Raw genomic sequence first — 102,955 nt, forward strand, 5'->3', positions numbered from 1 at the left:
ATATGCAGTAAGTGTGGTGAGTCAATACATGCACAAACCACAACTCAGTCACTGACAAGCACTAGAAAAAATATTGTGATATTTGAAAGGAGCTCCAGGAAGAGGGTTTCTCTATAAGAATCATGGTCACTTCAACATAGAAGGATTCTCAGTTGCAGACTGAGCCGGATCCCCGGACGACAGAAAATCTACTTTGGGATATTATACAATGGTTGGAGAGAATTTGGTTACATGTAGAAACAAGAAGCAAAACGTCGTTGCAAGGTCTAGTGCAAAAGCAGAATACAGGGCCATGACACATAGTTAGTGAACTTCTATGGATCAGATCCCTTCTCACTGAACTGGGATTCTATAAATAATCCCCGATAGATCTATATTGAGATAATCAGGCAGTAATACATATCACCTCAAATCCGATCTTCCATGAGAGAACAAAGCACATTGAAGTAGACTGCCATTTCATACGACAAAAAATCCAAATCGGCATATTATCTCTCAAACATATATCTTCACTAGGCCAAGTTGCAGACATTCTCACCAAACCAGTCACTCATAAGATCTTGTCCACCATCTTGAGGGGGTGTGTTACAAAGTGGGACTCACCATAGTTACCCGAGCTGATGGGACCCACCATGATAACCACGAGTTGGCATCTTTATCACATGAGTTGGAAGATCAAGTGGGACCCACCATGATAACCACGAGTTGACATCTTATCACATGCTTCATAGAAGAGTTTTAGTTGTAGTTATGTTAGTCTTCTAGATATGATGAGTTATTTAATTATATTATAGCTTATCTTTAAGTGTTAGAGTTTGGGTATAATTGGGACAAGGTAGTTTAATTGTATTTAGACTCTACCACTTTATTATAAATAGAGGTTCATGTACTCAAATTATAATCAAGTCAAGTAGTTATCCACTTCTCGACTCGTGAAGTATTCTTCTCTAGCTTAAACTCTTTTTCCTTTTTTTTCTCTTCTCTCCTTTCTACCCAAGACCTCTCTCTCTCTCTTTCATTTTTTCCCTCTCTGTCACCTTCCTAGAGATTTTAGTCATGGGGTCCTAAATTCAACATAAATGATGGCAAGGTGAAAACTCTTATTGATTTGGGAGCTACCACCACTTCATCTTAGAGGAAGTAAGACGATTACGCTTAAGGTGGGAAGTGACAGACTGTCGCATAAAGGTTGTCAATTCAGAAGCCAAAGTCAAGCTTGAGGTAGTCAAGTATGTTCATGTCGTCGTTGGAAAGGGTTGGATTTTTCAATTTTGTTGTGACTCTAATGGACAATTTTAATGTAATCTTTGGGGTGGATTTACTTTATAAAAACAAGACCTTTGTAATGCCCTATATGGGGATAATAAGGATTATAGACGAGGAAGAACCTTGCATAATTTCAAGTGTGGGAGACTATATAAAGGGGAAACCAACAATGCTTTCAGTCCTCCAAAGGGTCTTAAGGGTGAAGAGTCTAATTTTCTTGTTTCTTTTGTAGGTAACGAGCAACGGATTGAAGGTCGATTCATGCCAATTGAAGAGGAGGAAGTCCTCAAAAAGGATTTCATGCTAGAAGATTTGCCAAAGTGGTTGCCTCCATGGACGAAGGTTGCAAACATGATCGGTGGTGTTCAAAATGCTAAATCATCAACTTTGGCACAAAAATGCTTTGATCTAACGGTGCATCAGAAGCAACTTGAGGATGAGCCAACGAATCAGTTTTTCGACTTGGGCATATTCGTGTTCATGTTGAACGAGTATGTGGTGGAAGAGGCATTTGTGACGTGACTGCACTCTTGTGTCATTTGACACATTTTCAAGCAGGTTTGGGAGGTGCCCAATTAACTTGCGTTTTGCCAAACGATCGAGAGAACACATTTGTTCAATAGGTGTTTCTTCTCAGCCATCAAGGAAGGTAATGTGCGAGGACTTCTAAATTATTGTGGCGAGAGAATGATATAGGGGAGTTTCTCATTGGTTTGAGTTTGAATAAGGGATAAGTGGGCTTATAAATAGGGTTTTGTAAATCACTAGTAAACATCTTCAAATTCGTGGTTAGAGTTCCCCATTTATGTGAAGGTTAATTTCTCTTCATTTTTAGCTTAATTTCTTCTTAAAAGGAAGTTGACGAGCTTACTTTCCACCCAAAGTAAATTAGGCCACACATTGAGGGACTAGGAGCTTTTCATGCTCGATCTAGCAGCGTGACAAAAATGACTAGGACTAGGAGCTTTTCTTGCTCGATCTAGCAGCATAACAAAAAGGCACTACGGGGGTTTAAGTATACTTATGCTTGCTTGTAGACTTTTATAGCATATGAATGTAACATTCTTTTAATTTGGATTATAGTTAATTAAATACCCTTATATGGTAAAGGTACCAAGGCACCCTTGAATATTTGGGTTTCCTGGTAAATATTGGAGAGGTTAAGTATTTAACCTACAAAGAATTTTTAGTACATGTGCAGATTTTCTCTAATGGACAAAGAGTTTGCTCCATGCCCTAGTGCTTTGCCTCTTAACTTGGGAATGCATATTTAAACTACTTGAAATTCTTTTTCAGTTAATCATTAATACATATTTGTCTGATCTACCTATGTATTATATTTAAATGTTATTAAATTAAATAAAATTTTGTTGATGTGATATTATGTTAACTATCTAGAAGATAATCATATATAATACCTATAAATTTCATTTTTTTTATCATTTCTCTAATTCTTGTGTAGTATACTTCTTTATAAATTCAAAAGTTTAATATATCTTCTTTGTCATGATTGCATTTCATACAAATTAAAGTAAGGTAATCTATCTTATTATTATCGTATAAAAAAGGGTAAAATTCTCTCTCGGCATCCAAAAGGACAATGCATTTGCCCACGTTTTTATGTCCCCTGAAACACCAAATGTGTTCCAGTGTAAGTTTCACTATTTGGCCTTTCAGGGTTCTGAATGGGATCAAATCATGGAGTGAGATGAACAATTCCCAAATCCCACTTTCATTTTCCTATATCACTGAGATAGGTTGGTGGCATTTATACTTAAAAGAGAAAAATGTATGGCGGTGTATTAGTGTGACCATGGAGTTAGTAGACTTCGATCTAATATTGGATTTGAAAGGATTATACTTCATTTCGAAGAAATACAATCTGATGAAATTAGTTTGACCAATATGCAAGACGTTTGAGTGGCCACGACTATGGGTGACATCGAGCCGAGCTGAGCCCGCACCTACCTATGTTCAAGTTGAGCCCAGCCTCGAGCCTAAAATTGTTATCAAGCTCGAGCTCAATAATTTTAACCGAACTTGAGCAAAGCTTGAGCTTCAACATATATTTAAAACTTTTCAAAAAATATATGTCTCGAGTTCGAGCTCCAACATACATTTAAAACTTTTCAAAAAATACATGTCAAATAAATTGTCTATAAAATTATGCATATATTTTACATAAAATTGGGCATGACCTCTACATAAAATTGGGCATAACCTATGTATATAATACCTGTATAAAATTGGGCATGAGTTCTACTTAAAATTGGGCATAAACTTTGTACACAATACCTGCATAAAATTGTCTATACACTATATATACACTCCATAAAATTGTCTATACACTCCATAAACACTCTATAAAATTGTCTATATACTCCATACACTCCATAAAATCGTCTAAACACTTCATATATGAATAAACTCCATAAAATAATCAAACACAACAAAATTAAATGAAACATCAATATAAATTTACAATCACCCAAATAAAAAATATAAATCCATTATAAATTTATAAACTATTGTTGTTTCTCTTCATGCTAGAAAATAGTATACGTCCCCGCATGAGCAAAATCTCCACCTATGATAAAAACAAAAAAATAAAACTTATTATTGTCATATAAAAAAATACTCTTCCACTACTAGTTACTTAATGTAGTTAAAAATATTAAAATTACCATGATGAGAAAAATATGAAAAATCCTGTAACTGGTAGCATTATCTCTACAATCATCTTCTTAGGTTGTAATCATAAAACATAATTTTAATAAATAAAACTAAAAAATATACTCAAAAATATCATGATAAATAATTATTCAAAGAAATTGACCTTTTGATTTTTCTTGACACCGTGAAGAGACCGAACCCAATCACTGCCACAAATCAAAGTTTGAATTGTATTTGGTGCCAAGGAAGAAAGATATACGTCTTTTACTCTACCATGAACACTTAAGGTAGACTCTAAAAGCTACTATGGATATAGGAATTATAAGGATAACAACTGCCATCTTAGATAATACCCAAAATTGCATATGATTTACTTTCTGCTTTTCTAAAACATCAAAATCATATTGTAAAATTTTCTCACAAATGTACACACGTTCTTCAAGATAATTTTCCAATTCCGACCTTAGTGCATTAACTATTTCCACTTGTTTCACATAAGTCATTAACTTTGACCAACCTAAACTTGATGAAGAATATGTGCTATGACTTGGAGAAACACCCATAGAGCTAGTACTTGAAGCAATCTCTTCATTTATATTATCCATATTATATAAGGATACATATTCATCGTAGATCTCATATAAGGTGTGTCGAACTAAGTTTATATTCATCGTAACTTCCTCCTCGGAATATATCTCCAGAAAACACATTTCGATCAACCTTAATTTGACCCTTGGATCCAAAACTGAAGAAACGACCATCAATAAATTGCATTCACCCCAGTACTTCTCAAATTTCTCTTTCATTCTTTTAACCATTGTCCTAATGAAAATATTTTCATTTGTAGAATGAAAATTCAAAACTTCTTTTAGCCTATATACGTCACTAAGGTACAAATTAGAAGTAGGGTAGTCACTCTCAGAAATTATATTAGTAACTACATTAAAAATTTCTAGAATCTCTCATACCATTTCAACCTTTTACCATTCATCAAGACTTGGCAAACAATCATAAGTTGGTTCTCTACCTTTAAATCTAGAAAATGCATATTTGAATTTTAATGCAGAAGAACAACATGTCATAAGTGGAGTTCCAACGAGTTGGACAATCAATAACCAACCTATTTTCACCTAGTTTTAGTTGTTGTACAATTTCAGAAAAAATGTGAAGTCTAGCCTCAAACAGATTAATGAATTTGACACTTTCACGCACATTCTCAATGATATCCTTATTCTGAACAAGACTATCTTGGACACATAATCTAAGATACTTATCGGCAATAAGGAGAACAATGCCTATGAAGATTAATAATTTTAGGGGAAACACTTTAATGACATTGATAGGAAAAGACAAAGCAAAATTATCAAAACTGCTGAAGTAGGAACTTGCATGTACCTCCTTAGGGAGGTTTCTACATTAACTATAACTTCATAACACAATATCCTAAAATAAAATTACCCAAATACCCCTAACCTTTAACATTCTTATATCTCTAAAAAAATCATATCAGGTAGTCATTATTCTGTTATTTTTGGATGATTTGTTTTTCAATGATTTTTTTACCTTTAAGTTAGTAAGTCTGGGTATTTTAGTTCATTGTAGTTACTACCTTTTAATAGTAAATTACGGAAAGAGATCTCATTATGCTCGATCCACCTTTCTAATCTCTCTCTCTCTCTTTCACACGCACACACTTTTCCTTTCCCTCTTCTTTCTTCTCAATCTCACTTTTCTCTTAGTTTTCTCTTCTCAGAAAGAGTAATAGGATTTCAAGGGGTTATTGTAGAAACTAGAAAGATCGTGGGTTTGATATTGACTTTAAAAAATTTCAAAGAAGGTAGAGTTCGAAGTATAGGAATAAAAGGAAAATTCGAACAGAAGAGAAAGTTTCTTACCGAAGTCTTGATGGATCTTAGCTTCAAAGAATACATTTCGATAAAGAGCTCTCCGAAGCTTTTAATTTGCTGGGAAATTGTCAAATGAAACATGCACAGTGCCGAATCTTAGGAGCGAGAGAGAGCTGGTGAGTTAAAGCATTAATACAAAACACTTAAAACGGAGAGCACAACAGAATGGTAGCTAAAAACATAAAAATCAATAGGTTGAGAGGTGAGAGTCATTACCTTTGAGAAATAAGTAGGAAGAAGCTCCTAAAACAGAATCAACAAGAGGCATTGGTCCGATCGAAGATAAATAATGGAATATAGAAGATAAAAATGAAACAAAAAATCAAGGGTTAGGTCGACGGCGAAAAAAAACCAGAAGATTAAGATAAAACATCTTACCTCTTTCCATCGGACCATCACTTTCGTCGGTGAGGAAGAACTTCGGATAAAGAAATTGAAGAGGAAGAAGATAAGAGATGAAGAAATCACATACGACTGAGACAGAGAGTGAGGAATCGAAGGAGTGGGAGAATGAGGGATATGAAGACCAAAACCCCCCTTTTTCGATGAATCGCCACCTGACGAACAACGTTTTTGATCTCTAATCCCCGATTCCCGTGAGAAAATCGTGCTGCCAGTGCCACAGACAAAATGGAAGAGGACGAAACCTTGCTCCCGTGACACTCTTATCCCGAGTCCTGACTCCATCGAATTCCCCAAATCCTGGGCCACTCGTTAAGTTAACGAGCTGGCTCGCAAACGCTTGAACTGAACCTTGGTTCGGTCGAACTTGGTTCGTTAATTCAAGATCCAGGTATATCAAATTGAACCGAGCCAAAATCAAGCCAAACTCGAGCCACTCGTGCACGGGCTCGGTTTGATGCCACCCCTAGGCACGGCATGCAGTCGCCCACTAGGTGAGCCAATCGAAATAAATGATTCATTTGTGTGCAGTCGTTTTGCCCGTCTAAGACTCTTAAATGGTTTCCCTAGACAGCAGGGGCGATTGAAGAACCATACGTATAAAAATCTCAGAAAGGAACCAACTCACCCTCTTTAGGTTTCATCCTCGAGGAGCCAGCCAGAGTTTCTTCAGCTCTGTTCTTGCTCACTGTCTTATCTTCTCACCTTCGTCAGGAAAGCCTACCCGTTGGTATCGTTTATTTTATTTTCGAATTCTTCTTTCAGGCTCGCTGAAAGAAGATGACGCAGAAAGCCATGTCTGCTACCTCTACAAACTTATGGGTTTTACTGGGTTTAGGCATTGCGGGCATCATCCTCGTGACCCGCAAGCTGAAGAAAGCCGTCAGAGAAGATTTCGGTGCTTTTGTCGAGAGACTTCAGCTGCTGCCTCCTCCTCAGCCTGCTCCCCCTAAAGCCCCTCATCCTTTGACCGGTCTCTCCTTTGCCGTTGCCGACGTGTGAGTCCCTTTGGAAGCCTCTCTTCTGTGTACAAAAAATGGTGAAGATGAATTAATATGACCATTAGTCTTCCTAGTTTCAGCCTGCTATCCGAAATCCGGATAAGTATCTGAATTTTTCGTATTTTTGTCAATGGGGCTTGTCTGCCCGGTCGCTAGTTTGATGTTTGTGTTTTTTCACCCTGTAGTATGACTTTTCACCTGGTTAGTTTAGTTCCAGAATGAGGTTCAGGGACCTTAGTGTCTCTTTGCGTTGTATTGGGTGAGTATCGGGTACTTAATCAAAGTTGTGAAGAATTTTAATCCTCTGGAACGTAAGTTTTGCAGCTTTTGTGCTTCACTGCTTTTGCAAAGCAATAATAGACGAGTACGCTAGTGGTAGACTTTCCCAAGTTTTCTTTCATTTTTCTTATTCTCTAGTTGAGAAGCAGAAAGAGACTTGATTATTTTAAGATGATAAATTCATTTTTCTACTCTCATTTGAGGAACATGAGTTTCCAAGTTTAAGGAGGTTCTTGTAATGGGTTTAATCTTCTCCCAGTTTGAATTCGGATATTATTTGAGCAAAAAGGTTTATCTCTTTTCTTTGAACTCAGATACACAGGTACTTTTTTTTTTTTTTTTTTTATATCTGGTTAAAATTTACATTAGTTAAGTCTGCAAACCAAATGTCAGTGGAACGGAAAATGATGACAAACTGGATGCCTTATACTCAATTTCACTCTTAATTCTGAGTACTTATACTGTCATCTTCATGATGGAACTCTACTAGGAGTAACATCAATGGACATTTTTCCAGAAGTCATCAAGATAAATGGCTTGTATGGGTAAATTCTTATGCAATGTCCATGAAAAGCTTGACAATGGAAATTTTTCTGTGTGTCATCTATATAAGATTTGTGGTTTACAAACTACTATTCCCGGAAAACTTGGCATAAAATATTATCAAAAGGATTCTGCATGCATTTAGAAGCAGCTTCTCTACTGGCTTTTTTTTCAGAATGTAACATTTTAATATACCATTCCAGTTGTTATGGAGCTTGGGTCTGTGAACTTTTTTCTGGCAGATCTGTCCTCTAATTTGAGTTGGAGTGCCAGCATGGTGTTCAAAGCAATAAATATATGGTTACTGATTAAAAATGTTTTAACTATTTTTTGTTATGTGGTTTGACAATTACTCTCTTTTTGAATATTTGGAGTTGTTCTGGTCAAATAAATGTTTGAGTTTTATTTGGGTGGATGAAACCTTGCATTAATGTTACTGGATTAAGAATATAGATTTGCGGTAGTTCCTTCACCAAATGGTTGTAATAACTTGTTTTTCTGATCACCAGATTTGATATCAAAGGATGGGTAACTGGATTTGGCAATCCAGACTGGTCAAGAACACATGAACCTGCCTATCAAACATCTCTGGCTGTTTCTACTGTAGTAGAAGGGGGGGCCACTTGTGTCGGAAAAACCATTATAAGTGAAATGGGATATAGGTCAGCAGAAGCATTGATTTTGACATTTTCTATACTTCTTTGTTGCTTGAGTGTTGTACTGATTTTATTTATGCATCCACATCAATTAAAGGCACTTATCCTTGGATAGTTCTGGTGATATACCATTCCAAAAAATATAAAATTCTGTGTTTTTTTTTTTCCTCTTTGTAATTTGCTTTTTGTCCAGTATCTTTGGAGGGCACAAACATTATGAGGCACCTACTAATCCAGTGGCTCCGGCAAGAATAGGTGGTGGATCTTCAAGTGGATCTGCTGTTGCAGTTGCTGTGGGATTAGTTGACTTTTCCTTAGGTAATATTCTGCATACAATTTTTATTAATTTAATTAAACTTATTTTTTAGTATAAAAAAGGTCACGGAAGGAAGTTTGCTTCGACCTTTATGCTGAAGAGAGGGGAGCCCAAGCCCCCTCTTCCCCTTTTTCCGATGCTGACAGGGGTGCAGGGAGCAAGGATCCCTCCCCTGTCAATAAAGAAAACAGCGGATGCAGATGTCCTAAATGCAAAGTCTTACAGTTTGTGTCTCAAATCTCATGTAACTATTTAAAAATCAAGTCATTTGACTTTGGTTAACATATGCAGTGCTGCAACAAGACATACATACAAAACCATGTTTGCTTTTAAAAATTTCATTATCATGTTGAGGGAGGGTAAATTTCTTTCTAGGTTTATTCTGCTTTCCTTCTTTCTTTATCTTCTTCAATTTGAATTACCAAAAACTAGGGAAAAAAGTGAGTGAGAAATTGATGTATATGAGAAGTTAATTGTTGTCAACATGTTAAAAGAATATAAGAATGTTGATTGAGAAGGTTTGGACACGTTCATTAATGATTCAGTTGGAAACCTGTAACAAGTATTTTGTTCATGCCAATGAAGGTTTGGTAAAAATAGGATGTCGAAGCTTTAGATTTCCGTATTCTATAATGTTCTTGTAAAAAAGAAAACAAAGAAGAGGAAAGTTGGTCTTCTAGAGGTTATAAAAGAGAGAGAAGTGAGAGTGGGCAAGGTGAGTGAAAGATAGAAGTCACAAGAGAGCTGAACACAAGAGAGAGAAAGAAGGGTTATTTTTGTTTGTGAAAAGGCTGCAATTTTATTAAAGCCCCAAAGGCAAACAGCAACAATTACTGTTTGCTAGATTCTCTATCCTTTTATCAAGTCTGGTTGCATAATGACAGTATTATTCTTCACTTAACAACTTAAAAATTGTGGGCATTATAGTCTGTACTAAACAAAAGTTTTTTTTTGAAAAAAGGTGTGAATGTATTACTAGAAGAAAGGTACAAATACTTACCTTACTGAACAAAAGTTACAAGAAATAATAAACAGAGACTTCATAACAAACTATAACATCAAATCCTTATTCTCTAAGTCTCTCCCTCAAGTTGGCACATATTGATTGTAGATGCACAACTTTCTACACCTGTTGTCAACTTGGCCGGAGCCAATACCGTAGAAAAAATATTTGTAATCTGGTTTTTGGAAGAAGCATACTCAGGAGAGATAAAACCATCTTTCCCCTTGTCCTTATAGGGAGTGGCAATCTGTCTCAATGGTTTTCGTCTACTCATGAAATACTAGGTTGTTTGCTATATGTAGATGACTGCTCGATTATCACAGTGTGGTGCCATAGGTTTTTCAACCTTCAAGTGCATTTCTTCTATTAATGATTTCAACTACACCATTTCACATATGACATGAGTAATAGTTCTATATTCAGCTTCTTGCACAACGCTTTGTTTCTTGTTGCTTTAGATAACTGGATCTCCTCCTACCAAGATATATTACCTAGAAGTATGTATTTGATCATCTTGAGATTTTACTCAATCAGCATTAACAAAACATTGTGTAAGAATGTTGATGTGACTTATATAATAGCCTCGGTCCTGGAGACCTTTCATATACCCCAAATATCATCTCCAATGCCCGCCAATGAAAAACTTGAGGAGTATGCGTATATCTAATAATAACACTGGCTGAGAAGGAAATATTGGTCGCAATGAGGTAGATCAATGTTCCACCAGTCTTTTAACCTGGGTACATTCCTCTAACAGTTCATCTCTATTCAGTGTTGTAGCTAACTTGACTAGGATCTATAGGTGTAGCAACTAGAGGATGTCATAATGTTCCTCTCTCTTAACAATAGGGTTATAAACAGATCTGGATATTATCTGCATCCAACCTATATCTAAGTCCAAAGTTTTAGTTTCTATCCCAAAATAGGATCAGGCAGAACCGTAATCAATAGATCCAGATCCTGTATCTCATTCAAATTTCAAGCATCTAAGAAACTAAGATGTGTGCCAGCTGTTTCCCTCCTTTAGCGCTTTCTACCAAGTTTAATTTATTTTCTGTCAGCTGTTTCCTTCCTTAAGCACTTTCCACCAAGTTTAATTTATTTTCTGCTAGCTGTTTCCAAATCTCACCTTTGCAACTTCCCTCTGTTTTAGGGCTTTCATCAAACAAAACCTTTCCTCTCTCTTCATCTCCTTAGTCTTTGTTTAGGAGCAACCTGTCCAGCAGCAAGCTTTTTTTCTCCTGTAGCAAGTATTCTTTTCCCCTACTTCCTTTCAATTCTTGTCTTCTGCTTTCATTTTTTCTACTTTGATCTAAATTTTGATTTTGGATTTATGCTCAATTTGTTCTCTTCTACTTGTAGCATTTTCTGTTCAATAATAGCATATGCTGCAATGTAGCATGACCTCAAATTTGAGTATAGAAATCGTTTCTTGGTCATACAAGGATCTTGTCGCATTTTGTTGTTCTGGGAAGATTTTTTTTTTTGATTATATGGAGATGTTGAATCCTGGGATTTAGGGTTCTATGCATTTTATGTTGCGTGTACTTTTGAGTGTCTTAGCACAGATTTTTTTTTCTTTGTTCATTTGATTGGTTGTTTCATCTATTCAATTTATGGTTTTCATGATTTTTTGGTGCCCTGTAGTAGGTTTATACTTTATCATCCAACCTAGAAACAAAGGCTTGTGTGAAGGCAAATATTTGGTGTGTTTATTTTGGTATACTGTTTTATTTTTTTATTTTTTGGATTCCAATTCAGATTTCAGATAGTAACCAAATCTGAATTTTATCCGACGAAGACAAATTTGGAATTCCGACTTCAGATAGTTCCTCGGTATTTGGATTTCAAATATCCAGATATCTCCATTTCAAAAAAAAATAAAAATCCAGATATCTGCCAATGAATCAGATTCAGAATTTCAATATTTGGACTGAATCTAGCCGGTTGATAGCCCTATATAACACATCCAGAACATACTTTCGTTGGGACAAAATTATCTTAAATTGAGACTGCTTCACTGCAATGCTTTGAAAAAGGTTATGCAATCTAGGCTGTCATATTTCTTGTCTCATCCTTATCGCATCTTGTACAAATCGTATTATCCACATAGGAAACCATGAGAAGTTGACCATTATTTGTCTTTTCACAAATACTGAATGATCTACTACACACTTTTAAATCCAATTCCACCCCCGAATGGACTGAATTTATTAAACTATGCTTGGGAGGATTGTTTTCGTCTATAGATTGATTTCTTCAACTTAAGCACCTCTTCAATCACAAATTGGGGTATTTGTTCATATAAACTTCTTCCTACAAGTTTCCATTTAGGAAAATGTTCCTAGCTTTCAATTGAGGCAAGGTAGTGTAAATCCCCGATGTCAACCAAATAAGGCATTAGACGATAAGAGGTAATCCTAAACATTGTGGATATCTCTTCTCATCATTATGTCCAGTTTTCTACTAGAATGTGAAGGCGGGATTGGACCTTTAAGGAGAGGAGGAAAGTTGCATCTTTGGAAGGGCTTATCAAACTTTATATTGCAATATGTATCTATAAAGTGCACTAAACTCCTTTTACGATTTGATGTCTTCCTAGAATATCAAAGTTTGAATGAGCAAATGTTTGTTACAACAAGAAGCTTCATTGCTGAATTCTACCAAAGAAAAAAGTTTTGTTGCCAAAGGAGTTCTTCCCTTCTTTCCATATGTATGTTCTTCTCCTCTACGAGTGCGTTTGAGGTTACTCTGGCAAGTCAGAGAAGGTTTCCCTTCATCTATAAAATAGCTGCCTTGGCAAGTGCTGGAATATGAAAGGTGACTAATGCGTTCAAGATTCTTTCTTGCATCCTTTGAAGACTGATGTGTTTGAGTTCCATAAGAGATCTTTGGTTCTTTGGAACTTTGTACTTTAGTCAGGACGTGAAAGGTAGATTTTTTATTTGCCAATGGATCTCTGTAGGGAAAACCATAGAAAACCAACAAAGAAGATCTTTGGATGGACACTAGGATTCACTTGAAGTAGAAGGTGGTGTTTTAGAGGTACATGTCTATTCAACAATAAATATTCATTTCTTCGCTATATTTTCAAGTATTTCTTCACAGTAAGGTGTAAGCGAACATGAAAAGGCAAGAATTTGTGCTTTCTGCACTTGCAAGAAGAAAGAAGTAGATTGAAGACGAGACCTAACATTGGAGAACATTGACCTCTGGACACCCCGATACTTTTGATCTCGATGCGAAGGTAAGATCTTTAGTGGTGTAGCAACATTTGAGAACAAAATCTTTGAGTGAGATGTTGAAAGAAGAGCCAACATTGGGTCCCCTTGAGATCTCATCAAGTTGATTCCATGCAAGGCAGCAAGAAGAGTTTGAAGACCCGAGTTCCCTCAACACACTTCCCAAGTTGACTCAATTGCAGTAGCAGCAATGAAGAAATCAATTCTATACGATCTTCATTGAACCAACTCAACTCTTGCCTACACAAGATTACTACACTCTTTGAGTTAGATGTTGGTCATTGTGCTCAATCAGGTTCACCAAAGTTTGGACAAGGAAACTTTTCTATCGTTAAATGGGCCAACAAAAGATCGGTATGACTTATGGGATGTTCGTTCTTGATTTGAACGTGATGGCTTTGCTATACCGGATCTTAGATGTGACAAAAGTTTTGAAGGAATCAATAAAAACTTGTAATTTTTCAATGGAAAATTTGTAGAATGCTAAGGGTGTCAATTTTATCCATTGACCTGACTTTTCATTTATTATTTATTACTTGGAAAGTAAACACAAATCGAGTTGGAGATGAGTGAGTGGGAGAGAAGGAACATGTGAAGGCGAGGAATGCGAGATGCAAGAAAGGAAATGATGCAAGCATTTGTCAGAGCAGCAAGGGCAATGCGATGGTTGCCGCGATTTGCAAGTTTGTGGCTTCTGGGCGACTTTGTTCGGCGGGTATCATTTGAGGTATAGTTGAGGAGGCGAGGACCCCCCATCCTCACATCTAGTGTGGCGTTCTGAGGACCGAGGAAGATGAAAACTACGACAGCGGTTGGAAGATTGTTCAAAGGAAAGCAAATCTATTTAAGAGGCGAAATGGATTTCATTGCTCTTATAGAAGTGCTACTCTTACTATAATTGAATTTGAAAGGGGATTTGGAACTGCAATTAGTGTTATTGTAAGAATGGAGATAAGCGTTCCTTCATCTCCATCCCTAGTGTGGCGTGCTCCTCTTTCATCATGTAGTTTGAGCGGGTCTCCTCTGGTAAGTACTCTCAAAATTGCTCGAAGGAATTCTGGTTTGGAAATTTAGTCTTCTACTTCTCTGTGTTTGAGTACAATTGCAAGCGGGAACATAAGATCATTTAGTGCCAAGAGGACGTTATTCTGTCTCGCCTGTACATTCCCCAAGACACCACATCTCAGTTTGGATGGAGCCTCTTCCTTGATTGCCTGCGAAGTTTCTCATTGCCAGGCCCACCTTTCCTAACTGTACACAATCTCTGGTGCTCGGACGGGAGCTGCCAACCTTCTGGAAATTAATGTCGGTGTTGTGACTCAATGTGCCACAACCGAGTCATACCCCACCCACAACTCAACTCACCACCCATTGCTGGCAAGGAGACCTTTGGTTCATCAACATCCCTTCTCGCTTTCTGACACAATTTAAATTCAAAATTCAGTTTTTTGAGCCTTTCACCTACTCCCACAGGCCAACCCGACCAAGCTGATAACATTCAGGCCCGTCTGACAGCGCTGTCCAGGCCAGCTTGCACAACCCGTGACTCCCTTTGCACCCCACAACTGTGTGAAACTTTTGACTTCTTTTAATCCCATTCCAAGGACGCAAATAGCCCTGTCAACAAACACTTATTTTGTCTGCCAACCCAATACCAATTGCAACTCTTTGATCTCTCTCAATCACCCCCACCAACTTTGTAACTGCCACCCACCACAATGACAAACTGTCCCCAAATTTGTCATGATGCTGGCAACCAACTGGACCCTGGACCACTCACAATTGAGTCATCCCTTAACACCTCGCATCCCCCTCTTCAAGATAACTTACGATCCCCTTCTCTGTTAGTGCCCCCTTCTTCACATATTAATAACCCAAACAATATAGAGGCCACCTCTCATGCCTGCATTCCTGAAATGAACACCTCCCACCCTCATTTCCGCTTCCCATCTACAATCTCGTGTACCCCTCCGACATTGAGTCAGCTACCTCACAAACCGTCAAGACCAAATCTCTGATCCCCATCCAGAAGTTCCAGAAATATTGTCCCCTCTGTTAGTAACCTATCAAAGACGTTGAAGGGGGCAGCCAAGGAGGCTGTTGCAAGGCGAACCCAACAATCCACTCCAATACCTCACTGATCCAGCAACCGGAAGGTTAATCTTCCACCTGCCGAGAGAGCGCTCTTTCAGTCCACTCAAAAGCAAAATCACTCTTTCAGACTATTGCTGAACTTCAGTTTGAAAGACACAAGTGCGATGATGACACTTGGCAGCAAATGATGGAATTGCCTAAAATAATTGGAGTTGTCTACAATGGAAGTTTACCTGGTGATGAGGGTACTTTGGAGTGCCAAAACATGCTTATTGTGTGCAGGAGAGAACATGCGAGAGAGCGTCCCGTCCCCCCCCCCGGCACCATCACTTAGGCAGGACTATCGCAACCACCTTCGACGCTGGCCGAAGATGTGACGAAGCAGCGTCGTGTAGAACTGAGAGAGATTCCAGCTAGTACGACCAATGGGCTACTATCACCGGCCTTCCTGCTGAGCTCTGGCAGAACATGGCATTCTCAAGAGTCATCTCAGAGTTTGGCTCCATCATTGCTTTGGATCACTGAGCGTTGACACCGTGTTGATGAGGCCTGGATTCTCATCAACCCTTTTCGTCCTTGTGAAGCACATTACTTCATATGCATTATGGTGGACAATGCATGGTTTTGGATCCGCATAAGCATTGCAGTTGTGGATGATTCAGAAATGTGATCTCTTAAACCACAGTCGAGCCTCGAGAAAACCCTCAGCCAATCAATGCTTTGGGAGTAGCACCTACGGACTCTGCCCCCCCCAGTAGATTCGATCATCCCCAGGCAGCTTTGAAGCTAGCATTGGAGCTATTCTCGTTGACCCCCCTGACTCTCCTTCCCACTTATTTGCCACACCACTCAACCCCACCCCCCCGGTGTTATGGACTCTCCCCCTTACCTCTGAGAAATCCCCACCCCGAAAATGACCTCTCTGACATAGAGTCAGGAACTAGTGAGCGTGCTCCCTGTGGTGCACACAAAATCTTTCTCCTCCTCCCCTTGCCACTTACCACCGCCAAAATAGAGGTCAACTTAGACATCTTCTCTAGGGAGGACCCAATGCTGCTACTTGATACCCCTGCGATCCAAAGACGGGGGGCTTCATCTTTCCAGAGTCAAGTGAAAGATCTCAAAATTTTGTGACTGCTCTCCAGTCAGAACAACATAAATATAGAAACCTGGGCCCAGATAATGGAACTTGCCAAGGTGATGGGCACTGTCTTCACGGAGAACCACCCGTCTGAGAAGTCTAAGAAGAAGAAAAATGATCAATGATTATTCTCTCCTGGAATGTTCGTGGAATTGGGTCCTTGCGTCGCCGCGCTTCCATTCGAGACCTCCTTGCCTCTACCAAGGCAAATGTAGTTGTACTTCAAGAAACCAAGGCGGCTTCTCTACCCCTTGGCTATATCCGCGAGTTGTGGCTGCTTAAGAAGCCCGAATGGGTTTTAGTGGATGCGGTGGGATCAGCTGGTGGCATCCACTAGTGGGCACCAGTAACATTGAGGTGTTCGATCGTTGATGTGGCACCTACTCCCTTGGAATCAAGCTGAGAGAAAGGTTCAAGGAACATTTGGTGCCTAGTGGGTGTTTATGGCCCTACCAGACACTATGAGCGACATATCTTTTAGGATGACCTCTTGAGGACTTGTCTGATGTGGCATTTTCCTCTGATGCTTGCGGGCGACTTCAACGTCACCTGCTTTTGCCATGAGAAGTCCCCACCCTCTTGGAGAATCACAACCTCCATGAGGCTATTTGCAGACTTTATTGGCTGTTGGGACCTAGACGAGATTACCCTATCTGGGAAGACCTTCAGTTAGTCAAACGATAGACAACCCCCTGTCCTCTCCAAGCTTGACTGCTTCTTAGCCAACAATGCCTCTGGCTCCAACTATACGTCAATGTCATAGGCAAAGTTCTCAATCGAGTCATTTATGATCACTGGCCGATTATGGTGGATGCCCACTTCGGCAATTGCACCCCCCACCCTTCAGATTCAACAATTCTTGGATGGCTGACCACTCTATGCGGTCCTTCTATCTTATGCTGGGCAGGTGGGCATTGCTGATTCAAATGAAGTGAATGCTCTTTTATTCAGCCTCCAAATTTTCAAGGACCGTCTCCATGGCAAACTGCTTATTGAAGGAGACTCAAAGATTGTCATCAGTTGGTGTTCTAAAGATAGCTCCCTTTCTTGGCGCCACTGGCCTATCATCGATTGTATTGCCGACATTGTGTCATCTATTCATTGTAATTGGAATCTCATTCCTTGATCTAATTCTTTGGCTGATAAATTGGTACAATTCGGTACCTCCCAACAATCTCTCATTGTTTGGGAAGACTTTCCCCCTTTGTAATCTGCTCGTTTGAGCTTTTGTCTTAAAAATTCAGCATCATCTAAAAAAAAAAAACAAAAAAATCCTAGACTTGGCTTTTTCCTTGTTACCCAAGTGCTGTGTTATGAGGAAATTAGGTAAATTTTCATGCTTCTTCTCCAGTATCAATGGTTTGCTTAGATTCTCTTTTAGCAGGATCCCTTGAGCTTACTTTTGATGGCAGCGCATTTAGGAACCCTGGTATGGTAGGTATTTGTTATCATGATGATGCTATTAAGTTTGCTTTCTTGGAATCTATTGGCCTGGGAGATGCTATGAAGGCTGACATTCGTGAATTTCTGAAGGGAGTTCTGATTTATATTTAGCATTCTAATAGCTCTTTGATTGTTGAAGGTAGTTCTTTCACTGTTATCTCGTGGTGCAATGACTGCTCTTTACCATTCTGGCGTCTTTGATATTATTTGGGGAGATTATTCATCTTTGTAAAGATTTGGTTATTAGTTGGGTGGATGTTATAAGATCAGAAAATTCTATTGCTGATATATTAGATAAAGTTGTAGTTTCCAGTTCTGGTTTTGTATTAAGGGACTCTCTTCCCCTCATGGTTTGGGCCCTTTTTTTTTAATGAACTACCACTACAAAAAAATAAAAATAAAATCGTAGACATAATGTAAAAAAACATAAATATCTTTAGTTCCTAACATGCCTAATATTCCATATTGTTGCGCTAGGGTAGAATTTTACATTTGTGAGAACTTTTCAGTGTATCTTTTCTATTTTTTGTTTTTAAAATGATGATAGTTTTGTTCAAAGAAGAAAGGGGAGACAAAAAATACGTCAACACATAAGCATAAACATGAAAGAAGAAAAGAATAAAAAACAGGATTGCAAAGATCCGTCTGATACTATGCAGTACTGTCCAGAAATCAAAATTAAAATAAATTAAAATGTATAGCAAAATCTACTTTTCAAAAAATAAGTAACGTTATAACATGTTCTAATCTGAAGCCTCAAGCAGTAAGGGGTTCTCCCACAGCAAGATGCTGCAAGAGAGCTTTTTATAAATTTCTTTTTTTCTCCCCATTTTGAAGGTATCAAATGAGTACTTCAAGTACTTGCAGCCTTTAGTTCTCTTTCATTTTTTTATCTTCATTTTTTTTATTTTCTCTCTCTCTCTCTCTCTCTCTCTCTCTATGTGTTTCTGTATTGATATATTTGTTTCTATTGTTTTCCGCTAACTGATATACCCCTCAGGTATTGATTCTATTGGTGGTGTGAGAGTCCCTGCTGCATGTTGTGGTGTCCTTGGCTTTAGGCCTTCCCATGGTGCTATCAGTAATGCTGGGGTTATTCCTGTGTCACCAAGTCTTGATACAATCGGTAAGCTCACAAACAATCGTTTACAACTTCTTGTTGTACGAGAAGAACAAATGTTGTCATAATACTCTTTTTAATACATGAAGTTGCTTGAAATTTTAACTATTATTATTTTCTTTTACATTATATTTATGAAGAAAAAGATGTTACTACCCTGATATTCATATTGGTGGAAAGTAATGATGTTGCTAGGATAAAGGTACACTTAGTAGCACGAGGGGACAGTTTATCCAGTTCATACTTAAGAGCATGAACAAAGCAAGCACAACTGAACACTATTGGAACAATAGTAAAAAGAGGTTTATCAGGACATAATTTTCATAGGAATATCTCTCCCAAGAACACTTGAAGGTATTTCATTGTCAAGTAACAAGTTGTAAGAATAACTTATCTCCAATATAACAGTTACTTTCATTTGCAATAATAGAGAGCGAGCAACATCAAGTGGATGCCAATTTAGTCTTTCGGCTAGTTCATTCTATTGTGGAGCCCAAACACAAGATGTTTGGTGCATAATACCATGAGAAACCCAACATGTTTGAAATTGAGCACTCTACAAATTTTTTGGCATTATCAGAATGTAACTAGTGTTAAAGTTGCAAGTGTCAAGGGTATTTTGGATATTTTACATACTTGGTTTTCCCTCAGCGTTAGGAGAGTATTTGTCTATTTTTTATGTATATTAGGTTCAATTTTCAGGTTTATATGCTGTGTACATTAGCAGATATAAGTAATTGTATATAGAGGGGCATTTATGTTATTTTTTTTTGAAAGAAGGGTGTGAAAATATATTGCAAAGAGGAGACAATACAATACCTAGCTAAGGTGGCCTTCCTCCACAACAAGCTGTTGGAGGGAAACGCCCCTTTTAGCTTGAATATCTGCTAAATAATTAGCAGATCTAGGAATGTAATTCCACTTACAGTGTATTTGGGAAATTAAAATACATATATCCTCATATAACTCCCAATGCCGCCAAGGAGGTTTTGAAGGCTTCGTACACACCAATTGATAACTACTTTTGAATCGCCTTCAACGCAAAGAATGCCCTCCGTCTTTTGCTTGAAGAGTTTTAACCCATTATACAGCCCGTGTAACTCGACACTCGTTGAATCTGATATACCAATCGGACCCGCATATGATAAAAGAAGGTTCCCACTTTCATCATGAATCACTCTTCCAAATCCAGCAGGCCTGGGGCATCCAAACGCACTTCCGTCAAAGTTTAATTTGAAGTGCCCCATTGGTGGTTGAGCCCAGGTTCTCATAATAGGAGGTCGTGACGGAATAGACATTTCCGCAATAAGTCGCCAGTTTTCGCGCAAATTTGATCCTTGTAAGTTACAAAATTCCTTCTGTAAGAGTACCCAAGAGGACACTTGCCCAATGATTCTATTACATAAAATTTTCCAGGGAAGAGATTTTTGATTAAATTTTCTGTTGTTCCTCTCTTTCCATAAATTCCAAACCATGTGCCCAACACAGCTAGAAATTAATATTTTTTCAAGTTTGGGAAGACGTGCACTTGTAGTAGTGAATATTGTGGAGTTTAAGGATTGAGAAGGGCAATATTGCAACCCAATTTTGTTCATTAGTTCGGTCCAGACCAGGTGGGCATATTCACAATGCAAAAGGGTATGATAGGCAGTTTTAGGGGAGGGGTCCGAGACACTATTTCCGCACTGAATTAATGCGTTGGAGGTTAAGATTTTTTTCCGGCAAGCGGTCCATATGAAAAACTTTGCATGAGGTGGAATGTGTGGAGACCATGCAAACACAGCTGGATGGACTGATTGATTTGCTTGGGGAGAGATCATGAAGTGGTAGGCAAAAGCAGTAGAGAACCTACCTTGCCTGCATGGCGTCCAAATTAGAGTGTCTGATGAGTTTTTGATTCTTACTGTAGGGAGATTTGTGACAAGGTCTGCAACTTCCAAAGCTTCATCATCTGTTAAGGCTCGTCTGAGATCTAAGTTCCACTCACCAGAGGTCAGCTGTTGCACAGAAACGGTTGCATCCTAAACTCTTGACAGGCGATAAATATGTCCATGACTATCTTTGAAACTACTTGAGTCAACCCACCAATCTATTCAGAATTTAGTTTGACGACCAGAACCAATGTGGCATTTGATCGCGGATTTAAAGACAGGCAGGAGTTGGGCAATCTTCTTCCATACAGGGGATAATTTGTAGTATCTCCCACCATCAAGCCACCAACCAATAACTTTCCCAGATTTGGCTTCGACAATTTTCCGCCATAACAGAGTAGGTTGCACATTTAATTTTCAGATCCACTTCAATAGTAAGGCAGAGTTGGTAGTTGCAATATCCCGGATCCCGAGACCACCCATCATAATGGGTTTTCAAACATCATCCCATTTTACAAGACTATTTTCTTTCCCCATTTGGCCCATCCCATAAAAATCTCCTTTTAAGGAGTTCTATTCTATTTCGAACAGAGGCCGGACAGTGATACAATGACAAAAAATAGGAGGGTATGCCATGTAAACAAGATTTAATAAGAACCAACTTACCAGCTTTGGACAAAAATCTTCCTTTCCATGATGCAAGACGGCCTTCGAGGCGTTCAATGACAGGGTACCAGGCGCTTTTTGTTGGTAGGGTAGGGGTCAGTGGCAGACCCAAATAAGTATATGGGAGTGACACAATTTTACACCCCAAATAACTTGCCATTGAGTTTAATATAGAGGGATCAATATTAAATCCAATGATAGAAGTTTTAGCCTAGCTTACCTTTTGACCAGTTGTCAATTCGAAGCTGTTTAGCAGGGCTTTCATGTGAGAAATTTGTCTCATAGAACCTTCTCCAAAAATAAAGTGTCATCAGCATACTGTAAGATCGGGATATCTTGGTTTGCGTCTTTAGAGATAGGGCTAAGCCAACTCGAGCGTTTAGCAAATCGGATCATAGAAGCAAGGTGCTCGCCAATGAGAGTAAAAAGAAAAGGGGACAAAGGATCACCTTGTCTAATCCCCCTTGATGCTTTGAAGAAACCGCACAACTTTCCATTAACGAGGACAGAATATGATGTGGTGGAGATACAACTTCTCATCCAAAATTTCCACCTAGTCCCAAACCCATTCAGTCGAAAAGGTTATCAACAAGTTTCCAATCTACCCGGTCAAAAGCTTTTTCAAAATCTATTTTTAGGACGAATCTGAGCTGGAAAGATTTTTTGAAAGAATCTAAAAGCTCATGAGCAGTCATGGAAGAGTCCAAAATTTTTGTATCTCGGATGAAAGCACTCTGACTGGGATGAATAACCTTTGGAAGGAGGGATTTGAGCCGATTTGCTAGAAGACGACTAATGATTTTATAAGAACTAGCGGTGAGGCTAATGGGTCGAATATCTTGGGGTGATTCTGTATTGGACTTTTTTGGGATAAGACCAATGTAAGATGCTCCGACTCCTCTATGGGTTATGCAGACTTCATGGAAATTGTGGATAAAAGCGTACACATCACTTTTGATCGAGTCCCAGAAACAATGGTAAAACTCACCATTAAAGCCGTTAGGTCCAAGAGCTTTATCTTTTGGAAGGCCGAGGGCAGCCAAATCAATTTCTTCAGTAGTGAATGGCTTTCCTTGATCTACAACGTTTTCAGAAGAGATTCGCTAGAAATCGAGCTGCGAAAGCTTTGGTCTGTTGTAACACTCTTCCGTGTATAGGTCTGGGAAATTCTTCACTAAAAGGTTAGATATGGAGGAACTATCCGTTATCACTTGGTCTATATGACAGAAAGTAGTGATACGGTTAGACCTCCTGGTCGAGGCAATGGAATGAAAAACCTTTGTGTTCCCATCTCCCTTGGCCATCCAGCGGAATCTAGCGCGTTGTTTCCAATGGACCGATTCTAAACTAAGCAGATTAAAATACTCCAAATTTAATTGATTTCTAATTAACAAATCAGGAGGAGAGATAGACCTTTGTTCTTCGATTAGATCCAGCTCAAATATGCGTCGACGAACCGAATCTTTCTGAGAAGCAGCAACAACACAGTGATTTCTTGTCCATAATTGGATCTTTGCTTTAAGCGCTTTGAGTTTTAGAGGAAGAGCCCAGCCCGGGTTGGGATGAGTCTCCTACTCAAGCCACCAGCCATGAAGTAAAGAAGTGAAGGACTCAACAAGGATCCATGCATTTTCGAAACAGAAGGGGATCGTCCCCAAGTAGATGGGCAAGTGTTGATTTGTATAGGCCAGTGATCGGATCCGATTTTGTTTAGGACTTGGCCAGAAATGTTAGGAAAGAGTTGGCCCCATTCATTGTTTGCAAAGAAACGGTCCAACTTTGATAAAATAAGGGGGTCTGACCATTGGTCCAAGTGAATTTTTTTCCAGAGAGGGGAATTTTTGAGAGGCCAAGGCTGCTAATGAAATTGAACAAAGCTCTCATGATGAACAAGGTTCGGATTGCGGGAGGGCTTTTATCTGAGCAAAGTAGAATAGCGTTGAAGTCTCCTGCCAACAGCCAGGGCAGGTCCCATAATTGAATGAGTTGGAAAGCTTCATCCCAGAAGGAAGCCCGATCGCGGTCTCGTGTAGGGCCATAGATGTCAGCCAGCGCCCATGAGGTTCCAAGGGTGTATCGTGGAAACGCAAGCCGATAGAGTAGTGGCCCGGCATAGTGAGGGTGTGATTGTGGAAACGCAAGCCGATATTCTTCGCCGTCCCACGAGCTTCAAGGTAGTAGGAGTAGAAAATTGTCACTAGCTCCGTCATTTCGGAGAAGACTTTCCGAGGGAAGTCTTGTTCTTGTTCTAACAAAAATTGGAGTAGTTCATCCCTCTGCTTGGCTTGAGGGAACATGGTCGAGGTTGAGGTTGGTGGAGGTTCAGACAATGGAGAAGGGATTTTCGTAGGAAAGACAGTGGGAGGGCAATTTTTGTTGGGGGAGGTGGCTTTAGCTTTCCCTTTCTTCCTGTTTCTGGAGTAAGTGTAGGTGAAGGGGGTTATGGAAGTCCTTTTTTCAGCTTCACGTTGGGGTGCGGGTTGAGTATCTGAAGGGGGGTGGGGCATAGGATGGAGGGGGAGCAGATATTTAAAGTGGTTGGGAAGTCATTGGGGGGACCGAAGTCCCAAGTGGGATTTGAGTTGGATGTGAGTCGAAAAGACGAATGATGGAAGGGAGGGACTGGACGAGGCTCGAGGAAGAGTTGCAATTTGACAGGCTTTTTCCAGGGGCGATGGGCTGCAGGGAGTGTTTATGAGAGGTACAAAGTTTGAGGTGAATGGAATGATTTGATGTGAACATGGTGGAGGTGGCAATGTTGAAGGGCTTTGGGAAATGAAACTAGGGGAGGGAGTAGGGGAGGCGGGATTGGTAAGAGTAGTGTATGAAGTCAGTTGATTTAGACGTGAATGGTGGGGGTTCCAAGGATTTTGTTTTTTTTGAATTTGAATTTCGAGACCGAGGAAGGACAGCCGTACCTGACATGTCCAATATTGGGACCCACATCTGAGTTGACTCCGTGATATGTCCCCGAGTTGGATCCGATTGCTGTTGAGTCGACTCAGGCTGAGTCTGGCATAGGGGAGGATCTTCCGAGTCAAAAAACTTGGTCGGAAGGACTTCCAGGCCTCCGAATTCCATGGTGACCCATGCTGTGGTTTTTCCAAAAGAGATCTTAAAAAAATGTGTTTCACTTACTGGTGAATTTGGCCGAAGGAAGATTTTCTCCAGGTGGAGGTTCACCGGTTGGTTTTCAGCCCAGATGAGCTCTCCAAAGATGCTTGTGAGGCATTCCAAGGTATGTCTGCAACGAATTTCAACCGGTATTCCTTTAATGATTACCCATTGCCCTGAGAGGAGAGCTGTGAGTTCTGGCCTCCAATCAACCATGTTTAGGATCGGGGATCCTTCCTCTGTCTTCAACGAGTGTATTTTTCGGTGATCATCTTCTGGGTTGAAATTAATAAGCCATCGCCCGTCTTGAACTCTGGCGATGGCTTTGAGACTGGTGCTTCTCTCTTGGATCCATTTCTGGATTTGTTGACTTGAATGAATTATCAACGTAACCTCTATGACTGCTGCCAGGGACATTTTGCGAGTTCCCTCAATTTCGGCGTGGGCTGGCAAGTGATAGAATAATGGGTTTCATGGTGTAAAATCTTGGGGGGTGGGGGATTGAGGTGTGGTTGTGGTTGATCAAGTGGAGGAGCAGGCGGGGTTGTAAGGTTAGAATTTTTCTGGTGTGAGATGCCCGGTTTTGGGGGGATTTTTTGATGCATGGTTAATTGTCGGAGGGTTTGGTGGAAGAGTTTCATTTTGAGGCTAGAATTAGAATTTTGCGGTAGGAAGATCATACCCATAATCATCGAGCCGCGTCTTTGAGTGATGACACATTCTAGGAAGCCACCGTGGTATTGGGTGTGGAGCTGGAATTCCAGTTTGTCGGTGAAGAGTGATCGGCCGGAGCTTCGTCCCGTTTTGCCAGTTTGGATCTTTTCGAAAATGGCCAAGAAAGAGTCTATTGCGGAAATCGGGAGGGAGATGTAGGAGGTAGCTAGATGTTTTAATTGAGGTGTGGTTGATCAGGTGGAGGAGCAGACGGGTTTGTAAGGTTAGGATTATTCGGGTGCGAGATGCCCGGTTTTGGGGGGATTTTTTTGATGCGTGGTTAATTGCAGGAGGGTTTGGTGGAAGAGTTTCCCTCCGAGGCCGGAATTAGAATTTTGCGATAGGAAGATCATACCCATAATCATCGAGCCGTGTCTTTGAGTGATGACGCATTCTAGGAAGCCACCGTGGTATTGGGTGTGGAGCTAGAATTCCAGTTTGCCGGTGAAGAGTGATTGGCCGGAGCTTCGTCCCGTTTTGCCAGTTTGGATCTTTTTGAAAATTGCCAGGAAAGAGGCCACTGCGGAAATCGGGAGGGAGATGTAGGATTTTTTTTGCTAGCTTGTGAAAGTATACTGATTGCTTCACCGCTTTTCTCTTTCCTTATCCGAAAAGTCAGTTTGGCTTTTCCATTTCGGAATTCAAATCTTGAAGGGTCCTCCACCAAAATCCTTCGCCGTGAAGTTCGCGAAATGACAGTTTGCCATTTCGCTTCCGTGCCTTCTTCAGAGTTACTTTCTTCTTCCATCTTGTCTTCATCCAATTGACGCTCTTGCCGCTGCTGCTTCTCCACACTTGCTGGGCCGTCACCCCATACTGTGCGGTGTCCCACTCGAAGAGGTGGGTCAGACAGATTGGTAGTCTGAGGGTAGTTACTCCGTGTCCTGTTTGGTAGGTGGGGGGGAGTTACTCCTTGTCGTTCCTCCATCACATTAGCTGTAGTATCAACTCAGCAGTATTTCAAAAAAAAAAAAAAAAAAAAAAAAGAAAGAAAGAATGTTTCTTTAGTCCATTTATGTTATTGTCCTAAATTTTCACTTAAGTTTCCTATTTAATAAAGAGAGGTCAAATTTTGACCTTTGAGATGAGGGATGAACACTGGAACACGTCTAAATTCTCTTCTTCCTCTTCTCTCTTTCCTCTTTCTTTTCAATTTTCTCTTCCACTCAATTTTTCATGGTATTAGAGCACAAGATCCATTTGAAGCGAAGTTCTAGTCAAGTTCTTACCCCCTTCTCAGCCTGCATTCACTCTTGGAAGGGGATTTTTCCAATTATTTGCTGATTGAAGTTAAAGGTTAGATTTGTTTTTCGTATTTTGTACCATATTTCTGTGTTAGATTGGAGTTAAAGTTCTTGCCTCCTATTTGTGTGCCTACGCAGACTTTCAAACTAATACTAGGAACTGCATTATCTCCTATTTGCATGGGTTGGTGTGATTTGAAGTGATTTCATGCTATTACAACCTCTATCGTGCATAGTTGTGGCATTGATGAGTTGATGCCTTAAACTTATCAGTTTTGTGTGGGGGTCACATCATTTGCGTAGAGAATTGGTGAGTTTGTGTGATTTTTGTTGGAATCATGTAGTTAAATTGCAATTTCTCAGATTGTTTGGAGTATTTTAAGTAGTAGTTATGTTTAGTTTGGTAGAAGTTATTTCTTTTGTAGAAGATAGAGTGCATTAGGAAGGGAAGAATGCGATTTTTATTACTACCAAACAGTTGAGTGGTTCAAATTATTTGAGTTGGACTTCTAAACAAATTTGGACTGTTATTGAGTCATTATATGCTCAATATAGCAATCTATCTAGGATATATCAGCTTTATGCTTAGTTGTTTGCTTCCAAAAGAGAAGATAGATCTATGATAGATTATTTTGGTGAGTTGCATGGGATTTTACAAGAGATTGTCATTTATCACTCATTCACTACCAATGAAATAGATTATTGGAAGTAGTGTGGTTAGTTCTATGTGGCTAAGTTCCTTGACAGTTTGGGCTCTGAGTATGATGTGGTTCAGGCCAAGATTCTTGTAGCAACTGATGTGCCATCTCTTAACAAAGTGTTTAATTGCTTTATTTAGGCTGAAATAGTAGTAATTCTACCTAGCAGCAAGGACAATAAAGATACAGAGGCAGCAACATTAAGAGGCTAGAGGTGGATGTGGCAGGGGAGGACGTAGTCGAGGTAGAGATAGTTTTGGTTATGGCCAAAGTTGTGGAAAGAGTAGCAGCGATAGGAGGTATGCTCATTGTGAGTGTACCAACCATTACTTAGACAAAGGGTGGGTAAATTTTGGTAAACTTGTTTGGGCTAACTCGAGTGCTACAGAAAATGGGCAGTCCTTGTTTGCTAGTATAGTTGGAATTCTTCTTGGTGCCCCTAATGAGCTTCAACAACTAGGTCAACTAACTGCTTCCTCCCCAATTGTGAACCAAACTATTCCCATTGCTACAGTCACTATGGCCAGTTTAGGTATGCAATCTCTTTGTGGGTCATTGATTCTAGTGCTTGTTAGGTATGCCAATTGTGTTTTCTTCTCTTCAATAATCATCACCTTTTAAAATTGTTACACTAACAAATGACTCTCTTTCTTTTGTTAGTAGTGTTGGGACAATTAAGACTACATCTTTATTTCTAGATTCTGTTTTATTTGTGTGAAGTTGGGTCCAAGGCCCATATCTCACAATGACTAGCCAACTTAGGAAACCTCTTTCCTAACTAATAAACTCAAGATCTTTGTACTAATTAATCCATGTGGGATTATTCCTTAATACTCCCTTTCACGTGTACGCCCTCTTTTTTGTTGCTCTACAAGTGGATAATTTGGGTGGAGGTGAGTACCTGCTCTGATACCATGTGAAGTTGGGTCCAAGACCCATCCCACAATGACTAGCTAACCTAGGAAACCTCTTTCCTAACTAATAAACTCAAGATCTTTGTACTCACTAATCCACATGGGACTATTCCTTAACAATTTGTTGTCTATCAGTTAACTTACAAAAGCTTTGCATAGTTTTGTAACTCTCTTTCCTAGTCATTGTCTTTGAGAACCTTTAGATGCAGACGAGTGGTCCTGGGCGTGAGAGTGGAGGCATCTAATTGGAACGTTCTGTCAATCAATCACCATCAACACTTTAGACTACAAAATCCTCCTTCCAGTTGCAGTTGAGGCTCGGATATCCATCTCCAGAGGAGTTCCATTAATTGTTTCCAGAGTTACCTTCTATTTTGTCTTTTCGATATGATTTGTGTTAGATTGGGAAGCACCATATCGTCTTTTCCTTCTCGTCCACAATGTAGTTGTAGTTTGGTTGAGAATGTTCACTCAAATATATGGCGTTCATATCGGGTTTTGAGTCTTTTTGATTATTTGTATTTTGGTCTCCTTTATTGATGATTATAGTAGGATAACATGTGTGTATCTCCTTCGAGAGAAATTTGAAGTTTTTGATGTATTACTCCAATTTTATAATGAAATAAAAACTTAGTTTGGTGCTTCACTTGGTGTCCCTGATATTGGTAATGGGCTTGAGTATATGAACAATAAGTTTGTATCTTTTTGCATTGCCAGTGGTGATCTTCATCAGTCTTAATGTGTGTAGATCGCTCAACAAAATGGTGTAGTTGAGCAGGAAGAACAACCCATCTATTTAAGGTTGCTTGTTCAATGATGTTTCAAATTAATGTTTCTAAACAAATGCTGTTCTCACGGCTTGTTTCTTGATTAATAGGATACAATCCTTTGTACTTAGTGGACAAATACCACTATATGCTCTGAAGAGGGACAATGAGTTATTTTCTCTTTGCTCACTTGTATTTGGTCTATTTGTCATGTTCATGGTTACTTCATTTATAAATTGTTCCCTAGAGTTATTAAATGTGTGTTTCTTGGTTATTCATGCTCTCAAAAGGGGTGCACATGCTATTGTACATCCACTAGGAAAACGTGTATCTCTGTAGATGTTATCGTTTTTGAAAACATTCCCTTCTTTTCGCAGTTAATCGAGTCTGCTACTCTACGCATGGATGTTGATGTTGTTGCTCCACTTCCTATGGACAATGTTCCAAGGGTTATGCCAGTTCCTACAATTGTTTCAAAATCATCGAAGCCATTGCAAGTATACAAGTGACAAATGCCTTTCAAGAGTACTTCTACCCATGCCAGTGCCTTCCTTGTTCGTTGTTTATGAGGTTAGTGATTTGAATCTTCCAGTTTCTTTTCGCAAAGGTATTGTACCTAAAAAATTACCAAACATCCTACAAATTTGTGTCTTTGATAACTTGTCAGATTCCTTTAAAACTTTTGCACTATCCTTGTCCATCTATTCTATTCCTTCTTTGGTCTAGGAAGCATTGGTGTCACCTTGTTGGAAACAGGCCATGGATGTTGAGATGGGAGCTTTGATTGATAGGGGAACATGGACTTTGTGCGAACTACCACCTGAAGCAACCATAGTAGGATGTTGGTGGGTGTATACTGTGAATTATAAGGTTGATGGTTCTATTGAGAGGTATAAAGCCAAACTTGTGGCCAAAGGTTACATGCAAACTTATGGTCTAGATGTCTTTGAGACCTCTCTTGTTGCCAGAATATCTTTTGTTCAAATGTGCCAGGTTATCTTTTATTTGAGACCTCTCTTGATATAAGAAAATGATTTTTCTATGAAGACTTGTCTCAAGAAGTGTATTTGGAGCAACCTCTTGGGTATGTTGCTTAGGAAGTGACTAGAAAAGTATGACGATTACATAATGCTATCTATGGTCTCAAGCTATCCCAGAGTGTGGTTCAAGAAATTTAATCGTGTGATGATGTCCTTGGGGCTTTAGAGAAGTCACTTGATCACTCATTGTTTATATTAAAGGGGTCCTCTGGCATTGTGTATTTTGATGATATAAGGCTATTTGGTAGTTGCAAAAAGGTATGACAAGGTAAAAAAAATCTTGCAAATTATTTTCAAACCAAGGACTAAGGGAAATACTTAAATGCTTCCATGGGATCAAACTATACTATTTCTTCATAAAGTATACTTCTTTTGAGAGAAAGAATCTGATAGATTTCAGACTTTATAATGTGGCCGAACTGAATACTTTTTCTTCTTTGGCTAGTGTGACTATTGAGTCTTCCAATATTGATATCTTCATCTAGAAAACTCAGATTGAGAATTGGTATAATAGGTTGGAAAATAAACTTACAAATCATTCTTTTGATATATAATTCTCCAAAGTCTCGTTCTTTATGGCATAAAATAGCTCTAAAATTGAAACTTATTGTTGCCGCTTGAACATCTCTTGTAGTTTGACTTTTGCTGCTTCAAATATCGATTTATCTTTGTAGAAAACTTCGATTGCCAAAATTCATTTTCAGTTGAAAATAGATTCAAAGTTCTTCCTGTCAACAGGTACTGGGACATGTAAAAGAAAAAAAAAGGTAGAATACGAACTTAAAACTACTAAAAATTATAAATAAAACAAAAAGATCACATAATCTTTGTGGGTTGACCATGTAAAAACACAAAACCCGCTCTAATACCATGTTGAATTTTTGGAAAAGAGAAATGCTCCACTAACTTGTTATAATTTGAATACAATGAGCTTCTATTTATGATAAGGGAAACTAGTATAATCCAATTATAATTAAACTATCTGTTGGAAGATAGGCTCAAACCCACAAGACAAAGGAAGGCCCACATATCCAAGAGTGTTGGAAGATGGGCCCAAGCCCACACGACCAAGGAAGACCCACATATTAAAGTGTTGGAAGATGGGTCCAAACTCACACCACAAATGAAGGCCCACATATTCAAGAGTGTTGAAAGATGGGCCCAAACCCATAAGATATGGACTCACCATGATCACACGAGCTGGTGGGACCCACCATAATTACATGAGGTAGTATGAGGAGTCTTACACAATAAGAAGTCTTACGGAGCCAGAATTATTATGGAAGTAGGTCTCACATAAGGGTTTCAGTTTAAAGATGTTTTAGTCATGTTAGTCTTCTATTTATATTGGGCTATTTAATTATGGTAGGACTTATCTTTAAGTGTTAGAGTTTGGGTGTAATTTGGACAAAGATAGTTTAATTGTAATTGGACTCTACTACCTTCCTCTATTATAAATAGAGGTTCATGTACCCTGATTACATAAGTCAATGAAGTATTTCTCTTTTCCATAAATTTAACATGGTATCAGAGCAGGTTTTGTGAGTTAACTCGGTCAGCCCACAGAGGTAATGTGATCCTTTTCTGATTTATTATCTCTAGTGGTTTAGGTTCGTATTTATCTTTTTTTTTTTTTCTCTTTTCAGTCCCTATACCCGTTGTTTACTTTGTGTTTCCACCTCTATACTGAGCTTTTCATATTGCATATTACATATTGACGGAAAGATATTCGAGTCTATTTTCCATGGAAAAAGTTTTTTTTGCAATCGGAGTTATCTACAAAGAAAAATCAATATTTGTAGTAGCAAAGATCAGATTGCAAGAGTTTTGAGCAATAGCAAAAATTTCAACTTTCGAGCTATTTTGTGCTATCAAGAACGAGACTTTATATGGAGAATTTTATATCAAAAGAAAGATTTGTAAGTCTATTTTCTTACTTATTCAATCAATTCTCAATCCGAGGTTTTTATAAGGAGATATTAATCTTGGAAGAGTCAATGGTTATGCTGGTAAAAGGAGAACGACTACTTAGTTCGGCCAGATTACAGAGTCCGAAATCTATCAGATTATATATCTCAATTGAAGTATATTTTATGAAGAGAAGTTATACTTAGATGAAAGGTATTTAACTCTATTTTCAAAAGGAGAAAGTTTCATATCAATCTGATCTATATTTAAGGATATATTCGCTTTGGAAGAATCAAAGGTCATGTTGGTATCCTGTTGCATTGAAAACTCCGAATTTAAGTCGAATTATTTCATGTGTCCTTAACTCTTAAGGACTTTCCTACTGCTATACTACTGCAAATTATGTACATGTTATTTGGGCATTGGCCCATTTCCGTTGCAGCTATTGTCTCTTTGACTGAGATATTATTATGGAAGGACTCCTCGGTTGCTATCTGTTGTCAGCATTGGTTATTCTGATGAAGATTTGAATGAAGAACATCGTGGCCCTATCATCGATGTTATTTTGTTTAAGCTGGGATCACTGCCATTACCTCCCAGCTTGAGGGGGAGAAGTAGTAGAAAAAATACAAGAAAGAGGTATTTTATACCATATGTTGTGGTATTTTTAATGTGACAAAAATACTCAAGAAAAGAGGGAGCACAAAAGATGAAGCTTTTGCATCTAAGAAAAAGTTTTTGCAGCAAAGAAAACTGAAGACCAAGAATCCTGACTCGCAATAATAATTGCGGTAATTATTGGTAATACCTGATTTGGCTCGACTCGATTCAATTTCTTCGGCTGGATTATTATTTTGAAGTATTCGCAACACATTCATTGGTCAACATATTATTTGTTGCAGATACTTGCATCGGATTATTTCATGGGTCCTTTTACAATGATTTTTATTATTTTGGTTCGTGTTATATGGGTCCAGGCCTAGTTCAATTGCAACTATTGTCTCTTTGGATGAGACATTATTATTGAAGGACTTCTCAATTGCTGGTTTTTATCAGCATTGGCTATTTTGATTGATGACGAAAGCCAAGGTGGCCCTAGAATATTATCTTCTAGGTAATTACCCTTTACCCCCCTTAATTGGTATTTATTACTCCTACCACTTGAGAGTCGATGTCTAGGGTTTAGACACGATGATGAAAGAGTTTTATTACACTTCTGAGCATCACGTATAGACTCACTACCTACAGAAGGTCGGAGTGTGCCCTACATCCAACATGGGTTATGACTGGAGTATGGAGCGATGTCATACGGCTTGGAGTGATTTTACTCTCACTTATCTTATGCCAGTTGGGCCTCATGGAAGAGACCACCAGTGCGAGGGGGAGTGTTGGAAGATATGGAGAACTGCCATTTTATACGAGAAGATCTTATACATCATTTGCAGCAAGTTGGAAGTTCATGATGTTCTCTCACCCCTAACTTGGGGGGGGGGGGAGTGTTGGAAGATAGGCCCAAGACCACACAACTAAGGAAGGCCCACACATCTAAGAGTGGTGGAAGATGTGCCCAAGGCCTCACGACCAAGGAAGACCCACATATTCAAGAGTGTTGGAAGATGGGCCCAAACCTATAAGATATGGACCCACCATGAACAAACGAGCTGGTGGAACCACCATGATCACGTGAGGTAGCATGAGGAGTCTTACAAAGCCAGAATTATTATGGAAGCAGGTCTCACAAAAGGGTTTCAGTTTAAAGGTGTTTTAGTCATGTTGGTCTTCTATTTATATTGGGTCATTTAATTATGCTAGGACTTATCTTTAAGTGTTAAGAGTTTGGAAGCCCCTTCAAGTGAGCGATTTAGGCGATTTGATTTTGTGACTACCTTCTGTGGTCGCTAGGAATGTCGGGTTACCCACAAAGGAGTAACCTCCGCTTTGGCCAGATTGTTCATCCCGAAGGCCACAAACTCGAGTATTGGTTGGAATGAGCTAGCCGCTGCACTCCAGAGCCTCTCCCCAACGCTAGATCCAGCAGAAGCGCTAATTCTCCTTGGTGATGCCAAAGTAAGATTCCCACCTCTCCTGCCCGCCCCCCCCTGACATCCCCTCCTGCTCTTAATAGCACCCCCTCCTCCCCGAAATTTCCTGATTTTCTCCTAAACCATACCTTGTTGACCCCCTGGCTTTCCCTCCCATTTATCCGACACATCACTCTAGTACCCCACAAAAAATACCCTTGGCTCCCCCCCCATTTGAAACCTCCACTTGCCCCCTATAAATCGTCCACATAGCCCCCACACTCCACAAGATTCCCCCCGGATAATGGAATCCCCACCCCGAAAAGTACCTCTCTGACACAGAGTCTGGAACTAGTGAGCGCACTCCTCGTGCTCACAGGTAAAACAATTCTCTCCATCCCGTTGTCACCTACTAGCACCGAGCTAGAGGTCAGTAGAGACAACTTCTACAGGGAGGACCCAGTGCCACCATTCGATACCCTTGCAACTCAGATACGGGAGATTTAATCATTCCAGAGTCGGGTGAACGAGCTCAAAAGATGGTGGCAACTCTCCAATTAGAACAACACAAATACAACCCAAAAACCTGGGCCCAGCTAGTGGAACTTGCCAAGGTGATGGGTACCGTCTTCACAGAGCCTCTCCGAGGAGATAACCACCCATCTGAGAAGTCAAAGAAGATGAACAATGATCAATGATTATTCTCTCTTGGAATGTTTGTGGAATTCGGTCCTTGCGTCGTCGCGCCTCCATTCGGGACCTCCTTGCCTCTACCTATGCAAATGTTGTTGTTCTCCAAGAAACCAAGGCGACTTCTCTTCCCCTTGGATACATTTGCAATTTTTGGCACCTAAAGGAGTCAAGTTGGGCTTCAATGGATGCAGTGGGATCGGCTGGCGGTATCCTACTGATGTGGGACTCCAGTACTATTGAGGTGCTTGATTGTTGCTGTGATTCTTACTCTCTTGGCATCAAGCTGCGAGACAAAGGTTCAGGGAACATTTGGTGCCTAGTTGGTGTTTACGACCCTACCAGACACCATGAACGCCACCTATTTTGGGAGGATCTATTGAGGACTTGTCAGATATGGGCTATTCCTCTGATGCTTGTGGGCGACTTCAATGTTACTCTCTTTTGCCATGAGAAATCTCCGTCATCTCGGAGAATCACAACCTCCATGAGGCTATTTGCTGACTTTATTGGCAACTGGGACCTGGATGAGATTACCCTATCTAGGAAGACCTTCACTTGGTCAAATGGCAGGCAGCCTACTGTCCTCTCAAAGCTGGTCCGATTCTTAGCCTGCAATGATTGACTTCAGCTCTACAGCAATGTCTCTAGCAAAGTGCTCAATCGAGTCATCTCTGATCATGGGCCGATTATGGTTGATACCCATTTAGCTGTTGCCCCCTCTTCAGATTTAAAAATAATTGGATGGCAGACCCCTCTTTTGATCTATCTCTCCAATCTTTCAGGGATAATATGATCGTTGCTGGCCTGAGCGGGTCGACCTTCCCAATCAAGCTCAACATGTTGAAGCCGTTGCTGCGGTCCTGGGCCTCCGAAAAGAAGGCGTCTTTCTCGGCTGTGAGAGCCAATGCCACTCTCTACTCTGAGGAGGAATCTAGAGGTCTCTCTTCTCCGAAAATCTCTCAAAGGTATGCCCCTTCAAGGGCAATTGTAGTCCTTCGCCCACAACTAGTTAGTGCACTGGAGGCAACGTGCAAGATTACAATGGCTCTCTGATGGGGATGCTAATACTAAATTCTTCCAAATGGCTCTTTCCACATAGAAGGGCCAACCTCACCACCATGCTCAACGTCAATAGTGAGACCACCTCAGACCGAACCCTTATTTTTGACTCACTGGTGAATTTTTTTGCAGATTAATACTCTGATCACCAACCAGTCCACCCCTTCTTCCAAAGGGTTAACCTCCAGGTTATTCCATCAGCTGGAGCTAGCCTCATCGAGCTTCCCTTCTCTAGTCGGGAAATTGAAGTTGCAGCCCTTGGTCTTCCTCTCGATCGCGCTCCTAACCCGGATGGTTTCAACGGGGAATTTTATCGCCGTTGTTGGCCCTTCATCAGGGACGACATTTCCGGCATGACCCGTTCCTTTTATCAACATGGCATAAGATATTGGAGTATTGGAGCCTCTTTCATCACCCTCATCCCTAAAAAAGATGGGGCAGAGCTCCCATCCAACTTCCGGCTGATCAGTCTCACCACCAGTGCATATAAGGTGATTGCATGCCTCCTTGCTAGTCAACTCAGGGCAGTCCTCCCTATTGCCATTCACCATGGCCAAAGTACTTTTTATTAAGGGAAGAAACATTTTTGATTCGGCCTTGGCATGTTATGAACTTAGTCATCATTTCAAGGTCGTCAAGCTCCCCAAAACTGCATTTCTTTTGCAAGCTAATCTGTCCTTCTCAACGGAACAGTTTGTGGGTATTTTAAAGGGAACTAGGGGAATCAGACAGGGAGACCCTCTCTCCCCCTTGCTCTTTAACGTGGTGGCAAAATATCTATCCTCCTTGATCTATTCGGCCAAGAACATGGGATGGCTCCTCCCCACGACAGATTGCATAGCTTTGATATTCCGATTCTCCAGTTTGTGGATGATACTATTTGCTTCGAGGTTGGTCCTATGGATCAGATCAGAAAATTGCGTTTTGTTCTGGGATTATTATAATTGGCTTCCGGTCAGAACATAAACTGGGAAAAAACCACTCTTCTTGGCTACCACATTGATCCAGCTGAGCTTCGGGTTATGGCGGACTACTTGGGATGCTTTGTGGGAAATATGCCAGCTACATGTCTTGGGCTCCCACTTTTTGATTCTCAGCCTTCGGCGTTACTATGGTCCGCCCTCATTGAGAAATTTGAAAAGAGACTAGCCAGTTGGAGGGGTAAGCTCTTATTTAGTGCGGGACTTCTCACTCTCCTCAAGTCTGGTCTGGTTGGGTTACCAAATTATCTGTTATCATTCATGCACTGTCCAGCCTTCGTTTGCTCCAAAATTGATGCCATCCGTCGATGATTTCTCTGGAGAGGTTCAGAAGACACCTTCAGATACCATTTGGTTAGTTGGAAAGATATTTGCATGCCTCATAATAGGGGAGGATTGGGCATCTAGCCTACAAGAGAAATGAACAAAGCTCTTATGCTCAAATGGATTTGAAACTTCAACAACAATCATAACAGTTTATGGAGGAATATGGTGAAATTCTACCTTCAGTTTTCAGGTGCCTAGTGGAGAGAGCGCGGAGCCGCTCGCCTCCTATCCTTGATATGGAAATCAGTTTAGTATTTAGAGATGCTATCTCGTTTCACACGGGCAATGGAAGGACCCTTATCTTCTGGTCAAATGAATGGTGTGGCCCCCGATCCTTCTCGGAGGACTTCCAGGGGCTGCATAGGGTGGCTAGCAACCTCTCTTGCTCTGTGGCTGATTCATGGAATGATCAGTCGCGAAGTCTCCCGTTCCGTCTGGGATTAAATGATGAGGAATTGTTGGATTTTTGCTCTCTCCTTACCAGACTCAGTAGTACTATTATCCGGGAGCATTCAGTTGTTAAGCTGATTTGGAAGCCCAATAATAATAGCCGATTCACTGTTACTTCTGCTCACTCTCATATTAGAAAGCAAGACTACAATATTCATGAGTACAAGGCAAATCTGGCTTGAAAACTCTTAATGCCAAGCAAAATCAAATTTTTTGTGTGGTTGGTTATCAGAGAACACATTTTTACTTGGGGCAACCTTCATAAAAGAGGTTTCACCGCCCCTGATCTTTCTTGTGCCCTTTGTGGGGAGTGCGATGAGACAGTCTAGCATGTCCTCTTACATTGTGGATTTTCGTGGCAAGTCTGGATGAAGATTTTTCAGAAGATTGGGCTTCAAGTGGGGCTACATCAGGACCTCTTTGGCACCTTTGAGATGGTTCAAGAGATTCACCTTCCTCGGCTGGGCAAGTTAATACTTTCACCTTGTCTTGCGCATGTTCCATGGTACATTTGGCTCGAGCGGAACAACCGGAGATTCAACTCCAAAGCTAGCACCCCGGACAACACTGCTTCTCATGCCATTGGCTTCATCTTGAGTTGGCTTCATGCAAGGAAGGATTTTGCCACTCTCGGGTGTATCCCTTCGGGAAAATTAGAATTTGATCGCCCATATGTCCAGCCCCTGCAGAACTCTGAGTATAGCCATCTGGGATCCTCCCCCTTGTGATTGCATTAAGCTGAATTTTGATAGTGGTGCTATTGGTAGTCCTGGGCCGGCTGGAGCAGGCAGTGTGTTCAGAGGTCACTATGGGGTCACAATGGAGACCCTATTCTTTCTTATGCATGTCCGGTGGGCATTGTCGATCCTAATACTGCTGAAGTTAGTGCCCTACTGTTCGGCCTCCAAATCTTCAGGGATCATCTCCATGGCAAGTTAATCATTGAAGGCGACTCGAAGACTGTTATTAGTTGGTGTTCCAAAGACATTCCCCCCCTTGCGCCACTGGCCCATCACTGATAGTATTACTGACATTGTATCTTCTACTCATTGTAATTGGAATCTCATTCCTAGATCAACCAACTTTTTGGCTGATAAATTGGCAAAATTCGAAACTTCCCAGCAATCTCTCATTGTTTGGGAAGGCTTCCCTCCTTTGTAAATTGCTCTTTTGAGCTTCTGTCTTAATAAAAATCAGCATTAGTTAAAAAAAAAGTGTTAGAGTTTGGGTGTAATTGGGACAAAGATAGTTTAATTATAATTGGACTCTACTACCTTCCTTTATTATAATTAGAGGTTCATGTACTCTGATTACAAATGTCAATGAAGTATTTTTTTTTCCATAAATTCAACACTATCCTTGTTCCAATTACACCCAAAGTTAAACACTAAAAAAATAGTCCTAGAACAATTCAGTAACATAGCATAAGTAGAAGACTAACATTACTAAAATACCTTTCTATGAGTCCTCCTGTAAGATTCCACCATATTAATTTTGGCTCTACGAAACTTTTGGCTATGAGAGTCATGTAAGATTTTTCCATATTAGTTCTTCAACATCTTCCTTGTGAGAGGGCGTTGGCTTCAATGGAGGAAGGGAGGAAGTTTCACTTGCTTGTAATTAAGTCTTATTGCTCTGATACCATATGAAATAATGTAATAAAGGGGATTGAGAGAGAGAAAAAGAGAAGGGAAACAGAGAAGAGAAGAGACGACCGCAAGAGAGCAAGAGAAGAACTTGTGATTAGGGTTCAAGTCGACCCCTAATCATCGCCTGACCAATCGGCTCGAACACTAGACCGCTAGCACACAAGCCATAAGGCACTGGCATCTCATTTTGTCTCGCCCTTTATGGAATGGCTCTCTTAGTTAAGCCGCACCCCAACTCAAGTCCCCACGTCCACTTTTCTCTGCCAGCAACACTTGAAGTTGGCTTTGCCAACTCAACTGGTGTTGGCTTGTTTGAAGCTTCCATAGCGGTAGAGCGTCACCTTGCATGGTCAAAGTCATTAGTTTGAGCCTGATTATCCCCAATGTGGTTTTGACTTGCTCCCCCACCGTGATTGAATGAGTATGGATAAGAGGCTCGTGGAATTGGCGTGAGAGGGTAGGTTGTAGTAAAGGGCACCTGGTTGTCTTACTATCTTTTATAATACACGACTTACTACCCTCCGATGGTGCTCTGCTTCGGCTAAGTGCTCATTTTCTCTCTGCTTTAACAAGCTCGTTACACTTTCTCTGATTCCCTCTGGACCGAGAACACCCAATCTACGTAAATAAAGGTAGGATCTTTTTAATTTCAATTTAGAGTTCCCGGCCAGGGTGATAGGTGCATTGCAATCACGCATTCGAGCGAGAGTCTTTCTTCGCTATGTAAATAGAGGGCAAGTAATCAATTGGCTGTGCTAATGCGAGGTCTTAAATGTTGGACCACACCAAACCCGGAGTTGCTTGTTCCCTCAACAAAAGAATAGATCAGGAGAAGAACGCTCTTAAGAAAAGAAAAATTCTCTCTTTTTTCTTTTTCATACGCGGATTCGCTCATCAAATAAAGTCAAGTCTTTTAGTAAGTGTATCTAAGCAGCTGTTTAGCGTATAAGCAATTCTTTAGTGGCCATTCCGAAAGGAAATTATTGAAGAAGGCAGTGGAGGTTGGTAGGCTTCCTTTGGTTTGTCACTCCCGTGCTGCTTTCGTAGCCCTGCTTTCCCGGTTCCATATGAGAGCAGTCAAACCAAAGGTTTATTCGATCAATCTTCCTTCGAATTGTGGTTTCTCCAAAAGACCTAGTTATGAGGGCTTTCCTCCAACGGACTCTCCTGCTTCGTGTGGGGGGATTGGGTGTTGCGTTATATTCTTTATATATATTGATTTTTTCCTTCGTTGATGAGGTTCTGGATATCGTGCTTGAGGGAGTGGACCTTTCAGTAGAGTGGCCTCATCCTTGGTGATATGAACAAAACACATTTTCTTGATAGTTCTTGGGGAGAGGATTAGGGGGAGGCCTCGGATGGAGGGGCGTCAACAAGCTTTTCTGAGTTAAAAATTCAATACTTCACTGTAGTCACTCTCCCCGATGGCTAACAATCTTGACTCACTTGATCATAGAGGCTGTTAGGTGAAATTTTATAGAAGCCATCAGGTATGCTTCTCCATGGCCTTGCTTTCTTACCCTTTGAAGCCTTCCTGCAGGAACCGATCCACTATGCACTAGCTTAGCACTGTTAGGAATGGATCTAGATGCCAAGCTCGGTATAATAGTAGAATCCACGCTTTTACACCTACATGAAATAAAAGGTGCAAAGACAATTATACCCTCACTCCGTTAAACTTTTATTACTCCTATGTTACACCTAATTACATGAAATGTGAACTACATAAACTCTCAAACATGCTGAATAAGATAAGGCTAAATCTAAGAGGTGTAGACAGTGAGAAATTACCAAACTACCCTTCACACTACTGTCTAACAATTTTTAATAAGATAGTTTACTTTCAAGATTGTAAGTTATTGTTTAGCTTGTCACCAAATTGCAAGTTTTACTAGATTGAATCTTTGGCTAAATGGACGATGACATTTGGGGTAGCTAAATGTGAGGTTTTGGTTTTACATCCTGTGGGCAGGGTATTTTGTGTATTTACCAACTTTTAGAAAATGTCTTTTAAAAAAAAATGACATTTCATAAATCTCTCTGCAGGATGGTTTGCCAAGGATCCAAGCATCTTGCGCCGTGTAGGTCATGTGATCTTGCAACTCGGCTATGTAGATTCACGGCCCAGGCATGTTATTGTTGCAGATGATTGCTTCCAGCTGTTAAAAATTCCGAAGGCTCGGGTTGTCCAGGTGGTCACTAAATCTGCGGAGAAGCTTTTTGGGAGTATGTTTCCTTTTGGATTTGTGTCTTGAAATGATCTCCTGTAGTTTCCTGATACAGGAGAATTTGTTGGTTAATTGGTTATTTATGCTTGTACTGCTACAGAACAAGTTCTAAGCCATACAAATATCGGGGACTACTTGGCTTCTAAAGTTCCAAGCTTGAAACACTTCCATAACAAGAACAAAAACGGGGAGCTGAAATTATCTTCTTTGAGGTCTTTAGCAACTGCCATGCAGCTGCTTCAGAGGTAAGCTTCACCTTGTGAAGTTGGAAAAAAATTGTGTGCTACATTATACAAGCTTTTGTCCTCTATCTATTTTATTTTTCAAACTCTTGGGATATCGTTTAATTTGGTTGGACAGAACTACTTCAGACCTTTTTCTGCTTTTGATTCTACTAGTTTTTCATTATGAGACAAGAGGATGAGCAGCTCTAAGAAGAAATAGCATGAGAGAAAGAGTACAAAAAAAAAGGAAGAGAAGGGTTTACCTTCTGTTTTCGGTCTTATTCACCTGTCTCAGTGTAGATGGTAAATTTCTCAAGAAGAATAATAGTAAAAACATGTGGGAGTTCTAGCCTGTCGACATGATAGAGTAGAAAAGGCATTAATACATATAAAGAATAGGAACAAGATATGCCATGGGAAATTGATTTGTGCCAATTCTAGTAACGTTTTCTTTTAGATGCCTTTATGTCGACTTGACCAGCAGCTCACACTGGATGGTTGTCTAATGGCCAACTGATTCCAAAAGAAGTTGAGGGTGACTTCTATCAAATGTTGTTGGAATCTTTGGCTTGAGAGAAATGCAAGTTATTCCAGGGAAAATGATTATCTTGCTGGAGTGACAGAAATGATCATCCATCACTTCTTCTGAACATGTCTAATAATGAAGTTTGAAGATTACTCAAAGTATAAGTCATTAGGGAGAATTTGTTTTCCAATTTGTATATTACTGCTCTCGTAGTATGAGAAGCTTGTATTTGTCTCAATGTTGATGGGAGTTTAAGAGGAAGCTGTACTATTGCCAGCTTTGCAGTTGTGCTTTGTGGTGAGGGGCATGCTTTGCTTTCCTACTCCAGTCCCATTGGTAATGTAGATTCATCTGAAGCCAATATAGCTGCCCTTTTTATGCTAAGAACTCTTTTGGGGCACCTCTAATCTCTAAAGTGTGGACGATGACAGCATGTCATGATTTCTGGAGCTAAAGAATCCTCCTTGTCCTTGTAGACACAATTCTCTGTTTGAAACTGGGACATCAGAGTTTTTTTTTTTTTTTTAAGAAGTGTGTATATAGATTAAAAGTGAAAGTACAAACAAACCTAGGTCAGGGCGCTGCCTCCACAACAAGGTGTTGGAGTGAAATGCCCTTTTTTGCCTAGGTGTTTGCCAAGTGATTGGCAGAGCGAGGAATGTGTGTCCAATTACAATTTAAATGAGAAAATAAATTAAAAATCTCCGAAAACTTATCCTAGTGACGCCACGGGAGTTTGATAGACTTTGTACACTAGTTAATGACCACCTTTGAGTCGCCTTCAATGCAAAGAGGACCCGGGAGATTATTTGAGAAAATTTGGATTCTGTTTAACAATCCCGAAAGTTCCGTTGTTGTAGAGCCAGAGTTGCCAAGGGGGCCCGCATAAGAGAAGAGGAGGTTGCCCTTTGCATTGTGAATAACTCCACCAAAACCCATAGGACCCGTGCATCCGAGAGCAATCCCATCAAAGTTAAGCTTGAAATGGCCCAGTGGAGGCGGGTTCCATATAGCCATGATTGGAGGCGAGAGGGCTGAGAGAGACCTGCAATTTTCTTCCAATTTTCCCTAAAGTTGGTATCACTAAAACTTCTGAATTCTTTTCCGTTCAGGAGCTAAATAGTTACTTGGCCGGAAATTTGCTCTGCCAGAACTTTGATAGGGGAGGATTTGAATTTTAATTTCCTTCTGTTACGCTTTTTCCATAGTACCCAAATGATATGACCAATACAACATGATATAATTGTTAAAATACAAGTTCAGGGGTATTTTGGTCATTTATTATATTTTCAATATTACATTTTTCTCTTATAGTATAGCTATTAGATAGAGAATGTCTTATTTTATCTCTAGTTGAATTTTCATTCAATTTAGACATGTATTTTAGGAGATGTAATTTTGAGTATCGAGGGGGCATTTTTGTCCTTTTGTAAAGTTTCACTTAAACCCTGATTATAAAGTAGCAAGAAAGGCCTTTCTGGCTCAAATTCCAAGGCAGCAAAGCTGCCCCTCTTCTAGAAATCCTTTCTCTTCTATTTTCTCCCCAATTCACCTATTTTTCAATGATCATTTTACCTAACTTTGGGAGTTCGGAGTCAATAAGTGAGAGGATAGTATCTGGTAGATTTGCAGCAGCACAATATTGGAGCCCAATTTTATTTAAAAGGGAGGTCCAGACCGAATGGGCAAACTGACATGAGAGAAGAATGTGGTTGGCAGTTTCAGGGACATCGTTACAGAAGGGGCAGAGTGGTTCCTGGATGGTGCCCCTTCAGATTAAAGAGTCAGAGGCTAGGATTTTATTCCTATAGGCGGTCCAGATGAAAAATTTTGCACTTGGCGGGGCAAGGAGGTCCTAGGCAGAGGCCGCAAGATGCATTGGTTGGATTGTGGGTGTGTTGCAAAGGAGCTTGTAGGCAGATGCAGTGGAGAAGGACCCTTGTGGGCAAGGAGTACAGATTAAAGTATCCTCTGAGTTGTTTGGTTTTTTGACTGGAAGGCTATCCAGGAGCTCAGAGGCAAGGATGGCTTCAAGATTAGAGAGACTCCTTCTGAGGTTTAAATTCCAATCCCCACTGTTTGACCAAATGTTTGAGATGAAGGCCTCAGAGTTACTTGGAAGGTCAGAAATAGCTTCGAAGCTATTTTTGAGACAAGATTGACCAGTCTACCAATCGTTCCAGCATTTTGTTGAGGTACCTTTCCCAATGTAGCATTTTACTGCTTTCTTGAATTCAGGAAGAAGTTTGACAATCTTTTTCCAAACGGGAGAGAGCATGTAGGAAGTCCACCCTCAGTCCACCATCCAAAAAGTTGGTTCACTTTTGCTGCAACAAGAGCTCTCCAAATTAAGGCAGGAAGGAAATTGAATTTCCAAATCCATTTAAGTAGGAGAGTAGAGTTTGTGGTGGTGGTATCCTGAATACCCAATCCCCCTAAGGACTTTGGTTTGCACACCTCTTCCCATTTAACAACATGATATTTCTTTTCCCCATTTGGCCCTCCCCAAAGGAATCTTCTCTTTAGAAGCTCAATTCTGTTCCTGACAGAGGCGGGGCAACGGAACATGGATAACAAGTAGTTGAGAATTCTGTGTAAACAGGATTTAATCAGAATTAATTTGCCAGCTTTAGAGAGGAATTTCCCTCTCTAGGAAGCCAAACGCCCTTCCAGGCGCTCAATGACAGGGTGCCAAGATGCCTTAGAAGGGAGCTGGGGGGTCAGGGGGAGTCCCAAATATGTTCCAGCAGATACATCGATGTTGCACCCCAGATAGCTAGCCATTGAACTAAGCAAACCCAGCTCGATGTTATATCCCAAAATGGAGGATTTTCCCCAACTGATTTTTTGCCCTGATGAGATCTCAAATAAACTAAGCAGGGCACATAAATTGTGAATTTGGCTAAGGGAACCGTTACAGAAAATGATTGTGTCATCTGCATATTGGAGGCTAACATCTTGAGCCGGATCAGAGGAGATGGGCTTAAACGAACCTACTGTTTTAGCCAGGCGGATCATGGCGGCCAAGTGCTCCCCAATGAGGGTGAACAGAAAAGGGGAGAGAGGATCTCTCTGCCTGATGCCCTAGAGCCTTTAAAATACCCACAAGGCTTGCCATTCATAAGAACAGAGTAAGAAGCATTTGAGATGCATCTCTAGACTGATATCCATCTCTTGAGAACTGAGACATCAGAGTTAGTTCCATCTATTTGAAACTCTATGGCATCTCTAGACCGATAGCCATCTCTTGAGCTTCTTATTCTTCAAAGATGTGCATTGGAAGCTCGATGATTGTATTTGAAGTTGCAGGATATCCTACTTCAGCGGATTGAGCTTTTGGCTGAACGGCCACATGTGACAGATTCTAGGATGATGTCTTGGGTTTAAGTCTCACCCGGGTAATGGGATTGTAGTGTGTGTTATCAACATTCAAAAAGATATGGTATCCTACTGTCTATATATATATAATATATACTGGAAAATTGACATTGGCTTTTTGAGTTGGAAATAAATGTTTGAAGTTCTTCCTCGTTATTTTGGTCTAACACTGGTAAAATGATTACTATGTGCTTTCTTTTTTTAGGCACGAGTTTAAAAGTCTTCATGCTGAATGGATCAGCTCGACCAAGCCTATTTTGGATTCTGTTGTTTCAGCTTTCTTGAAAACAGATGAGTCATTGGAAGCAAATATCAGCAGCTGCCAGTTGATTAGAAATGAAACCCGTGTAGCACTTAATTCTCTTCTCAAGGTATCATATTCCTATTACTCGTTAACTTTAAAGGTTAAGTAGATCATTCCTTATTCGCTATCACTTTTTGTGCAATTTGCATGAGATGATTTTCAGTAATTTGCTGAAGTAATTTTCAGTCCACAAAATCTTGTGTTTAATAGCTTCTTCAGACAGTTCAGTTGCAAATTTTCTGCCAGATTTTATTTTTTACTGATTATATCATTAAGATGGCATTACCTGAAATTTATATACATAATAAGCAGTTCTCTCTCATATGTTAGTATCATGCTTGTGTTTTTTTATTTTGTGCAGGATGATGGGATTCTTGTGATTCCCACACTTGCAGATCTACCTCCTAAAGTTGGTGCAAAAGAAGCATTTTCTGAGGAATACCAGACTCGTGCTCTTAGTATGTTAGCTATTGCTAGTATGTCAGGCTGTTGCCAGGTAAATATTTCCATCTGCCTCTTTTTTTCTCTTGAAATTGATGAGTGCTTTATTTCAAAGAAATGACTAATCATGATACAAGCACAATGAGATTTCATCTACGAAGGCAAGGGTTCTCCAAAGCAAGATGCTCCCGGGAGACACCTCCTCTAGCTAGGAGATCTGGTAAACTATTTGATGATTGCGGAACAGGCTTTTACTTTATTCTCCAAGAAGATGAGTGTCTGAAATTTCATAAAAAAATATACCTTTGCCTACATGGAGGGGAGGGGGGTTGCACTGATTTAGACATCCAACTAATCACTTTTGCTGAATTCCCTTCAATAATTAGAGGGCTAGAAAACTCGTGTATACAATCTAACTCATCTAACTCTTTGAAGAAGCATTGGTGATTCTGCTTCTGTTGACTCAGAAATATGAAGGGGACCTGAAAAGAGGAGGGACCTGGGTTTCCCATTTACAAAACCATCAAAGCTAAGCTTTAACCAGTCAACAGAAGGTGGTTGCCTTTCAGCTAGAGTGGGTGGGTGATGTTGAAAATTCATTATTGGTTTCCATTGTTTTCTAACGATTGAGGGAGGGAGGGGGCACTTGTTCCTTAGTGAGGATGCCCAAGGATATTGGAATGGCTTTTTCAATAACATAGCCCAAAGAGCTGGAGGAGCACTGAAGTTCCTTTATTCTTTTTTAACCCTAAGCTCCAGGGAACCGCAGTTAGAGATGCCTTCCCTAGGATTCTCTCATATTTAGGAAGTGGCCAGGATTGATGCTAACTTGTGAACTTTGCGAATGTATCTGGAAAACTATAGGAAACATTAGGAATTGATGTTTTTCTACTCAGCACTTATTGTTTTTCTTGGTCAGTATATGTGACTGTGCTACCTAAGGTAGCAAAACATTGTTCATCTATCAAATGATAAATAATTTGAACAGTAACCACATACTTAATTTGATAAATCATCTGTTTCCTTCATTTAATCTGTTATATTGCTATTTTTTTACAGGTTACTGTGCCACTAGGATCTCATGACAAGTGTCCAATCTCAGTTTCGTTCATCGCTAGACATGGAGGAGATCGTTTTTTACTGGACACAGTGCAGGCTATGTTTGGTACTGTTCAAGAACAAGTTGTAGTAGTTTCCAAATCCAACTTGTCAAGTAATGCTCTCAGCCAGGAGGAATCTGCTGAGTTTGCTAAAGAAAAGGTTCATTCTTTTTGGCTCTTTGTCCATCTTTAGTAGTAAGAAAAAAAATTATGAGACTGGATCAGCTTGTCTCGTCTTATCTGTAAAGGGCATGATCTTCTGCCTGGAATCATCAATTGAAGTAGGGAAGCATATTGGTAGGTGAATATGAAAACAACATATTTGCTTATTGTCAAAGGTGTTCCAATGAAGATTCAGGGAAAAATGATTGTTTGTTCCCAAGTGTCTCCTTCTCCTAAACAAAGTCTACTGCCTACAAGAGCATTTCTCAGGAAGCACACTGTATCTAAGACAATCATACATACATAAAAATACTCAAATCCAGCTAACCTTGGTTGCACCTAGCTTCTTCAGCAAAAAAAAGTCACTTTATTTAAAAGAATGATAATTACTTAATTATATTAATCACTATTGTCATTAATTTTATTCATCATTAAAAAATAGTAAATTATTTAAAAAGGGGCACCAATCTTGAATTATGAGAAAAGAACATATGTAAAATGAGAAGAAATGAATTTGAGTCCTTTTTTTAGGGAAAGTGTGAATATTCAATAAATCAGAGAAAAATATACAACCTATTGGGTGGGCCGACCTCCACAACAAGGTGTTGGAGGGAAGATCCCTGTTTAGCGTGCAAGTCTGCCAAATGATTGGCCGATCTAGGGGTGTGAGTCCATATACAATTTAGATTGCAAACTATATTAAAAATTTCGAAATAAATGTCCCAATGTCTCCAGGGAGGGCAAATTCCTTTTGCACACCAATCGATGACAATCTTCGAGTCCCCTTCAATGATGAGGGGCCCAACGAGATGGTCTTGGAAGACTATGAGCCCTTAATGAAGTCTGTTGAGTTTTGCAATAGTTGAATCAGAGATCCCCAAAGGTCCTACAAGCGTGTAGAGAAGATGGTTTTTATAATCATAAATAACTCCTCCGAATCTAGCTAAACTTTGGCAGCCAATGGCACTACCATCAAAGTTCAACTTGTAGTGGCCCGGAGGCTGGGGGGGGGGGGGGGGGGGGGGAACAATCATCTCGATGATCAGCCTCCAGTTACTTCTAAATCAGAATTACTGAGATGAGTAAATTCTTTCCATGTCAATAGCCATGTAGAGACCTGGCCAACAATATTGTCGACAATTACCTCGATGGGGGAGGATTTGAATTGAAATTTACAATTGTTTCTTTCTTTCCAGAGGGCCCAACAGATGTGGCCCACACAACAAGAGATTAGCAATTTTCCAAGTTTTGGGAGACAAGTGTTTGTGATGGAGAGGATCATTGAAGGTAAATTTTGGGGCACATAGTAATTAATTCCAATTTTGTTTAGAAGGTTGGACTAGACTTTGTGCATAATGGCAATGGAGGACATGGGTGGCAGTTTCTGGATTAGTTTGACAAAATGGGCAGGAAGGGTCCTGTACGTGGGTGCCCTATCTGAAAAGGGAATCGGATGTGAGTATCTTACATCTGCAAGCACACCAGATAAAGAATTTCACGCGAGACGGGGCAAGCAACGACCCATTGCCGCAGGGTGATGAGGTTGAGAGGGGTTGGGGCTGCGAAGAAGGTTGTAGGTAGAGACCATAGTAAATGTTCCTTTTGGGCACGGGGTCTAGATGAGGGTATCCGATATGTGCTCATGGATTATGACTTTGGATAGGCAAGAGAGAAGATTTTGAAGCTAGAAGAGCTTCTGAGTCTGTGAGGGCTCTTTGGAGGTTAAGATTCCAACTGCTATGTTCAGACCATAAGTCCGAAATAGAAGCATTTTTTTCTCTGGCCAATAAGGAGATAGAACCAAAACTTATGTCAAGGGTTTTGTCCCCCAAGCATAAATCCATCCAGAATTTTGTGGTACGACCATTTCCTAGGTAGCATTTGACTGCCTGGTTGAAAGCAGGGGGCAATAACCAGATTTTCCTCCAAACAGGCGACATGCTGTACCGACGGCCCCTTGCCATCCACCAACCGTTCGATTTGTTTGCTTTGGCAGCAACAAATGCCCTCCAAATCAAAACTGGAGATGAGTTGAATCTCCAAATCCATTTAAGAAGGTAAGTAGAGTTGGTAGTTGCAATATCATGGATTTCGAGACCGCCAAGGTGTAAGGGTTGACATACATCATCCTATTTATCTAAGTGATATTTTCTTTCTCCATTGGGACCACCCCACAAAATTCTTTTTTTGAGGCTTTCTAGCTGCTTTTAATTACTGCAGGGTAGTGGAATAGAGAGAGAAATAACTAGAGTTCCATGAAGGCACAATTTGATGAGAGTGAGCTTACCCGCCTTTGAGAGAAATTTTCCCCTCCAGGTGGCCAATCGCCCTTCCATACGCTCAATAATTTGATGCCAGTTGTTTTTGGACAGCAGGTTAGGAGTCGGAGGTAGACCCAAATAAGTGCTGGGAAGATTTGTAGTTTTACAGCCCAAATAATTGGCCATTGAGAGCAGGATATGGTTGTCCACGTTGAAGCCAGGGATGGAAAATTTTGTCCAGCTCACTTTTTGGGTAGATGAGAGTTCAAACTGATTCAGAAGTGCTTTTGTGTGCGGAATTTGGTCCATTGGAATAGTGTCATCAGTATATTGCAGGAGGGAGATATCTTGCTCAGGATCAGAGAAGATAGCACTGAGCCAACTAGAACCTTTAGTGTAGCGAACCATTGACGCCAGGTATTCTGCAATCAGAGTAAAAAGGCAGGGAGATAGTGGGTCCCTTGGTGGATTCCCCTTGAACCTTTGAAGTATCCGCAAGCTTTGCCATTTACAATGAGTGAGTAGGATGCATTTGAAATACAACTTCTCATCCAGAACCTCCAGCGCATGCCAAAGAATTTAAGTCCTTTCAATTCATACTTAATAATTAAATTAAAAATTTGGATGCACCTAACTTGGATGCACTTAGGTTCAATATCTCACATATAGGGGGAAAAAAATGGACCTAAGTCCATCTAAGCTGGGGGCACCCAATTTTATACTTAACCATCAAATTTGAATCAAATGAGTTAAAACTTGATTTATTCTTACTCTACATTTTTCTCACATCCCATGCGATTATGATTCATTTTCGTGTATCTTCTCTTATTGTATCGCTATTTTAGTAATAAAATAGAGATAATGACATTGTCATAAATTATAATGAAATGGATGACATTCTTGTAAATAATGTCACTTTTTGAAAAAAAAAATTGGGTGCAGCCAACTTTGGCTGGACTTGACTATTCTTCTACGAATTCTATGAGAGCTAATTTCTTCTGTTTTCCCTGAAATACATCTTTTGGCAGGGTAACAATGCTTTCAAGGAAAGACAATGGCAGAAAGCTATCAGCTTCTATTCGGAAGCAATTAAACTTAGTGGAAAAAATGCTACTTACTACAGTAACAGGGCTGCTGCATATCTGGAGCTTGGAAGGTATACTGCATGTAGAAAAATCTTGGTGGAAAATATTTGACTTTGAACCTTTCTTTTTTGCATTTGTGAATAATAATATTTTTAAGTAATCAGAAATTTGATTTGACATATGACCGACCTTCCTCTATTGTGTGTCTAGTTTCCTGCAAGCTGAGGCCGATTGTAGTGCTGCGATCGACCTTGATAAAAAGGTTGGTAGTTTTTATTATTCCCTATTTGTTAAATGTGGATTCTGAAGTGCTTAGTCTTTTATTAAGCGTCTCTAATTCAGCTAGTGAGAATACTTTTTTTGACATTTTAATGGCTAACCAGCATTATTAATATATTCTCTCTCACCCTAACCATGAGAAAATTACAGAAAACATTAACCCAATTGCTCTACGAAAGTTAAGTGAGAAAGCTTTCTTTTTTTTATGAACAAGTGAGAAAGCTTTCAATTGATGAAATCTAGTAGCTGTTATGTCTGCAATTAAAAAAATGCCGACCAGTTTCCTAGAAAAGTGCATTTTTTTTATTGAAATGGAAAGGAAGTGCAAATTAGCAACTATTTGTTCCCAAAAATGTCTAAAAATCCATATAAATAAACATTGTCATGTAATGGAATGCTCTAGTTAATTTTATGTGAAGATGCTATGTCCAATTTTAAGGAGCTAATATTTGATATGTCCTGTCTTCTGACTGATTCTTCCTGTTGCATCAGCTGTGGTGGACAGATGCCTTGCCTGTGGCTCTAACGGAACTGTTTGTTCTTTTTTTTTTGGAATCTGAGGCCTTACAGGATTAACTGTCCTTTAATACACGTAGGAGGCTTGAAAAGTTTTTTGTTATATCATCATATCCTTACCGAGAAGTTTTCTGAATGTTCTGCAGTATTTTGAAGTCCGAAGGTTGGACTTTAAGCAGTTTTTTTTTTTTTTTTGTTTTGGTCAGAATGTGAAGGCATATTTGCGAAGAGGGACTGCTAGGGAGATGCTTGGATACTATAAGGAGGCAATTGAAGGTAATCATCCCCTTGCTTTTGTTTGCAGTCATGGTTTTTTTACTCTTATCAGGGAAGTATGTTGTAAGTATGCTACAGTTATTGCTAGGACTTGGCATGGACTTGTATCTTTGTTCCTGTTTCTGATAAATGAGTTTGACTGAAAATTTCTCCAGAAAGTAAAAGCTGAATGTAAGTGGTGCAAAACTTAGGCAAGAGCTGAAGAGAAACTTTCAGGGATACTGAGTAGCTGAATGCATCTTTTCTTTATCTGACAGATTTCAGATATGCACTGGTTCTGGAACCAACCAACAAAACAGCAACCCTCGCTGCCAATAGATTGAAGAAGTTGTTCCAGTAGATTATTGGAGAGTTAAAAAGCTGCAGCACCTGTGGCCGGAGAGCTGAAGTCATCATATCCAGTTTTCTTGTCAATACATCAATCTCTTGATAACCCTTGCCAAATGAGGAAGTAGGTAACGCCATTGCTCCAAAAGAAGACGAAGCCCCAAAACTTTTTTCCAAGGCATGAAGGTCTTTTTTCAGCTTCCCTCTGGCAAAAGGCAAATGGGTACAAATCTGGTGGAAGGGGAAGAAGTTGCAGGGTTGGTTAAGACGCTTTTTGCTCAATATCCAGTATTAATTGAAGCATAAAAGCTAGATTTTGTATCGCGTGATTGTCCTTCAGAGGCTTTATAAGTTTCTCAAATGTCTCTTGATTATAAAATAATCTCATTTATTGTTTTTGTTTTTGTCTGCAATAAACCGTTTTTCCAGATTGCCCATGTTAAAAACTTGAAAACATTAATTTTCCAGAACTGTGTTCTGTAAAAAAAAAACTTATATCAAGAACGATTCGGAAGAAGAACTAGTAGCTGCATTTGAATGTATCGTCAGACCAAAAAATCGTCTTTAAAAGAGGGAACTTCTGAGATTGGGCACTAGAAAGGGTGTCCGTATGAGATCAAACTGGTGGCCGAAGTTAAAAGCATTTGGATCAAGCATCTGTGCGGAATTTGGTAATGGCTGTGTAGTGTGGAGTTCTGGGAAGGGAGTTTATTTTATACTGAAATCAAATGATGGGGGGATTGTTTGTGGGAGACATAATTAAGAGGTGGTTGACATGGATCTGAAAGAGCATTTGATCCTCGTCTGCTTGTCGTTTTCAATTTGATGGTAATGGTGGAAGATTTTGACCGGTTTTACCGAATGTGGTGCTGCACTGCATGATGAGATGGGAGACAAAAAGTCTGATGGTGGCTTTCCGACGAATATTCCTTTTGCACGAGCCTCGTCTCAGTTTCAATTTCATGGAGGACTAGTCAATCTTCAGAATTCACATTTCGGAATCGTCTTCTTCCTTCTGCCGACCTGCTTCCCTTCCCTGATCATTATCAACAGTAGAAATCACTGGTGCGCTTCGCTGACTCAATTCTTTCAACAGAACTCTCTTGGGTTTGCATCAACTCTTTTTGTCAAATGCCCTCTCAGAAAAAGAAGGAAAAGCGCACTCACAATATAATCAGCAATGGCGATCTGCGATTGTGAGGAAGATATAAAAATGGAAAACCTATCTTCCTTTTTATTAAAAATATTTATAAATACACATTACGATTGAGTCATCAACAGGAACACGGCCGGTAAAAGGAAACAGAAAAAAAACGAACAAAGACAATTTGAAAAAAAAATCGTAAAAACTGAGAAGAGACATTAGTGGATCTTCCACTTTCGTGGTCTTCTCTAGGCGTCACGCTAGTCCTTCTCAGTGATTGGATTGGACACAGTGAACTGCCTGTGATCGAGCCCACCGGATGGATCAGAACTGATATCGATTATGATGATGATGATGATGATGACGGCGACGGCGAAGACGATGAGTGTACATACACAGTAAACTAGTCTTCCACCACCACCACCGTCACCGTCAACTTCGCCAGCAGCAGCATCATCAGTAACAGTAGTAGACTAGTCGTTCTACAATTTTTTCAACGGTGCTTCTTCCCTGATCTTTCTCCTCCATTACTGTATCTGCTGTTGTTGTTGTTGCTGCTGCTGTGATTGGGGAATATGCCAAGCCGAAGTTGCAATGAGTGGGCGAGTGTGCCAACCCAGCATCAGGCACCCATTATTCTCCTCAACCCTGTACCCGTCCCCGCCGGAGAAGAGCGCGAGTAACATACTCGCTTGCTTGAACGCGTTGGAGCCGAGGTGTACGGGAGCGAATCCGGCGGTGGTCATCCTCGCACGCCACTGCGCCAAATTCTCGTGGCGCTCCACCCGCTCCGGTCCCTCACACGCCACCACGTTGCATATTTGCCGGCCCAGATATACCTCCGACATCACCTGGTCCTGGCTGTTCGCCGGCGACATCCCGCACCCTTCTAGGGAGTCGAACACCGTCGAGTAGTAATGCAGCGCCTCGGTGAACCGGTCCAGGAAAACCGGCCCGTTGTGGTTCGCTTCCTGCTCCACGATCGTCACGATCTTCGGACCCACCGCTTTGACCGACGCCAGCACCTTCTCGATAGCCCCCGGCCGCGCCAGCAGCCGGTGAAGCTCGAAAACGGAATTCACCGCTACAGCCTCCACGTCCGGCCGCACGTCCAGTAAATAAGGTTCTAGATCCGCCAGGCTATTGGCTACGAAGCCCCGGTACTCGAATTCGACGTGTATCGTCTCAGCCAGTTGCGCGAGCTTCCATCCAACCCGTTGAAGTTCGTCCGTATTGTCTGGTTGCGGCGGTCCGATGCCCGTCAGGCGGAAAGCCGGTGGACCCCCTGGTCTCAGCGCCAGCGCCTGCATCAGTGCCGGCCACTGCATCCCCTGCTTCATACTGAAATCAATCACGTGAACCCGAGTCTTCCCGGCGAAAGCCTCCAGAATGGCTTGATTCGCCGTAAAATGGGCGAATTTCAGGTAAGGGCTGGTCTCGTAGAAGTGCATCTGAAGCATATCCGACAAGGAGGAGTCGAGCGAATTTTGTGGAGGATATAATCGATAAATTCGCCTGGCAAGGGCTTCGGCAAAATAGGTGGCAACCTTCCTCATAGCGCCGGCCTGAGACGACGCCAGTACCGAGATCTGCTTCACCAAAGCCTCCGCCGCTTTCAGATTCTCCTGCTGAACCGCCTCCGCACAGGCCATCAACGTGTGAACGAGTCGGATCCCTGTTTCTTGCGAGTCCACCAGGACAACCGGGCGAGCCGGCTCGGGAATGCTCATCTGCGTAGGAGGCGGAGGCGGAGGCGCCGGCGGGGCCGATTTCATCCGCTTCTTGTCCCGAGTCGTCGCATCAGAGTCGCCTCCACCGTAGACAATATCTCCGGGAATCGCCCGCAAATCGCAATCCGTGTCATAGATCCGAGATTTAGGGAAATCAACAGTAGTGATGGTGGAGGATTCGGCGTCGCCAAGCGTGAGCTGCGAAGAGGGTTGGAGACCATTGGTGATGGGAGCGGGAGGGAGAGGGGGTAGATTAAACTCAGAGAGCATACTCTCGAGCCACGTCGCGAGATCGGAGGGGTTGTAGTGGACGGTCTCGGAGGCGAGATGAGAAATGAGACCGTCTTCTTGGCCGGCTCCCATCACCATCTCCAGCTGCTCGAGCTTCTGAGCAACATCAGCCATATCAGAGGACCGGACCTTGTAGCCGAGTGCAGCAAGCAGTTCGTCGACATCGCCGGCATCAGGAGGCGACTCCTCCATAAGAATCTTCTCTTTGCCGGAGACCCCCACCATGGGAGAAACTGGAGGGAAGTCGCCGGCGAGGCTATAGCTAGGTTCGGGATGCTCCCGCTTCATCCTGAGCAATTTTTGTGTCACTAAGACACTACAAATGTCGCCATAGATGATATTCACAGGTTCCTGCTAATAGTGACAGAGAGATAAAAGAAGGGAAGGCTCGTGAAACAGAGAGGAGGCTCGGCCTCCAACGAATGACTAGTAGATAAGAAGGCAGAAAAAAAAAAAAAAAAATAGAATGAGAAATGATTCGATCAACGATCTCCAATCGGAGGAGAGCGAGAGAGAGAGAGAGAGAGGGTGAATTTCTTATTCTTTTGGGTGGCCACAGGGCAGAGGCCACAGCGTTGAGATGCCTCCGGCGAGAGATAAATGGATCAAAATGAGTCGTAACACCACCACCGCAACTTTTAAACCCAACCGTCGCTTACACTCTCGGCCGCAGTTAAAAAAAAAAAAACGAGGATAAACCATTAAAATAATAAAATAAAATAAAAAGAGAGAGAGGAAGGCGGCAGCGCATGAGTGTACTAGTGTCGAAAGTACACCCTACTGGCCTCCTTTTCCAGACTCTTGGGCCCACATCTAATGCTTAGATTTTCTTTGACTTAATCATATTCTTAAAAAATAAATAATGATTAGTCGAACACCATCGCGAAGCGTACTCGCGAGAGTACGGCTCCGTTATTTAGGGTTGAAGGTTTAGGTTTCCGTTAAAACTAAAACGGCGCTCCGACAACGGCTCCGTTAAGGCGTAACGGAGTTAATAATGGGGAGGCGATCGGGAGGTGACGTGAGCATCTGGTGCCTTTCCAACATGAAGCACTGACACACTTGGGTCACGGACACGTGGGCAGATTCCGTCGGTCACAGAGGCCGTCGTGAAGCGGGCCTTCCATTTTAATGACTCGCAGGAGACACTGGCTGCTCAGTGCTCACCCTCTTTATTTTATTTTTTTTCGAATTTCTTAATTAAAAATGATAAAGATATAAATGCGTCTGCTTTTGTGCCTTTTTTAATGAAATATCTCGTAACCGTCTAAAGAAAGCCTGGCCTGCAAGTGCAGGTTGACTAACTTCTTCCTTTTTTGCCCCTTTTTTCCTCGCTATCGACCGCGCACCACTCAAACCAGAACTCCCTCTCGTGTCTCCCAGTCGAGCGGTAAAAAATCACCTCCGTCGAGATTTGATTCGTCCCGTTCCGACTTCCGAGTGTGGGTATAAACTAAAAGATCCTTTCTTGTCTCTCACGGTCTGGTCAGATTGAGTTTGAACAGAGGAGGAAGAAGATGGACGCTTTGGTGCAACCTGTAATGAGGGACGAAGTCGGAAGTCGCCATTAAATCAGACTTGTTATTTATCCCTCCATTAAGCTTCAGGGTACGTCTGTTTCGCTGCCAAACCAGTCATGGTCTCCCGAAAAGCCGTTGCCGGATTTTTTTTATTTTTTTTCTGCTTCGTTTATTACTCCGGGAGGTCGGAGCAGAATGAGATGAAAACGCACCGAAACGCTGATTCGGCTAAAATGATTTGAGAAAGCGAGAGGTTGGAATCTCTAGTGAAGAATCATTTAACTGATCAAAGGTATCCATCGATGATAACCTTTAATGTTTTTTAATCGGAATTCTGGCGTTTAAAATGAGGAGTTCTTTGTTTTCCGGCCCCTTAAAATATTCACGACGGCAGCAACTTGAACAAAAGTTAAATTGCAAACTGCATGTTGCAACGCTACAAAAACTGGTTTTGTAACTTCTCCCCAGACCCAAGAGGGAATATGCGAACACAAAATGCTACTTTTTTCTCGGAAATGTTATCATAGATTTCACGGAAGACCCAACCGGACAACCCTTCTCTGCCCTGGTAATCTGATACCGGCGCGTTCATGTTCGGATGCCAAGTTTTCTCTCGCTACGCTTCGGCAATCGGTTTGAGATTGCCCACGGACTGATCAACTGGGGAGAGGCCTTGACAGAGTTCAGCGGTCGAAAATTCGAGCTTTCGGCGCGATTTCAGGAGATTTTACTGGGGAACTGGTAGTGTTTGATGTGAGCTTAATGATATTATACAGACTCCATTGACATTTATCTTCTTTTAATAGCTTATCGCTCGTGTGTTATTAACAAATGACTAGATTTCATTCGCTTTCACTATCATTACGCCATAAATTGTTCATACGTCCTAGAGAACGGGACGTACTCTTGACGACATCTACATTTAACAACGATGGTCGGTAAAAGCTTTAACTGTGATTTAAGACTTGGTACTCCGACGATATGAATAAGACCAGTTCAAACTTCTAGGGTTTGGTTTAAACCTTTTTTTATTTTTTCATTTTTCTTACGTGATAAAAACTAAGGGTGGCATCCAGCGGAGCCTGAACTTGCCTATATTTGAGCCGAACTTGATTTAAATATTACGAACTCGAGCTCCAACCACGCCCAACCTCGAGCTTAAAATTGTTATCGAACTCGAACCCAATAATTTTAACTGAGTTCGAGCCCAGCTTGAACTTCAACATTCATTTAAACTTCAACATTTAAATTTTTTTAAACTTCTAGGGTTTTGTTTAAACCTTTTTTTATTTTTTCATTTTTCTTAGATGTTTTACCTAGGGGGGGTGGCATCCAGTCGAGTAAATTGATCTGAATTCATAAATGGATAAATATTTTTCTTCTTGATCCATTTATAATTGAATAAGTAATGGATTTTTATTGTTAAAAATAATAACAATTTTAATTATATATTTGAATATATTACAATAAGTTAATTTTAAATATATATAAGTTAAATATTAAGTTAATTTAAATAATTAACATATATTTTCAATTTAATTTTATTTCAGTTACTAGAGAATTGAATTAGAATTTTAAAATTATTAAAAAATTGTAACTTTTGGGGAAAAAATTCACAACTAAATTCAAAAATACTAAACCTATAATCAATATTAATGAAAAATTGAATCCCAATTTTAGAGCAATTCTAGATACACGGTCCCTCGTAAAAGTATGAATGAAATAACCATTTGTGTGGTGAGTGACTTGAAGTAATAGAAAACTTAATACCAATTAAGGAGGGAATACCGAAACATAAAAATAACAAAGCAAATATAGATTAAGCCTGTTAACTCTAAAAGGGAAGCACAACCATTGGCATAGTGAGTTGGGAATTGCTTTATTATCATATTCCACACCATAAATTGGCCTACTATGGAATATGATGTGATACTCTAAAAGGGAAGAGCCATCATGATAGAACCTCCTCAAACAAATCACGTAAATTTAGGTATAACCCTTGGCAACCAACAGAACATTATAATAATTGATAGAACCCTCAAATTTATATTTCACTAAAAACACCCAATGACGACCAACTACAGTCCCTTTAGTAGGTAAAGTACAAAGCTCCCAAAGTGTCACAAGAAAGCAAAACATCCATTGCATCTTTCTACTCGTTGCATAACAATGCCCCCTACACAAATCTAGGAAGAAAAGTAGAAAATAAAGACAAGGCAAAAACACAAAATGAAGAAGACAAATGAGCAAAAGTAATCTATTCTGTTAAAGAATACCAAGTACTAGGAGTAGAGAAAGCAGCTTTACACAAGGAATTTGGAAGATGAAGATCTAAAAGTGGAGGAAGAGAACTTACCAAAGCCATAGTTGAATGGGAATTTGCAAAACTAAGTATTTCAGATACTTTACGTTCAAGAATCAATGTATCTCAAGGTCTAAAGCTTCAAAACAATCAAGCCCACTCAAGACCTTAAGCAACATTGAAGGATATCTCTTGAAAAAGTAACCAAAAGGAAGAAGACAACGAGAATACTAGAGTTTAAGTATAAAAGTCATACGTCAAAACTCGATCACAAATGTAAGAGAGCTTTCCTGACTCCCTTTTTAAAGTACAATGGTGTATATGGAGTTTTAGGACATACATACCATATAAATATGTTTAGGAACATCATATACATCCCTTAGTACATGTGAGAGCGCTTAGACAAAATTATTCTCATCCTTTGAAAGTCAACTAAGTTGAAATGACACTGGAATGATTGACCATCCAGAAGTGTGCAGGTCAATACTATTAAGCATGATCGAACAACCATAGTCAATTGATCGGTAATTAGAACATGGCCATATCATGCAATAAAGTTTGATCAATCATCCCATTTGGATCGATCGATCAATACTACCCAAACAAGTGAAATTCACATGGAATGATTGATTATACCACATGATTGATTGATTAGATAGAATATTAGCTGCCAAGAACATAAAGAATGATTGATCATAGAAAGTTCATTGATTAATCATACTTGCATTGTACTGGAAGGAATATTGATTGATTTATCATCTCTTGACAATGATTGATCAACTTAACTTTTAAGGACCTACGGTAATATATTGATCGACCAGTCTATCGATCAATAAGTCACATCCTGACACAGAAAGAGTCATTATGATCAATTGATCGATCAATCATTTTATAGTGATTGATCAATCAATGGTCTTATTTTTTCAAACAGGAAAAAAAAAAGCTAGTTTGGCTTGAGAAAGTTATAAATACCCCACCAAACCATGTGGAGGGAAGTTAATGAGCATTTATTGGCAAATCCTTTTAGGTTTTATTTTCAAACTTGCAAAACTTCTCAAAAAGTTCTTTAGAGTGAAAGAGTGACCCTTAGCCTTGAAAAATTCACTACTTTTTCTATTCCTTTCCTTATATTGAATACTAGACAAGCTCCCTCACTCCACATTGTGCTCCTAAAGAAGTTGAAGCTTGGATCTCTCAAGGAGAAGGAACTCTCCAAGTCAAGGGTATAAGTTTTCCTTTCTTTGATTCTACTTTGTGAAAGGTTCATCTAGAACCTATTCAATATAGATATAAAGGGCCAACTAGAGCTAGAATCTACCCAATCTCTTGGGGAGATTGTTATTGTATAAAACATGTATTGAGCTACACGTGGCTTAAAGAGACCAAAATATCTGTGTAAATTCCAACTATTACAACTTTGAAATAGTAGAATTTTCTAAGCAATGGTTCTTGGGCGGTGAAGACCAATAGGGGAACATCGACAACAAAAAATATCCTTATTTTATGTTGTGTGAATGTTTATTTTCATTGAAATTGTGAATTTGTATGACTCTTCATTTACACGTCTTACATAGTTTTTAATTTAAAATACTCAATTCACCCCTAACTTGAGAAGCTACCTGGGCAACAACAAATACAAGAAAAACACAAAGGTAAATTAGATAAAGGAAACAACAACTGAAGAACACTAAATGCAACATGTCGATTGAGAATAGAGTAAGGAACCATGTTAATAAAGTAACATATTGTAAGAATCACCTCACCCCAAAAGGACAAACGAGCATGCCAATGAAAAAGTAGAGGACAAGTGACATCATGTAAATGTCTATTTTTCCACTTAACAACCCCATTTTTGTGGGGCGTCTAAACACACGATTGTTTGATGAATAATACCATTTAGTGAAAATTGACCAACAAAACGAGAGTTCATATACTCAAATTCATTATCAATATACAAAAGATGAATAAAAACACTAAACTCAGTTTTTATTTCTCTATGAAAATGAACAAACACATAAAAACTTCTTATTTTTTAATAAATACACCCATGAAACTCAAATACAATCATAAATAAGAGTCACAAAGTATTGACATCTAGAAATACTTAGAACCTAACAAGGACCTATACATCGGAATAAACTAAACAAAATGGAAAACAACTTCAATGATCTTTTCTACACGAATAAGAGAAATTGTGATGTTTACCCAACTGACTTGATCACAGGTAAATTGCTAACTAGACGAAAAAAGAAGGAAAGAACTAAAAAACCTTCTCTGCAGAGGGATGCTTCAGATGAAGGTGCTAGTCATGAGCAAAGGCTGAACTAGCAAGAGCAAGTAGAAAAAAATAAAAGGACATGCATTGAAGGAATAAAGTTCACCTCACTCATAAACCATACCAATCACCTTTTTCAATTTTAGACCATGAAACACACAATAGGAAGGGAAAATGTAACAAAATAATTTAAATGAGATATAATTTTACTAATAGATGATAAACTCACAGGAAAGTGAAGAACATAATAAGTAGATGGTAACAACATCGAAGGAGAGGCATGGACTAGATATCATTCATAATGTTGTATTCGAAGGAGAGCTAGAGGGGGTCAATATGAGTATTTTTTGTATTCAATAGGGTTAGGAAGAATTTTTGAATCTCGGGTGCCAAGATTGAGGAAGCAAGGGGGCACACCTTTAGGGCTACTTTGGCATTTTTATTTTAAAAAGTCAAAGTCAAAGTCAAAAAGTTGATTTCCTAATTAGTAGTCTTAGTTTTGATTTACATTCTTAAGTTAAAAAATCCTTTAGTTTTAGACTCTAGACTAGTTGTTGTTTAAGTCATAGTTGAACTAGGAGTTTCTATTTTGTATGTATTGAATTCTATAAATGGAATCGGCTAGACTAGAGCAAAATTATGCCTAAAGTCTTATTTAAATTTACGTTTTTCTCTCCCCATCCAAAATTCGTGCTCCACTCTCCCTCTCTTGTCACTCATCCTCTAACCATAATTCTTCCTTTTCTCTTCTTCTTCTCTTCCTTAATCGATAAACTCTTTTCTTCTTCTCCTTTTTCCCTCTTCGTTAATTTTCAAAATTCTAACCCCCTATATCTTCTCTCTTTTCCTCCCACGTGCTCTATCCTTCAATTGCTCTTTTCTCTCTTCTTACTTCCTCTACTTCCCTACAATTGTCCTTCCTCTTCTTCGTAACAGTACTCTCGACTTGAAGAACTAGTGCATAGGCACCAAGAAGTGTAGGAATATCCACATTAGACAACATCTGAGCACAAATACTCAATTTCTGGTTCAAGTCTATGTAAAAATCGTGTCACATCAAACTCAAATTGTTGTTTTCATAGCAAAGTATCCTTTGTAGTATGAAGATGATAAACTCAAAGCGTCTGTAATAAACTATTTAATTCACCAAAATAGTTGGTCACTATCCCCCATCCTCGTTGAATACTTGATAATTTAAAGTGAATTTCTTAAATCTTGGAAAGATTATTCTCATGTGAATATGTAGTTTTCAACACTTCACAAATCTCCTTTGCAGTGACAAATTATAACCTAATTCTAAACGGTAGAATCCATATTGTTTATTAACCATGATATGACAATCTTTCTTTCACACTTTCGACACATTGAATGGTGGATCATCTATTAAGATATAGTGTTTCTCCCAAGCTTCAAGAAAAATTCGTACACTTGGAACCACACCAAATAATTCTTGTTATTCAACTTAGTAGTAGTAATCTGAACATGTATTAGCTTCTCCTCTACACCATCTTGTGCATTGCTTGACACTACCTTTGCTGAACTAGAAGAAGATATCATCACTATGCAATGATTGATCAGTCACCCCAAGTTGATCGATCAATCACTTGAACCTTGATCGAATAACGATTGAACATGCACTAACACACTAACTCATCACCTTCTAGATAACTGATTACACACTCCAACACTCTCTGTTTGATTGATCATATTCTTGATTTTATCGATTATTAACCTTCAATAATCATAACCTTTTTAATAATCGATCAATGCAGGGAATCAAGAACTTCGGGTTTTCTAAAATAAACCAGAAAACTCTGTCACTTCAACATCAATCACCCAAACTCATAGCAATACTTAATCCATTCACACACTACTCCAAAATCCCATTGGATAGGGACCTAAAAGAATAAAACATCAATTGAAAATTACAAAACTGAATTAACTGCTTGGGCCAATCAAATTGGCAAGATGTAATTGCATCCAATTCTGTACCAAACCCGTCCAAAGCACACAAAGATGACTAAAAATGACTTCCCTAGAGTAAAACCATAAAAAATAGAAATTAGTAGTAGAAAAGATTGACAGAGAAGGCAATGTGTCATTCTCGTGTTAGGATTAAAAATCCCACTAACTCAATGTTTATTATGTTAGGAATTAGACACCCTAATTCCAAACTAACGAGAGAAATGATAATAATCGCAAAAGAAGAAAAAAACAAGCACGAAAATAAAACAAGATTTATGCAAGTTGACTTTAAAGTGAGACTACGTCTTGTCTTTTGCCCCTACAGTAATCCCCTATGAAGATGAAATAGTTTACAAGAGAAATCGTACACACTCATAGGTATTTTTCTCTAACCTCTCTCGGGCCGCAACTCAAGATCTTTCTCCAATGATAAACCCTAATAGCGGCGCCCCAAATATAAAGAGAAAATTAGGGCAACCATAATACAAGAGTGAAATCCCCAAACTGCCCTTAATGAAACAACAATCAATATATCTGCATATCGACTCTCAACATAAGGCGTTGATTAGGTTCCACAACTTAACTACAACTACACACAAAAGATACATAAATTCTCTTGGCTTATTTCAATAATTACTCCTAACATGAGCTACAAGGCAATAAGTGGAGATTGAACAAAGGGTGCATGCATCAATATGAATTGAAGAGGTAAATAGAATGCATGTAATGAGATTATAGAAGAACTAGCATTGATGTAAAAATCATTCCAAATTTTAATAAAAAATTGTAATACATTCGCCAAGAGGGAATTTTCCTTCTAGCAACTGCCAAGAAACAATATTAATCTTGATGGGGGTGATAACATCCAATAATACTAGCGCAAATATCTGATATGCAATATAGTGTCCGATGAAGGTGAAAGATATTTGCCCTAATGGAAATCGATTCGTCAAAGGTGAGAGAGATTGTTGTTAAAGTTGTTTATCAAAAGACTAGACTTGTTTTAACACAAATGTAGTTATCGTATGAACTAGCATGGTATGAAGATTTTCTCATAAGTGATAATTGACAAAAAAAAAAAAAAAGAACATTGATGCCACTACCCGAGATTAGCTTAATGTCTCATATTGTTGACCACCCTTTTAACTTTCATGAAAACTAGACTTTATTCTTCATTTTCAAACGACACATAGAAAAAGAAAAGAAAAAAAAATGCTTCTCCCATCCTTTGTGAAGATTAGAAGATTGGTTCTCTCTTAACCACTTAATTAAGATTAGACCACCCACTTTTTAAATTGAAGGAGAGCGGGGAGAGCCGACAGACCACTCTAACGACATCATCACATCACATATGGATAAGAGGGAGGATCACCATGCCCTAACAATAGGGGAGTGTCCCCCTCTCCCTCCCATCAATCTCATTAATAAGAAAAGATCTCGAGTTTACTTGGTTAATTTCCTTTTACCGACTGAAATTCGAGCTAAGGGGTTGATCCGATTCCAACTTCAATTATTGTCCCACAATCAGTCTTAAAGATTTACACAAACACAATGGACGTACTAGGAATTTAAGTGTGGGATTTATTAAAACAAAACATATAGAACCTCTAAATGAGAGGTTATGATTGATCTTTTTGAATAAAACCTATTTATCCTTGCATCTATAGGATCTTTTGGGAGATTAATCACAACCCTCTATTTTAATGCTTTAAAACTTTTTTATTTGCAGCAAATCATCGTGATTGGGATAAGCTTTCTCTAAGTAGCAACCTTCACTACAACTGTAGAACCATGGCAGCCTCTTCTTAAGTACGACGTAGTAGTCTTTGAAACGAAAAGAGAGAAACATTAATTAAAACGGAAGGCAAAACCTGTTTTGGGATTTTCAACTTAGTCATGATCTTGGTATCCCTTCAAGAACCAAACCATTCGTCAGTTTCCGTACCCATCGATGGCTATAAAAATCGATTTCGTGAGTGAAGAAACCTTTCCAACTAATTTGAGTTCAAATTCCAAATCCTAATCTCTGATTGAGACCTTTCGTGACAAGGAGTCCTTTGTCCATAAACCCAAGTCTTCTTCTTTTATCGTCTTAGTTCCCTGCATCATCAGCATTACGGTCTCCTTCTACCCCTCAACCTGAACCCACAGCAGAAAATTTATTTTGCAGGGTGAGGTATGCAATTATGTAGAGAGCGACGCAGTTCAATTAGCTTCGTGTCTACGCCAGTGCATACTCTTCTACACCAATTATACGGAAACAACAAAGTCAAATCATGACTAACTTCTGCCAATAAAGCAATCTTTCTTTAACCGGTAAAAATCGGAAAATAACGGTGAGGACTCTTTAGAACGGAGGTACGTAGCAATAAATAACAAGTTAATTAACAAGAAGAGACGAACAACGTCGTGAATTAAAAACAGCTGCTGGTCCCTGGTAGTTATAACCCTTGAAACATCGGTACCCAACAATAGCTAAGCTTCCTTTAGAGACGTGTACGTAGGAAGCGCGTCATTGGAACAAGCGTCCTCTAACATAGAACCCATTCCCCTCGGAAAACCTTATCAGGTGTTAATAAAGAAAATTAATTCTCATTCGTCCATAACCTTAAAGACATCCAGCGACTTCTAATGCTAAGCAACCTTGGAAGTCGGAAGTAGGAACTCAGCGTTCAGACTCCGGAGTAAAGACTGAGGAGAGAGAAAGAGTGAGACGGAAGGAGCTAAATAGTCGAATTCCCGGCCTTTCCGCTTCTCTTCCTGCTAGGCTGCAGCAATATATTTCAGGCAGTTTCCGTCCCGTCGCTTTCGTTGCGGCGTCTCCAGGGTCCAGGAGGGTGGGACGGGCCGTTGGAGGACGACAATCAGATATTTATTTATTTATTTATTTAAAATAATTATTTTAGAAAAAACCCTAAATTAATTATAATTGAAACTTGAATGCGGAGAGACAAGCGGGGCCCACAGGCGGAGTCGTACGATTGACTGGACTGAACTTGTTGATGAGGCGAAGTGAAGTGAATACTGATATGGATGGATTCCGGGGCCCACATCAACCAATCAAAATCTAAAGGACATATCCACCTTATCATGATAAAACTGGTGGGTCCCAAGCCATGTGCATTTTAAGAGATGTCCAATTAAAGCTTTACAAACTGGAATCGGTGGGACCAATCTCTCCCCACTGCGCTTCCGCTTTACAGATGGATCGTCTATGATAGCGCGTTGTCCAGCGGGTCCCAGAGTGACAGGGATAGCCACGTGGACTCTGGCTGACATGGCTTGGGGGCAGGCGGATGAAGGGTTCCCCCACCCCTCCCCTCCAAGGGCCCAACAACCCAACAGGCCGCACTCGTGTCTTCTCCGCTTCTCCTTGCTTTTGAACTCACATCGTAGTTCATGGACTGCGTGCGATTTTAGTTTCAGTTTGGGCCAGAATCGACGAAGAAAAGATAAAGGAGATTTGTTCTTCATGATCTTCCTTCAATGTGATCAGTTTTACAAAATCCAAACCTTCATGCAGTATCCTTTTATACGTGTAATCTCCGCCGTAAATTATGTCCAAGTAACGACACAGTTGCAGTACCAGTTGCTAAGTTTGGATTTCCATTTTGTCGCACCTTCGAAGGCTAAAATGGCCGCAGGAGGGTTGCGCTCGGCGACAAGAGTTCCCCTTCCTTTCGCCGGGATTCCCCTTACACCGTTACTCAAACATGTCTACCAAGACTCGGCAAAACAAGCAACAGATTCATCTAAGAAACTGGTCTATGCTGACAGTAATGAACATGGACTTTTCCTTCCCCTTAGGTAAGACACAGTGTACGCATCTCTGATGCCAAAAGCCTTCTAACTATTCACCTCCTCATCTGTAACATATTCTTTAGACTGATTCAGTTCCTGAAACAAACATCTTCCAGTAAATCTGGCAATCCACCCTTGTCTGTCTCAACAGCACGAATTCGTCCTCTAGTTATGGCGTTTTAACTATGGGCATTGCCTGTCTGGTAGCTCGGATTGTTGTGAAAAAACATTCCGACTACCCAATTAAGAAACGATACTTTAAGCCCACACCCAGTGATTGGCCCCTCCCTATTGCATCCATTATGGTTTACGAGTTTGATTCAATCATATGGATCATCTGTTATCAGAATGTTTCTCAATCCAGTACAAGGCCCAATGATGGGCAAACATTCTATTCAAGTAATCACTGGAGAAAGTTTTCCGGTTAAAAACTTTCATTAAAACCTAATAAAGACTATAATTCCCTATTTCTTCTCTTGATTTTCAAAGAAAAGAGTATAATGTTAAGCAAGGTTAATGGATTTGTCATCGGCTCGTTGTCATTAATCATCGTGCTTGTGTTTTCGATCACCCTTCTTTGTAAATTGGATTACTTAGTCCCTTCACTGGATACTAAAGAAGACGTACTGTATTGTCTACAGTTTGAAATCCCTGCAAAAGTTTCTGGTAAAGGCTGCGGTTGCATTTCCAGTGCACACGAATCATGGTGATATATGACAGTCTTGAACGGAATAGATCCCACTCGTTTAATTTACTGTTACTGAACCTTTTCAAATACCTTTCTGAAAAGTTTGGTTTTCATCCACCCAAGTATCTTTCACAGCTTAGAGCCGTACGTGTACTGCAAACACCTTTCGTTTTGAACAGGGGAATCATCTGAGATGCTCTTCTGGACTGTTTTCTGGTAAACACAGTTCTAATAGACTGCCCTGTATCTAAGCATCTCAAACTTTGTCTTCTGGGTACGTAGGTAATGTACTGTGGAAAATCTGGAGAAATATAGTCTAACAAAGCAAAATATGATTAAGCGGAAGAGCAAGGGAGAAGAAGCTGTACAAATGGAGTGGAATGAAGGATGAAGAGGGTTCTGAAACCAGTCAATATTGGAGCTCATCCCAGAATCTCACCTGGCGGCAATGATGAACTTGTAAGCCCAATGTCCCCGGACGCATGCCCGCCTCGTCTTCCCTTTCCCTTTATCCATCAACTTTTGACCTTTTGCATTCATTTTTCATTGTTGGTGGTCAAAGGTTTTATACCAACAAGCTCACTTTGGAGGAGAAGGCTCTTTCCTCTTTCTGCAGCAAACATGTCTTTGTTTGCATGGGGAGATACATAGGAGATTGACTAAGCTTTCCGACAAAGATAAGCAGAGAAGAGTACTATCCTTCCACTTCCATGATGAGAAATAGAAAAGCCCGGGGCTCTATCTCTCTGCCTTTAACCATTCCCCATGTTAATGAAGACCAGTTTGCTGCTGGGATACCAACACTAAAAAGCTTCATAGAGTAGGAAGAAATGATTGTTTTCACTGAAACGACCGTCTTCGTGAAGCTAAACTAAAATATTCTCAATATATGCTGATGGCTCAAGAAGTCGAGGAATTCTCTGAGGTGTTAGTACTGGCATTCTTCCATTGAAACACTGGTTACAAAGATGAAGCTTCTCTTTCTGATCAAACTCCAATGCTTTCGAGATTAATCCTCAAGAGATCGTAGGCTTAATTTAACCCGAGTGAACGCTCACCATCCACAGAATGTAGAGATTTACTGTTTCAGAAAATATCAGTCTCATCATCTGTGGCTATTAATCCACGCTCGGAGCTGCTATCATGTTGATCGTACATGCTGTTCCCTCTCTCTTTAACATCCATCAACTTTTTTCCTTTCTGCTGCACTCTGGAGTTTAGACCTTAAAAAATGCCACACTTTTAGGCGAGTGGGAAAGCTGTGGCAAACTAAATATTTTGTCGAATTTGAGAAAACTCATGATTCTCTCTCCGCTGACCCTTTCATTGGAAGTTCGTTTCTAAGATTTGAGAAATTAGGAATTTTCATTACTTACGTTGCCAGAATGGATGCTTTGCGAATGAATGTGAAGAATTCCTTCTGAATAATATAATTTTGTTCTAAACAAGATCAGATTTTCCAACACAATAAGGGTTTAATTCGTATAATGATCTCCAACAATTCCCTCAACCTGTGGCTGGCGTTTCATTATTTTCCGCAAATACCAACCACCCAGAATTATGACATGAATTGGGTCGCAAAGCGTTCAAGAACGAAGATAGCCGCATTCAAACTTCAAGAAAGAAAACATGCGGTATCTTTACGAATAAACAAAGTTAAACCGCAGTTGCTTCGGAAACACGAGATTTTTTATTTTTTTTCCCTTTCAGATCGCCTTTTAAAAAGGTTCGGCTCAAGATTCGCCATCTCTTCGAATGGATGCCATCATGGACTATCGCTAATATATAGAAATTTTTTAGTAGCTAGCATGGTCTGTTTACCTGGTTTTTTTTATGAGAATGACGTGAATCTTCCTCACGTTCAGATCATTATCTATCAATCTTCAAGATTAAGTTTAGATATTAGTTGTATCTGTCGGCAATAGCTCAAAGAAGATTGGATAACAGGGCTCAGGCGGTTCTGTTGATCAAGATGGAATGAGCAAAAAAATCTTTAAACGAGGAAGAACATGAAAACGAAGTTATTATTAAAATGCGAGGGTGGCGCGTCTATGTTGATAGATCACCCTTAGGAGGAGAGGCTTTTTGACATTTGAATGGAAATCAAATCTTGAGCCTTACCTAATACGGGGAAAGCTGCAGTAAATTATTTGTCTTCCAGCCCAATAGCTACGTGATTGTCCGACAAAGAGATGAAGCGCATGCTTCTATGAGTTCTATCTCCATTTAAATGGAAATGAAACAGAAAAAAAAATGAAAGTAACAGTTGTTTGCATCAAGATTTGTGATTTTGGATTGATTGGAGTCGATAATCAACAAGTTTCCTATCTGTTTCTCCTCTTGTAACTAACACAAATCAAAGTTTTGTGGAAAATGCAGTTGTTTTGAAATTGAACCATCCGAGCACCTCTAATCAACATTGGAACACTAGTGTTGTTTGGACAATAATTTAGAGGATAATGGATTTGATGGTTCCAATGTTTTTCTATTTGCCATTCAAAGGATTATTTGTGTGAGGTGAACTTGATTTGATTGTTCAAATGTTTTATGTTTGCCATGCAAAGGTAGCTTCATGTCACGTACACTAGATTGGATAATTCGAACACTTTCTATCTATCTTTTGAACAGTGTTTTGTGCAAGGTGTACTAGATTTATGACTGTTATTCAACATGAAGGGTAAAGTTAGTAAAACAATCCCCATCAAGTTTGATAGATCCAATTATATGTGTTTAGTAGGATTTGATGAGAAATTTCATATAGAAAAAGGATTCAATCGAATTTATTAAACCTACATCTGCCCTTTCGAAGTTCATTGTTGTTGGAGCCGAGAGTGCGGATAAAGGTGACAAGGGAAAGAAACGTATTTTGAAAAGTCCCAAGTATAAACAAAGGAGTTTGAAAGATGTTGAAATTGTTGGGTTTTCATGGATAGTTTAGCTAAGAAAGGACTTTTTGAATTGTGGACTAAAAATCTTGAGAAATACTTAAAACCTGCTAATCACTGGATCACTTACATATTTTGGAGATCTATCTTACCTAAATTGAAGCCTTCAATTTTGTTTCACAACTTTTTTGGAATGTGTCATTTGGTTGGTTGTGACTCAATTGAATGGTTTTCAATAAATGGCTCTTTGCATTTCTTTGCTCCATTTGTATTGATCATAGTACCCATTCTAGGTCTAGGGTGTTCGCATCTTTGAGTTGGTCATTCATCTTACACAAGGGAGGAAGTCCACATGCATGCAAGCCATGCAAACGGGGACATTCTCATGCATGATTCATGGCGAACTACCTCAAAAGCATTCTTGAAGAACTTCTCCTATAATCGCTCATAGAAGAGACTCACTACAACGATCATTGACTATTCAAGATCCTCCTAAAAGAACTAATCCTCAATCAAGGAAAATTTCCCCTCATATCACTCAATCAAAGGAAGAAAATCATTTATTTTTACAATTCTTCACCTAATTATATGGGTCTAAGAGAAGAGAGAAGAGGCAAGAAGAGAGAAGAAAAGGAGAAAGAGAGAGAGACCTCATGGAGAGAGGGTGGAAAAACGTAGAAAAGAAAGAAGAGAAAAAGAGAAAGAGGAGGAAAAGAAAAAAAGATCTAGGGGCGATTTGAGCCAAGAGGATAGAGGCTTGAGTGCCCTATCCCATATCTTGTGACAATATTATAGTTGTGGGAAGGTGTTTACAATTATTACATTGCCCTTCGGGCTACATCCTTCAAAAGAAAAAAAAATATAAGAGGACATACACTGGCTTGTGTAATTACAAGTCTATGCCATATCAAACGAAGTTCGCCTTATTTACTAGCCATGTCACCCCTACATGTGGATGACATTTCAACACTCTCCTCAAACTGGCGCATAAACATCATAAATTCCTAATTTTGTACATATATCATTGAGAGCCGTTGTTACTGCTTTAGTGAAGATATCTACAAGTTGGTTCTTTGTTGGAATGTAGTGCATGGTGATGTCTCCAACTTGTAACTTCATTAATGGTAGTTGACTTTGATATGCGTGGTTCTTTTATGAAGTACTGGGTTTATTTCTATGTGAATTACTATTTGGTTATCATAGAGGAGTTGCATTGGTTTCTTAAAAAGGAAAATCCAGTTACGTTAATACGGATTTTTACCATATTATTACACTTATTGCATGGACTATGTTTGACTATTTTTTACAGTTTGATATTCTGCTTCTTTTCTTAATTGGGCTATGTTTGATAATTTTTTAATTCACCAAGTGACCAAATTACCACCTACCTTTGTAAAAAATCTGGAAGTAGATTTTCTCTCATCATGTGATCTTGCCTAGTCTACATAAGCAGATCCTTCTATGTTGAATGTCCATGCTTTTTGTATAACAATCATTGTCCAGGACTCTTTTAGGTATCTTAGAATTCTTTCCAAGGCCTGCCAGTGTGATATTCGAGGATGACACATGAATCAACTAAAAACACATACTGAAAAAGAAATATTTTGTCAGGATACAAAAAAATAGATTAGGTTTTCAACAATTCTTTGAAATCTTCCCATATCTACCTCATCCCCTTCTTCCATGTGTAACTTGGCATTTGGATCCGTAGGTGAGTTAAGAGGTTACAATTGCATACCTATTTCTTCTAACAAGTCTAGGACATTTTTTTTATGTGATAAGACATCTACCTTCTGATTGCAGAACTTCTATGTTAATGAAGTATTTGAGTAATCTCATATCCTTTGTTTGAAACGTCTTGCTCAGTTCATCATTAGTTTTTCTATTTCACTTTTCTCACTTCCACTCAAGATAATGTCATCCACATATACCACTACAAGTATTGTGCCAATATGTTTGACAAAGATAGAGTGGTCAATTTCACATCTTTTGAATCTAAGCCCAAGGGTTACCTTGCTAAAATTTTCAAACCATGCCCGAAGTGATTATTTTAAGCCATAGATGGATTTTTGGAGTTTGCATACTTTCTCCCCCTCAACCACAAAATCGGGTGGTGGTACCATGTAAACTTCTTCTTGGAGATCAATATTGATAAAAACATTTTTAATATCAAGTTGTGAAGATCCCATTGAAAATTGGCTATAAGGGAGATGGGAACACATATCGAGTTCATTTTAGCAAAGGGAGAGAAGGTCTCGTCGGAATCAATCCCATAGGATTAAGTGTACCCCTTAGCAACTAGTCTGGCTTTCAAACGAGCAACGTTACCATCCACAATGTGTTTCATAGTACAAATCCCACTTACATTCAAAGAGTTTCTTTCTGAATGGTACAATCATGAGATTCCAAGTGTGGTTGGAATGCATGGCTGTCATCTCGTCCATGGTTTCTTCCCATCCTTGATGTTGTAGGCCATCATGAAAATCCCTAGGAAGAGAGATGAAAGAAATAGCTGCAAGGAAGGATTCTCAAACATAAGCCTTGAGTAGAGAAAAAGTTGGATATAGGATGGGAAGTAGATAGTCATGTATGGACACATGAGCGCGGTTCTTTTGGGAGGGCAATGGGACAAATGTCATATTGAGGACATAATGGAATAGAAGGACTAGGAGGAGAAGGACTTACTAGATGGCCAAGGTGACAATGGGAGCTAGAGGAGGAGAAGTGTCTTTTATATCTGAATGAAGTAATCAATTGTCTAATGGCACAAGAAGTCTTGGTGTTTCAAAAGGGATGTAAACCTATACAAGGTGAGTTCCGTCAATAAATGAATGGTTGATCTTAAAAAGGGTGACATCAGCGAGATAATGGTACCATGTAATCCTGGCTAGTAAAATACATATCCCTTTTGATTTTTTGGCATATCTGAAGAAGATATATTTAAAAACTCATGTATCAAGTTTGGTTTGTCCAAGAGTAAAATTGTGTATAAAGAAAATATACCCAAATGCCTTAAGAGGAAGTGGAATGATCGAACAATCAACAGTCTGATTTTTTCAAACTAGCAAATAATGGCTAGTTTGATTTGGGGAAGCTATAAATACCCCCATCAAACCATGAGTAAAGAGGTGAATGAACATTTATTGGCATCTTTAAGACATAAACCTTTATCTTGAAAATTCCTACCAAAAGTGTTTTAGAGAGAAAGAGAGAGAGTCACACATTTGAGAAACCTACAATCTATTTGAATCATCCTTGCATACATCATAGAACAAGTTGTTGGACACGAGGTCACCGTAGGGCATAATCACCACAAATGTAATTGTAGACCTCTAAAGGATGGTCTAGAGGCCCAACTGGTACACATGAATATTGTTTAAAGAGAGGGAGCCCAAAATGTCAAAAAGGAAGATTTCAAATATCATTCAAACTTCATAGATCATCCAAATCAATAAGTAGTTGACTAAATTGATCATTAACTCAGTTAAAAAATTTAAGTATTTATTTGAGATTATTGATCGATGTTTTGGCAATCCCTTTCTAAACCTAATGATTCTATTTTAGAATGTTAGAAATTGAAATGTAAGCTCTCGAGTGTTCACATCAATGAGATCAAATACAACTTCTTCTTATCTAGCTATGACTAAACCTAAGCGTCTTGGCCAATGATCTAAAGGTCACATATGTTGCTAGCCTCTAAGAAAAAAGATGTTTATGGCAAACTTACCAATTCCATTTCCTCGAAGAGGTTCTACCCTTAACAAAGGTTAGCCAATTTATTCTCTATCCTTTCGTTTATTCCTTGTGCTAGTGTTTTGCCTTGGGGAGTGTTCTTGTGAAAAATTAGTCAAATATTAGTAGCTATAGTGAGTACAAGTGTGAGAGTGTTTTAATAAAAAAAATCTATCTTTACTAGTTTATCTTAGACCTCACAAAATTATTCCAGTCTCTTTGTTATTGTCAAGTGTCATAATGTTAGTCTTAAGTAAGAGAAGTTTATCTAAGTGAGTGTTTCACCAGGTTCCGCCTCATGCATGAGTCTATCATTAAGTGTGCAGTCCCAAATGCCCTACTCACTACAAGAAAATCCATTTTGGCTAACAAAAAAACCCGCTAACAAAAATAAAATTTCTTAAAGCAAGACCTCTCCTACCGAAATATAAAATTCGCTGGGTGGGGCAAATTTTCTTCTAGTGAATTTAGAGACCACCTTTTGCTAGTGAATTCTAAAATTTGTTGGAAGAGATCTTCCAAGGGAGTTTTCCCGCTCCCAAAAAAATCTTCTCCCAGTGAATTTGGAAAATTATTTGGGAGAAAGTTGACTTATCCCAACGAATTACTAAATTCACTGGGAAAAGTAAAACCTATTTTCACTTTGAATTTAAAATTCATTGGGAGAAAAAAAAACATCTATTTGGAGGAACGGATCTTTCCCACTCCAGTTAGTAGCCCTAACTTTGGTATCCCCTTTCTTGCGGTTAAGGTAACGACATCGAGCATAGCCAACTTCCTCATTGTGATGTGCGGGGTGTATAAGGTCTGAGAATGAATTTACCCGCCTTATAGTTAACAAACGATTACTAGTGATTTTGGTATGAGGAAAGTGACTTTCAGCCTACAATCCAAATTGAGGATAAGTTTTGGAGAACTTTACAAAATTATAAATTCATCAAAAAGGTAGTTTTAGATTCAATTTATTTTTTTATTTTTGCTCTTTTTTCTTCTCCTCCTATTTTTCTTCTTTCCTTTTTTACCTTCTTCTCCATTTTTCCTTTCATTCTTTTCCTTTTTTCCCTCCATTTTTTTCTTGGGAGATTTTTCGAGTGAAATTTGAAAATTTGCTACAAGAAAGTCCCTTCTCCCAACGAATTTTGAAAATTTGTTGGGAGTAATTATTTTTCATAATTTATTTTTTTAATTTTATAGATTTTTCCATTTTCTCTTTTTTCTTCTCTTCATATTTTTTTTTTATTTTATTCTCCTTTTTCCTTTTTCTTCTTTCAAAATTTCCCTTTTTTTTCTTGGAGACTTGTCTCAGTGAAATTGTAAAATTCACTAGGAGAAAAGACTCTCTCCCAATGAACTTGTGAAATTCGTAGGGATTTATCTTTTTTTAATTTTAAAAAAATTCCTTTTCTCTTTTTCTCTCCTTCTATTTTTCTTCTTTCCTTTTTTTCATTCTTCTCCTTTTCTCCTTTTTATTCTTTTCTTTTTTTTTAATTTTTTTTCTTGGGACTTGCCCCAACAAATTAGAGAAAATCGGGGGGGGGGGGGGGGGGGGGGGGGGGGGGGGTGGGGGGGGGTTGGGAATTTCTGGTAGATTTTTTGAAGTGCTATGGTGTTTAGATTGTGCCTTTGATGTGTACATCGTCAGGTTCTTTATATATAATTAGATGATAAAGATTGTCAATTTTGTGTTATATATTGAAGGGCTATGAAATATTTTCCATGCGGTGAGGAGAAAATACCTATTGTGGAGGGGGAATACGATGGGTTCGTCACATAGATTTTCTTGTTCTTATTTATGTGTTGCAGGATGAGTCACCCTGGTACTAGGTTGGGTAGTCGAGGGAAGAATCATAGGACCATAAGTTTGATTAGGGATAGCTATAATGTCAATGCCAGAAGATGATTCAATGTAGATTTAGAAGATAAATGTAATGCATAAAAAAATACAAGCATAATACAAGTTTTAATTTTTTTCAATATAAAACTAAGACAAAGTGCAATTAGAAACTAATATAGGGTAATAACATGTTAATTTTTTAGCATAATATGAAATAATAGTTCATAACATTGTACATAAAACATAAGATGCTTAGTCAAACTTTGGCATAAGTAGTTGGAAAGTTAGAATATAAGTCCTCCTGTAATATGGGTATGTCTGCAATATGAGTAATTTTTAAAAGTGATTGTTTGTTCAAGAGGTTGTAATGTATTCACTAGTTTTTTGCAAAGTTTGGGATAACTTTTCCTACAAAAAAAATTGCACAAGTATTAAATATACTCATACAACTCTTTAACTGTCATGTAGATAATTTAGGACTAGGAAATTTGTTTACTATTGTACGTATTGTAGTTTAGAACGGTTATTGATGGATTCACATGCATCTCGAGTGTTATAGTTGTCGAACCATTCAAGGATATAACAAAAAAGGACAAAGTTGGCAGTGGGGTGGGTGGGGTTGGTTGGTTAGTGCGTGGGGGAGGGAGGAGAAAAAGAAGGGGAGGAAGGGGGGTTGAGTTTTTTTTATATTAAAAGTTAAATCTAATGAGAGATCTCGATAGGAGGATCTCAAATGGACTTCAAAGATTTGCATAGGAGGGCATCAAGACCATCCAGACCATTTTTCACTCATTGGGTGGGGCATATCTGAGGGCTTATAAGGAGTTAAAGGTGGAAAATTTCAAAGCCTACACTGAAGATTAGTTAACTTGTGCGTATCCTTATATTGAGGTAAATATTATAAATTACTTAATTAGATGTTTCTTTTATTTTTTCTACCTTACAATGTTAAGTTTGATAATATTTTGTGTTATAGGATATGTTTGATGTTGATATGAATAGTAATGCAATGTTACGAACTATCGTTCATGCTATAGTGGCTACTACATTTCAATAGCATCGGACTGCTATACACGCTTGGTATAAAGAGTGTGGAGTGCTCCACGGCACTATCCACTTTTTATAGAGGGGTTTCCCTCGAGGACTGGCAATGGTTGGGCATGAACGTGTTTCTGGAGGAGAGGTTCCAATTGGTGATTAAATTTCTAAGGATAGTGTTTTAAAATCTCAAACATTTTTTATTTTAGTCATGTCTAATTTTCGTTTGCAGAGACATTCTCAAGTAAATGATAAAAACGTTAGCAAACAAAATATTTGGTATACTACGGGGCCAAAATATTTTATGTGTACAAAGAGGAGATGGTATGTATTTAACTTTGAGTATATTTTCTTTTAAATGTACTACTAATATAATATATTTACATGCATGTGTGCTTCTAAATGTGTATGGTATAAATTGTTCTGATATTGAGTAATTTTTGGTTACTCATCCATTCGAGTATGGGTGGACTACCAGTCTAAATATTAATATGTAAGTATAATTAAATTTTAACTTTCTTATAAATTATACATCTTATTTTAAGTAAGAATGATAGTAATTGACTTATGTTATTTTTCATCACAAGAAGAGATGCAATGGTTGTTACAAGCAGCACAAGAGTTTGATGAGTCAGTTGATGAGAATACCATTGTATGTCGGGTTTGTGGAGCTAGGTCTTGGCATGTTAAGGGGTTGGGATTAGCTCAGCTACCTCTACCCAGGATGGCCCAACCATCTTTGCCTCAATCGACTACACATATAGAGGAGGAGTTGCGGGAAACTAGGATGCATTGTTTTGTGCCTCTAGATCCTCCTACAAATAGTGCATAGTTTTTTATTATTTTTGTATCATCTATATTTTTTATTATACAATTTAATTATTTTTATAATTTATACAATTTGTAAAAAAAATGGATTTTATTGTACATATTTTTTGTTATATATTTTTTAATTTCTTATTTTTAATGAATTTATTTATTAAACAACAAAAAATAATTATAACAAAAAATAAAGATTAAATTAAATATAAATTTTCCCGTACCCGCGAATTGCTCTCATCTATATTCACTGTAAAAGAGAACTTTTCAAGCCGTCGACATGGCCAAGCAAATTTTGTCAAATGAAAATATTTGTCCACTAATTATTCCATATTGAATAATTATGCTACAGTAATTTCATAGCAACGAGAGAAGTGATGTTAATTGTTAGTCACCAAATGAGGACGAAGTGAGAGTAGAAGAGGCTTGATCGATTGTCTGAAAACGAAATTCTATGAAAAAATTATGAGTTAGGTGTTATGGCTGGAAAGGAGAAAAAGTGTTTATAGGAGTACAGAATCGTTTTCGTGCCGGTCAGAGAAGAGAAGATATCGAGATTAAGAGAGAAAAGAGAATAGATAGGGATGAAGTTGGACGTAGTTAGGATTGTGAACAGAGTCTCCATGATATTACTCATTGAGAGACGTGAATTCGATATGCTTAAATATAATCTTATCTTCAATCCAAAGACGTGTGCGCAGCTTGGTTCGGGCCAGGTTGCTTGCAGTTCAGGAGCCTGTGTAGAATTCAGAACCAGAGTGTTATTCTCTTTCAATTGGTAGTAAGGAGGAATTCACAAGAGTCCTCGACATGCCCGAGTAAGTTCTAACTGATCGGGATGCTGAACCGCTGGTTTCTCCAGTGGTGCAGTTATGCTCAGTCATCTTCACTGCAACAAGAGAGGTGATACCAGCCGATCACCGAGAGAGTGGGAGAATTGAAAGAGGAGGATTGTTCGTCAGAGGGAGAAGAATCCATGGCGCAGGGAAGAGAGTGAGAAGTTTCGGTTAAAAATACTTTATATAAATTACCGAAACGATGACAAAAGGGAAGCTTAAATTTAAATTTTGAATTTCAAAATGATGCTGGGTTGAGAATTTACTAGTGTTTCAACCTCTTAAATAGAGGAAAATACGGAAGTTTCATGTGTTTGAGATGAGAAGAACTAGGAGATTTACTCTCCCTTAACCTAATAATATTACACCGTTCAGATTTACAGTCTCCTCTATCTCCTCCCTTTTTTCAATTTTCTCTTCTTCTTCTACGACGATGGTAGAGTACCAAACAACACAGAGGATTTCAGTACTCTTAAAGAGGAAAAGAGAGTTAATGAAATCCTTGTATTAGTGATATAATCGGATCCAAAACGTCTATCGATTCCAAACCCATTTAAATCCAAGCTATAAAAGAAACACAAGATTGCTTGATTTCTGCTAAATTCTGTCCTGAGATCTGTGTTTCGACAGATTCATGTGTTGCTTTAGTGGACACCTGATTATACGCTTAAACTAAATCATTCCCATGAACAAACGTTTAAGAAGAAAGTAATCACATTCTCTTTAGCTGCCTTACAAACGGCTTAAGAAATCAGAATGTGCCATTTCCGTTTCTGCTCCTGTTCCATCTGGCCCCAGTTGAATTATTCATGTTCTAGCTTTTGCAGACATTCTCTTCTTTCGTACAAAGGCATCGCCATGTCGAAATCCAGTCACATTAACAGGAAAGTCGGGCTAGAGAGTAATTTATCCAGAAACCAGTAAAGAAAAATGACTACTTCAAAGCTACCCAGCAGAGCTACCAAAAACCCTTCTGTTAAGTGATGATGAACCTCCTCCTTTAGGTTTTTCTTTTGAGAAAATATTTATTACCATTTTCTTTTCTTGAAAAAGAAAGGTCATTGTTATCAACTGATGGAAGGAGCGATGCTTGTACCGAATCATCAACAAGAACTGAGAAGGTTTGAACAAGTTGATTCTGAGACCATGTCATCGTCCCAATGTGGGCAAATTGGAGACCAAATTAATACAAAAAAGCTTTTCAGCAGACAGAGATACTTGATACATGAAAGTAGACTTCTGGGAATCGCTTGCTGTTTCAGTTCAATCAGATGCTTGCGGATAAAGAGTATGTTGCGTAAGCTTATGTATTACAGATGATCATATGCATGCAAGCTGCAAATAGAAAGTATAGAAAAAGAGAGGTTTCACGGTTGCAGATGAAAATCATGAAATACGATGCATGACTTGTATAGCATCAGAGAGAAACAGAAAGTCATTAAATGCAGTTGCATGGCTGGAGTTCTGAATCAGGCAGAAGAAAATGGAAGCAATGGACTGCAAGTTCCAAATTAGGGTTTCTGAATAGATGGTTACTACTCACGAAAACGATCCTTCCATTGTTTTGGTAAATATTCAACTACTTGTGGAACAAGCTTTTTCCCTGCAAACAAAACCAGACCCAAATCCATGGTTCTGCTTGTCTCTTTTCAGTGAAATCCACCACGTAGCTTTCCACGAAAAATACATACACACACAACAAAATAGCATGAAGGCAAACCACCAGAAAGAAAGGAGATGATGGACGAACCTCCCCTCCAAAAAACAAAGAAAAAAGCAGAAACTGTCTTTTCTTTTTCTTTTATCTCTAGGTAAAATTAGGTTAGAATTAGATGGACCTGTGTTCGAGTATGCTAACATTGGTTCGTTGCCTCTTTATACTGCCTGAGGAAGATTCATCAGATGCTGTCTTCTCCATAACTGCTTTAAGGGCCTCCTGTATGGAACTAATAGAGTAGTGATCGCTGTTCTTCGAGTCGTCCTCTCCTGTAATGAGCAAAACGTTCCTCACTCGTCCCCCAAGAGTCGTTATCTCGGCCTTGAGCGTGCGGAGACGAAGGGCCTTCAAGGTTTTGATAAGGTCGGGCAAGAGATCCGACCTATCCTCGCAGCAAAGAGAAGCCCTAATTACGAATCTGCCATCTTCGTCGGCACCATCGACCGTTAGCTCGTCCACCTCCGTCGGGACAGGCCCCGCCTCGGCGATCTCCGATGTCTGGCGCTTCAGATCTTTGACGTGCTGGATCACCTCCGCCAGCAACGAGGCCTTGTCCGTCTGCATATTTCCAAAGGAAAACTTATCAGGCACCGAACAAGAAAAGAAATGGATGACACAGATGGAAGCAGATTTTGGAATTGCACGAGAGAAAGGAATTAAAGCTGGGCGGGAAGTGGTGTCAGGCCGTACACAAACACAAAACGAGGATAAGAATGAGGCTGGAGAGAGAGGATCAGTGAGAATATATTTTAAAGCGAGGAAGTGAAAGAGGGATTAATTATCTCTGTCAGTAGCGAAGTAAAGATGAGTGGAGAGAATATTGGGGACGACATGCACGATTTCCAGGGATAGGAATTTGTAGAGACTAGAGACAACACCGTTGTCTCTATTACTGACACGAGACTCGTTTGTCTTTCTATTGCCTTCTTTCCTCCCCGGCAGGACATTTCCATCGAAACTTTTTCAGCTGCCGCGGTTCCTCTTTTTCATATCAACCAAGCCACTTTAACTCTTGCCTTCTTTTCGACTCCGCTCCTCGGAACTGTCACAAACCTTCCATTCAGTAACTGAATGGAAAGGAAATGAGAGACAAGAAGGAGCGCCGGTGGGGATGGGAGAACTTGAAGACATATTATTTATTGCATTCGGGAGGAGTCTCTGTTGTGTTTCTGTTTGAATGTAACGAAAAGAAGAAAAGAAAATATAATGAAACTAAGAATTTAAAAGCTTCCAATAGCAGCAATTGTTACCTTGGTGGTGTTTGGCAATAAGCTGCGTAATTTTGCAAGATGGGTGTTGATTCGTTCTCTGCGTCGTCGCTCCGCCTCACTGTGACTCTTGGAAGCTGCCAGGGCCTTGGCATCCATTATCTCCTGAGCAGTCATCTTACCTAACTCGCTCTGCAGACCGAACGAAGAGGAACCAGCTCGACCTCCCAGTGCCAAATGGTCTGCACCGTAGAGACCTGCCAAGCTGAGGTGGTCGGAGGAGGAAGGATCGTAAGCAAACTGCAGAGCCGAAGCTCTCCGATTGAACAATCCTCCGTATGAAGAAGGATTTGCGAGAAAATGATCATTTTCTCTTACTGAGTTGGTGATAAACTGAACCGGATTGAAGTTATGCACGGGAGGAAGAGACCACGGAAGAACGGGTGAAGCTTCAGGTATTAGAAGGCCTCCTCCTCCTCCACCAACTCCCAAGTATTGCTGTTGGTGGTGATGCTGCTGCTCTTGTTGATGTTGTTGTTGAAATATCCGTTCTTGGTAACTTGGAAATTCATGAATCTCTTGGGAACCCTCCTCTTGATCGTCCAACTTGCCACACATCTCTTGCCGTAGACACGTTTCAACCCTTTTCTTCCTTACATTCCCCAGCATCCAGTGCCCTCACCTTCTATCTTTTGCCTTATGAAAACGAAAGCTCCAGCAATAAGGACAGAGAAAACCGAGAAAAGAAATAAAGCCCGATCTAATGCGTCTAAACAAAAAGGAGAAAGTAAACCAGAGACTCCGTTTCAGATTTCTGCTAGTATTACAGTAAAGAGTATATAGATGAGAATATGAGAATCTGGCCTCCTTTTAGCAGGGTCTTGCAAAAAGAAAAAAAACACAAGGAACAAGAAAAAGCCAAGGCTTAGACGCGCGACTCCTCTTCTAGCCTTCTCTTCTCTCTTTTTATCCTTTCCCCATGCTTTTTTTTTTTTTTTGTTTCTGAGAGAGGGAAAGGGGGCCTTCTCTCCTCTGGTCCGACTGTACTCCCTTTCCTTTCTTCCTACGGCATTCAACCTTTCTCTCATTGTGTTTGTATTATAAATATACAATACTTTTCGGAGAAGCGTCGGTCGCCTTTACATAATTACAGTGAAGGGAAGGAGTAGCCGAATGGAAGGGGAGAGAGCCGACCGGGCCTGATGATAAAAGTCTACCTCGGTCAAGGCTCGTGTAGTTGGGCTGCTAATTCCACGCCTCCCTTCCTCCTTCCCAAAACCATGTAATGATTGTGTCTTGGAACGCACTCCTCTTTCTTCTTCTTCTCCGCCTCTGTTTCTCCTCGGTTTCAGAAACTCGGCCACGAACCATCCATCACGCTCCATCTCTCTTCCGCTCTCCCCAGACGTCTCCTCTTGCTCTCTCCTAGCTTATAATTTTATACCCTTGCTGCACTAATGCCATGGAAGACGGAACTGTTGATTGTGACCCACTTCGCGGCCATATTAATCCTATTTCTTTATCTGTGTTTTCTTGGATTTTTTAAGTTTTATTTCTCGTCTCTCTTTAGTTTCTGGGCTCTTAAGGTAAGATGAGCAAGGAAGAGGTCCCTCGATCTGCCTCGGTTGTTCCTCTATTCTATTCTTTGCATTTCGCAAAGAGTGTTCTGGGTGGTCACTCACATGCTCTTTCCTCCCGGTCCCCCTTCTTCCTTTCCTTTTTATCTTTTCTTTTCCTCCTTATTCAAAGATTTGATGATGCCACCACTACCACATCCACAAGAGACTCCACGTTTACGTCATCCCCACCCTGGCATGACGTTTCTGTTCTCGCACCTCGACCTCATGACTTCAGGACTGGCTGCTTTCCATTCTTCTTGGTTAATTGACTTAACCTACGGCCCTCCCTCAATCAAAAACCAAAACCCTTTTTAATCTTATTCCGATTTGCGATGGGTTTCTCACTTTCTCCTCCTTCGAACCCTTCAAAAGTCGATAAACCTTTAACAAGATACTCCATTAACAAAGTCATCAAACTTAAAAGTGAGGTTTTTTTTTCCTGAAATTTTCCTGAAAAGGTAATATCCATGTAAATCCACATTTTTTTTTTAATCTTTACAACGTAAAGAGTATAACTGGGTCGGCTACTACGCAGTCTCACGTGTTGAGGAGCTCTGTCTTCCGCAATAGAAGGCATATTTTTACTTTTACTCTTGCAGCAGCAGTCACGGCGTGGCACTCTTTTCCGAGTCTCAGACAGACCTTTTTCAGAAAGCCGGAGGAGTATCTACCAGACAACAAGTCAGCATCTTAATACCGTCGGCTGCGAAGACTGAAAAGGCGAACCCTGCTGCTTCTTACATTCTTGCTGGAATGGACTGGACAGTCGTCACTCTGGACAAAGGGATTCGGAGCTGCTGTAGGGCTCGCCTCCTTACAGCACGGACAGGTCGCCGGTGGACTGGATTGGAGTAAGATGATTGATGGCTTACATACTATAATGTCCACAGCATAATTGTGTCCAATACAGTGAGAGAGTAGCACTGGCTATTAGGTCAGATCGTCCAAACGTAGATAGGAAGCCAAGAATGATGAGTGAATTGGAAACAAAGTAGTGATTTTGGATCATGGGGCAGTTAGTAGTGGATAAACTGATTAATGTACACAAAGAAAACGTTCAGCACATACCATGATCACTCCAAGTGAAAACATGATCAGATTCTGCTTTTGGGTTTTAAGAATTCCTCAAATATTGTTCTCATGTGAATTGAAATATTGCCTGAAGAAACATGACATTAACTCGGGTTTTATTTGACTAATTAACTTCTCCGTTATCATAATTTTTATTATAAAAAAAAGAATTTTATTTTTTTTAAATTATTTAAAGATCCTTCATACGTCTTCTCGACCTAGTTTCAAGGTTCGGCCTATATATGTCCAAACTTAAGGCTCCGATCCCATTAAATATGAAGTAGCTTCAGTTTTTCTTTGTATTTACATGGTTTTTGTTTCAAGGTGTTAAAGTTTGGCCAAGATTTATCCCAAAATGATTAGCAAAGTTAAAAATCTTTTTCTCAATAAATAAATGCAAGATTCTTCTACTCATTATCCATGTGATACTATATTTTAATACTTCCTTTTATATATAAGCCCTCTTTGTAACTCTACATGTGAACAATTTTATGGAGACTTATGTACAAGCTCTTGTGTTTGGTACCATGCTAAAGTTGGGTCAAGATTAAACCCTAAAATGGTTATCCAAGTTAAAATGTCTCTTTCCCAACTACTAAAACCTAAGATTTTAGTACTTACTTATCCAAGTGAAACAATTATTTAATGCAAAGTTCTTCAAATCATGATTATTATTGAGAAACGTGTGTGATGCATGAGAAGTAAATATGTGAAACAAGTCAATTGTTTAAATAAGCATCATAGTTAACTAAAAATGATATCATTATGATCACAATAAAAATAATATATGAATTGTATTTAGAAGGCATAATTCATAGGCTTTAGTTAGTTTTTGTTTATGAGTGAAGGGGCTACTAGAGACACATAAATATAGAAAAAAATGAAAAGTAAAGATTGTTGAATTTATGGAAAAGAGAAAAACTTCACTGACTTAATGTAATCAAAGTACATGAACCTATATTTATAATAAATAAAAGTAGTAGAGTCCGATTACAATTAAACTTTCATTGTCTTGATTACACCCAAACTCTAACATTTAAAGATAAGTCTTAGAATAATTAAATAACTCAACATAAATAGAAGACTAACATAACTAAAATACCTTTTAAGTTGAGATTCTCCTTTGAGACCACCTTCTGCGAGACTCTTGTAAGACTCCACCATATTAATTCTGACTCTGTGAGATTGCTTACTGTGAGAGTCATGTAAGAGGCTTCCATATTTTCTCTTTAACACTCCCCCTCAAGTTGGAGTTTATAACTTCAATTTGCAATGAAAAGGATTCTTGGTCTTCAATTTTCTTTGCTACAAAAAATTCTTCATAGATGCAAAAACTTCATCTTTTGCGCTCCCCTTTCTGGAGTATTTTTGCCACATTAAAAGTACCACAACTTATAGAATAAAATACCTCTTTCTTGTATTTTTTCTTTTATTTCTCCCCCTCAAGCTACAAGATAATGACAGTGATCCCAACTTGAACCAAATAACAAAGATGTAGTAATAAGCTCCTCCATCACGGTGTCCCAACCTAGATACCGACTCTCAAAGGTAGAAATAGGTGGATAATGCCTGTCATTCCCAAGACAACGATAAAAGGCCCACGGATACATATAAAAAGTCTCAATAGACTTAAAACACCTATATATATGTGTGTGTGTGTGTGTGTGTGTGTGTGTGTGTGTGTGTGTGTGTGTATAAAGGTAAACCAAGCGAAGCAACACACAAGAGGTTGGCCCAAAGGGGTATGTGAGAGTTAAATAAAGGATGTAAGAGAAAGGCTGCCAAATAGCCAATGGGTAATGGGTAAAGAGGAAGATAAATAATAACAGCAACAGAAATGGAATAATGCCCAAATAACATGTACCACATTTGCAGTAGTATAGCTATAGATAACTGGTAAATAATGAAAGTCCTTAAGAGTAATAAGGACACATGAAATAGTCCACAGCGAGTCCATCAGTAAATAAGGAAGTTGCACCAAATAGTATTTTGGAACCGAGTAATAATCCAAGATAATAATCCAGTCGGAGATAGAGAACTGAGTCGAACTAAGTCAGATAGTAGACTAATATAATCGAGTCGCAAAAGAAATATGTATAGAACTCAGGACCTAAACACGTATAACTGAGGCAGAAAATAAGTTGGTTGAGTTCACCTGACCGAGTTGACACAGACCGAGTTGGTCTGAGTTGATTCGACCATGAACAAAAAAGTAAGTAGCCTTGGGTTGCTGGGTTAACTCAGCCCGTTTTGGGTTGCTCGACAGGCGCTCCATTAAATCAAGTTTCCTAACTTAAGAAACTTGATATTCAACAACAATGTCGTCTTCCCCGCATAGTAAAGACATTGATTCGCCGTCCTCCCAAAGTAGCAGAATTATGCAACAACAGCAGAGACAAGAACAAAAATAGAAACTACCCAGTTGAAGCAAAGAATCGACGGATTAGGAGAATATCTATCACAAAGAGATTTCTGGCTGGGTTTCCTCAGCAGATTAGAACCTCGGCATAATGGCAAGGCAACACCTAAGTTGGCAATTTAATTCTGAAAAATCATCGTCTTCCTCCCCGACGCCGAATAGAGCAGGTCAAAATCTTCATCCAGAAACGCCAACCAAGCTGGAGATGAATATGAGCCAAAAGAGTTTTTGGAAAAGTGTTGAATTTATAGAAAATAGAAAAACCTCATTGACTTGATGTAAACAGAGTACATGAACCCCTATTTATAAAAGAGGAAAGAAGTAGAGTCCAATTACAATTAAATTACTCCTGTCCCAATTACACCCAAACTCTAACACTTAAAGATAAGTCCTAGCACAATTAAATAACTCAATATAAATAGAAGACTAACATAACTAAAACACATTTAAACTGAAACTCTCCTATGAGATCACCTTTTGTGAGACTCTTATAAAACTCCACCATATTAATTCTAGCTCTGTGAGACTGGTTATTGTGAGAGTCATGCAAGAGGCTTTCATATCTTATCTTCAAAAAAAGGAAACAACAACTGGTTCAAAATATTTTTTTTGAATTCTGGACTCGCTGAAAATACCACCCTGGCTCCCGAACAACACAAATCAGTAACACATGCGTGAGATAATTTCGCACAAGATAGGAAGAGAATCAACGTTGCCAGCAGAGGATGTAATTTTGGGCTCGGAGTGGAAGTTTTTTGCAGCAGTGCAATGTCGGTCTTTAGACTGGAATTAATCCCGCCAACAGGTTTCTAGCTGATTTTTCTAGAACTGAGGATCTGTCTACTGGAACGATGATACACAGACTAACAAATGCCACTCAAGAGCTTGATGGGAGCAATAAACCATAGTTAGCAATCAGAGGAGTTTCCAAAAAAATCAGTAGAAAGATCAAGATCAAGTTCCTGAAATAGAGTTTCTTCCTCAATGGTGTTTTCGAATAGAGTGATGAACCTCTCTTCTCCGTGGAGGAAATAATCCAGCAAGATAATCAACAACCTTTATCAGCGATGAACCAAAACCCCCCCAGAAATAGAATAACGAGGCAGTAGTAAACAAAATAGAGAAGAAGATGATTCTCATAATAAAACTCCGTCAATATATAATATGCAATATTAAAAGTTCAGTATAGAGGTGAAAATATAAAGCAAACAACAGGTATAGGGACTAAAAAGAGAAAAAAAATAGATAGATACGAACCTAAACTGTTAGAGATAATAGATAAAAAATGATCACATTATCTCTGTGGGTTGACCAAGTCAACTCATAGAACTTGCTTTGATACCATGTTAAATTTATGGAGAAGAGAAAAATTTTATTGAATTAATGTACAGAGTACATGAATCCCTATTTATAATAGAGAAAAGTAGTATAGTCCAATTACAATTAAATTACTCTTGTCCCAATTACACCCAAACCCTAACACTTAAAGATAAGTTCTAGCATAATTAAATAACTCAACAAAAATAGAAGACTAACATAACTAAAATACATTTAAACTGAGACTCTCCTGTGAAGACCCTTGTAAGACTCCACCATATTAATTTTGGCCTTATGATATTGCTTACTGTGAGAGTCATGTAAAAGACTTCCATATCTTCTCTTCGACAAAAAGATAACCATGATTTATGGCAATGCATATTAAAGCACTATGGGAGTTTTTTTTAAAGTGTGCCACAATTTTTCTTCATGAAATAATAGCTCTCAATATTCAAAACCAAGATATATTTCTATGTTTATCTACAGAGTAAATTCCGTAAAGATCACTATTTTGGTTTCTATCAATCCACTTTCACAATTCCTCTCTTAGCACCATCCTCCTACCTTGTTTTGCAGAATTCATGGTCAATTAATTGAGGCTGAAAGGATGACTTCAGGACATATGTCCAAAGTGGCACACCTGCAAGGGTAGATGGTGCATTGGCATTTGGTGCTCATGCTCTTATGATCTTGTAAATGTGTAAAGTAAAGAATAAAAATGTAATGGAAGTTTTAAATTAAATTTCAATTCAATATTTCATGTATTATGTAATATGAAGGCACTTAAATTATTGATTATTTAATGCAATACATAGATGTTAGTAATTAGATTATATCAATTTTTTCATGTGTTTGGAGTACTATGTTAAAATATCAATACAATAATTATAGCTTGATTTTGGTACTACGAAATTCACATTATGGTGTAAGGAAGATATTTTGATGACTAAATAGTTCAATTTTCCTTTAGTTAAAAATTATTTAACCCAAATAGTATGTTAAAAGACACCCAGGTGTGTAGGGTGACATTATTGATATAGTATGATAAATAGGACAACTCTCCAATAAGAGGTGGAATGACTTTATAATCGGATAAGTTGGTTAAGTGGTGTAACCCTAAAGATATTATTGATATAGTAATCTTCACACTTCAACTATAAATTGAGGTGTGGGGATATAGAGGCATGGGTTAGAGCATTCAACTCTAGCCTCTCTTCTTTCAATTTCTCTATTTTTTGCTTCTTTCCTTCTTTTTGACTTTCCCACGAGTTAAGGTTTCTCCCTTTTCCTCTTTCCTCGCTTCTCTTCTTTCTCTTCCTTCTTCTCCTAACCTTTTGTAAACATTATGATAAGGCCTTAGAAATCAATATGGTACCAGAGCAGGCAAGGATCTAACAAAGAACATAAGAAAAAGATGGAGAAGAAAGGGAAGATGAAGAAGAAGAAGAAGAAAAATGAAAAAAAAGGTTTTTCCTTTGTCCCTTCAGTCTTCTTCTTTTCTAGTTACTTTTTTCATTGAATTTTGCACTATCTTACCACATTTTTCATATATATAGTTATATATTTTTGGAAATATATTTGAGCCTAGTTTATACTGTAAAAATAAATTTTATAATCAAATTTTTCTACAAAGAGAAATCAACATTTGAAGTAGCAAAGGTCAAACAGCAAAAATGTTTCGAGCAACAGAAGAAAACTTCAATTTGTAAGACATTTTGTGCCAAAATGATTACATTTTTTTTGGAGAATCATATTCAAAAATAAAACTGTGTCTATTTTCTAACCCAACAATTCTTTTCTCAATCCGATCTTTCTAAAGAGAGATATCTATATTGGAAGAATCGAAAGTCATGCTGGTAGCTTGTTGCATGCAAAAATTCAAATTTAAGCCAATTTTTGGGTCAAGTTTTGAGTTGCTTATCTTGGTTTGACAAATTTTCCTTTTTGTTTTAAAACTCTATTCAAAATTTTATCACTTGAGTATCCTTCATTCCTACAGAATTATCTTTATTTCATCCCACATTATATGAGTTTCCTTTAGAGAAATCTTTCCCTACATGAGTACTTTCTTTATTCTTTTTACCCATGAGGTATTTTGAGTTAGGGATGATTTTTCTTCTTTCACCATTACCTTGTCCAAGCTATGTCTCATGGCAAAAAAAAAAAAAACAAAAACAAAGAAATCCCAAATTTTGGGTCGGGGAGGAGAAGTTGAAGACACTACAAGAAAAATTGGTTTAGCCAAAAAAACACCTAAGAGAAAATTTAAATTTGTTGGCAGAAGTCCCCTTTTTCCAATCAATCACAAAAATAAGCTTAGAGAGCACTTCTCGCCAATTTTTTTCATTCCCGAGAAAGCTTCTCCCAACAAATTTTATAAATTCATAATGAGAAAGTACAAAGCTCCCAACAAATTTGACAATTCGTTGCAAAACCTCCAACCTATTTTAGTAAAATTTTTAATTTGCTGGGAAATATATATTTTCATTTAATTGTTTCATTTTATTTGTTTCATTTTCTTCCTCCTTTTCCTTCCTTCTCTTTGTTCATTTTTTCCTTCTCCTCCTTTATCCTAGTGTAAGAAGAAAACTAAATTGGAAAGTTAGAAATTTATATTTCTCTGAGTGATTTTATGAAATTGTCTGGGATAGGGTACATTATCCCAGCAAAATGAGAAATTTGTTGGGAAATTTTTTTCTCCTTTGTGTATCTCCTTTTCTCCCTTCTTCCCCTTTTTCCTTAGTCTCTTTTTTTTTCCACGTGAAATAAGAGAATCAAATTGAAAAAAGAAAAAAAAATTCCCAACGATTTTTTTTTCGTTGGAATTTTTTTGTAATTTTTCGTTTTCCCTTATTTTCTTCTTCCCCTTGATCTCTTCTTCTCCTTCTGCTCTTTTTTTTTTCCTTGTGAAAGAAGAGAACAAATTTGGTAAAGATTGGTAATTTATATTTCTCCCAATGAAATTATAATTTTCGTTGGGAGAGGTTTTCTTGTCCCAGAGAAGTTCTTAATTTCATTGGGATTTTTCTTTTAAGTTTCCCTTTGCTAATTTATTATTTTTCCTTCTTCTTCCTTCCCAATCTTCCCTTCCATATTTACATATTTATTCACATTTCCATGTGCATAAATCCTTATGTAATTAAATTATTAATTAATTAATTCAAGTAGAATAAAAGAAAAAATAACTTTCATACTTTCATTTCTATTTCCTTATGTAATTAACTTTCATCATTTATTTGATTCTTTCAAATAATCTTTCAAAAAAAATGCACCCATTTTTTAAATAAATTTTCTTTTACTTAAAATATTTTAATAGTAATTGTAAGTGTAAAATAATAAAAAAAAGCTATGGAAAAGAATTTTTTTTCTTATTAGTTCTTCTTGACTTTATATAAATGGTTAAGAAACAATAAAAATATACGGAGAAGCACTACATGGTTAAGAAGTTATCTCTTATTTTAAGAAGTTTTTATCATAATTACCACTATATTATCATAATTTTCATAATCTCGTTACGATGAAATCAGAACAAACAAAAATCTCATTACATGTGCATGAACCCTTATTTAATTAATTGTTTTCATTTTAATCAAAATATTAATCAATCAATATAATAATTACCTATTAATTAGTGATTAATTAATTTATAAACTTAATAAAGTTTAATTATGTAGATAAGTAGTTAATTAACTAAGTCTTGTATTAATAGAACAAATATCCCATTTAATGTAATTCATAATTATTTTATCACAGCTAATACTAGTTAGTTAATTAAATAATTACTAATAAGGTAAGAAAATAATTAATTACGTGATCGTTTGTGCTATGTAATGTAATAACTAATTAATTATTTGGTCGAACAAGTAGTAACTATTAACTAGTTAAATTAACGAATTCTAATTATATAGTGAACTAATTAATTGACTAATTAAATAATTCAATTAATTAACTTAGTAAGATTAATGGAGTAGGAGGGAAGAACCAGAATAAAATACTATGTAATCTTAGTTAGTACTAGTTAATTAATTATCAATTAATCCATTAATTAATTGAATAATTTCTAATAAGGTAAGAAAATAATTAAGTACCCTGCCCTTTGTGTTGATTAACCAATTAACCTATTTAATGTAATAACTAATCCATTATTTAATCAAATAACTAGTAACTATTAACTAATTATATTAAAAAATCTTAATTATATAATTAACTACTTAATTGATTCAATTGAACAACTAAGTAGGATTAATGGAGCAGGTGAGAAGAACTAGAATGAAATCTATTTGATTGCAGCTAATGCAAGTTAATTAATTAGTAATTAATTTAATAATTACTAATGAGGTAAGAAAAATAATTAACTACCTTATCATTTGTGTTAATTAACTAAATAAATTTTGTTAATATAATAACTAATAAGTTATTTAATTGAACCAGTAGTAATTACTTAATTATCTAATTAATTGAAAATTTATAATTATATGATTTTTTTCATATTTTTATATTTTTTATTTTTATATATTATTAATTTTTTATTCTTTAAATTTTTTCTTTATTTTTCATTTTTAATTTTTATTTCCCCCTTTTTATTTATTTTTTCCCTTAATCTTTTCTCTTTAGTTTTTTTTTCTTATTTCACCGTATTCTTTTTTTCATTTCATTTTTTTCTTTTTCTCTTATTTTTTATTTTTCCTTTTTTCCTTCCCTCTGCTTCCTTTTTCTTTTCTCTTCTTTTCTTTTTTCTCTCCCTCTTCTTCCATTTTTCTTTTCCTTCTCTTTTCTCTTGGTTTTCCCCTACCTCACGCCCCACCTCAAGGCTTTTTCCCCTTGTCTCCCCCTTTCTCCCTCATTTCCCCTCTTCTTCCTCTCTCCCTTCGCTCCTTTCTGCTTCTTGTCGTCACCGACAGTGTGCTCCTTTTTTTTTTTTAGTTTGTGTGCAGTAGGGTGAGGGGTGGGGGGAATGGGAGTAGGCAAGTCTAGTTTGTACTGGTTCGAGTTGTGCATAATACATAAGATGCTCGGTTAAACTTTAGCTTAGATAATTGGAGGCATTGTTGGTCTTTCCATAATACTATTATTTATGCAATACATGACTTTCTTTGTTAGATATGTTAGTCAATTCCCACAAGTGTTTAATGTCTTGTGTTTACACTGTTAGATTGAAATGTGGTTGCATGTTCAAGAGATTGTACCGTATATGTTAGTATTGTGCAAAGTTTGGGGGTTTTGTTATGTCTAATAAATTGCACAAATACTAAATATACCCATACAACTCTTGAATTGTCCTGTAGGATAGTTCAAGACTCAGCAGAATGTTTACTACTGTTAGCATTATAGTTTGAGACACTTGTTGAGGCTTCCATATGCATCTCCCACAAATTCCTTGTGTGTTATATTACATACTTTGTTGACTATTATGCACAGGGCTTTGATAACGAAGTGTGGTGTGTGCACGTCAACTAACTAAGCCGGTATAACATGAGGGGTGTAGGGAGATGCAACCAAAATTTTGACAAGTGTCTTAAATTATAATCATACAATAGAATAAGAGTTACCAAATGCTAATCTCCAAGTTGACCAAGTGGATGGTGGTGTTGGCAAGTTGACAAGATCAGATGTTCCTCCAAATCATATGTCTATAAGTGGTTTAGGATGAAGACAACAAAGAGGATGTAGAGGAAGAAAATGAAGTTGAGGTAGCGGACAGGTTTGAGGACGAAAATTTTGAAGCAAGAGAAGAAGAAGAAGTGGTTGACAGAGAGGTGAAAGAAAATGATGAAGATTGTTGAATTTATGGAAAAGAGAAATACTTCATTGACTTATTATAATTAAAGTACATGAACCTCTATTTATAATAGAGGAAAGTAGTAGAGTCCAATTACAATTAAACTACCATTTGTCCCAATTACACACAAACTCTAACACTTAAAGATAAGTCCTAGAATAATAAAATAACCCAATATTAATAGAAGATTAACAGGACTAAAATACCTTTAAACTGAAACTCTTCTGTGGGTTCATATCTTATGGGCTTGGGCCCATCTTCCAACATTCTTAGATATGTGGGTCTTCTTTGCTCGTGTGGGTTTGGGCCCATCTTCCAACAAAAATATATGATGTTATTAGACGACTATAAATAAAAAAAATCTATTTCATAGGTCTAGAACTGTCTTTTTTTTGGTAAAGTTATTTATTTCAGACATTGTTAGCGTTACTATTTTTATAAAAAATAATATTATATGATCTTATAAAAAATACTCCATATGTAGGTTAATATGATATTATGCCTCCTCGTCCACCTAGTGTACGACATGTCACACTCCTTGCATCATCAGAGATGGTGTCGACATCGCCACCATCTGAGATGCATGATAGTGAATTATGTGGGAGGGATGATCATCTGCTAGAGACAGAGTAAAGTCAACTTAACCACTCTCATTTATTTAAAATTATGTTTTGTGCATGGTAATTTATGTTCTACGTATATAGATACATCCACACCTGCGAGTCCATCCACATCGACTCCATTTGCATCCTCACATACGAGGCAATCACGAGGCCCTAGTAAGTGTTGAATTTTAGGGTTTAATCCATAGATAACTAGGTTTGAGAAGAAGAAGAACAATAAATTAGTTGTCGTTATAGCCTTCATGAAGATGTCTACAAATTGATTCTTTTAAGGTATATACTACATAGATTTATTCAGGCTTGAATTTTTTCTCATATTAAAGGACAATCTATCTCAATATGCTTGGTTCTCTCATGAAAGACTGGGTTAGTCTTAATATGAATAGCTTATTGATTATCACTATGAAGCTATATAGGCTTGGTTATCCAAAACCCAAGCTCAATCATGAATGGTTTTAACCATACCAATTCACTTACTACAAGTGACATATCTCGGTATTTCGCTTATGCACTCGATCTAGCCACTACATTTTGTTTTTTGCTTCTCTAGGTAACTAGATTTCCCCCAATAGTTTTGCAGTAACTAGAGGTGGATTTTCTATCATCAGGGGCCCCAACCCAATCGGCATAAGCAAAGCCTTCAACCTTAGCGTGACCATGACATTTATATAGTAGTCCTTGACTTGGACTTTTCTTTAGGTACCAAAGGATTCTTTCCGGTGCTTCCTAATGTGATTGTTGTGGTTGATGCATATGTTGGTTGATGACATTGATCGAAAAGAAAAATCTGGTCTTGTGACTATGAGATAGATCAACTTCCCAACTAACCATTGAAATCAACCAACATCACTATCAGTTCCTACACACAACTTAACATTAGGTTTCATAGGTGTGTCCTCTAGCTTGCATCCAAGCATCCCAGTCTCCTTCAACAGATCAAGTACATACTTCATTTGTGATAGGATTATACCATGTCTAGACTGAAGAACTTCAATTCCAGGGAAATACTTGAGAAGCTCGAGGCCCTTGGTTTGGAACTCCATATTAAGGTTTTGCTTTACCTGCTGAATACCACTAATATCATTGCCCGTGATATCAATGTCATCCGCATTTATAGCCCTAAGAATGTTTCCCTTAGTGGTATTTTTGGTAAACACCTAGTGATCACTTTGACACCTCTTGAACCCATGTTTTATAACCACAGTGGTAAATTTATCAAACTGAGCCTACAAAGACTGTTTTAACCCATATATTGTTTTATTCAGTCGACATACTTTCTCCCCCTCAACCACATAACCAGGTGGTTGACTCATGTAGACTTCCTCATAGAGTATACCATTCAAGAAAACATTATTGACTTCTAACTAATGTAACTCACATTTAAAATTATCAACTAGAGAAGAAAAAAAAACTCTAAATGAGTTCATTGGTAAAGCCAGAAAAAGTTTTATCATACTCAACACCATAGGACTGAGTAAAACCTTTTTCAAACAACTAAGCCTTGTATTCGTACCACGACCTTTGTTGGATGAATTTGTACCCCTATTACCAGAGTACATGGGTGAATTATCTCAATATGAGGTGTGGAAGAGGGATACAAAATCCAAAGCAAAATGGCACTTATATCATCGACGGATGGAAGAGCTATAGAATTGAGAAGTTGTGATTTTACCAAATCTAGATATGGTTTAATATTTTCCAAATAAATAGAAGTTGTTAAAGCTTTTCATTGCTTCTCCTGAACTGAAATATTAGTAGAGTAAGGTTGAGCAATTTTTTCATTCTATAATAAGCCCTCTAAACCAAGCCAAATACTCATACAAACTCTCCCCCTATTTTGCATTAAACATTGTTTGAAAGATATCATACAATTTTTTCACATTTCCGGTAATAAAATATAGTTTTGCAAGGGTATCCCATATTTGCTCAGCCGTTTCAAGGTGGACAATATTATTTGCAACATGCTCTTCCATACTATTTATCAATCAAATGATGACAAATAGTTTTGCAAGGGTATCCCATATTTGCTTAGCCGTTTCAAGGTGGACAATATTATTTTCAAGAAGTTCTTCCATACGATTTATCAACCAACTAATGACAAAGGTGTCATCTTTGAGCCATTTATTATAAGTGCTATCTTCCTCATCTACAGGTGGAGATGGTTTGGTCAAGTGTCCTGAGAGATCTCAAGTGATAAAAAAACTTCTTGACCGATTGGGACCAACTCAAATAATTTGATAATCCTCTTAAGGGGATGGTGGTGATCTTAAGCAAGTCACTCTTCCTACCCATATGATGTTAAGTACCTAGCCAATACTACCCAAATGTCCGGCCTGTTAGGAGTGGAAGGCATAGGTACTTAACCCAGGACCATAACATCACACCCCACCTTCGCGAGCCGACGTCCACGGCGGTCCACTATGGTCCACTCTAGCGACGACCTACTCTAGCAATGGCCCACTCTAGCGACACTGGCCGGACCGTGGTTAAGTTCCTACGGCCTACCAGTAATTTTAATTTGGCCTCTAGGTCGCCCCCTCCACTAAGTCACCCCTTCTACTAGGTTGCCCCCTCCGGGATTCGAACGCGCGACGTGGGAGCCCGCTCTGATACCAAATGTTAAGCACCTAGCCAATACTACCCAAAAGACCGGCCTGTTAGGAACGGAAGACATAGGTACTTAACCCAGGACCATAACATCACACCTAGCCAATACTACCCAAAAGACTAGCCTGTCAGGAGTGGGAGACATAGGTACTTAACCCATGACCATAACATCACACCCACCTTCGCGAACCAACGACCACAGAGGCCCACTCTAGCGACGGCCTACTCAGGTCGCCCCCTCCGCTATAGCGACAACCCACTCTGGTTGCCCCCTCCACTAGGTCGCCCCTTTTGCTAGGTCGCCCCCTCCGGGATTCGAACTCGCGACATGGGAGCCCACTCTGATACCAAATGTTAATCACCTAGACAATACTACCTAAAAGATCGGCCTATTAGGAGCGGAAGGTATAAGTACTTAACCCAGGACCATAACATATGAACATAATCTTTAGCCATAAATTGTATCAACTAATCAATCAACTTTGCATGCAAGGTATCAAACCGAAAGAGAAAGAAGTCAAACCGAACCTTAAATCAAAAACTTAACTCATGCATGCACTAAAACCAAAATAAAACACTCTACGTGTTGGTCCATGCAATTTGGAGGGAATCTCATATCATTCTTACTCAAGAAAGAATCTCCAAATCCAAAAGAAGATAAAAAGAATCACCAAATCTTGCTTAAAATCAGGATATATCCAAAGAAAGAAACTTTCCTTCTTAAACACATGTATAAAAAATCTTAGCCTTTTGACTTTCCTTTTGGTCTTGATTATTTAAAGAATGAAATATCAAAGTATAATCCAAATTTGAAGAACCTAAATGTTGCTGAATTCAACAAGCTTCTTGCCCAAAAAAAAAAAAAATCTCCCCTTCCTTGTGTCAACCAAGAAACCAACAAAGGAGGAAAACCAAGAAAAATAGCCAAGAACAACAGGCTTCTAGGGTCTCTTCAACGAATTTAATCATGTTATTGAGCATAATAAACCAAAAATAAATTTTCAAAGATCAAATACAACATCAAGGAATAGAAAACTACTCCTTAATCAAAATTTGCATGAATGAGAGGAAATTGAATAAAAAAACCTTATGTTGATTCATATGAAGTAGCAACACTTAATCTTCATGCAAATAAGAAGAAAAAATTCATTTTCTAACCTTCTTCACGAGATTAATCATCAATATTCATCTCAACAAAAAAGAGGAAGAATACTTATCTTGAATGAGCACGAGTTGCTCAACTTTGCTCAACTGAAACTCCAACTTGATAAGCTTGATAAAATCGTTTAATTAACACCTTAACCAAGGGACTTTGAATCCTAAAATCATTTCTCTAATACCATGTTGATTTTAGGGTCCCATGAAAATTAACAAAGAATAAAACAGTCTAGGAGAAGAAGAAACTGAAGAGGGAGAACAGAGAAGAAAGAGAGAAAGAGAAGGAGAGAGGGACGACTGTTGAGAGGAGAGTGTGAGAACGTGGGAAAGAGGATTAGGGTGTGTTTTCCCCCTTAACATCTATTTATAAGAGTAAAATTTCAAAAATTAAATCAATACCCTTTACCCTAAGAAGGGTGAAAAAAGGACAAGAAAGAAATATTTTTTACATCAATGCCACTATAACTAAATTACATCTTCTAACAATAATGTCATTAACAAGTACACCAAAAAGGACCTAGTGGGAGAACCAGACATGTAGGCATTGATGAGAAATTGGTTCAAGGCATAGTAGTGCCAAAGGTTGTTAGAATTATTGGTGGTAAACATGCTAGGTTAAAAGGCAAGGTGTTAGAAAAATTGAATAGAGAGAGTAATAACTAGGCAACAATTTCGCTGGAATAAAAAAATAAAACTTAATAGAGAAAGCTAAAGGATCTCATCAAAGTAGACTCCATTGTCTTTGTGGATTGGTCGAGTGAACTCACGAAACCTACACCGATACCATGTTGAATTTCTGGAAAAGAGAAAATAATTCACTTATGTGTTTATAATTGAGTACAATGAGCCTCTATTTATAATAAAGGAGATAAGAATAATAAATCACATTATAATTAAACTTACCCATGTCTCAGTTACGTCCAAAGTCAAACACTAAAATATAAGTTCTAACACAATTAAACAATTGAACATAAATATAAGACTAATATAACTAAAACTCCTATCAACTGAGGTTCTTCTGTGAGACATTTTTTTTGTTAAATTCTTGTTAGACTCCACTATATTAATTATAGCTTTGTGGGACTTCTTTTTGTGAGACTCAAGTAAGACTCTTCCGTACTTGTTCTTCAACATAGTGTTTGACTTTAGCTAAAACTAAGACAAATGTAATTTAATTGTAATATGATTATACTTGTTTTCTCTATTATAAAAAAAACTTATTTACTCAGTTATAATTTAGTCAATGAGTTATTTCACTTTTCTAGAAATTCAACAATGATTTTACTCTTAAGTGTGAATAAATTAGTTTCAAGTTGAAAATTTGTTGTAAGGAGTCAACTCCACTTGAAAGAAGTTGAGTACATGAAGAAGCATATGACACTGTAGCTAACTCTTCCAGAAGTTAATGAAGTCGAGCACTAGGTGTATGGAGTCAAGCATACGGCACTGTAGCTAAACATAGTCAAAAAGACAACATGCAAATTTGAAAAGTCGTTATAAGCAACGGTTTGGAAGAAGTGGAGTCAAATCCATATGCATATGGAGTCATGTACACCAACATGGACGGGAGCACTTATACATGGATTCAAGCACTCACAGACTAAACTCATCCTGACATTTAGATAAGCTTTAGAAAAATTACTAGAAGGAGTCGAGCTCATACAATCAACTGAAAGGAACAAGGAGTCGAACCCAAGTTATAGTTAGTTTTGAATCAATAAAGGATTTGACCCTTGTAGGAGTTGGGTATATAGAGTTGGCTATATCAAATGGATTTAACTCAGGCTGAAGCTGCTAAACATGAAGAATTTGACCCTTACTAAATAGAGTTGACCCCTGTAGGAAACTGTAGACATGAGATTCGAGTCACACAAAGGATTTGACCCTCAAAAGAGTCGTAGGAACAAACAAGATTTGACCCCCAAATAAAGGATGACACCAAACTCCTAAAATGGAATCCTATGCTATTCTAGAAGCAATATCTTCGGCTATAGTTCTTCAAATTGTGTAAGTGACCTACCAAAATGATAAGCAACGTAAGTAGAATATTTTGACCATTTTTATAATTTTCTAAATACTTTTTTATCAAATTTTAGCATGAACTAGAAACCAACCTAATGAGTAATGACCAGTTTTCCAATAGAATCTTGATCCTGTAAAAACCCAAATATTTTCTAGCTTTTATAACAACTGTGCTACAAAATTTCAAGCCTTCTTGTCATACTTTGTGGTCTTTTTGTGCTCAAATTTGAAAATTGAAGAATTAAAAAAATTTAATTGAGGTTTTTTTGTTTCTTCATCTAACGTTTTGATTACATCTTTTGATTGAGCTTTTCATATCCATTATGAAAACTCTATAAAAGGGTTAGCATCAGGTCAAAATTGTTCTTATAGTGCTGCTAATCTGATTGATATGTTCACATAGGAAACTTGTGAACTCTTTCATTGCAACAATAATTTTTATCAGTCCATTAAGAGGCGATTGTGAGCCTAATTGTAAAGCAAGAAAACCTTGCTCTTTGGTCACTATTGACTAGCTTTAATTATTTTTAAGTGATTTTACTTAGAGTTTTGCTAACCATAAGTCCCAAGGTGCTTGGGCAGGTGTTGTAAATAGTGTGGTTCGATACAACAATACTTAGTAGATATTTTAATTCTAATGCAAGAGATATCTGGAAGTAGAGTAGCAACTTAAAATGAATGATTGTGAACCACTATAAAATCTTGGTGTTGTGAATGTGTTTTTGAAAAAGGTTTCAAAACTTCATAATTTATAGTTAACCTATTCACCCCCCTCTCTAGATTGAGCGAAAGAAAATAATGAGTGAAAGGAATTACTATTGGTTATTATGTAAATGATTAGTTATTGAATCCCAATTTCATTTTTTCCTAAATCTTCATTGCCATTTTCTTTCCCTTTTTCTTTTGAAACCGCATTTATTTGTTTGCTTAAGCAATTTCTTACTTGTTGTCCCATCTTCTTTTTCTATACTCGAACCCAACTTACTCTCAAATTTGCATAAGAGGGACACCTATTAGCTAGATTCTCCTGATTCTCTCAATTCCCTTATGCTTAGACGATGAGGGAGTCAAATTAACAGACTTCGAAAAAGTTTCAAACCCCCATTGCTTTACTTTTATATATATATATTGATACTTAATCATGAGAAAAAGAAAAATGATAAGAAGAGCTAGTACTATGAATAAAGGCGCTTTTAAGATCAAAAGAATGATAAAGATAAATTGAATCGATAAGGATGTTTGAAAATAAAAAAAAAAAGAATAAAAGAAAGATGTAGATATATATGAACCAAAAAATATACTAATTATTTTATTTAATTAGTAGGATATGTAGATATAGATATAGACAAATATGGATGAACCAACTACCAAGCTTTGTTTTTCTCTTAGTAAACTCAACAAGAGAATACAAAACCATAAGAATTGATTGTGTTTTTGTTGTTGTTATTGTTGTTGGTGACATTGTTTAACCATCTAAATCACGTATAATGATTATCTTTATAAATTTTGCTGGATCGGACCAGCCAGGGCCTGCCATGGCTGCTTTTGAAATGATCCTCTTGGTAGTCTTGGTTTATAAGCTTATAAATGGGAGGATATTGCTTTCTTCACTCGTAAAAATATATGAGAGGTATTTGAAATATAAACTCCTCAATTCTTTTACTTACAGAAAACAATGAAGGAAAGGGGGGGGGGGATGAAGGAAAGGGGGGGGGGGTTAGTCCTCAATAAACTTGAAATAAAGTGAAGAATTCAATTCATGTTAAATGAATTGATTCAACTTTAACTCATCCTTGGGTGTTAGTGTAAATGAGTTCAAGTGCACTGGAAAACAGATTCCAGTGTTAGTATCCCCCAAATGAAAAATATGATATAAACAAGAGAATGAACAACTTTTTATAATATACTTAAATAGAACATATTCCTAAACAGGTAATTAACAAAAATAAAACATAGTTACTACACTTATAAGTGATTTAATGTGTAGTATTAAAATATATTAATATCCTAATTAATGAAAAACTATATTATATTACTTAATGATTATAGTTTATTATAAATTAATACAATAATTACGTGTGACTAGAATAAATTATTAAAAATAAATAAATAAAATTAAAAAATAACATAAGCAAATATAGTAAATAAATATATTATTTTTTAATAACATAAGATTTATTTTAACATTAAAAATCACTAATTTAAAACAGCAATAAAAATAAATATAATAAATAAATAAATATATTA

At 38.4% G+C, this 102,955-nt stretch overlaps 3 protein-coding genes across 3 annotated transcripts; 1 reads left to right on the forward strand and 2 right to left on the reverse strand.

Annotated features, from left to right (window-relative positions):
- The first annotated feature begins 6,817 nt into the window (after nt 1-6,817).
- Nucleotides 6,818-52,736, forward strand: LOC137956241 (outer envelope protein 64, chloroplastic). The gene is made up of 13 exons (XM_068803636.1): nt 6,818-7,246; nt 8,581-8,733; nt 8,921-9,045; nt 18,967-19,092; nt 41,248-41,427; nt 41,530-41,674; nt 45,763-45,928; nt 46,223-46,357; nt 47,362-47,562; nt 50,854-50,981; nt 51,121-51,172; nt 51,912-51,981; nt 52,239-52,736. Exons 1-13 carry the CDS (start codon nt 7,029-7,031, stop codon nt 52,319-52,321), a joined length of 1,782 nt encoding a protein of 593 aa, XP_068659737.1. The 5' UTR covers nt 6,818-7,028; the 3' UTR covers nt 52,322-52,736.
- Nucleotides 52,737-53,502: 766 nt separating this feature from the next.
- On the reverse strand, nt 53,503-56,068 carry LOC137955889 (DELLA protein GAI-like). The gene has a single exon (XM_068803090.1). It carries the CDS (start codon nt 55,759-55,761, stop codon nt 53,980-53,982), a length of 1,782 nt encoding a protein of 593 aa, XP_068659191.1. The 5' UTR covers nt 55,762-56,068; the 3' UTR covers nt 53,503-53,979.
- Nucleotides 56,069-80,714: 24,646 nt separating this feature from the next.
- On the reverse strand, nt 80,715-83,022 carry LOC137956654 (transcription factor bHLH30-like). Its single transcript, XM_068804228.1, has 2 exons — nt 82,136-83,022; nt 80,715-81,443 (listed from the first exon to the last, which is right to left on the reverse strand). Exons 1-2 carry the CDS (start codon nt 82,760-82,762, stop codon nt 80,997-80,999), a joined length of 1,074 nt encoding a protein of 357 aa, XP_068660329.1. The 5' UTR covers nt 82,763-83,022; the 3' UTR covers nt 80,715-80,996.
- Between the last annotated feature and the right edge of the window lie 19,933 nt (nt 83,023-102,955).

The sequence above is a fragment of the Aristolochia californica genome, unplaced genomic scaffold (genome assembly GCF_029961685.1).
Source record: "Aristolochia californica isolate CCGP_79_NKW_82.1479 unplaced genomic scaffold, dmAriCali1.0.hap1 SCAF_2, whole genome shotgun sequence".
Classification (NCBI taxonomy): Eukaryota; Viridiplantae; Streptophyta; class Magnoliopsida; order Piperales; family Aristolochiaceae; genus Aristolochia; species Aristolochia californica.

Bases quoted from the DNA above. Each gene is read 5' to 3' on its own strand.
- LOC137956654 (XM_068804228.1), bottom strand. From the start codon at position 82,762: ATGCTGGGGAATGTAAGGAAGAAAAGGGTTGAAACGTGTCTACGGCAA. The intron at 81,444-82,135 runs GTAACAATTGCT...GGAAATATGCAG, and splicing joins TATTGCCAAACACCACCAAG to ACGGACAAGGCCTCGTTGCT.
- LOC137956241 (XM_068803636.1), top strand. From the start codon at position 7,029: ATGACGCAGAAAGCCATGTCTGCTACCTCTACAAACTTATGGGTTTTA. The intron at 7,247-8,580 runs GTGAGTCCCTTT...TCTGATCACCAG, and splicing joins TCCTTTGCCGTTGCCGACGT to ATTTGATATCAAAGGATGGG. The intron at 41,428-41,529 runs GTATGTTTCCTT...GTACTGCTACAG, and splicing joins TGCGGAGAAGCTTTTTGGGA to AACAAGTTCTAAGCCATACA.
- LOC137955889 (XM_068803090.1), bottom strand. From the start codon at position 55,761: ATGAAGCGGGAGCATCCCGAACCTAGCTATAGCCTCGCCGGCGACTTC.